The 117,704-nt window shown below is 42.5% G+C and overlaps 4 protein-coding genes across 7 annotated transcripts; 2 read left to right on the top strand and 2 right to left on the bottom strand.

The window, feature by feature from the left end:
* Positions 1–781: 781 nt before the first annotated feature.
* Positions 782–41,684, top strand: GYS2 (glycogen synthase 2). The gene is made up of 16 exons (XM_053943539.1): positions 782–902; positions 9,271–9,452; positions 11,955–12,146; positions 12,598–12,783; positions 21,244–21,388; positions 25,484–25,601; positions 26,007–26,127; positions 28,667–28,773; positions 30,744–30,803; positions 31,427–31,505; positions 32,031–32,144; positions 34,504–34,630; positions 35,920–36,015; positions 37,813–37,976; positions 39,113–39,193; positions 40,763–41,684. Exons 1-16 carry the CDS (start codon positions 782–784, stop codon positions 40,982–40,984), a joined length of 2,115 nt encoding a protein of 704 aa, XP_053799514.1. The 3' UTR covers positions 40,985–41,684.
* Positions 41,685–44,829: 3,145 nt separating this feature from the next.
* Positions 44,830–49,057, bottom strand: SPX (spexin hormone). The gene is made up of 6 exons (XM_053944204.1): positions 49,017–49,057; positions 47,995–48,075; positions 47,815–47,872; positions 46,877–46,939; positions 46,151–46,234; positions 44,830–44,908 (listed from the first exon to the last, which is right to left on the bottom strand). Exons 1-6 carry the CDS (start codon positions 49,020–49,022, stop codon positions 44,850–44,852), a joined length of 351 nt encoding a protein of 116 aa, XP_053800179.1. The 5' UTR covers positions 49,023–49,057; the 3' UTR covers positions 44,830–44,849.
* A 6,930-nt stretch (positions 49,058–55,987) lies between these two features.
* On the top strand, positions 55,988–89,866 carry IRAG2 (inositol 1,4,5-triphosphate receptor associated 2). Its single transcript, XM_053942974.1, has 38 exons — positions 55,988–56,576; positions 57,387–57,497; positions 58,307–58,487; positions 58,678–58,751; positions 58,831–58,909; positions 59,873–60,031; positions 61,170–61,287; positions 61,557–61,607; positions 62,695–62,772; positions 63,320–63,376; positions 65,220–65,279; positions 65,360–65,424; positions 65,512–65,611; positions 67,507–67,620; positions 67,882–67,983; positions 70,598–70,761; positions 72,170–72,284; positions 72,731–72,893; positions 74,706–74,767; positions 75,703–75,768; positions 76,543–76,651; positions 77,796–77,943; positions 78,724–78,805; positions 82,143–82,189; positions 82,272–82,336; positions 82,436–82,540; positions 84,024–84,106; positions 84,231–84,303; positions 85,037–85,091; positions 85,176–85,203; positions 85,756–85,896; positions 86,272–86,406; positions 87,157–87,304; positions 88,177–88,220; positions 88,825–88,902; positions 89,009–89,073; positions 89,518–89,619; positions 89,758–89,866. Exons 1-38 carry the CDS (start codon positions 55,988–55,990, stop codon positions 89,864–89,866), a joined length of 4,125 nt encoding a protein of 1,374 aa, XP_053798949.1.
* Positions 89,867–90,828: 962 nt separating this feature from the next.
* LOC128788136 (dynein axonemal intermediate chain 7-like) lies at positions 90,829–95,838 on the bottom strand. Of its 4 annotated transcripts, XM_053942977.1 has the most exons (5): positions 94,759–95,838; positions 92,778–92,992; positions 92,022–92,189; positions 91,732–91,845; positions 90,829–91,155 (listed from the first exon to the last, which is right to left on the bottom strand). In XM_053942977.1, the coding sequence occupies exons 1-5, from the start codon at positions 94,967–94,969 to the stop codon at positions 90,937–90,939; spliced, it is 927 nt and encodes a 308-aa protein (XP_053798952.1). In that variant the 5' UTR covers positions 94,970–95,838; the 3' UTR covers positions 90,829–90,936. The 4 variants fall into 4 exon arrangements, with proteins under 4 accessions (XP_053798952.1, XP_053798953.1, XP_053798950.1 ...); XM_053942978.1 differs by lacking the exon at positions 91,732–91,845; XM_053942975.1 differs by having other exon boundaries at positions 91,115–91,845.
* Positions 95,839–117,704: the final 21,866 nt, after the last annotated feature.

The raw sequence follows: 117,704 nt of genomic DNA, 5'->3' as shown, positions 1-117,704 counted from the left end.
AGGAGGGGCAGAGTGCATGCCAAAAACGGGGGTAGAGCCTTTGTAGCTCTGTAAAAGCTGGCAGGGCTGCAGAGCTGCTAAAGCAGCCAACAGCTGATGCAGAGTCCTGGGAACAGAGCTGGAGATAACTGTGGAGGTAGGAGAGGAGGTAAACTCGAGTTTACAGACTGCTGAACTGAAAAAGATGTAACAGCATTTAACCTGGCAAGGAACCCGAGAGACAGCGTGTAAAATGAGTCTACTCTAACTCCTGCAGACAGCCAGCAGGTAGGAAAACTCCACGGGTGCAAGGGCAGGGTGTGTCTCTAGGGGAGGACTTAGAGGCTGGACTCAAATCAGGTGGTGAACTCAAAGTGTCCTCCCTGTTGGAGTTGGCTCAGGGCGGTGCTGACTTTACAACTCTCCAATGTCAACTGTTCCTGAGGTGCTGGTGGAGACTGAATGCTGTGGTTCAGGAGCTCAAAATAATTTTTTACCTTCTTCTGAGAGAAGAAAAAGAAAGAGCTGTGGCCCCAAAACAGTCGAGACCTTTCTCAGGTCAGTGTTAAATTCTTACCTCTTCAAGCAGCTGCTTCTCAAGCCCTGAGGATTTCACTGAGCCAATTTAATGCTGGTGGTCAGACAGTTTAAACCCATTAGCTCCCAGCTATCTGAATAATTTTCTTCTGGGATCCCAGCACATGAGCAGCCTGCTCTAACCAGAACTGCAGAGCACTGCCACGGGACCTGGACTTTGCTGACTGCTGTGGCCTGTGTGGTGAGCACTCAGGGGCTGAAGAAAATGCCGCTGGCGAGATCCCTGTCCATGACATCTCTGAATGGGCTTCTTCAGTGTGAGGATGAAGACCTGCCCGTGGAGGATTTGTTGCTCTTTGAAATTTCTTGGGAAGTTACCAACAAAGGTTTGTACCACACTTAGGGGTTAGTATTGCTGTTTTCTCAGGATTGGAGGGAGGGGTGAAGGGCAGGAGAAGAAAGGCATTCACAGGGAGATTGGAGAGAGCTGCAGAGCTGCTGGACTGGAAGAAGTGCAGGTGTGTAATTGTGCGTGTTGAGCGTGGGCTGCATCTGCCTGGGCTTGTGTGGGATGGGCAGAGCCAGGATGTCTCTGTGTCTTTTTGTGTTTCACCATCAGGGAGAGGGGGTTTGAACATCTAAGCGGTAAGTCTGAGTGTGCAGATATATAAATTGCTTTGTACATACTTAGGTTTTGCCTTCCGTGCAAATTCACTTGGGAATGTCATGCATGGAAATGAGCTGTACAACAGAGATCAGATGCACAGCAATTTAGCAGTCCCCCCTCAGCCTTCTGAGCAGTGTGGAAAAGAGGCCAGGCCTGGAAGGGGTATAAATAAATAGAGCTGTGTTACAGCCACTGAACAAAACCCAGGAGTCAATGGCCAGCAGGCTTTGTGTGCCAGCTGAAACTCTTCTGGACTGCTCTTTGCAAACACAGGTGGTGCCAGACAGGGGCTTCATTTGTTCATTGGTTGCTGCTGGTCAGGCAAAGGGCATGCTGCTTATTAGGCAAAAATCCTACTGCCTCAATTTCTAATTCATTCATCAAATCATCCCCTTTCAGGTAGGTGTAGTTCTGCAAGCTTCCATTTGCACTTAAAAAGTGAGTTAGTATTAGTATGAGTAAATTATTGACCTCATGTGTATTATTGTCCTGGCAGATAAATAGAGATTAATCAGGAGAGGGGATCTGTAAACTGTTAAGAATTTAACTTTAAAGAGGAAATGTGTGTGAGAGGAACAGGCAGTGCTGGGATTTATCCTCACGGGGAAACTAGAATTACTGTTTTGTGATAATTTCTGTTGTTTTACATTGCTCTTTTTAGGGTGGTGAGCCCTATCAATACCCAGAGGTGAGACAGAGTAGATTTGGCAGTTTGAATCCCTGTGGGCTAATTTTTCAGTAGCTTCAGCTAAGCTTTTAGAGTTAATTTATTAAGGCCACAACTTTGAGCATGCAGCATTCAGTTTTGCAGTGTGCATGATAAGTAAGGCTCTGGCAAGCAGATGGCAGCAGAAATCTAGGAAATTCAGGAGTTCTTACTAACTTCTCTGAACTCCACAGCATACATATTTTCTGAGTCATCTGGACCCAGTGGTTGTAGATCTCACACAAGATATTTAAGAGACAATAACCCAGTTAGATTTTCCCAAAGCATGTACAAAATGTAGAGAATCTTTAATCATCCATAGAGCTCTGGCTGACTTCACTGGAGCCAAATCAACTGACACAGCTAAAATTTACTATTCACACATTTTATGAGAGAATTAATATTAATAAAGTCAATTTTATTCAATGTGCTTAAAAATAAGATGCCTTTGCTTACACCACTTTCCAAGCCCATATATTCAGACAGGGCTGAAGGAACATGGCATGGAAAACAATTTCTTCATTAGAATCTGACCTTGTGCAAAGTTTCCATTAACCAAGCTCGACTAGAAACATCTGTGCAAATAATATAATAATATATTATAATATAAATTATAATTTATAATCCTTTTTCAGCCTATTTTTCTGGTAAATTCTTGATACTGAGGGTTTGGGTTTTTTTTTTTCCTATATCTTCCAGGCAATTGAATGTCTAAGTCAAGTGGTGAGAACTGTTCCCTGGTGACCTAACTTTTGTAAACGGTTCTGGGAAAACGTTAGGGCACTGTGAGAGAGAGTAGCCAAATACAGGGAGAGTCATCACAGAAGATATATAGGTTTAGGAAATAATAATGGAAGCTTGCAAAACTACACCTACCTTGTATTGTAAATTTCCTAGCTCCTTTAGCAGGAGAAATTGTTTATTTGATGAAATAAGCTGACCACACAGAGATTTAGTTCTGCTACATGTTGTAGTGTTTGTGCTGCTGCATATGTTCCTAACATAGAGGGCAAGATAAATATTAGCTGGATTTATTGCCTGACAAGCTAATTTTGAGCATTTAACATGAAGGTTTCTTTCTTCCTTTCTGGCAATGCAAAGGTGTGTCAGAGGAGTTCAGCTTGAAGTTGGTTTGCATTTCTGAGGTGGTGTAAAGCTGCTGCTGCTCACAGAAGTGAGTCCCAATTTTTGTGTTAATTTTGGTGCATCACCAGGTGCTTGGGTACATTTCCTCCTTGGCCAGTGCTGTTTCTTAGTAATGCCTCCATTTCTTTTGTGGCACTGGCAATCAGGCTGAATTGTCCTTTTTCCTGTGGGGAAGGTGATAGCAGAGCTCACAGGCAGATATCCATCCCCACACACTGTAACCAATGACCTTTGCAGGTGCTGAGCTGAACCTCTTCAGAGCCAGGGATGGTGAGGGGGTCCTGCAAATTGGAGAATACCTGGTTCTGTAGAGGGAGAGCAAGCATTCCATGGCATTTCCCTGATGGTGCTGGTTGTTACTGAGGCATGAGGTGCAGCTGTAGGAAAGAACAAGATAGTTCTATGAACTCAAGGCTCAGAGATCTACAAGTATCCATCATTTCCAGAGTCTCATCTCTTCTTTGTCAGCAGCTGGAACAGGGAAGTTATCTCTCTTTTTGTTTTAAGAATGGATAATTTAATACATGCTCTAACAAGGCAGAGTTTCTACTTCTCCATGTTTCCTTTTTGTATTTTCTGTCCTGGCTGCAGCCTGTGCTAAGTTACAACCTCTGACACAGAAAACATTGGCCTCTCAGTTACTGCTCTCACTATTCTGTCTGGAGCAAGCAAAGAAAAGGTAGCTGAAGGAGAAAATGGGAAATAAAAAGGCTCATCTGCCAATGTTACTCTCCCTCACCCTTCCCCCAAATCACAGGAGAGGGAACTTGCCACCTAAACCAAACACAATACTGAAATCCTCTGGCAATGAAAGTCCTCTGCCAAAAAATAGTGTGTACTTTGTTTTTTGAGATTTCCCTCACTTTAGTTGGCTTTTCACGGGTGGGCAAAAGCCTACGTGAAGTGGATCTACAGTGTTTCTGTGGCAGAAGGGGAAAAATGCAGGCAGTGAAGGGTCCCAGTCCACTGCAGTGCCACAAATCTGGTGGTAATGTTGGGGGAGGTCAGCGTTTTTAACTCTTCCTTTCTCTCCTGGCCATCGTGCTCTAGTAAAGTGAGGTGTGACCATACAGCTGTGGAAAAAAAAGGACTGGTTTCATTCCTCCATAGCATGAAGACCATTAAAAGCTTTAAGTACAGGAGCACAAAAGAAGTAGCTACCAAACTATGAAGATTTTGGGCCTGAGTTGAGTTTGTCTGCAGTGGGATTTCTGACACATTGGCTAGAAGGGCAGAGAATCTTCAAGATCCGCTCTTTTCTCTAGAAAGATGTCTTGAAAATAATTCCAGTGATATTTAGATTAGTATCCCTTGCTGTACCACTCACAGCTTTTAGATAGAAAATAGAAGAATGCTTAAAAATGCTGGGCAAGCAGCCAGCTTGTGTCATCATTCAGCTGTGAACAGCTTAGCTCAAGAGTCACTGGTAGATGAATCTCAAATATTTTTATTCCATCCCCATTGGAACGAAGACTGTGCTAAAAACAAAACTTGTTTCAGCTCTCCCTGGAGCAGAGATCTCAGTTCAATTTCTCTGGTGAAAAACTGGACATTTGGAAATTAATTCCTGAATCCACTGAAGTCATTAGGACCAGCATTTTACCTCCTCTGTGTCTTGCCATGATGAAACTTCCTTGGGAGATGGTGATTACTGTAATTTGTGACACAGCTGAAGTAACACCCTTTTGGGAGTGGGGATGTGCTGGCATAAACTTGGCATAAGCACAGCCTCAGAGCTCTGTGCATTTATAGAGTGGGGTGGAATATCAATGTCAAATCAATTTCAAATGAAATCCTGTGCACTGGGGATGATGCACACAGAAATAGCTTCTCAATTGTGGACATCTGTCATAAGTTTCAATGGTTCAGTATTATTTCAGAATATGTTTGGAATGTCAGAATTTCAGAGAATGTGGAGATCTGTCTTCTGAGGAGTCCTGGCCACAAACATAGCCCAAAAACCACAGGAAAAATATCTGCTGGCTGAAGATGCTGGTTGTTTTTCACCTGACACATTTTACCACTTGATTTTATTAATGGTACTTCAACAGACAATCAATCAATCAAACAGATTCCAATCAAATGTTAGAAACAAGTTCAATCTGAATTTTTATCACACCTGTGCAGATCAAAGACACATTCTGAGGAGAAGGATGAAACAATTGATGTGAGAGTGATTGTAGCAGTTTGAATCCCGAGCCTGGGCTCACACTGCTCCCATGGATCCTGTGGCTCTCATGGTTCTCAGGGAAGCTTTAATGCCTTCAAAGTGGCCTGGTCAGGACATAGCAAAGAAGCTGCAGAGTGCTGGAATCATCCTGATGCTCTCTCTGTGTGGGAAAGGATCAGTGACAATCTCCACTTACCTCTTTCTCACTTCCACAGTTCACTTCCTATTTCTCTCCCTCATTTTTGGTTTCTGCTGCTCCTTCACTCTGTCCTTCTGCAGTGTGCGGTGGGTAGGAGGACAAGCAGCAGGACTTGAAACAAGGAAAAAAGAAAACACTGGAGTAATGCAGAGAACTCATTTAGACAAATTCTAGTACTGTTAACACAGATAAAAAGGTTTAGACTTTTAAAATAATTCTGTGAAACTTTCTGCGATAGTATTTTGGTTTCATATTCTATTTTTTAAAGAGGCCAGTAAAATGACAGCAAACTTCCCTTAAATTAACAAAATCCTTCTTTCCCAAATATCTGAGCTCCCCTTTCTGTACCAGTTTATATTTTTCCCTTAAAAAAAAGAGGAAGAATGGAAAGGAGATAAATGGGGGGGAAAGATTTTTTGTTGATTTCCTTTTAAAGTTGATTTCATTTATTGGTGGAAAGGTTAAAAGCATGTTTTAAAAAGAAATCAGAAATATATTTATTTCAAGGATGTTTTAAAATGACTAAAACTTAATGTTTTGAATAAAGCATTTTGTTGAGCATCAGAAAACTAAACTATTCCTGTATCAACATTTTACTGCTAATTCCCCTTGTCTGTGATACTCCAAACCAGTTCTTTTGTTCTGATCTCTAGTGATTCTCTGTTGGTTTTTCATTTTATCATTTCTTGTTTGCTTTAAACCCTGTTTCAAAGTACAAAATTTCAGAGGCAGCATAGAGAAACTTTTGGTACATCCCTGTTGTTTGGAAAGGTTTTCTGTTTATAGTACGACCTAAAACATTGTGTTAGACAAGAAAAAGGCAGTTTACCAAATTGTTGAAGCAATTTGAGAATTCTGTGAGCTGAACATGTAAACCTCTACTCTGTTACTCAGTAGGATATGTAATGTTTTGCTTACTGGCACAGATATTTCCAGGGAATTCAAAGCAACTGGGCATGTAGAAACTATCTCTTAAAAGATATATAATGTGTTCCTTGAGTTTGCTATAGAGAAGTGTTATTTCAAAAATCAATGCATTATTCTAGACATCGCTCTGTTCTTCTCAAGATGTCTTTTTTTAAGTTATACCCAACACTTCCTACATACATAGTTTCACTTGCACTTTCCCTCTGCTGTCAATTAAACCTTATGCACAGACATGCTTTGTGAATTGTATTTCCACAGTAACAGGGAAGACAAAAGCAAGTCTGGGGGCCAGGTAGCACTGCTTTTATCACAGTTGCCTTCTGAGGAGTTTTAACGGCCTGTAAAATGTACTTGGATTTTATCATCAGTACTTTTTATTGCATTTCAGGCAAATCAGTGCCCTGAAATGTTTTTTATCTTGCTGTACAACAGATTATGACGGCAGAGCATAGCATACTCTCCATTTTTTTTCCCCCATAAGAGGCCTTCCATACATCTTTGGCCCTTTAGGGCACACAGGGATCCTAAGGATAACCTTGTGGAAAGAAACACTGGCTGTGTGAAACAAAGATCCAGGCTCTATCCAGCCCTTGAGCTGCATCTTCCTCATTTCTCTTCACATCTGTGGCTGTGGAAACTCCGCTGAGTTGCCAATCCCAGTGTTGAACCCCTCTCAGTATGGAAGAGGCTTGTCCGTGCTCTGGGATGGGGGAAGGAGCTTTGCTTCACTCTAGGCATATACAGTTTTATCATGGTATTTAGTGTCTTTCATCTTGCAAGTCATGTTTTCTGTTTTTCCTGGATCACCAGGCTGCTCTGCAGTAAAATCTTCCCTCATTCTAAGCTCTGTATCCCTGCCAATTCAAACCAGCCAGCTTCATGACTAAGATTTCTACCAAGCTTCATAATTATCCATTTTGGATTGAAGCCCCTTATGCTCCTATGATGAATTTACTACCCATAAAAACAGATGTATCATTGTAACTATTGCTTTATAGGTTGAATGTTCTGACTTGTCTCATATAATTAAAATTTTATGTTTATCTGAATCCAAGCTATTCAAATAGACTCTCTCAGCTTGTGAGCAACTGAGAGCTTGAGAGGAACTTGGAGGGGAAATACAGTGTAATTTATCTAAGATTGCTCTAAATCCCTGTCCAAAGCAGCCATGGAAGAAGATGATGAATATAAATTAGTTTCTTAAGCTTTCTGGTCCTGCTGAAGGGGAGAATAATAGTTTTAGGCATAGGTTTCCTTCTGCAATTCCATGGCTACATGATGTGAAACTCTTGAACTGACAGCTTGATTTAGGAACAGACATCTGCAAGATTCTTGTCTTCTCAGGTCTTGAATTAGTAAAGGTAATAATTTATTGTACTAGTTCTACTTAACAAGCTGGTAGATTGGAACTGCATTTTTTTTTCTCCTTGTAAATACCTAGAATCCTGAGACACGAAAATATTAAGACCAGGGACCCTTCCAGCATTCAAAACAAATGGGATATTTGTAGAGAAAAGGCATTTAAGTGAACAATTTCTTCTCTAGGAGCATAATTAAAATTGTAGCTCTGTCATTTGGCTGCTCAGGGCTGCAAGACACCAGGCTTTGCAGAAGGCTTTCTGTGTTTGTCAGGGGATACAGTTTAATTAATCTGGGAACTAATCTCCCAAAGTGCTGAGCAACTTCAGCCGCCGTATTGTACATAGCAGTGGCAGATTTTTAAGGAGAATTAGGTAACTTCTCAAGGTTTTTAATTCTGTTGGATGAGGTGCACTGGCACCTCTGGATATCCCAATAGCTTTAAAAGGGTGAGCCTAGAGTGCCAACTCTCAATCCCTGGCAGCTTTCAGTGCTGACTCCATGGGTAATTTTGATGTCACTGCTGGAAGCTGTAGCACCGTCTCCTTCCCCAGAGTGCTGCCAAATATTTCCAAAACTTCAACATTCAGTGGAGGGAAAAAATTTTATGTAGGAGCATCAATCCCTTCTGTAGTGCTTCTTTTGCTCTTTGTACCTTTTGAGCTCCTTCTTTCCCACCTTGCTGGAGCTATGCTCATTGTTTCTGGTGTGCAGCAGCTGCTTGGCTTCAGGTTTTCTTTTCCCTTGCCATCCTACCCCCTTGTTGGATTCAAGCATGCCCTATTGTTCTTCTGACTTGGTGGTGGTGCAGGTCCACTGCCTGGCACCGTGGGGACTCTGGCAAAGGGAGGTTTGCCCTGCCAGTGTGTGAATTCCAAGGGCTGGCTATGGCAAACCTTGAGCAAGAGCAGCTAAGGGACTCTTGCACACCATGTGCAAGACAGGATGGATCTGTATTGACTTAGCAGGGAATGCTGCTGGAGTTTCTTACACATTTTACACATGAATGCTACATTTGCTTTTAAAGCAGACAGTATTTTGGTTAAAGATGCTACAGGCATTTATATTTTAAGTGTAGGCTATTTTCCCTCCAACTTTAACAACTCTTCCAGACTGATAATGGAACAAGGCTCCTTATGCTTTGAGGATATTGGGTTAAGTCCATTTTTATAGCCAGTAGTCAATGAAATCAATCAGTTCCTCAACTTCTCTTAGTGATTTGTGTCAAACAAATTCAGTTCTTACCACATGATGAAAAATAGGTTTAAAAATTGTAACTGAGGCAATAAACCAAAAGCAGAAGGCTGTGCTTGGGATGCAGCAGAATCAAGATCAGACATGGGAGAGTGGAAGTATGAGGCCCGGGCTTTTAATCCCCCAACTGCACAATGAAGCTCTGATACCATTTAAGAGATTGAACTTCTATTTATTTGATTGAGGCTGGATTTCACTTAAAGCCTACATATGTGAAGGGATTTAACTAGCAGTGTATCTGATCCACAGATGGGTTGGAGCTTAGTACAGAGATCTGTGGCCTGTACCCCTTTCTAATTTTTGTTCTTTGTTATCTTCTTTTGCAGTGGGAGGCATTTACACTGTGATCCAGACAAAAGCCAAAACTACAGCAGATGAATGGGGTGAAAACTATTTCCTGATTGGCCCCTATTTTGAGCAGAATGTGAAGACTCAGGTGGAATTCTCTGAACCTCCAAACCCTGCAGTTAAGAAGGCAATGGACACCATGAAAAGCCAAGGGTTTCAGGTAAATCAGATGTGCTGCTGCTTCCCAGGGCAACAAATCTGACTCTGAGGAGATTAAAGTTTGGGTTAATGCTCTTGTTGTTCCACTTGACACAGCAATCCTGGTCAATGTCACAATGGGAAAGGCTCAGAATCCACTGTTAGAACAGCAGAGTCAATTCATTAAAGGTTATTTTTGAGGAAGAACCAGTTCATCCAATTATGGGTTTTAGCAGTCATTTATCTGCAAGGCTGCTTAATGGGATTAATGACTTATTTATCTGGTCTCTAAGTACGGTGAGATTTTAGTACATAAAATATGACCTTACTTTGAGCCCTTACATTTCACATTCTTGCATAGGAGTGAGAAGAGTGTTCTATTACCTCTCATTTTTTTCTAATGTAGCATAATACTGAGCTGAAAACCAGAAAAGGACTTGAGAAAAACTCTGAGGTGACAAAGAATCCACTTCCTCGCTTCAGTGCAACCAGCTGTCAGTTCCCTGGGAAGAGAGGTTAGACCACGACACAAGAAGTGGATTAATCTCTCTTTCCAACATGATTTTTAACCAGTGTTTTCTGTGTGATCTCATGGCCTTTCTGAGGCTTGGTTTCTCCAGCAATAAAATAGGAATAAACATCTTCCTATAAAGATTATCTACTAAAAGAAATAGATTATCTGCTGTGTTGATGGGCAGTTCTTAAGCTACAAGTAGCTTTGGTTACCTGAAAATGTGGAGGGTAACTCATGCTAAATTTGACCTCCTTTCTTAAGTCCTTATCAGAGATGTAGAACTTGCCTGCACTGTGACTCAGTGTCGAGTCCCTCAGAGATGCCAGTTTGCAGGAGGCAAAATTGTCTGCTCATACTGTGTGCTGAACAGATGTGGATTCTTACTGTTGCTGAGGGGATTTCTACACTTCAGTGTAGAAATTCCTGAAGTTCTTGGGTTGCCACCAGCTGTGGCACTGGCAATGTGTTGTCTCCTGTTGTAAGAGCAGTTGTGCTGGTCTTAGGATCTAATGCCCTTTTATGCAGATGTTTTGTGTTGGATGAGTAAGTGCCACAGTTTGGGAGGGTGTCTGCTGGGGACACTGACATGATGCTTGAATTGTACAGGCTCAAACTGAAATTTCCAATCTGCCATTTCTTGTCTTTATCAGACTTTCATAGGTGATTGATCAAGTTTTCCGTGTTGCCTCTGTAACACTTCTGTGACTGGAAAACAGCTAAAGACTTGTGGGGCAGATTGATTGCAATGCTTTATGTTTTTCCAGCAATTAAATTTTCCAATTTAATCAGCCACCTCTGCCAGCCCAACATGTGCATGGTGCTGCTGGAGTATTCGTATACAGCAACAAATCTGTCCCAGGGATGTCAAATATAGCTTTGATCTCCAATAATGACGCTCTCGTTTCCAGGAGCTGCACTTATCCTATTAACATTTATGTCTGGATTTTGCTTATGCATCACAGTGGATGGTTTTAAACCAGGGGACCTAGGAAAGCTTCCAAATGTCTCAGGTCAGGTGTGTTTCTTGCCCCAACCTGACCGTGTATTTAGATGAAGTCTGGGTTCCCTGCTTTTTAACCTCATTTTCCTGAATAGCAAATCCGACAGTCTGAAATAAATACATGAGGAGTGAAAAGGAGCAAACCTGTCTTTATTATGCCTTGTACTTTTTGTGAAAACAGGCCAAAAGCTTTTATCTTTTTTGTTTTCAAGACCTGATCTCTTTTCAGCTCAGTGCAGCATCAGGGCTGGGTTCAACCCCTGAGGTCCCAGCCATGTTGATGGCAGATTTAATGTGAAATAATTTGACTTTGCAGACTGTAGTGTGGGCCCAGCTGAGTTGGGCAGGCCAGTGCAGGCAGTGAGGTTGTGAATACTCTTAGAAATACTTAATTATACCAATGGAGACAAAGCAGGAAAGCTGCATTTTTAGCCTCATGTGATTTTTAGGTATTGAGATACCTTTTGACTGATCCTTCCACTCTTCCAAATGGAAGTGGAATCCTTCCCCTCTGTGCTGCTTGGGAAGAAGGAAAAAATATCATAGTAGATACAGGCACCAAGCATCAGTCCTACAAAACCTCCCCCCAGTAATCTAGCATAAATAGCAAAAGACTGGAGACAAATCTGAGTGAAAGAAAAGAATAATTTTAAAATAAGACCAGAACTGGCATAGATACTTCAATAAGAAGACCTCATTATTCAAGCAAGTGCAGTATTCCTAACCTATTTTTTTTTCTTTAATGGAAAAGAAAGTATTATTGCAATGAAAATCTAAAATGAAAGACTTAAAAATAAAATGTTCCTAAAGATTATAGCTTCATTTGCTTCAGTATTGCTCCATGTATTTTGCAAAGAAAACTGCAAGTCCTGGGTTGTAGGACTGTGAACACACATTCTGAAGTGTGAAATACTTCAGATTTGATGGATGAAGATCATTGTGCTAACTGGCCTTTACATTCACTTTAACATTTTCTTTCTATCCTTCTTATCCTTGCCTCTTTTCCATAGGTCTTTTTTGGAAGATGGCTGATAGAGGGCAGCCCATATGTCTTACTGTTTGATATAGGATCAGCAGCTTGGAACCTGGACAAGTGGAAAAGTGGATTTTGGGAAGTCAGCAACATAGGGATCCCTTTTCATGACCGAGAAGCCAACGATGCTGTGATCTTTGGATCATTAACAGCCTGGTTTTTGAAAGAGGTACAGTTTTTAAATCTAGAGATTTCCACACCAAAACCACCTTGGAATGTGATTCCTGTTCTCCAGTTTGAAAACCAAGATTTTTAGGAAGTTGATCTCAGTGTAGATCAAATTTGTATTTAAAACTTAATTGTTTAGTGGTCATTCGGCTATATTTTTCCAGAAGGGCAGTGGGGCTGCCCAGCGTGGAGTCTGAGTGACTGTGCTTGCCAGAACCCTCTGACACTCTAGAAAGGGGTCTGTTCTGAGGCACTAGAGAGGCACACTTTTTTCTTGGGCTAAGAATTAAGGCTGATGGAAATCAAGGCACATGTCCTCTTAAAATGGTACTGTTTTGTCACAGGAAGGAACGCAAGCATACAGAAGGCTTCACCAAAAAAAAAAAAAGTTCTCTGGGGCTGGGAAGATGGACAGGATAATGTATGTTTCATGTATTTCTTTCTATTTTCAGCTTTCCTGTCAGTTTGATGACAAACCCAATATAATTGCCCACTTCCACGAGTGGCAGGCAGGAGTGGGTTTAATCCTGTCTCGATCACAGAAACTTCCTGTCGCCACGATTTTTACTACCCATGCAACTCTGCTTGGGAGATACTTGTGTGCAGCCAGTATTGACTTTTACAACAATCTGGACCAGGTAAGAGACATTTTTCTCATTCTTCTCTGTTTTGTTTAACTAATCATCTCCTGGCTCCCTTTCTGTTTACTGTGTTAAACCATTTATTGCATTTTCTGTCTTGTGTGATTGCTTATGACTGACCCAGAGCTGGTTGTTGATTCCAGAGCATGAGAAATGGTATTTGTAAGGTCATGAAGTGTCTAGGCATGAGCGCCTTTGTCTCATCTGACAGGTCTGAAAACTCAGTGGAAACTAGTAAAACCAATTCAGCTCTAGGCAACATCTGACCCTTCAGGTGCAGCCTCACAACGCTCTTTCTAATGTAGCACAGTAGAAAAAATAACCAATAGCCCTCCTCTTGCGAAAAATACCCCAGAATTGCAGTGGATGATGGTTGTTTTGAGGTTTTTTTCCCCCAGCCTGTTTCTTAATTTTTACAAACCATAGTGAATCCTAATTTCAAGCATTTCAGGTTGGGCCTAATTTGTAACTGGCAAATGTAGGAAGCACTTTCTGAGTTCAGGAGACTCACGTGTGTTTCTTGGAATGTGTGTAAACTGTCTATTGGTTTTGATTTTCACTGTTCTCTTTCCACTCAAAGCATGACACAAACCAGTGTTTCAAGGACCAAAATGTTTTTAGCACTGCCCTCATCAGGATACTTTGCATGATTTGGGATTTCTCATATGGTCACAAACAAACCTGAATTCAAGGGGGTTTTCCATTCCAGCACTTAGTGAAAGTAGAGGTAGATAAAATAACCATATTGTTCATGCACTTCCTTGGCTGAAATCAGTGAACAAAATTACATGGTTGGTAATTTTCAGTTGGATGTTTGAAGCTTGACATGTTGGGGAGCTGTGTTTTCCAAAGACAAGGCCTAAGCAGTTGTGTGCTGCTGGCCTGACTCAGAAACAGAGAATCATGAAATGGTTTGGGGTTTTTTTGGTAAACATCATCTCATTCCAACCCCTGCCATGGGCAGGGACGCCTTCCACTATCCCAGGTTGCTCCAAGCCCCGTTCAACCTGACCTTGGACACTGCCAGGGGTGGGGCAGCCACAGCTGCTCTGGGCAACCTGTGCCAGGGTCTCACCACCCTCACAGGGAAAAATTTCTTTGTCATATCCCATCTAAACCTGCTTTCTGTCATTCTGAAGCCATTCCCCCTTGTCCTGTCACTCCAAGCCCTTGTAAATCATCTCTCCTAGACTCCTAAGTTAGTTATGGTTGTTAGGTGCATTAATAAGGCAGCATGAACATCACAGTCCTGCTGTGTAGGAGAGCAGACATCCCTGCTCACTAATAGTCTCTCTGTGTGTATAATATAGAATGGTTTGTTTTGATTCTGGTTAATTGAGTGAGCTGCAAGCAGTCTGGAAAGTAGTCTTTTTTTTCCTCAAAGCAGCTGTTTTTTTTTCTCTTCATGAATACTTTTGGGGGCCTCACCCTTGTCTGTGTACTCAAAAGGAAAGCTAATGATCTCACATGTGCCTAAACCTGCAGACTTTAATATATTTATAAACTAGCCACAGTATTAATATAATTTTTTCTGTCCCCACATGACATGAACACCTTTATGTGTGAAAGCACTGTCCATCCTGCAAAGCCTCACAAATCCCATTGGTAACCATCAGCTATGTCACAAATACCGAAATGTCTATTCAGATTTTATTCTAAGAATATGTGGAATGAAACATAAGTATCAATTTCAAATATAATTCCAAGTGGCTGTAAATAATATTTAAGGGAAGGAAATTGTGGATTTTGGGCCGTAATGCTTTATACCCTCTTTGGGGTGACATTTAAAGGTACTAATAGGGGAAATGGTGTCAAGCTGTTCTACCATTGTTTAATATTTCTAGAGGATGCTAAAACTATTCCTGGAAAAGTTAACTATCTTAGTGACAGCTTCTTTGGCTGTGTAAAGGTCACCTTGGCCCAAAAGTCAGCTGAGACACAAGAGCTTGATCTCAAATACCATAATTAAATAACAGCTAGATCTTCAGACATACTCTTGTTGTTGCCTTCTAGCAGCAAACTATTTACGTCAAGCAAGCAATTTTCTTAGTGAAGAAGATTCTTTAGGGCTTCCTAATGTTTAATCTTTGGAGGAAGCAATATTTTTTTAGAGCATTTCACCCCCTCCCACCCCAAAAATAGCTGGGTTTCCTGTTTCCGTGCTATTGCATAAATGGTTTCCTTTGAAATATGATTAAGTTCTCATGTTTGACCAGTGTTCCCACCAGGCAGCAGCTGAGATGGGGGGAAGGATGCAGCTGCAAGATGTGTTGTGCCAGACGTCACAGAAAGATGGCTGCAGCACGGAATGAAAGTGTGTGGCCTTTTTGTGCCTGACACAATCAGGCATGTACAGCTCATACAGAGAGAAGAGGAAACCTCATGTCTTTGTTTCGAGTCCTCAACACAGTCCACAAAATGCTGAGTTAGGACCCCTGGTAGACAGTTCTACACTGCCCACACAATGCAGGACTCTCCCACTGCGCTGTCAAACCATTCCCATAGATAAGCAGGGCTAGAAGATGCAAGATCAGCAGAGTCCTGAGCTGTAGGCTACCAAAACTCCCTGTTCCATGAGCTGAGGGCACAAGTCAGCCTGTAATCTGTAAGAGGACATTTTCTCGGGGGTTACAAACCCAGTCAGCCTAGTACAGGAGAGCTGTGGATGGCTGGAAGATGGGAGGGTGCATTGTAGATGTAAGACTGTAATGTTGTGTGAGTCCTGATCTCTTCCTGAGCCATCTGCTATTTGCCTCAGTCAGAGATGGGATCCTGGATCTTAGGCAGCATTACAGCTTAGCAACTGGACATGGCACTCAGGGCTGTGCTTCAGTTGACAAGGTGGTGATTGGTCAACGGTTGGACACAGTGGTCTTGGAGGTCTTTTCCAACCTTAATCATTCTGTGGTTAAGGTTTGAGCTTATACAATTCTTATATTCTTACAGTTTTAACTCAGTTCATCTGGACTGGCTGGAATTTATCTGCCTCTGCTCCAGTGAGAATTTGGGTGTTAAACTCTTAGCAGGTGTTCAGGAGCACAGTGGCAACCAGAAATACCACTGTCATGTTACTATTTAGTGCATATTTTAGTACCTAGAGTCACATTTCATTCACTCTCATCCTGGAGGAAGGAAGGGAGGGAAAGACAAAAGAACAAAATGGGGTGACATGTACAGTAACTGGCGGTGTCTTTATTTTTATATACTTTTAATTATTTGAAGAACCCTGGGTAGATGACTGGGCCAGGGACTGCTCACTAAACATATGGGTTACTGTTCTGAACTCTTCCAAACTCAACACTTCCCAATTTCAATATCAAGCAGGGTTTTTTATGAGTTTAATTCCCAATAGAAGTTTAAGAACTTTTGTATGTCTCAATAGTCCAGCTAACAGGGCATTTTCCCAGTTTCTCCATGTCCAGTGTGGCTTTTACATTGGTGTGTGAAATTATGTTTCACATAATGGCTTGGCTTGTTTTCATGCCAAGATAAACTGAAGCAAAATTGCTACAAGTTAGGAATTTCTGTGAAAAAAATCTCTGAGTCTGTGGAGCCTTTCTCTCCTCAGGAGGAATTGGCTTCTCAGTTGAAGATTGAGAATGTTAATCTGTTATTGTTTTCCCCTTGTTTGAGGGGACTGATTCAGTTTTTTTTGTTTGTTTTGCATGGGGATTTTTTTGTATCCTTTCATACCTCTTGAGTTTTAAATAGACCATCACCTTTCATAAATTCACTGAGACACCAATGATCCAAACAAGTTCCTGGGTGAATAAACAGCTCATTTTGGAAAATGATTTAACCTGGAATTTCATCTGAGAGGACATCATCTGAAATTATTTTTGGGACCACTGGCCTGGCATACTGGAGAAGTTTGTGTGGTTCGGCCTCTGATGCTTCTTACTAGAAAAACACTTTGAGTTTAATGAGAAAAGGAGAAGGAAAAAAAGGTTAGTCATAGTCTTCATTGCCTTTTCCTTAGGTTGCCCTGCTGATGTATAACACTTCTGTTTAGAACTTGGAATATTTTCATTCAGCTCATTCAGGTGCAGCTGAATCCCTTTTGCAAGGTGGTGGAAAATCCTGTCCCAAAAATTCTAAAAGGAAAAGTACTAAAAATCCCAATGAAAATGAATAGTCAAGAGTTTTTTGCTGACAATATCTCACTCCACTTAGTGCTGTACCATCCAGTTTGTCACCAAGCTCACTGTTACACACAGCTAATCCACTTTGGCAGCAGAGTAGCTGACGGAAATCTAATTTAAGCCAGGAAGTCTAAATTTCATTCTCTTTTGGCTTGGCAGAGCTATACCAGAAAGTTCTCTTTACACAAGGCAACAGTCAATTGGAGGTAAATTTGATGTAAACTGGATTTTAAGGGAGTGGTTCTTAACTAATTCAGACAGCAGCAGCCAGTGAGATTATGGTGGAAGCAAAAATGTTTCCATTCTACCTTTTAGTCAGTAAGGAATTTAAACTTCAAACCAGTCTCTGACTGTTCCTTGGCCCTGCAGAATCACTTTGAACTTGAGTGTATACCACTGTTTTAAAAGAACAAGAAAGATTATTTTGTTCTCTGATTAAAATCCTCAGGCATTAAACCTGTACCTTTTATTTGAATTACAACATATTTACAGCGGTATTATCCACTCTTGAGGTAAGGTTTAAATGGTGAGGGTAGTCTGTATTATTTCTGCTAAGGTGTTGTAATGTTTTATTTAGGAAAATTACATCTATTAATTCCAGTTTGAATTTGTATTGGTTTAACTTCTGTTGGTTTCCACCATACTTTTTTTTTTTTTCATTAGGAGAGCATAGCCTAATATCAGTATCTAGACATTCTTTGTAGACTGTGACAAATAATTTCTCTTTCTTTCAGACAAGAATTTAGATGGCTAACATAGTCCTTCCTCCTTTTCCACTCTCAAATGATTCTTTGGTTTTGGAAATACTTTGCAATTTGTCTTTATAATTTTAAAGTAGGAATGGCTGATTTGAGTTTACTACTTCAGTAACTGTTTCCAGAAGAAACATAACTGCTTAATATTCTCTTCTTTTTCATTCAAAGTTCAGAATATCATGCTGGGAGGCTCAGTGATTACCTGCTGTGCCCCCTAAGACTGAATTTTAAGAGGTCAGTGAGATGTTATGCTCATTACATAGATCCATAGAAAAGACAGAAACAACCCAAAATTTTCCCTCAGAATTGCACTGCAGCAAATGCAAATTTTACTCCAAAGCAATACACCTGTGGAACATCTTCATCTTTTGCTTTGAAATTAGAGTGGCCTTATAAAGGAGTCATTTCCCCTTCTAATTCTTGCCATCTTGTAAATTCTAATAATCTGCTTGGTTTCTACCAGTTAGGGAAGGAGAGGAGCTTCCAATAAATTTACAGGCAAGTGGATATTGAAGTTGTTGGTCTTTAAATACCACTGAAATGGTTGGACTAAAGGATCTTAAGAGCCTCTTCTACCCTAAAGGGTTCTGTAAACAGTTCATCTGACTTAGGTTTTTTTTCTCTTGATGCAGCTGTGATCCGTGGCTTAGCTAGTGTTCCAATTTGCTGATAACAGCAAACAAACAAAAGCAGGCGTGACACACTTGACGGGGAATCTCGCTTTGCTCTGGCTGAACGCAAAGGATATGGAACAGAGTTCACAGGTGCCTGAGCTGGGCTGGATAGAGAGCAGGGCTCAGTGTTGAGCAGGAACATTGTGTTGGGGGTGAGGAGCTGCCCTGGTGTCCTGCTGGTTTCAGCACATTGTCCCATGCCCCCAGTGCCTCTAACTCTGGAGATAGTCAGAGCAGGCTCAGCTGTCTTTGCACAGGACTAGGTGGGTTAAATTTGTCACCTGCACTGTCTCATCAATTAATTTTCATTTAACCTGCCCTTCAACTTGGCTAAGGCTCTTTTCTGAAGTCGCTTGTCTAGCCTGCTCAGAAGTGCACAGCTCTTACTCCACACTGAGGTCAAACGTCAAGGTCTTGCTTTACTGATTGGTGCTGGAAGCTGCTGGAGAGCGAGAGCAAATGAAATGTGAGAATCCTGTTGCCTCTGTTTGTACTTCCTAACAGATGTGGAATTGTGTACCTTTGCAAAAACATGCCAAAAGCTCCACAAGCATATGCAAAATAAAATGCTTCCCGTTTATAAAAGATGGAAAAATGAATAGCAATCAAGAAATAAGCACCGATATGTGTTAAATACGTAAAGTCTTTTCATTAAACCAAATAAATAAAAGTTAACTAGAAATAAGTCATAGTGCTTAACAATCTTTTTATCAACCTTTGTCCCAGCAGTGTTACAGGGAGTCTTTATCAACAGTTGGTGAGCATGTCCCAAATTTAATTTTTAATCACATTTTGTAATTAAAACCCATTCTTGCTGAGAAAGGGAAAAGAGAACAAAAAGGCTTTTGAAGTTTGACCAACTATTTGTTTGCTAGCAATTTCAAAAGTATTTTTACTAGAAAGCCAGATGTGTTTGAAAAGACTTGCATGGTTCTGTAGTTGTGTAGTTGTACCCATCCCATTCATGTGTTTGTCTAGCATGCTAAAGAACTGTCCCATTTTGTACCTTTATTGCAGAGAATGTTTAGGCAATCAAATATGCAGTTAAGAGCTGCTTGTGAATCAGTTTAGTGTAAGCCAAGGACGATGCTGAGACGTGGCACTATATGTGAATGAATTCCCCTTTATTTTTCTCTTCTTTGTGCTCTTTGTGCCACTCGATTTCTGTGGGAAATGAGATGAATGTTTTAGAGAAAATATCATCCTTTGTATTTCATGCTCTAAAATTCTCATGGGGAATGCAGAAAAGACGATATATGAGGATACAACTGAGAAAATTGTATCATAATATTTAGCACATTATGTGGTAAATTGTATTTGGCAAATGTAGAAAAGCTCTTGATATAGAGGATCATCAATACCAGAATAAAGCATCTAGTTTCTTTGGAAGTTTTCAGCTGAGATTTTTCAAGAGTCCTTTTTTTGGTCACACTAGAGTGGTTAGATTGGCACTTTCAACTAACATAATGGAAGCCACTTTCCCACAAGTAGTGTAGCACCACTGCAGAATTAAAGCCGCTAAAAGCAATTCATTTTCTCAGCAAAGCAGTTATAAGATATCTATATCTACATCTGTGTCTATACCTATCTAATTGAAAATAAGAAGTTGTTTGCTTCACTGTAGTTCCCCGAAATGGTTCACATTGCATCAACTTTCTCACAGTGTGTTCTTTACCAGCATTAAGCTTTGCAGGACAGGTCACAGTCTAAATAGCTTTACTTCTGCCCAAGTTCTGAAGTGCTAAAAGCAGCTGGCCATGGTAGGGGTCACACAGTCCTAACATAGAAAGTGCTGCCTGCCCTGCCTGTGATAAGTGTTAAATCTATTATGGTCACTGAAGTTACACAGTCAAATGCAATCAAAATCAGGCTGTGCAGGCAGCATTAGGCAGCGATCATGCAGAGCTCACTGAGAGTCATCGTGACCCTCTGTGAAACTCACACACAGGCCATTGGGTGCCCATGCTGTTGACCTTAGGGGCTCAAGACTTCTGTTTCCAGAAGTGAAACATCATGGAAGAGTAAGAGGATTGTGATTTAATTGAAAGCATTGACACCTTTTTTAGACTATGTTGTAGCGATTTTGCAGTGGATACTGTTAGTGAACATTTGAACCTTTAAGCGTGTCCTCAAGGGAATTGTGCATTTTCTTTGCATCAGGATAACATAAGCTCAGTTTAAAAAAAGGGTAGCTGCAAGATTTAAAGGTGATTTAGGAGTACTTGGGTGTTTGGAATGTCTTACCTAGCAGTTTAACTTGCATTTGCCTCTAAAAATTAAGGGAGTTCAAACTGAAGTATAAGAAGCAGCAAATAACAGTAGCAGAGTTGGAGGAAGAACATCTCTGAGTGTCAGAAAATATCTCATTTTCTATTTTCTTTGTTCCCTTGGGATTTGTGACAGAGTCTTTATATCTTCTCTCTCCACTTCTCTCTTGCCTACCTGTGATTCCCACCACTCTGCCAAGTCCCCAGGTTCTGTCCTCATCCCAATTCCTTTTTGCTTCTCTCTCCTTCAGCTACCAGCAACCTCCCTGCTCTCCCAAGTTTTCCAACAAGCCCGTAGAAGCTGCAACATGATACATTGCCAGCCAGCAGGCCAAATTCCACACATCCTTACCTTTCATGGGATCGTTAATCTAGATTTCCTCCCATGCAGAGCTGCCATTTTTTCAGGAACAAGCAGGATCTGAGAACTCTCATGCTCTTTCAAACTCCTTGAAGTTGATAAAATAGTTCAAACACCAGGATGACAAAACAGCACCATAATCACGTGGTTCTCATTCCCTGGGGAAATGGAACCTAGCAGGAGAAACCTTCCCTGAGGGAGACAGTTTGATGGTCATGTCACACAGGTGTCTTTTTTGTTTGTTTCATTATTTAACAGTTTGACATTGACAAGGAGGCTGGAGAGAGGCAGATTTACCATCGGTACTGTATGGAACGGGCATCTGTGCATTGTGCCCATGTGTTCACCACAGTCTCCCAGATCACAGCTACAGAAGCAGAACATATGCTTAAAAAATGCCCTGGTAAGACCTGATTTTTTTTTTTTTTTTTTTTTTTTTTTTTTTTACTGTATTTCCTCTGAATGCCCACATTTCCGTAGACTGAATGAACATAATAGAGACAGGTATGCAAACATGAAGAGAAAGAACACATGCAGAGGGGTTTCTGGCTATGCTACAGGGATTACAGGGATTAATCAATTTTCCATGGATGTTAAGCTTCTTTTTTTGCCAGGACTCCTCAATTTCGGGAATTTTATCTGTGGCAGTGTTTCCATGCTTTTAGAACTGAACCATTACAAGCTTCATATAGATGAAATATTTTCTCTTAGTCAACAAGTAGAGTTTGAAAAATGGCTGTGTGCCCAATAATTTGTCTGATTTCCCTCTTGATATTAGTCTCATAAAATATGAAGCTTAGAAACCTTGTCCTGTTCCATACATGGATTTTAAATAAGGTCATGATCCCAGTTTGATGTGCCATCAAAGTTCTCTTTAAATCATCTCAGTGCTTTATAGGGATAAAACCCAGTACTCCATCTGCAGGTAAGCAGCATGAGGGAAAAACTGCACAACAGTTTTGGAGACTATTTAGCAGGTGTGTTGATATCTTGGTTATTTTAAATAAAACAGTGCTCAAATTATTGGTTTTGTTTGGGCTTGTTTTTTTTGTTTTGTTTTTGGTTTCTGGTTGGGGTTTCTTTTTTGTTTGTTTATTTGGGGGATTTTTTGCTTACTCTTTGTAGAGTTATTGGTGATTTGTAGTGCTGATTGTAGTTTGGGATTGTTATCCTGGTTAACTTCAATGCTTCAAGCCACATTGTGGTTCTTGAACCCAAACAAAGAAGCTGTTCATGGAATCTTTTGCCTCATTCCTGACTAGCTGTCAATTGGATGGTGGACTTAGATTATCTTTTTCATTTTATTTTAAGCACAAAAGGCATGTCTTAAAAGTCATTGAAGTTCAGTCATTTAAACTGGAATATCTCTGAGGTCTTGATTTTTACAAAGTGCAGAGCACTCTGAAAATCAGACTTTTGAAGCTTTTTTTATATAGGCATGAGGCTTCTCCCCACCACAGCTACCATGGGAAATCATAGTCTGTGTTTTGGGATTTTAGGAGACTGAAATGAGTCTGAATCCAGCTTAATTTGGGGAAGAAAATCCAGACTGCTCACAGATAAAACATCAGTTGAAGCTGAAGAGAATTCCATGCACAGAGATTCACTGGCCTGAGTTTTTTTGTGATTATTCTTGCAGCTTTGAAGAAACCAAGTAAATATGCTTAATGTTTGGGTTTAAAAACTACTGACACATGCCATGCTTCATGTTGACATAGCTAGAAAGAAATTTAGTAGAAATTGTCACCCCAAATCCTAAGAGATGACTTTAAGTAGAAAGTATGTTGTGATGGGAATAAGTACTTTAATAGATTCTCTGAATCCAAGACCACAAATAAACTGTCCAGGAACCTACTCTCACACTATTTATTCTCTCTGAAATTGTGAAATCTGCATAGACATTGATTTTTTGGAAAGCCCAGCAGTCCTTCAGTAGGTCATTGAGCTTGAATTCTGCAAAGGAACATGAATACTGAAAGCATGTGTACATTTCTCCATCCACTTTAAAAATAAACCTTTAAAAGGAGGATGCTGAATTGGCACAATTAAATTTTATTTGCATTTATTGAGACATAAATTTTAGCTAAAAATAACTCAGAAATGTGCTAAATTGAGTTGTCTCTGCTACGCCTTTTTAACATCAAACTTGGATTATAATTTAAATTATAAATCTCATCCCTTGGAAAGGTCTCTTTAAAATTTAATAGACTTGATTGCATAGAGAACTTTTGCAGCAGGACATAGGCCAATTTGCCAGTCTAAACCTGGCAGAATGACTGCTTGCATTATGCTGATACCACTTGCTGCAGTTGTTATGTGATCGACAATTTATCAAGCCATATTTGTCAAAAGCTTGAGTATCTTTGACATATCCAGCAGGATTCTGTCAGTGATCATAAGTTATAATCTTGTGATTTGAAAACTGGTGTTACGGGATTTTTAGCGTTTTCACTCAGATATGGAACATATTTCTCATTAGCAGTAGAGAAGGCTTTGAATCAAAATTCCAAGAAACTCAGGTATCAATTGAGTTCTAGATCTAGGCTTCCTATCTGTATATATTTGATCAAAATCATAGATGGAAACTCTGAAAAAGTACAAGTCAACTCTAAATGTTAGTGATCTATCAAGAGAAAACTTCATTCTGTGCCAATATTACTTAAATCAATGCCAGTTTCTTTCCTATAAATATAGAAGTCAAAACATTTTGATTTGACCTACTTGGGACAATTTTTCAAGCAAAAAATACCATTATTTCATTAAACAACAACAACAAATGAACAAACAAAAAACCAGCATAGGGACCAAGCTCTCTTTCATCATTCATCCCTCACACATGTTCAAAATATTCCTGTATGTTGAGCAGAAATAGTGAACTGGGTTCTTTGGGCCACCACGTCTGTCACGCATCTCAAAGCCTTAAACAAGAGATGGATTGAGCCCCAGTCCTCACTAAAGGAGAAATGAAGCTGCAGTTAAACCAAAGGACATGAGAGTAGGTTATCCACACGCTGCTACTGGTGGGTGAGACTCTCCAAAACTCCCTGATAAATGAATGTGAGAGTGGAAGGAAGCCACCCAGAATACCTGGGGAAGGGATTCTTCTTGTATTGGGAAGACTCTGAATGGTTGGAGTCTCAAAGCTCTGTCCTGCATGAGCTAGTTTTTCCACACAGAACAAGAAACAGGTCAGAGAAAGGAGAAGGTGAGTTTTTGGTAAAGACAGTGGAGGATGGTTCTGCTCTCCCCCAAAGGTCTCCCTTGGTTACCTCCCCCAAAGGTCTTTGTTCAGAGAATTCTTAAGTGCTGGGCAGGAGAAGATAAAAGCACAAGTTTTCTCCTCATGTCCACCAAGACTGCTTGGTCATTGAAAACCAAATCTTAACCTAGCAAGTAAAGATTCCCTGGTCTTTAGTTTCAAAAGTGGTATTCCAGAAACAGATCCATCAAGACTTTGCTATTTCGTGGTTACTACTAAAGGTTATATTTCTATCTGTTGTAATTTAACCTAGAGTGTTTCAGGACATTTTACAGGTGAAAGTTTAACCAGAGATCATGCCTTACATGTCAGGGAAACACATATATTGCTGAAGCAGACTGTAATTTTCAAGGAAATAAATAAAAATGGCTGTGCCATTTGCATAATGTCAGGCAAGTATCATAAATTAGTATAGGTCTGTTTCAGTCAGTTGTGTTGCCATGAAATACATCTGCTAAGGAACTGGCCTTCCCTTTCATGTCCATTCATAACCCAGCTCAAAGGACAGAAAATGGCATTCTTTCCATTTACTTGGACTGGATTTGGGGCAAGCCTTTGAATAGCTGCTGTGATCTACCAGGAAGGCTAAGAGTGACTGAATTTCAGTGCCTGTCCTCTGTGTATATCCTAAAACTCTACCTTTAAAATGCTGGAAATGAACAAATTTTAATTGTAAGATCCTTTAGAATCTTAGAGAAGAGCAGCAGTAAAAATGTAAAGTGTACTAGTCCATGGGTGTTTTTAGGGGAAATGCAACCGATTACTGGAAAGAGGCTGTTTTATAAAGCTTTCTTATATGCTCCCTTTTTTGATAAATCCTCAGAAGCTTTGATAGAATTGATATCTCTTGTGCCATGCAGTAAAAAAGGGCATAGCACAGTTTCTGCTTCCAAGGGCTCTCAATCTGTAGTGATCGAGCAGACACCAGTGATATCAAGGATAAACAGGTAAAGGACAAGTTGCACAACAAACGTTTGGCTCAATGGAGACATTACTGGGGTCTTGACAGGACAAAAGGGCAGGGTCTACCCAGTGCTGAGGACAGGTGAAAGCTGCTTTGATGCTGCAGACAGTGGAAAGCCACGTGCAAGAGCTTTGTGGAGGAAGTGCTGTTCCCTCCCCCTGAGTAACATAAAGACATAACCTGGTGACATAAACCTGAGAGACACATTGGTTCTTTCCTTAAAGATTTCTCTGACTCTGAAGATGTCTACCTCTGCCTTTTCTCTGCTTTTCCAGATGTTGTCACCCCAAATGGCTTGAACATTAAGAAATTTTCAGCAATGCATGAGTTTCAGAATTTGCATTCCATGTACAAGGCTAGGATCCAAGAGTTCATTCGAGGTCATTTCTATGGGTATGCTTTTACTTTTCAAAAATTAGCAACGCTTGTCCAACACTATTTAAAGCAAGAACCAAAGCAGGAGGACTAACAAGTACTTCATAGAGGAGTGGAAATGTTGAAACCAGCTTATTCAAATATCTGTCTGTGATTTCTCAGTCAGAAGCTAAAGGAATTTTAGACACCAGATCTGACTCTACTTAACAGATTGTGATATCAGACATCAGATCTTGATCTGTGTGTTTTTTACCCAAGATGCAGTTTGTCAGATTAAGATAGTCAATTTAAAGCACAGCAGAAAAGGCTCACTTTCATTCTTCTCTGGGGATAAGAAGTTCCTCCAGAATAGAGGGCTGTTGTGTGTTTTGTTTGATTGTATCTCGAGAAATACTTTGTTCTTATCTGTTTTCTTGCTTTCAGCCACCTTGACTTCGATCTTGACAAGACTTTGTTTTTCTTCATTGCTGGGAGATATGAGTTTTCCAACAAAGGAGCTGATATGTTTCTAGAAGCCTTATCAAGATTAAACTTTTTGCTGAGGGTAAGAAAGCTTACACAGCTGTTGAAAGCATAGAGCTTATGCTCAAATGGACCATACTGTAGAAGTCGCCTACAAGAATTCCCTTTCAATACTCTGGTTTATAGGAAAGTAATTATGGGATATTCACAGTTTTCATCAGAATATATGATGATTTCGCACAGTTTTAATTGATAGATTGATTGTATAATTGAAAATAATTGATTACATAGTTCAAGAAGTCAATCCATGGTTGCCTCCCTGGTTTTTAGAGAGAAGTAATGAAAATAGTATTCTAGAGTTTACCCTGATGGCTTATAATTATAATGGAAATAAAAGTAAGCCTTTAAAGCTGCATTTTAAAAACATCCTTTTAAGCAAATAGCTTAATTTGTTAGGACATGTTTATGATCTTTTAAATCTCTGCTGTCCTATTGGATGGGAATGTTGCATTAAAATTCACAGAGTGGCAGTGGTATGGTGCAAAGCAATGGGAAGCCACTCTATAGTTCTGTTTCCTCAGCTATAAAATTGGTGCAATGTTTCTAAATGCCTTTATGGAGTACTTCAATGAAGACAGGAGCAAGGCCTTGTGAAAAATCACAGAGCAGAGCCCTTACCACCTACAGTGAGGGCATTGAAAATGTCTCCAGTTATATCCCAAAGACTAATATATTGAAAATAAAACCCAGAAAAAATGTTAATAATGCTAATTGGTTTTCAATCATCTGGCAAGGATCAATTAGCTGTTGTCCTAGACTGTCATTTGTACTCTTATCAGTGGAATGATACAGAAAATCTAGATAAAAATTATGATACTGCTCTGTCAGCAGAGATGAAAGAATCAGTAATGTTCAAAGCCCTAAGTACAATTGTTCTACCACCACCTTCTATTTAATATGCCATTTAGAGCCTCTGGATTTTCTGGAAATTCTTAATCCCTTCATTACCTCACAGAACTTAAATATTTCTTCCACAACAGAATCAGTTGTTGGGCAGTGCTGTTCAGCATCAGCATGTTAATGGCATTTACATGGCTGTTACCTGTGAATGCTGGTAACGTGGAAGGTCTTGTGTGTTAAGAGGGAAAGAATTGCCTGAGCAATTATTGTGGGAATCTCTAATTGCAGCTAATGATCTATATCACAGAATCATAAAATCTTTAGGGTTACAAAAGACTTCCAAGATCATTGAGTCCAACCTTTGGCCAATCACCAGTTTGTCAATAAGACCGTGGCACTAAGAGCCATGTCCAGTTGTTCATTGAACACTTCCAGGGAGGGTGACTCCATCACCTTGCTGGGCAGTCCCTTCCACTGCCTGATCCTCCTTTCTGTGAAGAAATTCTTCCTGATGGCATCCATGGCAAACAAGGCTGATGGAAATTAAAGGAAACTGAGGCTAGTTTTCCCAGGCTCTGTAGAACAGTGTACTGTTGCTTCTCCCATAAGCTGAGCCTGGATTTACTGCATTATTCTTCCAGTGTGGATGCCGGCATCTGATTAGCTGTTCTAACAACACTTGCTCTGTAATTAATTCCATTGGGAGTAGCAGTCTATCTGAACTAATTACAAATCTGGAAATGGTGGTACTTCCTAAACAAGTCCCAGTAGTGGGCCTGAACCTAAAAAATACATACCATTGCATGGAATTGTTTTATTTTATAGAGATGTTTTCCTCTGCTGCTTGAAAACCTTACTAAATTTTGGAAATAAAATTTGAATGTTGGGAGAGATTGTTAATGCACACTGGGATCATGGCACGATGGACTTGGAACCCACTTTGAAGAGAGGGAAGGGAAGAACATTAATTAACATTAACATGACCCCCATAGGTTATTTTATACTATACATTTCCCTCTATGTCAGTCTGTATGGTTTTGAATTTAAAATTTGAAATTGAGGCAATTCAAATTAATTTAATTTTTAAACTCTGAACAGTTGCTGAGAGGAGTAAAACCTCATTCATGCAGCAGTGAATGGACCTGGTATTTTGAACCTTTTTCATGCACAGGAGAAACTAGCAAGTGAAACCACCTAGAAATAAAGGGTCAGAATTTACAGCAAGTGCTTTCTGCCTCTGAAGTAGCTGGATGGGAGAGATGGGCAAGAAGTTACCTGTGGCTTTTTGCACATCCAGCAGGTTCTTTACCAGAGTGTCAGGTAGAAATGGTTGTTTTCTCTCTGCTGTAGGAAATCCTTCATATCATGCCTAGGCATACCTCAGTTAGTAAACCAAACACTCACTCCTTTGAGCCAGCACAGTTTGTGTCAGGTGAGAAAGTGTGTAGGATTTCTATTTTTCTGCAGTTTATGTGCTCAGCCAAAGCCATGTTCTCTAAACCATGAGAGCTCAGGAAGCCCAAATTGAAACTGGGTGACATCTCTGTCTTGATCTCTGATTTGACAAAACTTCATTTCTAGCAAGAGCTACAAGATCTGAGCCTTCCTGGAAAACCAAAGTGTATTTGGCGTTTCCTGTGACTAATTCTTAAAGTTGGCTGTGATAGCCTGTATCAGATTTTTTTTTTATTTTCAATTCCTCTCCATTTCTTGTCACGTAGGTTCACAAGACTGATGTTACAGTTATCGTGTTCTTTATCATGCCAGCAAAAACCAACAATTTCAACGTGGAAACCTTGAAAGGACAAGCAGTCCGGAAGCAGCTCTGGTAATTGCCATTCCCACCCTGGTACAGTCTGTTGTGGACTCATGCAAAAGTCTCAGCTGGAGAATAATGTTCCTTCTTTTTTCTAAAACTGAGGATTGTGGGTAACTAGAATGTATTTCAGGGATGAAAGAGATGGGAAAGATAAATAAGGTCAAATATTTCTCCTTTTCATTTCTGTTTGTTTGTTTGTTTTGTCCAAAGTTATTTTTAGTTACCTTGTGTTGCCATTCTATTAGTGAGTAGTATTTGTTTTGTAGCAACAAAGTCAAATGCTCTAGAAAATCCAACGTTCTGAATGTCTTCTGGCTGTTTCTGGTACTCCATTTGGATGTGCCATAGAGCTCCCACAAAATAAAGACTGCCTGCTCATTTTTTCACAGTGAGCTTCTCTGGGGGAAAAAGAAATCAAATACACATCTTCTTTTATTTAGAAATATGGAAATTGCACTGTGTGATCCAGCAGATCAGCAGTTGATAACAAATGTCTGTAATTTTCTATATGGACTACAACAAGCAGTGACCATAACCAAGCAGTGAAACTTACAGCTATAAAGGGAAAATTATCACAGCCCTCCTAATTTTGCAACTTTTCAAACAAAAAAGCAAAGCAGGAGCAGGATTAACCTTCACCTCACTACCTCACTTTAACTGCTGTATGATTCTGTATAGGAAAAGACTGCTTTCAGCTGTTCTTCTCTGTGAAAAGCAGAAGACCCTCTGCATCTCTGTATGCAGCATTATCATGTTCATAATCTGAATTCCAGGATAAACCCACCTGCTAGCAGTATTTCATAATAATATCAAATTATTCTCAGGATGCCACAGAAATTGAAGACAAGAAGAGGTTGGGACTTTTAAAGGAATACAGCACTTAGAAATTAATATGTGATGGTTGACTTGGGGTATAAAACCCTTCTTTTCCTCTGCTTCTGAAAAAAGCAGTCTATCCCATCTGGGTTAAATTTTAGATATTGTGCATGGCAATCTATGAAAGTATAGTCATGTGGGAGCTATCCTGCTGGGGTTTGGATCAGTGTGGCTTAACATTTGGCTGCTTTACAACTCACCCAGAATTGGCTTATCCACTCTTGTGTCAATGTGAGCTGGGAAAGAGCACCTAAAAACAGGTATGTGGATTCCCAACTTGGTAAAGTTTAAGATTTCACTTAACAAGTTTCACCTTTGCCTAAAGGAGAATTAGAAATCAGAAAGGCAGGAAAGGTTCTGTGAAGTGGAACTTTACTCACAGTAGATTTACTCAAATTTAGAGTGCACTTGCTGTTTTGACAACAGAACTTTCTGCCAAGGGCAGAATAATAAAAATTACTCTTTGCATGCAGAACAGTGGTTCACTGGAGTTCTTCCTTAGCTAAAATATAACATTTGTCTGATACAGGCCTCATTAATGGCTTAAAACTTGGCCTGAGCTTTCCAGGAAGTTTTTTGTTTTGCAAACTAAGATAAACTGCTTTTAGTCTAACACTTGGTTCCAAAAGTCTGTGAGTTGGGAAATAGGGCAGAAAGTGAAGGGGGAAGCCTACTTTGAAAATTTTTATTTGTTTAATTCTTATATCTTGCATCTCTCTTCTAGGTCAAGAGAAGTTGCAGCTCTCTCTGTCCATTATTAATGATAATGTTACAGTACCTAGGGTCATAGATAGCTCTTTTTTTCACAGCTGACATGTGGTCTACTGATCACAGAAGAGGGTTAGAAGGAATCCCTAGTAAAGCCTGCCCCTGGCTTTCCCAGTGCACTCATCTGTAGGTGCAGGTCAAATCCTCAGCTCTGTAGGAATCCATCAGCACAACTGCTGGCTGGAGAAAAGAGCTTTGAGAACCAGACCTCTGTCTGCCTCTGCATCCCGGGTTCCATCAGTATATCAGTTTAATTTACAGCAGTAGGAATCTCTTTTATACTGTCCTTGTCCTGGATGCTCCTGTTTTATATGTATATTTATTTATCTTCCTAGGGACACTGCACAATCTGTGAAAGAAAAGTTTGGAAGGAAACTCTACAATGCCTTGCTGAAGTGAGTGAATAAGTTGCTTTGCTCTGCCTTGTAGAGCCTCATGTTCAGGTGGCTTTACTTGTGCTGTTTCTGTGCTTTTGCTCTTTGTGTAAGGGATTTTGACATCCATAGGAGGGCATGGTAGAAAGATATGGGACCATAAACAAGATGCTTGTTTAACAGGCAAATCACAGAGAAAAGAAATAAAGGTTCCAAGAGCCTGTGGTGGAAAGAGTCATAAGAGACACAGGGATGTCTAAGTAACACAAAGGCTTATCCACTGTCAAAAAAAAGCTACTTCAGCTTAAAAAAGCACCAGAGACAAAGTAAAATGTGTTAGTGATTCAGTCATATCATTTCAGCAGACAGTTGGAAGTGAATGACCCAAAGCACAGGTGAGATGACTGGAACTTCAGTAAAAACAAGCCGTGTCCAAAACACAGAAGAAACCAATTCTTTTGCTCTTTTTCAAAAGCTAATTAGATCAGCAAGTATGGGAGTACACAATTTAAGAAATATAGAAGGGCCATGAAAACAAAGGAAAGGTTCATGTTGATATCAGCAAACTTCAGATCAGACCTTGTTTCCTTACAAAAAAGGACAATGAATCATTTGGTAAAATTGGTTGTGTGTTTCCTTCGTAGAGGAGAAATCCCAGACTTGAACAAGATTCTTGACCGAGATGACATAAGCATTATGAAAAGAGCCATCTTTTCAACTCAGGTGAGAAAATATGTTATTTGTATAAACATCAAATCTAAATAATGAATGTGATGATGTAAAAGGATTGCGTATGGCATATAGCAATACGTGTGCATTGGGAAGAAGTTTTCAGCAAATTTACTTCTCATCAGTAACATTTAAAATCAACTCTGATTGTTTTTAATGAGAACATGACCCAAACTAACCTTCTAGGGAGTCCATGGATATTGCTTCAGTGACATGCATTTTTAATTCTTTTATTCTGAACTAAGTCTGAACTTTGAGTTGTTCCTGAGCCTGGATTTTTCCAGTTTTATTGAATATGTTAAATCAAACTTTAAGGAGATACAACATTGACTAACAATCTTCAAAATTAAATGGTGGGCCCTTCTTAAAGTTAGTAGAAACTAATTTATTTTGAGGTAAATGAAGCTTTTTTACATCAATGACAAAATCTGCCACTGTCTTCCAGTAGCCTTAGGAAATGGCAATAGGACTGTTTGCCAAGAGTTTGTCTGATTTATGGATTGCCTTTTCTGTGCTCAGAGACACTCTCTGCCTCCAGTGACCACCCACAATATGATTGATGACAGCAACGACCCAATCCTCAATACCATCCGTCGCATTGGGCTGTTCAACAACCGCACAGACCGTGTGAAGGTGCATTCTGGCTGCCTCATTTTAGATCCAAAATGGGATTTCCCTGAACATTCTCAGTCTGCATTGCTAGCATGGGAATTGCAGTTAAATTCTTCATAGGTGGTGTTATACTGCTAGAGTACTGCTCTCTTTCTCTCTCTCCAGGAATAACAACTTGTCACTGCACAGAGATCCTCAGGTGCTGTTTAGCCAAGCTAATTTTAAGTTAGAAATCTGAGGTTAGGGAGTTGTTTTCATTGCTGCTTCCTGCACTGAATGAGGAGCTGCCACTCCTGAAATCAAGAAAGTGCCATGGGTCATTTGTACCCAGGTAGAAACTTCTGACATAGATTCACTTGCTTAAAACTGGAGAGGTCCAAGGTTTGAGCACAGACATTCCTGGAGTATCTCTTAAGAGTAACACCCTGATACTCAGCATTTTCTGTAAAAGGTTAACCAGGGCTTTGAGCAGAAAGAATTCCTGTTCATGCCGTGCTCATGTTTACGTCAACTGTAGAAACTAAATTTGTGCAAATAAATCCTTTTCTTACTTCCATGTTTACTTTGTCAAACCACAGAAAAGATCAGCTCCTGCTTTCAAAGGTCTGCCAAAGCTGATTTTTTTCTGGAAATCTCTGATATTCTAACTATGACTATCTCAACATCTATCTAGTAAAAGTCCAACGTAAAATTGCAAATTCTTCCTCTTCCAAACCTTTTCTTTAAAGCCAGATCCAAGGTATCTCTAACAATGACATATCACTTATTCTCAGTTTCTTTTTAAACCCATGGCTATGCCTGAGTAAATATTTTCTTACCCTTCCTAGTGGCTTCTTCCTGCCTTAACATATGAACATTAACTCCAATGAATTCTGGGATCATAATATGGTTATAATACACGAGATGTAACAAAAGTAGGGGGGAAGGATGCAGTGTGTACAGATGTAGTAAAAAATACCTCAGAATTAACTGCTTGAAGGCATAACAGAGCAGATAGGATATAATACAGCAGACATCATCTTCTGCTTCACAGCAGATGTCAAGTTTGTAAAAATCTGTCATTACCACTGAAAAAATTACCTCCTGCATGAACAGGCTTAATACTTAGTGAGCTGAATACCATTAAAAAAAAACAAAACAAAACAAAAAACTCTGTAAACTTCAAATTGAAAGTAATTTTGAGAGAGGTGCAACATATCCAGGCAGACACAGCTGGCATGTGAAAAATACCCTCAGCAATTCCAGTGAAATCAATGGGATCAACTAAGCTTGCAAAATGAGTTTACAACCCATTTATTGCTTGAGAACATTCATTTGTTTACTCAAGTGGCATGACAATTTTATTAAGATGGGATAAAAGCATACTCTGGGCATGGAATAATGGTTGTGGTATGTTCATGCAGGGAGATAAACCCAGAGCAGTTTCAACCATTCCCTCACATTTCTTCCTCCTGAAGCTGACTGGGCACCACATACAAGGCACTTCCCAACTAAGCAGCAGATGTGGGGCAGTAACCCCAAGCCCTGCAGAGTCATGCAGATAAATTAACTTTGGTTCTTAGAGGTGTCTTTCAGCAACATTAATTAAGCACAGGTTTGTGGTGACAGGGCTATAATGTGTCTGCTTTCAAAATTCCCTCAGTTCTTGGGAGATCTGTGGAGTACAGTGAACATTCCTTTATTTCAGGGAATGCTATGAAGCTCAGAAGTGCTGTGTCTGTCTGAGGCCTCCTCCTAGTGAGACATCCCAATAAAATCATAGAATGGTTTGTGTTGGGAGGGTCCTTAGAGATCATTTCATTCCATCACCCTGCCATGAGCCGGGACACCTTCCACTATCCCAGCTTGCTCAGAGCCACATCCAGCCTGGCCTTGGACACTTCCAGGGACACAGGGGCAGCCACAGCTGCTATGGGCAATCTGTGCCAGGGACTCATCACCCTCACAGGGGAGAATTTCTTCCTTATATCCAATCTAAACCTGCTCTCTGTCAGTGTGAAGCCATTCCCCCTTGTCCTGTCACTCCAGGCCTTTGTAAATCCTCAGTACCTCTGTACAACAGACCAAATCTTGCTAAATGCTACAGCCTTAGGCCTAATTCTCAATGCATGTGGGCCTCCTTGGTGAAGAAGGATAAAGCTAAATACCTGTCCAGTGAAAAAGGGGTTCATCCTCAGTCCTATTTCCAGGACAAGAATGCACACAGACAGGAGGCACTGTAATGTGAGCAGTGGGGTAGAAAACAGATGGATGGCCAGAGGAGGTGCTGTCCAGATACTTAGAAAAAGACCAGGGTGATTAAGGTGCCTAAGCTTATTGATAATTGAAATATATCTTTGATGGTTTTCTTTCATCTCTAACATAAGTTTTGAATATCCAGGTCATCCTACATCCAGAGTTTCTTTCTTCAACAAGTCCCTTGCTGCCCTTGGACTATGAGGAGTTTGTTAGAGGCTGCCACCTTGGTGTATTCCCATCTTACTATGAACCCTGGGGCTACACTCCAGGTAGGAATTCTGTACCCTTGACTAGTGTGGAAAGATAAACACCCATTCTGTTGATGCAGCCAGTTCCTTCTGAAGTGCTGCAAAAACTCTTCAGACTGTTTCCTCTGCCATACAAAGGTCTTACTGCTGGCAAAATTGTCCCTGCAGTGTACTCTTTCCCAGACTAATGTGTAATCTTTTGATTTTCTATGGCTTTAGAACAAGAAATAATTTTTAAACTTAATTCCTGGTTGAAGGAGTTTAAAAAAGGTGTGCAGGAATGTAAATATTAAAAAAAGCAGGGCAAGAAATCTGATGCAGCCAGCTGACATAGTTCAGTGGATTTAATTCAAGATAATAAATCTGAGAGAATTATGTAATACCATAACTAAGTCATTTAATAGAAATACATGGAGTGGTAGTGAATCTCATTGAATTAACTGGAAATTTCTAAAAATACAGAGAGCACATAGATTCTGACTTAAAATATTTTCTTTGTCAATACCCACTTATATCTCCCAGAAACAAAGACTGCTTTTTAAAGGTATATTTATAACTCTTTTATAGACACCAGGCTTATTGTCATATGAGTGAAAGCCATGTAGATGTCTTTGCATTTTTCTAAGAGTCTGCATGCTGGTTTAGGTTAGGCTTAGGCTCCTTGGCAAAAACTCTTTAAGGAGGGTAAGCAATTATCCTTACTCATGGCTGTGACAGCAAAAACTAAAATAAAATAAAATGCATTTTCTGATTTTATAAAAGTAGTTCCACATCTACTGTGAACACAGTCCTGAATTAATGATGAGGTTTGTTGTTTTGGGGTGGGATTTTTATTTTGTTGGGGTTTTTTTTCCTGCTATAGAGACCTGTTGGCAAACCATCAAAATCCGAAGTTTGATATGCTCCTGCTCTTAAGAGATTCAGTTTTGTAAAGAGTTGTGAACAACTAATGAACATAGGTGTGCATTAGGCTCCAATTTAAAATCCAAATAGTCCCGACCATATGTTGGGGTTCTGTCTTTCAAAACTGCACTCCTAGAAAGTTTTCAGTTTAGCTCCTCTGAAACTCAAACATGTGTTTGCAAACACGGGGTGAATTTTGTGTTTAAAATTTCTTTTTATATTTTTCCCATAATCCACAACAAAGTATTATTATAGCTTTCACTTGACAATTTCAGAGCAGCTTTAGTGTTATGGGACTTTCTGTCTGCCTGTTTTGGTTTGTTTTGGTTTGTTTTTTTTTTTCTCTTAAGGTGAAACCATTGCAGGTGTATTGTCCTGAAACTCTTTTTGCCTGTTTCTTTCTGCAGCTGAGTGTACTGTGATGGGCATTCCCAGTGTAACCACAAACCTCTCTGGATTCGGCTGTTTCATGCAGGAACATGTTGCTGACCCAGAAGCTTATGGTAAAAACTTTAACAGCATATCAAAATATCACCTCTGAGTTAGGAAAGCAAAAAGCACAGCAACCATGCTGTTACTCCTCAAATTTGTGTTTCTCTGTGACAAGGGAATCCATTGGGAGAATCGATTCAGGGCTCTGAATATCTTGTTAAGTTGAACAAGTGATTTCAGCTTTCATATTTATCCAAACCCTTTCCAGGTTATTTTTTTGTCTCCCTTTGACCTTTTGTTTGCTGTATCCTTCCAAATTCATCACTGCTCATATCAGTCTAGAGTCTCCCAGCACTTCCCTTTAGTGCTTCTGGTTGCATTATAACACTCTGAGCCTTCCAAAGAAGCAGCGAAAGTCTACTTCTCTTAATAGTCTGGGACTTGGAGACCAGTGACATGACCCTCCCCAGACAAGCATTAAATTACCATGTGCACTGAAAAAAAAAAAAAAAAAAAAAAAAAAGGCATGGAAATACAAGGAATCTACTTCAAATAATGATCTACTTAGGAAGGTTTACAAATGGTTCATAACTGGAAGGCCAATGCCTGGTATGTCAGGACGATTCTGCCTCTTGAGTCATCCTCTGCCTCAGTAGCTCCTCCTTTTAGGGTTGATTGTCCCTGTTTTCCAACTGATGCAGGTGTCACTAAAGCTGTGGCCTCCCCGAGGTACAGAGCAAGGCACAGTCCTTGTCCTTTCCTTCTTGCTTAGCCAGGGCTAACTGAATGTCCCATCTCTGGAAGTGTTCAAGGCCAGGCTCTGAGCAAGCTGGGGTAGTGGGAGGTGTCTCTGCCCATGGCAGGGGTTGGAACTTGATCTTTAAGGTACCTTCCAACCTGAGCCATTCTATAATTCTGTGGTTCTGTGAATATTGAATATATTCTCAAACTAGGGCTTCTTTCCAAGTACCTGGGCTTGTTTCCACATTCAGGCACTGACAGCCCCACACTGGTGCCACCTTTGCCTGACCTAGGGGGCAAGGGTTAGAGCCAGGTACAAAATCTAGATACACCTGCCTGGGTGAACATGTTGTTGAGACCCTTCAGTAAGATCACAGAACACGGGTCGCTTGCTCTTCTCTGCCAAAACATAGGTGTGAGCTGACATAAATTTCTGTGCTGGTCCCAGGCACTTCATTAAGTAGTTTTGCATCTGTCATGTCCATTAAGAGAGCTGCAAGATCTGGCACCCTCTTCTTCCCAACACTCTGGTTTAAGGAAGGTGGCAAAAATAAAGTATTAATCTCAACAATGTAGAGGCAAAGTTTACCTCTGCCATCTCTCTGCCAGAATTGTCTGTTGAATGATATATGTGAGTTAGCTGTCTCTATGGAAACACTTGTATTTCTACAGAAAACACAGCCTCTCCTACAGCCTAATTCTGGCCATCCACACTTGTGAATTCTACAGCAAGCTAGGAAAGCATTAGATTGATTATGTTTTCTTTAAGAAGTCAGTATTTTAAAAATTATGGGAGATAAAAATGATATGTCTTTATCCAGAAACTTGAACCTTTTTGGACATACTTACACATCAACAACAAAGCCTCTGAGTTTTGAAGAATTTTCTGAATTTCTGCCTGAAAAGTAGAAAAAAATTACAGTTTAAAAAAAATAGTTTATTTCTCTGCATCTCTTGTTTTATCAGAATGGTAACAAATGTTCCAGCTGTAGCTGCATTTTAACATTAAAAAGAATATACTGCATGTACCATTTGTAAAGGCTACATGACGGAATGTAGGTTGGAGGTGTAGGAGGTCAGATCCCATCTTCAGTCCCACTCACCTTGGTCTTTCTTGTGTCCCTCAGGGATCTATATCGTGGACAGGAGGTTCCGCTCACCAGACGAGTCGTGCAACCAGCTGACCCAGTTCCTGTATGCTTTCTGCCAGCAGAACCGGCGCCAGAGGATCATCCAGAGGAACCGCACCGAGCGCCTCTCGGACCTCCTGGACTGGAAGTACCTGGGCAGGGTGTGTGGCAAAGAGGCATTAAAAATTCCAGGCTCATAGGCTTGGCCAGAGCCTTCAGCACGGTGCTGCAATGGGAGGACATAGCCCTGTGCTGAAATTCCCCTCTCCAAGGGGCTAAAGGCAGAGCCTGAACATTTCAGTGTAATCAATCCTTCCATGCTCCAGTGGCAAGGAGAGACTGAATAGTTTAGAGCAGAATCCAGTCACACCACCAAGCTCTTGCTGGTGCTAAACATAATGTGGAAATCTGGTGTTGTTGGCAACACCTGCACTAAGGGGGATTTGTGTTCCAAAGTTATCTTTCAGAAATCCTTCCTGTCCTTCATGAAATGTTGCTGGGCCCTGTGGCTCCTCAACACTCCTTAACTACCTCTGCGCTTTAAATGCAAAGTAGTGTTTCTAATTTGACACAGAATGCACTACAGTAGCACCTATTAAGAAGACAGTAGCAAAGTATTATTCTCAGTTCTGCAAGACTAAAGAAGTGGATGCACGTATATGAGTTTTGTAACTATTTTGGACCTTTTCCTGCTTTGATACCTGTGTGAGAACCTTAGTATTTATATGGTTCTCAACACTGCATAAGATATAACGAGCTATTTTTTCCGTGCATGTGCTGCAAACTCAGGAATACAGTGGATCTAAAAATATTTTTGTCAAATTCCTAAATACCAGGCATCAGTGAACTCATAAATGTTACTTCTCTGTCACTGTTACACATGCTTCAGTGCAGTCCAAAGTGACTTTGAATCAGCCTAAAACTTATGTGCAATACATACGCACACTTAAAAATGTAAATTTTCCTCATTAGTAAAAACCCCAGTTCTTTCCTGAGAGATGAAGAATACCTGTCACTCAGTAGGAACAACACTGACCAAGACAAGTCCTAGTTTCCATCTTAATACATCTTACAGACACCTTATTCAGCTTCTGTTCCAGACTTCTTTGTTGTGAATCTGTCATGAATGGCTCATCACTTCACAGTACAAGCAGTGATATCAACTGGATTCTGCTTATCTGAAAACACGTTTAGCACCATCTTTTAGAAGATAACTCATTTTATGTTCCTTTTCCCCCCTTGCTTAAATCTACCCAAGATTTCTATGACTTGTAATGGCTTCTCTGTTTTGTTGCAGTATTACATGCATGCCAGACACTTGGCCCTCAGCAGAACATTCCCAGATAAATTTGAGATGGAACCAAGTGCTCCTCCAAAGGTAAAATCTGCTTGTGAAGATGAGTTCATTTTACCTGCTTTACAAGGAGAGAGAGGAAGACTGTGAGGGAGGAGAGAGTTAGCGATTATGGGTTAAACTAAAGGGAAGTAGGAACTCCTAACTAAAAGCTTAACAAGTTATAGACCCAGTCTCCAGTCAGGAGTATGCTGTTTTGGGCTGTGACAGAGTCAATTTTCCTTACAGTAGCTGGGCTGTGTTTTGGATTTGTGCTGAAAGCATTGCTGACAGCACAGGGATGGTTTAATTCTTACTTCACAGGGCTTGCACGGAGCCAAAAACTTTTCTGCTCCTCACCCACCCCACCAGCGAGGGGCTGGGGGTGCACAGGGAGTTGGGAGGGGACACAGCCAGGACAGCTGGCCCTAACTGGCCAAAGGGACACTCCAGACCTCATGCTCAGTATATAAAGCTTGGGGAGGATGTTCAGAGTGCTGGGGTTTGTCTTTTCAAGTCACTGCTACCTGGTCTCCTGGGGATGGCTGAACCCCTGCCTGCCCATGGGAAGTGGGGAATGAATTCCTGGATTTGCTTTGCATGTGTGCACAGCTTTTGCTTTCCCTACTAAACTGTCTTAATCTAACCCGTGAGCTTTCCCACTTTCCCCCTTTTGATTCTCTCCTCGACCCCTCTAGGAGGGAGTGAGCTGAGGCTGTGTGGGGCTGAGTTGCTGACTGGGGTTAAACCACAAGCTGCTGGTATCAGATCCAAACACAGGGTTACCTGGTGTGACACAGGAGCGGGTCTTCAGATGACTTAGATTGAGCTGGATGGCACCATGACACTTTGGACCAGCTGAGGAACTGGCCCTTGAAATTCCTCTTGGAAGAGTGGCAGCTTCTAATTTTTGCTTCTGCTAAATGCCATGGAGATGTTCTGCACCAACCACATAGAGGGGAGTTGGGAAAGGATGTTCTAGGGAAAGGAAGGCAAGGTATTGCCTTCATCTGAACATGGTATGTTGGCTGGAGCTGCAGGGGGTCACTTTAAAAACACACACTTCAAACAGTTCTTGCCAAGTCCAGATTAGCACCAGTTTGAAAAGAGAGGCTCCTCAGAACAGTGTCACCTGAAACCAAACCTCAAAGAGCAACTCTTTATTTTTTTAGTAACAAGAGAGGAGGTTCAGACCAAAAGCCCTTGCTGGGTTCTGGTTTTGCAGATGCTGACATTATAAACAGAAAACTGTTTTGAATGTTCAGATTGAAACCTAAATTTCAGTAAGCATATTCTGACTACAGAATACAGAAGGATTTTGTCTTGTGATGCTTGTTTTAAGGCTCAGTAAAAATAGCCATGTTTTCCAAAAAGCAATGCTGGAAGAGTAGGATGTTGTTTATGGCACAGGGTAAACATCTCTGTCATACAAGTGTGTATTTACTGGCAGAGGAGGACTGAGGGAATCTGGGTTGAGGGAAACTTAATTTTAGATTTAGGTCTAACTTGCATCTGACCACTGGCATCCTCTGAAGTGATGATAGCCTTAAATTGCTGTATAAAGCCAGTCGAGGAACTCAGCTGACACATTCCACTTGCTGCTCTCTCTGCTAGACGGAAGGTTTCAGATTCCCCAGGCCTTCATCGGTGCCGCCATCGCCCTCTGCCTCCCAGCATTCCAGCCCTCACCACAGCGAAGCTGAGGACGAAGATGAGGATGAGAGATACGATGAGGATGAGGAAGCTGAAAGGGATAGGCAGAACATCAAGTCCCCCTTTTCCCTTGGAACCTTGCCTCAAGGAAAAAAGAAGCATCACGGAGAATACAGGAACTGAACTCATTGCTCTCACCCTGGCATTGCTCCCCATCCGCTCAACAGTTTCTCCTGTAGGCTTGGCAAGCTTTGCGTTAAGGACGGTGTGATGTAATTTGGGGAACTTAACTGTTACTTGAGCTACACTTTTGGAAAGCCTAATGTTATTTCACCTTGAAAGTAGTTTAAATGACAATTTTTCAGTGCCCCTTTGAGGTAGAAGAGATTTTTCAGGCTTAATAAAACTAGAGAATGAGGCAATCTCCTCAGGAGTTTATAAAAACTGTAGATCATACCTTTGTCTGTGGAATCATCTGTATTAATCATAGTCTAGACAAATAGCTACGTTTTGGGTATCCCAAAGGAATTTCTGCTTAATTTATGTTTCCCCTTTTCCCCTCCTAAACTAACATGAACTTTAAACCAGAGCTCAAAAAATTAGAGAAAAAAAGTGTTACACTGGAGAAATATTGGAAGAGTTAAAAAAGATACACTGAAAAGAAAATGGTCTTTCATTTTCCTGATGCTGTTTATTGTAAGCTTACATAATTTAAAACACTTTTTCACAGCACACAGAAGTGTCTTGATCCAGTGGTAAAACACACTTCCTGTGGAACAATATAAAGTCTTATGCAGTGGGCATTTGAGTTTTAGAGACAAATGAAGTCATCTTTCTGAGGCCATTTAGACCCACAATAAACAGCAGACCGTTTATTTTCTGATTGCTCTAGTATGTCTCTTTTATTTTCATCTTGTTGTAGATTCTAAGTTTGTTAACAAACTGGTTTGGAAGGAAATTAATGTAACTTGGATAAAAGGAATGACAAAATTTCCTTGAGTAGCAGCTTCCCCTGCAGACAAGAAGCCACAGACCAATGTGACAACATTCAAGGATCAGCAACTTCTGTTAGTCCGTGCTCTGTTTCACTTCTAGAAGAGACCTAATCCTAACACATAATGCTAAAAACCTTTCAGATATAATTTTGAAAAGCACTTGAGACTTCAAAGTTATTGGGGAATAACTGATCCTCACAACAAGAACTAAACATTTCTCGTGCCTTACAGAAAACTTTTAGAAGTATTGCAGCTCCTAGAGATGCAGAGTGCCTGAACAGGCTCTTCAGAAGCACATCTTGTCATGAAGAGGTTAGAGATCAATCTCTTGTTTTGCAAGTTTGTGCATCAAATATTTCTCATGCTGCTCAAGAAAAGACCCTTTCAGAACTTTATTCATCCAGTCCTTCAGCAGGTAGGACAGTGTAAGTTTTGGAGGTATTTACCTTTCCTGTCAATCCCAGGTGGAGCCTAGATGTCCAACTTTGGTTAGGCTCCTGCCTTTCAAACACTGAAGCAGTGCTTGATGACATGTTTCTGACTATAGGACACTTAGAATAAAAGTGACAATGTGCCTATTTGTATTTTTGGCCACCTAAAATCAGTTTTAAAACTGGACTTTCATTCTTGAGCTGATTCGGGTACTTGAAAGAATATTCTCAGAAGTCAGGTTCCAGTTTTTATAGTAAAAACTTATTTGGAATTAAAAGGAGACACTGTTTCTTTAGCTATTTAAAAGGTAATCAAACACTGAGTAATTTTTCATATTAAAGTGGTGAAAGCAAAGATACTGCAAATCTGTTCCTTCACACAGTTTACTATGTGTAAACTGCATTTTGTGTTTCTTCCACAAGGTGCTCCTAATCAGAGTTCCCTTACAGAGTCAAAAGATGTAATGGCTGAGAGTCCCAAAGAAAGAACATATAAAGGGCATATTGATTGAAAGTTGATGTTTTCATAAATAAATCAACAAATCTGTATTTATTGCTTGTATTTCACAGCTCTCCTGTAGAGCAGGAAGGCTTTGTGTGTTTTCAGCACACTCACATGCTTTGAGCACGCTCCTGGTGTTAGAAAGTGCTCAGCTTTCAAGATGGGACCAGCCTGAATTCTCACATTCTGGTGCTGCAGTGGCCAAAGAGAACTCTGACCCATGCCTTGGGCTTGTGTTAGTTCTGCCTTGATTCCAGGATTAACCATTAATAACAAGGCAATTTATCTACAGCAAAACACTTCTGCGTGTTGAATTTTTAGCATCAGGGGAACAGCTTCTCATTCAGCCACAGCAACAGATAGCCTAAATTAAATGCCACACATTCACAACAGTTACTGACATCTGACAAACTTGGTAGCAGCTATCTGTTACATAAGGGATTGTCTTCCAAATGGAAATCACTGAGGTTTCACAAACAGCTCACCAGCAAGGCAGAAGGTTTATTCTGTTTCATGATATTTGTGAAGACTTGTTTAAGCTTGAGACCTTAAATCAGGAACACACACAACAATCAGTCAGCTGGGAATAGGGCGAGTACAGTTTCTGTATCACTGGGAGAGGCAGAGGCATATGAATTTCAAGGCACTGATAAACCAAAGGATGTATAACCCCTCTACTTTTCACTTTTCTAGTGGAAGGTGTCCCAGCTCACATCAGGGCATTTAGAATTGGATGATCTTTTAGGTTCCTTCCAAACTAGGCCATTCTAGGATTGTGTTCTCTGATTCCATGCTACTTTTTGTCTGAGCACCGACTGATGATCCTGTAAAACATGCTGGAAAATCACTTAGATGTGCCTGAGATATTCCAAATATATTTGAAACAAAGGGCAGCTAAATTAAAGAAAGGATTCAGGTGGATACCACTGGTCTTGAGGTGAAGTTCATCATGAATGTTCTGTCATACAACAAACACCGCCGTTGGAAGATATATTAGTGCTTAAAAATTAACAAAACAGGACACTTTGATTTCACCAGTTCCTCCATTAAGTGATACAGATTATAAACAATGACTGAAAGTGTCTCTAACCCCATGAAAGAAATTCATTCCTCTGTTCCTTCAGCTGTGTTTCTTTGTGTTGAGGTAAAGCAATATCATAGTGTGAGTTAGAATTAATCAGCAGTATTATGAGAAAGATCAGAGGAATGTAACATTAAAAGATGAAGAGCATGACTAGAGGGATAAAAGAAACAGTTGCTTGGACACAGAAATCATGTGGCTATTCTTTAATTACATCAGAACTACAGAGGGCTTTCCAGTAAGACCACAGAACTACATAAATATTACATCCTTATCAGCACAGAATGATAATTAGCAGATTTATGCATAACTCCAGTTCTGCAATGGAGAAAGAAAGAACAAAAAAGTGCAATCACAATGCAGTCGTTAATGAGGCCCTGATAATGCAAGACCTGTCCCCATACTGTCTTTATGTGCTGGGACTTGCTCAGTAGGATTATTCAGAGTATTTCTGCAGGAGTGGACTGGGTCAAAAAGTGCTGCTGCCTATTCTCTGTGTTGACTGATACCTGCCAAAAAAAAAAACCCAAAAAAAAAAAAAAAAAAAAAAATCACCAGTTTTGCAGTCACAGGTAGGTAGCTGGAATGTATTTATATTTCACTGAATTTATGGACCATCAGCAGCCTACAGGGCCACCAGTGAAGTGGTAATGGAATCTGTCTTTATCAGAGTTCAAAAAGTTTTATTATTCAGCTGAGTGGAAGGTGGTAAAAGGTTTCCCAATGACAATTGAAGAACTTTTTGATTAAGTTTTCCAAAAAGACAGTTTTAATTATCTTTGAATAATTAAAGGTGAGATGGTGCCATGTATTTTAATTTCAGATGGGATATACAAAATGCTCTAAAGAAGGCAGGAACTTTACAGATGCTTTCCTTATCTGAACTAATACCTTTTAATCCCCTTGCATTCAAAATTTTGCATTGTGAAAACACCTCACCCTTTGGGAGCTTCAGTGAGAATGGATGAAACACTTTACTTTCACAAGATATGCTTTCAGGTTCGAAGAGGTACGAATGTTAAAGACATTTTAAAGAATTTCACCAATTTAATAGACTGTCTGTCAAGTAGCCAGGGTGTTCACTGTTTTCTTCTTCCACTGTAAGACAAGACACAAGGGGGAGAAAAAAAGTTGTAAAGGAAAGTTCAGCCAGCCAAAGTTTTCAGCTTTCAGATGTGCCTTAGGCACAGATTCAGTGCAGTGTGTCTGCTCAGCTAAGAAAGGCAGAATTTCTAAAAACAATCATGTCTTCTCTAATTTTTAAATGTAGGAATTTTTCTGTTTGCTGAAGAACAAAAATACAAACCATGTCCAGAGGGGTAAGTTAGCACATGACAAAAAAAATTCATGCTGAAGAAAATAATGGATTTGTTCTTAATTTGTTCTTCCTTTGTTCTTCATTGCCATCAGTCAAGTCTAAAATCAGCTGATCTGAAAGTGCATGGCTTACCCAGGTTTGACTGGTTATTTCCTACCACAGTGATGGAAATGTTATTCCACCTAGTTTTTTTCAAACAAGCGACCAGTTCTGCTTATCTCTCTCAGATATTTCACCTTTTTTTCTCTGTTGCTGTCCATCTCCCCTGCTACAGCAACAGCAGGCAGGAAAATACCACTAAAATTTGGGAAAATCCACCTTCAGAGGATTTTGTGGGTATGCAAATGACGCTTTCACTGATTTAACTTTAGAAGTGCTCATATATTTTGTCCAAAGCACTATGCTCATTTTTAATTCTGCCTTTCTCTCTCTCCAAAATGCCACTGATTTTTTTATTTTTTTTTTTTTAATTCAAAGTTCTGCCAGGGCAGGAAAGAGAGGCTGAGCACAAAGCCCCAGCTCCATTTAAAAAAAAAAAAAAAAGTCTGTGGTAGCTGAAGAGGTGAGAGATTTAAGGACAGAAGACATGGAGAGCAAAAGTTTAGGGTCTCAGCCTGGTGCTGTGAAACCAACAGCACCTCTCCTGGGGTTCTTATGGATTCTTTTAAACCTTGGCACCAAATCGAGTGGAGGAATAAAATTTTCACAAGTAAACAATATTCTATAGAAAAAGTTACCCCAGAAGATATTTGCGTTGGAAAATTCAATTAAAAAATAGCCATTCCCTTGAATCCAAACCAGTAAAACATCTGAAGAGAAAATTGAAAGGAAAATATACAAATATTTACCTGCCATCATTATGTGGCTCATGTTGTAATCTTTGTAAATGTACACTCCAATACAGAGCTCTCTGTTAAACAATATCTCAGTTCAAAACAGACCTTTTAGATTAATTTGCTAGTAAATGAAATACTGAAAAAATACTTTTAAAAAAGTCAGAGTAAGACAAAATGTGCATTCACCTTCTTGTGCTTTCTGTAAGGAAGTAAGGAACAGTGCAGCAGCTTCAGAAAGGGTTAAAGGACTTGTGTTATGGCTGCGTGTTTCTAGAATGAAAAAAATCAGAGATGTGTGGTTTCTTAGTGTCCTATGGCATTTTTTTACTTTGTTCTTTGCTTTTTTATTATTCCTATAACTAGAGACTCAAAGACAAGAAAATACTGCCTCCTTCACTCTATAACACTTTCTGCTCAAAACCAGCCTGATAGCCAACATGAGAGATTAGCACTCTTTTTAAAAGGGAGGTTATTACAAAGTCCCTCAGAAGGTAAAAAGAACATTTTCCTTTTTTGTAAGTTCCTAACTTTTTTACAACATTCTGTTCCCTCCAGAAACATTGCCTAGTATGGATTGATGTCGTCTGCTTCTGTTATTTGTCGCTTAAGCACAATTAATAGCTTGATCTGATTTTTTTTTTCCCAGTGCAAATAGAAAGTCAAAAGCACTGATGAAAATCCCACTTAGCAGCCAGGTCAGTCTGGAAATTATGTAAATGAAATCACACAGGTGCACCAGAGAGGAAAGTCAGTCTTTGTCCTGTGCTGGTTGGAATGAAGGGACTGAAAAAAGAGGGTTTAGTTGTTTCCTTGGCTGTGATTCCAGGAAAACAAATCCCCTCCCATTTCTGGGGATTTCCCCCATAACCTGGGAAGGAGGATGGGCTCCACACCCCTGTGGTGATGACTCACCAAGCTGCACTCTGTCATACAGGTCTGTCCTCTGGCTCTCGTCTGCGATGAAGCGACGTCCCTCTACAAAAGCAGGTGGACAAGGGTGAAAAGAATCCCCAAACCTGTTGTAATTCCTACTTCAAAATCCCTAAAGAACTCTTTTCAATTTTGTAAATGGTCAAGAGCCTTCAATCTCTTTGTTGGACTATGAAGTATTGCCTTTTAAATTGTATTTTTATTAAAAAAGAAAAAAAACCACCCCAAATCCCAAACTAACAAAATAAAAATACATTGCTTCCTATGCATCAGTAAGAATGATAAAAAGCTCACTAGGGTAGTAATACAATGCATTATTCATTTAGAAGATTTTTTTTAAATAAAAAAAGGGTCAAAATCTTCACTTTTATGACTAGAAAAAATTGTATTAATGTCACTAGAATTTTCAGTTATATTTACAGTTGTTTGGAGCTTATTTTTTTTATGTTGCAATTATTTAGATTGTCTCCCTTTTGCATTTCTGTCAGGATTATGACCTTCTTTTTTTTTTCTCTAATTTACAGGGTTTTTTTTTCTTCCTCTCTTAATGCCTGCCCTCCCTGATATCTTTTAATTTTAAATCAACAATTCAGAATACAATTTTTCATATTAATATTTATGTTAAATTTGATGACTTGGATCAAAGAACAAAATCTCTAACTACAGAATCAGAGATTATTCTTGAGTGGGAAGGACCCACAAGGACCATTGAGTCCAGCTGTGAAGTCACTGGCTTGTACAGGGACCAAAGGTGTGACCATCATGACATAATTAGCACCATGCAATTAGCACATCCTCTCTACAAGCGTCAAAACTTCTACCCCCACAGCATCCTCAGGATCTCCTGCTTGTGTGGAACCAAGGAATAATCCAGAGGTGGAGAAAATATCTCCTCGGAATGGAAAGAGCCTGGGACTTACGTGCACCCTTCAAATAGAGCATGGCCTGAGGAGTCCAGTTTCTCCTTTGGAAATAAGCCTTTATGTAAAAAAAAAAAAAAAAAAAAAAAGAGGGAAAAGAGACATGTCAACATTCCATGCCATTGGTAATTATTGCAAATACTTAATGGCACCAAACTATGAGCTCCAGCCTGAGCTCACCTTAGGGGCACTCCAGGAGAAGGCGACGAAGGACACTGCCAGGAACAGGGCCAGGGCAGATGCTGGGAGTTTATGCAGCCCCTGTGCACAAGAGAGAACCACAAGGTGCAGGAAAAGTCTTTCACATCTGCACAATCTCCCCACTTCACATCTAAATGTGAGGGTGTTCCCAACTGCTGCCTTGTCCCTGTCTTGCTTCCAAACCTCCTCTTGCTCAGGGGGTGTTTCAGTGCACGCTCATCTGATCAGAGGATTAATGTTAAATTGAACTTTATTCTTTTTAGTCAAATCTTACGGATTTGACTAAATGGATCTCACCAGATCCTGGTGAGAGCTGCCATCAAGGCGAGCACCTTTTGTGGTCCTATTTACAAAGGACATCAGATCCTCCAGAAATGAGAATAATGTACAAGCTAATGGGTAAAGATGGTATAAAATCTATCTTGATTTTACCAAACCATAGACAACAAGCAAATGTAGGGGGCTTGTCATTCCAAACAAACAAACAAACAAACAAACCAAGAGACAAAATCTCTACTTCCTCAGGTTAAAAAAAAAAGGAAAAAATTATTTAGATTTAGCATCCTATCAATATCAACCATGATTAAAATAAGTCACAAGACAGGTTTTTTTTTTTGATTCTTGGAGTTTGTTCACTGACGCAGCACATGCAAATGGAAGCATTGAGCATGAATCCTCTGTGCACAAGTTGCACCTCTGCTTGTTCACACAGACCATGTTGTTATTCCTGTATTGGTAACAGTGATGGGCACCAGAGAATCTAACTGTATGTTTCAGAGTGGTTCATTTCATCCTGGGTTTGAGAGGTTGTGCTATTGGTGTATTTTTAATGCAGTTGTTTAAAATACATATAATATATCTATATGTGTATTTCTTTCAGGTTATTTTTAAGGAAAATTTCTTAAGCCCCCCTGCAGCTCCTAAATATTGCACTCACATGAAAAAAAAAAACATTAATTCCAAACTAAATGTTTGCTACAGACCAAAAAATTCTCACTTACCTTCATACTTATCTCGGTGACAAACCTTCAGTCTTCTTTCCTTGGGATGATGTGTCACAAGATCTCCTTCCTACATGGCCAGGGGTCCCTTTTTAAATCTTCAGAGTGGAGGTGCCCTCCCCTTCTGTGGCAGGGCGGAGGAGTCTGAGGGATCTCTTGTCAGCCTTGTAGATGGAGAAGCAGAAGGTTTGATGACTCCTGAGGGAAACCTGCAGCCTTGCAGGAAGTCCTGATTGAAATGATTGAAAGATGGAAGCACTTGGAGATGCACCCCATTAAACAGGTGAACATCTCCTGAATACATCAGCATCAGACCTGTGTGTTTGCAACACATCATCTTCCTGCTGGATAATCAATAATCACAGCCAGAGTGGGCATTAATATGGATAGTGAGAGTTTACCCAGGATAATCTACAACATATCAGATTAGCATCCCTTGTGGGAGCTGGGAAAGATGGTAAATTACTCAGCAGCATCAAGAAAAAAGTGACTTACCCAGTGTCACTAGCTTGAGGTTATTCCTTGCACACATTCAGAGGATGGAGTCTGTGGTTTGATTCTCTAATCATTGTTTGCATCTAGTTTTCTTACACACAAGTAAGAAGTACAAAGCTCAACAACAGCAACAACAAAAAAGACCAAAAATACCCAATAAATCCTGACTTCCTAATAGTCAGAAACACTCTTCTGTCTCATGGATTGGCTGGAGTAAAAGCCCAGATCATGGGCTTGAATAGGTCAAACAGTGGAGCAGTGAACAGAAAAAAGGCAGGGATCAGGGAAGTCATTTCAATGAGCTACTTCTGGGTGATTGTTGGGCTCATTGCAGTCATGGAGAGTTGGTTTGGTCCTCAGGCAAAGAGTTGATCACACTTGATGCCTGGCCTTGCTTGCTCTATAGCCAGGGTTTTCATCTCTCCTCCTGTACTTTTTCCTTTGTAAACTCAATGGAAGCAGAAGGAGAAGCAAAGCCAACAGGGAGGTAGAAACTTGCTGACTGGGAGATTGGCCAATGGAAAGTTTACTGCAGCAGCCTCACATACAGGGCCAGCCCCTGGTGTGACAAAAATCCAGGTCAGGCTGTGCGTGTGACAAACACTGGCCCATAGATATGGAGTTCAAGGAGGAATGTGCAGACAGGCACTGCTGCTGCTCAGTGTGAGCTCCTCCCTGGCACTGTGTGTCTGTGGACGCTGCTCCAAGGCGCATTATTAAGTGAAGGTGCAATTGCTGTCTAGCTTTTGGGGAGTATCACTCTGTTCCCTGCTCATGCCACACAGAATTACTCACCAAATATACAAAATTGCCATCAGCTGCAGCTTGTGCTGGTGTAGAGGCAAGAACCCAGAGGGAAGTTCAGATTTTGGTCTCAAGCAGCTCCTGTGGAGGCTGGGAGCTGCTGTTAGAGCTCTACCCTTTTTAAAAGGCCATGCCCTGATGCACCCTAGCCAGCAGAAGGGATTCTACTTGCATCTGCTTCACTGTGAAGTTTATTCTCCCTGCTCTTTTCCCTGTGCTCTGACAGATCAGAGGCATTTCTTGACATTGCTTAACCCTTAGTCTTAGAAGGGGGCTGTGCATTTCATCCAGGAGACATTTAACATGCAGAGGCTTGGAAAAGGTAAAGCTACTCCCCTATTGCCTTCTGGAATGACTTCAGATCTTCCTGTTATGCACAGACCACAGGGCTGGAATCAAAACATTCAGCTGAGCCTGTGAAAATTAGTCCCCTGCCTTTGGGATTAGCAGTGTGAAGTATGCTCTCTTCAGGATGGTTCTCGTCGTGGCAGGAAAACGAGAATGTGTCTGGCACTGAAAAGAAACCCTGCTTTTCCGGCCACTGGAATGAGACAAGATAACGCAAAAGAAACAGGGGAGGAAACCAGCTCAGCCCCTCCCATTGCAACTGGGGAGAAGAGGAGGAGAATGGGAGGCATGGAGAAAGATGTCACCGTGCTGTAGGAAAACAGCTTCAGTTTTTCTTGTCTTTTGGCCATTTGGCAAAATCTGAGTGACTCTGACTTGGTGTTGCTGGAGTCTCAGTCTCTCTTCCAAACCCAGCTGTATTCTGGGTCCCATAGGAATCCTTGTAGAGACTGGGGCTTGTTTGAAGCTGCCTGGAGGGCAGCAGGGAGCTGAACTGAGCAGATCAAAATCTGAACTGCCTTGTTATGGGGACAGGTGACCACCACTTCAAGAACAAAAGCAGGCTCTTGACAGCATCATCGTAAATTAAATGGTTTTACTGCTGTACCATCAGATGCCTCCGTGCCACCAGGGTGTCTAAAGTCAGGAGTTTAGTTACAACCTGCAGCAAGAGACAGTTGACCTTGACCTTTCACATCAGGTGAAATGAACCCAATCTCAAATTGCATTTCCATAATGGTTTGGGGTTTGTTTTTTTTTTTAATTTTCAAACTGTTTTTTATTTTTCCCTTAAATTATGACTCATGGTTCTAAATCCATTTATTTTTACTATGACCAGTGACTCCAAGTTGCTTCAGTTTTCAAACAAAAGTGTATTTCAGAACCTTCTCCTTGGAAATCTGTAAGGAGTCTGCATGCAGAACAAAGAACTCCAGGTTTGTCAATTCTACTTCAGGGATCAAAATTTTAAAAAATCGGCTTCTCCCTTCAAAGCTTTTTCTTACCATGGTTCAATGAAAAGGTGGCCATCTCACCCTTCCCAGAAATCCAGCCACTTCCAGGATAGTGTATGGGACACAGTTTATTTGTAAACAGGGACAGGAGGCAATGTTTTGGGAAGGCAGTGCAGGTACTGGGAGTGTGTGCATTCACAAAAGAGCTGTGGCTGTGTGTGGGCACATGTGAGCTCGTACTCCTGAAAAACGAAGCAGCCTATAATTGGGTTATGGATCATAACATACCAGAAAACTGTGGCGCTTTGGGATGATGAGCTGTGCACTAAACACTCACTGTCAGTGCTGCCATTTCTCAGCTGGTTCACCTGGAGGAGGAAGTGGCTCTGGCATGTAATCAATACCCTGAGAGAGAAAAGTAGAGGGAAGCTTGCTATAGCAGCAGGACCCCTTATTAGAAAGAACATAACCTATTCTTATTTTTTGAGAAGATCTAAAGGGCACAGGCTGCATATCCTGATGCTGTAAGTGATAAAAAGCTGATTTCTGGCATTGAAATTCAGCGCTGAGGTGAGGAGAAAATGTTCTTGTGTGCTGGAGTTTTAACCAATGGGGTCAAACTTACCTCGCTGACTTGCATCACGACCATGCACTCTCCCAAATATTTCCCTGGAAATGCAAGATACAGTCGTTGTATCCTGATAAGGGCAGCAGTGATCCAGGGCTTGCTCCTGAGGGAAAGGTGAAGCTGGGGTGTGTGTAGGTGGTCAGTGGGTACATCAGCAAACACTGGTGCTGTTAAGGTATAAATCTTCCAGAACTTATGACCTTTGCTTTGTGCTCATTCTCATTTTCTTTGGGATTTTTTTTCCTCTTAGTTTGGTAACTCTCTGGCAAATCTATCCCACTTCTGTCTGGCACCTGAGCAGCACCTAGCACAGTGTACTTCTGGCTCCTACTGTAGCATCATAAAAGGCTGTGAAATGTCATGGCAGAGCCTGCAAGGTAGGAAATTACAAAGCATTTTGCATTTCATTTACAGTAAATTGCACAGTAAGGCAAGCTTTCTACCAGTAGCAAAGTCAAATATAGATTGCCCTGGAAGGATGTTGATTTGTTATCACTGAGAAACTCAGAGAATAGATTAGACAATCCTTTTTTAGGACTCATTGCCCAGCTGATCCTGCCCAGACACATGGTTATGAATCATATGATCTCTTCTTTTGGGCTGTTTTTTTGTGTTTCTGTAATCTTTCAAAGCTGATTCTGCACTTTAACCCCATATATCCCACTCAGACTAAGGGGAAATTTGTGTACAAGTTCCATGTTTGCCCTGTAAAACCTGTTGACCAAAACAACCCAATCTGCAATCCATCAGCACATTTTATGCCACACAAACGTTTTTCCAGTGTTATTTATTTTCATAATAGACCTTAATTTACAGAACCATGGAATAGTTTGGGTTGAAAGACACCTTTAAAAGTCATCTAGTCCACCCTCCTACAATAAGTAGGGATGTCTGCAGCTTTTCTGGGAAGGTGAATTTTCATGGTGCAGCTCTGAAGAGAAGAGATACTGTCTGGTGTAAGCCAGGTGTGTGATTAGAGAGGCTATCAGTAGCTGGCCCAAATTTATTTAACTATTCTGTTGCACATTCAGCATCACAATGTCCTTGGGTGCATTTCAAGCACTACAGATTTGCTGGAGAAGCTTTTTGTCTTTTCTCTGGACTGTATGAGAAGAACTGTGCTAAAAACTGCTTGAGGTAGAGAACAAGGTGTAGAAAATCCATTCTGTCAGAGATCATGTAAATGCCTCACACAAGAGAGGTAACAGGGACTTTGCTGAGGATTAATGTGTGCAGCCATGCTGCAGCCAGGTCCAGGTTCTACTGCTCTCACAAATGTGTTTGTGAAAGAGAAGCAGCTTCAAGGGACAATTATAAGTAGAATTTAAATATATTTTGTGGGGTGAGGGGTGTTTGAAAGCATCAGGAAAGAGCAGAAATCCACAAATTTTTGAAAAGTGCAAGCATCTCAGAAAGAGGTGCTAATTCTGAATTTCAGTGAACCACAGGTTGGTACAACGATTTTTTTCCAAGCAATGGACAAGTCTGAAGCGCGCACCAGCTGAAAAGACCAGCTGAAAAACAATTTTCTCCAGTCTGCAGGCTGAAAAGGAGATGTGGCCATCTAAGAATGGGCATTTACAGGGTAATTTATCAGGAGCCATACAGCTCTTCAGACAGGCAGGCTCTACTGCACATCTTGATAATTTAATACAAAAAAGAGGAATTAGTTAAGGGTCCTAATGACTTTTTTTTTTTCACAGAACCAAGGGCAGAGATGACAGAAAAGACAGAGAGACTAATACACTATCAGCTCAAGAGACTTCAACACTTTCTTCCTTTCAAAAGTGGTGAGAGTGATGAAATTTATACAGCTCCCAGATTCCCTGTTCTAACTCTCAGAAATTAGGAGAGATCTGCTCCTGTTTGAAATTTTGCTGTAGGTGGAAAAAGCAGGTAATAGAAGTGAGAAACAACCCAGGAACCAGAATTTTGACACAGCAACAACCTGTATCACAACATTCCTTGCTGTTTTAAACGATAATTAGAAGAGCAGGGAGACTTCAAGTTGCACTGAAATTACAGACAATTAATTTAACAGCTGCAGGAGAGATGTGAGGGGAAAAAAAGTAAAAAGGCTAGGAAGCAGGAGCCTGATGCTTGATTAGAACCTGGTTGCAGCTGGTGGTCCCTCTCAGCTGAGGGCTGAGTGGCAACTACTGTACCTTGTAAAGCTGATTTTCCATCAGAATAGCTCATTTAAACGCTGAAGTTCACTCAGTTACTACTCCTCAGAGGAACAGCTAAAGTGGGTGTGCTGTCTCCTTCAGAGAAGGAAGAGAAGTTTCTTTTTCCATGTGCTTATGTAAGTATAAGGTTTTGGGCTCTGTTTGTTGTTGATTGTTTTGGTTATTTTTTTGGTAAATTACAGGGGAAAAAATGAAATACCCTTTAACAGAGTGTTACTTATATCTGCTTGAAGGCTCTTGTGTGCTTAAAGAACAGCCCTAAACTAATTGTAGGGTATTTAAATTTTATTTTAAAGATAATTCATCGATCTCTTTAGAGATAATACATCTGTAATAGTGCATCTCTAATAAAGAAGATTGCTTCCACTTCCTGGTGTTTGTTTGAGGAATAAATCTTTTAAGTGAGACATAGTTAAAAAGTAGTCTCATCTCTAAAATTGCTCTGAGCTTCTTTTTATTCTTATGTTTTTAACTATTCCTCTGCCTAAGGATATGTTCATTAGAGTAAATGTTACTACTTGTACAAATACTAGAAAAATAAACTTAGGGATCTTGCCTCTGCTTATATAAACTAAGGTGCTGCCATGCAGGCAGCCTGTAATAAACCAGCTTAAATTATACACTTAGTATTTATGTTTATTTCAATTGAGGTTAATAAGTACTTATTTATAATTTTATTCCTTGCTTCAAGAGATTATGTGAGCATTAAGTGCTAGTGAAGCCCGCTGCTGTTTTGGGGGAAAGGAATTCATTTTTATACATTAAAAAAGTCACTTAAAATCTGATTCTTGGGACCTTCACTCAGATTCACTGGGTATCTTAGGATAACTCCCAGGTGATCAGTTCCGGTGGCTGCAAAGTGCAGGGTAGACATGGGAACCTCCCTGGAAATGAGGATTTATCCCTGCGAAATGAACCTCCTGTGCCTTAATCATATGCAAACCCGCTTATCTTGTAGGAAATACCTTTTAAATGTTGCCTGGGAGACTAGATAATAAAAATACACACAGGATGAGGTGCTTCTGTAGGGCATATTTCTTGTGTAATTCCCAGTGTGTCACTATGGTAGCTGTGGCTGATTAGTACAAGGAACACTGGATTTTGGCCTTTTTTATGTTCTTGTAGGCTCCCAGAAATGCTGAAAATCTTGTTGGTCTCACTTTTTCTGCCAACCCCAGTACAATTAAAGTGCTTCCTTTAATTTAAAAAGTCCTGTGCTAATTTGCAGGGTGTTCTTCAGTTTTTATTTTCATTCCCCCTCACCTCCCTGCCATGGTTATAGTATTTAAGAATAAGCAGTGAGATTTCAGGAAGTATTTGTGTCTTTCTTCCCCAGCTTTTCCACATCAACTTCTAGTTCCCTGGACAACAGAATGTCCTGGCTGAAGGTTTCTGTCACAGCTGATAAGTGGAACAAGGGTTTTCAAACCCCTGGATGCCAAAGCTCCAAGCTGGCTGCTGAATGAAAGAATTGGCATGAATATGTGTGTGTTGATCAATCTGACTCTTGTATCTTGTGTGTTTTCTTTCCAGATATTTGGCAAGAGAAGAGGAATGAAGAAGTCTTTTAAATGTGGAGCTAAGAAACGGCACCACAACCCAGTGGACAGCATCTGCAGGAAGATCAAATCCATCCAAATGATGGACCAAGTCTCCAACCCAGCCTTGCAGATACCAAAATTTAAGTCCCAGAACTTCGACAGCCCACAGAGCAATACTAAAAAAAATCTGGAAGAAATACTGAAAAGGAGAACCCGCAGGAGTCATGAGAGCGCTTGCTCACCCTTGGTCAGCCCTGACAGTGACAATGTTTTCCCTGCGAACTTGCCTGGTCTCGGGGCCAGCTCTGGCTGCCCCACTGCAAACACCACCTATTCCATCCTGGAAAGCTGTGAGAGGTCCAGCTGCTCCTGTGTGCATTTCTCTCCCTTGGAGAGCTCTTCTCCATTCTGCTTTGGAGCCAGGGAGGCCAATGCCCAGAGCAAACCATGTGCTCTGGCAAATGCTGAGCCTGAAGATGTGCGGCCCAAGCAGAAGCATCTGACGTCAAGTCCAAATTTATATTTATTTGCATCTGAAAAAAAGCCAGGAAGTGCTGTGGTCCAACCTTCTGTGCCAAAGACGTTTCTTTCAAGTGAAAGAGGTAAAAATACTGAAGAAAAACACCCCCTAATTTGGAATTCTAGACATCTAGAATTCAGCCTATGTAGATGACATTTATTTACCATTTAAACTGGTAAAATATATTTTAGTAGAGCTCAAGTCTTAGAAGACTTCAAAAAGAGCTGAGTCAAATCTACAATTTTCTCTAAAAAATATTAATGTCAATGTAAAAAGTGAGGCATTAATAAGGCAAAAGTGTTTTTCAAATTTGCTAATTAATTTTTGGTTTGAGAGATGAAGATGTTTTTAACAGTTTAAGAGATTGAGACTACTATTTGGTTAGTACGATAACGTTTTTTTTAATAGCCAAATTTTATTTGGCTCTTAATTTAGCCTATGATTTGTCTATCAGACTGACTTTGAAGATACAGGAGTTTGGGTGTTGCTCTTAGTTTGTTTTTTTTGGTTGTTTTTTTTTTTTTTTTTTTTTTTTTTTTGTAATTTTGAAGGGGTTTTTTGTTTGTTTTAGGGATTGTTTTCTTAAGTTAACTCTAATGATTTCTCTACAATGTATCTGGTGGGGGAGGGAAGAAATACCTGGCTTCTTAAAATGTCTATTTCATATGTTTACTCCATAGAAAGGATAGCCAAGTTTTTCTAAAAATACATGTATAAAAGTTGATGCATGGAATACTTCCCAGCTCAGAGGCTCCAGCTATGACTAGTCCCTATTGTTGTTTAACACTAAAAGCTCTGTTTTTATTGGAGAGGAAGCTGGGTGGCTGGTTTTGTTGTTTCAGTCATCTGGAATGAAAGTTACCATGTGCAAATAAAGATTTATTCCTCACAGGAGGGAGGCAGACTGTGAGGTACAAAGCTGACAATTTGTATGACGTGAGCTTGATCTGTGAAGAGAACCTGCTGACCACCATCTTCTGTGCATGTGACAGCCACCACACAGGTTTGCCAGGGTTTTTTCATTGCTCTCTTGTTCTCCTCTCAACAGATTTCCAAGGTTAAAATTGTGTTTTGGTCCCTGAGAAATGCCAGGCTCTGTGGGGTGCCTGTGTTGTGGCAGATGTAGAATAAATGTGTAAATGCCTCTTTTGCATGGTGCCTGCTCCTTCCCCTGCTGATCTTTGCAGTGCTTTAGCACAGGGGAAAGAGAGGAGCAACACATTTCTAGCAGTTACCTTGTTGTGAATTACTTTCTTTCAGCCTTTATCCTGTTAGAAACTTGGGAAACTTCAGAGCGAGAGACAATTCCTCACAGTTCCACCTCAGACATGACAAGTGGTAGAATCATGGAATGGTTTGGGTTGGAAGGGACCTTAAAGACCATCTAATTCCATCCCCCTGCCATGGGCAGGGACACCTTCCCCTATCCCAGGTTGCTCAGAGCCCCATCCAGCCTGGCCCTGAGAGCAAGGATCAGTATCACATGTCAACTTGTGTTCCTCTTAGACTGAAGTTCACAAAACCAGATTTTTACACAGAAAAAAACCAAAAACCCACCACTACAAAAAACCCAAAAAAACAAAAAACAAACAAACAAAAAAAACTCTCAACCCAACAAAACCAGCCCTAAACTACTTTTTTTTTTTTTTTTTTTTTTTTCCCAGATCACACTCTAACTAGTTTAGGAATCAGTTGCTTGTCTGCAGCTCTTGAGGGCAGTTGGATACAATGCCGTTCAGTAGTGTGGCCTTTTACAGTTTTTTACAGTGCCTTGCCAAGCTTTGGCATCTGACCTCTGTTTCTCCTTTTTAGGAAAAGTGGCAGTGTCCAAGATGGTTGATTTTTTGAGACATACAACCAGCTGGGAATCGGAGGACAGTGGTCTTGAAGAGCTGTGCAACAAGCTTGACCCGGAGCACAAAGATATCTCCATGGACCTGGAAACATATCACGCCATCATGGGAGAGTGGATTGAAGACTGTCAGAGAAAATGGTAACTTATTAAAATAAATCTTCTGAGGAAAAAGGACTTTATAAGCTTCCCCTGTGGCTCTGGAAAGAAAATGGTATTGGGACACCATGTCCACAACACTGGGTTTGGCTGAAGTTTTGTAAGTGTTGCAAAGTTAGTAAGCAGCTCAGTGTCCTGCTGGTTTTGTGACCCTTGATGTTCCCTTCTTCAGGGAAGAAGGTGCTACTGAGAAATCATCAAGCATGAAAGACCTGGAATCTCAAGTACCTAAAAACATCCCTGAAGGTGCAGAACATTTTACTCTGCTTCTGTTCAGGAAAGCTCCACTTTCTTGCTCTATAACCAAAACCCCTGCCTCTTTCAGACAACAAGGCACATGTCCAGATGAATGTTACATCAGGAAGCCTGGAGGCCTTTGGGGGTGATGTATCTAAAGGAGACATGTGAGTCCATTTAAGCAATTATTTCTCAGAATATCGAACACTTAGCTTTGAACCCTTGACAGAAATTCCAAGAACCTTTATTTCAGAACATTATCCTTGGAAATTTTAATGCTCACCTCAGTCTGCAGGAGCTCTCGATGCTGTCACCTTCTTCCTCACAGCTTCTGCTCAGACTTAAAATACAGCCAGTACTTTTTCCTACTGATATATTGGTGCTTCTGTGTCCATTTGCCTTTTTAATCTATGGTCAGATGTTTGTCATGTCTTTTCCTGTTCAAACTGGTTTCTTCCCTCCACCAAATTCTTAGAAGACACCAAATGTCTGAGAAGACATTACAACCTGAAAATCTGGTCTTGTGTTTTGTTTGGGATTGTTTTTCTTATGATAGGGAGTTTGAGGTTTTTTGGGGTTTTTTTTGGTAGTAGTAGTAGCAATGTCTATGATTTGGAATGTTAATGGCAAAGTACATAACAAAGAGCACAAGTTTCATTTGTAGTTTATGCCTAGTCAGAAATCCAACATCTACTCTCTAAAGCTTCCCTATAATTTCTCAGGATATCAAAAGAATGATCCTCATTTGAGTTTTGGTTGAAAGTATAAAGTGGCGGATAGCCTGGAGGAAAAGAAAGGACCCAGAAATTGCAGAGTGAGTACAGAAGCATCATTAGTGGCCAAAGAGGTGATTAGCAAGATCTTAAAGCACTGTCATGCAGGCATCCAGCTCTGGCATTTCCTGACAGCAAACTCCAGTTGTAGGGAGCAGAAAAATGCTTAAAACCACAAGTTCTTGGTGCCCATAAAACTGGAGAACAGACTTAGAGCTGCTCTGTTCTCTCTGTGTAGAGCAAATGACTGCAAACTGCAGCATCACAAGTCCTCTATGGGCTCTCCTTTCACCTCTCATCAGTGCAAAGTAGATAAAATCACCTTTCTCACTCTTTATTGGCTTTTTACTGGGACAGGGAGACCTCTGACTTGATAACGTGTGTTGCGGACCTGCAGTACAACAACCAGAAGCTTCAGGAAGAGAACAACAAACTGAAGCTCACCCTGGAAACTTTGGATGAGACCAACAGCAGGCTCCTGGCAGATAATGAGCATCTATGTCAACAACTAAAAAGGTGGGGGACCCTGATGGCACCAGGCCTGCCATGGGCAGAGCTGTGATCTTCCAGCCTTGCTTTTGTGCTTTTCTCCTCACCATTGTTTCATCACAGTGACTTTATGCAATGTCTGTAATGTTTAGCCTTCTTGTCTGGTTGTTCTGTGCTGTCCCTCCTGGTTCTTATAAAAGCATTCATCTCGGAGCCATGTTCCTGCAGCATGTGGTGATGTGGGTGCACACAGGGAGAATCTCAGGCTAAAACAAACAAACAATATAACAGCAGCAACAATATATAAATAGATATTAAAAAAAGGCATAATATTACCAAGATAAGAGCCAAGTGCTGGAAGGCTTCCAATCCTAGACCACATTCTTGTTGCCAAGCAGAGGGGAAATGAGTGTCTAAAAGCTATTTTGCTACACATTTGATGGACTGGGGTGAGTTATGTCACTTGTTCAGCCTTTCTGCAGCCTGAGGACATATCAGTGCCATGAGTGTAAGCCCATTTTTCATTGTGTTCATCTGGCCTAATTAATTATACTGTGATATGGTTTGGTCAGCTGCCAAGCTGTTCCCAGGCTTTTCAGGGGAGACTAAGGCAGGAGTTCTACAGGGTAGCTGGCATGGGACATGTGCCCTTATGTGGGTCCACCTGCTCTGGGATGCTCTGCAGGATCAAGTTAGCTTGGAAAAGGGTGTTGCCTGTTGCTTTAATACATGGTTTGGGGTTTATCAGATTAGGGTAAGAAAATGGTGCAGAGCTCATCCTTGAATACTGAATTGAAATGGTTTCTCCAACTGTAAACCATGAAGTGTTGTTGTAAAGATGAATTGTGCTCAGTTAACCTGATATGTTTAACTGTAACAAGCTACATTTTTAAGATATTCAACATAGATTTGTTTACATCCACCTGTCTTGGATGGGATTGCATTCCTCACTCTAAGGCTGGAAGAGGGTGATAGCTAGGAAGTAGAACCATGAAATTTGCTTCCTGGACAGAAATTATGAGCTTAAACTTGATTGTTGCTCTTCTGTTAAGTGTCATGCCAAAAAATAAGTGCCTGGTGGCTTCTAAAAATACTGTTTCCAGCCTAGCTAGACAACCAACATTAACTGGCTGAAGTTTCTCTGGATTTGCTTCCCCCTGTGCAGCATCCAGCACTCTGTGTTGAGAGCCAAATCCCTGGAAGAAGAGCTAGAGGAAGCAAGAAACAACCTGAACGTTTCAGAAGAGAAAAGAGAGCAGATTCTTTGGCAGAACAGACAGCTAGTAGGTGCTTTTCCTTCTTGTTTCCCTTGTACAGCACCTCACAGCTTGCTGTAAGAGTGCTGTGGCTGCTCAGGCTGTTAAAAATGAGAAGCAAGACCTTCTCTGCTTAGTGAAGCACCAGCCTCAGCTCTCCCCTTTGGGTGCTCTCTGAAACAAAGGGATGCAACACCACAGCTGTGGATGTGTTCGTGGTCTGTTGCTTACATACTAAAACCAACTCTTCTGTTTTTCCCTTTTTCTATTTTTTTTTTTTCCATAAACTTGATCAGGAAAAAGAAAATCAGTCTCTCAACATCAAAGTTACTTCTCTCCAGGAAGAGGTAAAATAAATCATGATTTGACATGTTCTTGCCTAGCTAAAATTTGCCATTAAGAAATGAAATGCTTGTCAGACTTTGAAGACTTGCATGCTAATTAGTTTTATCAAAATATCTAACACTTTAAAAGGCTGATTTGTCATAAACTTTGTATCTTGAGGTTGCACTGTGCTTCATATTTTCCACTTGCTGGGTAAGTAAGGATATGAAGTTAGGGACGCATAGGGAGAGGGACAAACTACTTCTCCCCCCACCACCACCTTTTTTCCAAGGTTTATAGGCAAATTCCATGTATTTCTTGTTCCCACAGCTATACAGTTTGTGTATACACAAACTCTATATTGAAACCATCTCCATCCAACACTTCATCATTTCATATTCACTTCTGTTTTCCTCCCTTAAGATTCAAAGGAGGAATCTTGTCTAGAGCTATAACCAAGATGATAAAAAATGCACTGGGTGGGATCTCCACTCACAGATGGATCCATTGACACTGGCCAAGGACCTACAGGAGTTTTTTTTGGAAATGCAGCTCCATAGCAGAGTATCCCTAGGCTTGTTTTTTATTCAGAGAAGAGCTGTTCATTCTTTCTCTTTTTTTGTTACTGCATCAGAGCAACAATTTTATAAACCAGTTCTTATCAGGTGATAAAGTTTTTTAATGCTTGCTTACAGACTGTAATTCAGACTATTCAGGGGGAAATGGAGAAACAGGTTAAAGCAAACATAGTAAAGAAAAGCAACACCTTAAGATCAGTCTTTCTACAAAGCTCCTTAGTCCAAATAGCTATTAAACTACATCTTTCTAAAAACAATTCTCATGCTGCAGGGCTGACTTTTCTTTAGCTTTCCAGGTCAGGCAGTGGTTATAAATCACATTTTGAGAGGTTTTCTCTTTTACCAGTGCTCTGGGTGGGAAAAGGAGCAGAAGCAGTTTTGGTGGGGCAAACACATGCAGTGTATGTGCAAAAATGCTGGTAGTGCTCAAAAGTAGGCAGCAGCTTGGGGGTGGGGATGTCATTTTTGCCTGGTTTCTTCAAGGAGAAGCTGTTAATCCATTCAGTGCCTAAACACTCTGTGTCTTGTTTAGATTATTAGGAATAGCATGGACACCGACAGTCTGCAAAAGAAGATTTTGGAGCTGTCAAAAAAAGCAGCACAGCTTCAAGTAAGCATTTCAATGCTGAGAGGAATAAAAAGACAACCTGGATTTTACTTGGGTCTAGTGAAGGGGGAATTTATGGGGCTGGAAGGCAAACAATCCTGAACCTCTCTGTTGAAGGACTGCAGTGAAATAGTAGTTTGGGGAGTGTGACAGCTTTCACCAAGTTGCTATCTGGAGGCTAAAAACTAGGCTGATGGAAACAATCCACAGTTCCAGTATTTCCTCCAAGTTAAACTTTTTTTTGATACCTTTCCCTCACTATGCAAGAAAATACATTAAGGTCATGCTTTGAGAGATGGTGCTGAAAATATTGACCTGGACAGGTGAGAGGAAACAAAAGTGACTGAAAGTTAAGAATGCTTTCACTCTTTGCTGGGTACAAGACCTGTACTTTGAAACAAACACCACACAAGGTATTCAAAAAAGAATTTTATTTTTATAAGCAAGGAACATTGATACTCTTTTTCCTTTCCTATTAGGAAATAGGAACAGACTTTTAGTATAGTCTGTAATGATGGCTGGGTTTACTTTTGATCTTTTCATTCTTCAGATCCAAGCTCATATCTATGAGAGCACTGTGGTGAATAAAGAGGCAAGCCTAATCCAGGTTAGTTGTTTTTACTTCATTACCATCTGAAAACAACACAGTCATGGAATAATTTGGGTTGCAAGGGACCTTAATGACACCTTGTTCCAACCCCCTGCCATGGGCAGGGACCGCTTCCAGTGGCCCAGGTTCCCGGTCTGTACTGGTGGGATGATTTGTAAAAAGGCAAGGCAGTAGTATTCACTGTGGCACTTTGATTTCTACTCTTCTCACACTGCAGAACCTATCCTATAAATGGCTTCAAAGTGGGCGAGCTCTACTTTAGGACCTGCCTATGAGTCAGCATAATTAAAGGTTTCAGGATTTTCCTTGTTTTTTCTTTTTTTTTTTTTTTTTTTTTTTTTTTTTTGTAAATCACAACCTATTAAAACAAACTTGCAAACTTCAGACAAAGTGTCCAGAAGCTTCTGAAGGCTACTTTGTTCAGCAGGGATGTGCAGAAGGCCTTTCCCTTCATGTCTTTTATTGAGATTGCTTGTGTCAAATTAGAAATGGTGACTGGGAGCCGCATGGAAAAGGAAATTTGTCCTTTTATTGCTGAGGTGTAATTATCTAGGCTTTACTGAGGAGTGAACATTTCAGATGTTTTTAAACATGCATTTTATACTAGAAAACAAAGATAGAAGACCATACAAATGTGCTGGCATTCTCTGGATTTGTGAATTATGCAAAGAATTATTATTCTATGCCAGTGGAGTTTCTACTTAGCAGAACATGCTATAAAGCTCCTGATAAAATATGACTATTGGAGTCCCTGGAAAGTGACTGCAGCTGAATTCAAATAGTAAAAAAGAGAACTGAACTTTGGTGTGGTCCAGCTGAAAACTTTGTACTGAGTGTTTTAATAGGTTGGTTTGGTTGGTTGTTTTTCCAGGAGCAGCTTAAGGGCACAAATTTATTAAATCTTTTTTTGAAAAAAGTAGCTTTCACTTTCTCCTACTTGAATGATTCAAAGTTTTTGTGAGCTCTGTAGTATCATTTTCTTTCAACAAGATTCCCTTGATCTATTGACAAAATGGGAATTTCGAAAGTAGACTGCTAGATTACATGTGGATAAATGTGAGTGGTTGGAATAATGTTGAAGAAACTGGTGTGGAAAACTGACTTTACTTGTTGGCATTAGGATAATCTGGTTCTATAACCTCACTTTTCCTGCCTGGCTTTCTGTGCCCTTGGTCTCTTTCAAAAACCTCAATGACTTTTAAAGAAAGAGTAGGAAGAACTCCTAAAAGTGTGAGAGGACAAGAGCTCCTACTCTAATTTCCTATTTTCTCTTATAAATTCTCTGCTGTCTGTGCAGTGTCTTTTATTGGCATGGCATAACCTGACTGGAGCTCGTTGCTAACAAAGGTGGTTCTTCTACCAGTTCCCCAGCCCTACCATGAGGGCTGACTCTTTTTCAGCCTTTCTGTTAGGCTGTGTGTAATCTACAGAGTGCTACACTCTAATAATGAAAAATAAATAAACTTGAAACATTGTAACTTGTTTGAAGGGTCAGTTGGGATTAAAACTCATGCTGACATATAACATAGGCCATATTTTAAGTTAAAACTAGAGTGCTTTTGTCTAGTTGAATATGTTGGACCTGAAACCAGAGGAGTAATAAATTAAAGTACAACACCTGGAAAAGAGGGTTTGTCTCCTTAATTTCAAAATTTAGGTAGGAAAGGTCATCCGAGTGCTTTCTATTAGTTAACATGCAAGGTAACTCACTGTATTCTTTTAAATTCACAACAATTTTTATGTCACAATCAGGTTGCTGCTCAAGATAAACCATACATCTTATTGCTGTGATGGACAATTTAATATAATGTTTTTGTTGTTCTTTTCTCAATCTCTGCAGAAGGAGCAGGACATCAAGGAACTCAAATTAACCATTGTGGAGTGTTCCTCGATCATAGAGGTATGGGTTAGGTTGGGTTTGGCCTGTGCTGATTCTGCATGGCAAAGTCAGCCTCTCACCAAACCCCACGGATGTTTCAGACGCTGCGGGCTGAAAAAAACAAACTGCTGGAGAGCATCCAACACATGCAGCAAGAGCTGATCTCGTGAGTACTGTGGCCAAATCCCAGAAAAGGCAATTCATCAGAAATCCAAGATAGACTGATACATAACCTTTTTCCTGCTTCTTTTAGGAGTGGGTTGAGTTTCCCATTGTTGTATAAATTCAACAGCAATATTCCTGAAGGGATGAATGCGCTGCACTGTGAACTGGAGCTTGCAGAGTCATCTGAGGTATGAATTAAACCTTAAATTAAATCTCTTCCCAGTTGTCTTGCATCAGCAGAGGCAGAACACAGCTCATTGACTGTATATGATTAGATACCTCTGGAATTTGAAGCCATTAATCCTAGCATGTAAGCACAGAATGAGAAGGTTGCAATATTGTTCCATGCACCTTGGAGAAAGTCCAAAGAAGAGCAAACAAAATACTTGTAGATATATTAGCTCATAGTATCCTGGAATGCTCTGGGTTAGAAAGAACCTTAAAGATCATCCAGTTCCAACCCCCCTCTTCTCTACCAAGTAAATCTGGAGGAGCTTTGGTCATGCATTTAGCTGGCAGAAGAACAGACTGGTGGGAGAAGGTATCAGTTTTCCAATATATAAAGGCTTTTATGCTGCAGAAAGTAACTGACAGTCTGCTTCTGGTGCTGCCTACACCAGACATGAACAATTATTTTTTTCAGTTGTGAAAGAGGAGACTTCTTTTTCTTTGAAGTCAACTGTAGTGAGAAAGGAAATTCACCATTAGAGTGTGCATCTTGATAAAGTTGTTGGGTCCTAATCTAATGTACTGTTAAGAAACTCTGATAAGCATCTCTGATGGCAAACCAAATATATTAAAATGAATAAGTTATTTATGTAAATAGAAGATAATGATTAGGTTAAAATACTTTAATCAGAATTAATTACTCGTACAGTGCACTAGCTATTAAACCAATAATTTCCAAACTAATAGTTGTTAAATAGAGTTTATTACTCACCCATGTTGATGACCGTGGGCAAATCTTTTGTTCAACTTTGAGGGGCCTCCCTACTTGAGGGAGGGATCTCCACACACACTCTGCTAGAAGGGGTGTGTCAGAAGCCCAGACTTTAAAAAGTGGGACTGGGTTTTTATGGTATAAAGTGATTGACTGTCAGATCTTTCCAGGCCAGCTGTGCCAGCTCAGTGGGGTCCTTTGTCAGGAGCTCCTCCTGCCACTTCCTCACTGGTGCCAGTTTCTATCAGGAAACATTGTTCTTCAGGTCCTCAGAATTTTGAATTTTGGGATCAAGGAATCAGGCTGGTCTTTGCATTCTCCAACACCAACAGCAGCATGATTTCTGCCCCCCCCCCCCTTATAAATCCACCACTGATAATTTTTGCGAGTAGGGTATTGCTGAAGCTGTTTTACACCAGTTTAGTCAGAGCATCCTGCTACAATTATGGGTTTTGTTCTGATTTTAAGGTGAGCCATTCTGTTCCCATTTCCTTAGACAATCCATGGAGTCCCATCCTTCCCTATGTGCTGTTTTCCCTTCAGATACAAGCTGTGCAGCACAGCAGAGAGATGCTGCTGAGTGATTTCTGCTTATTTTTGTACAAGGTGCCTTTGCAAAGAGTTAGCACATATAGCAACAACAGCAAAAATGTATAAATGGAAGAAAACTTCAGACCCAGAAAGGAGAGGTAGGCTTGGCTAGGCAGCTTTGAAGAGTTAGGTATCATCCCATATTGCAGCTCCCCAGAACCCCAGTCACTGTGTTTGCCCTTCAAAAGCTGCAGAGAGACACGACTCCACCAAGTCACCTGTAAGGAAAGGCTCTGCTTATTCATCACTTGGTAAAGACTCCTCTGAATAAAGAGAACCAATTACTGATGTCCTCTTGCCTACCCTTATGTGAATATTTGCACTGGATCACTCAGCAGCTTGGCTGCCGTGAGGGTTTTTTTGTTTTCTTTTTTAAAATCCTCATTGACGTGGTGGTTTTGAAAAAGCTTTTCCAAGCCTCAAGTTTTAGTAGCTCTGACCTTCCAGTAAATACCGAGCAGGGGTACTTCAGGAAAGTCTAAATGTCATGGCTGCTGGTTTCTAATAACAGGGTGTCAAAACAAACTAGCTGTCTCTTCCATCTCTTCAAAGATTATCAGGACTGAACAGACATCCCTGGATGAAACACTGGACCGTGAAGTGCTGCTTTTGCTTCAGGGGTCTGAATATGAAGGAGAAAAATTCAAGACTATAATGAAAAACCTGGTCAGTAGCAAAGCTTATATGGATAAGGATACTGTCTTTGATCAGCAATTTAATTAGGAATTCTCCAGGCATTGCTAATCAGATTATTTGCTCCTTTTGGAAAATTAAGAATAGTTTGAGATTGGAGGGGGTCATAGTAGATCACTTGGCACCTACTCTAACACTAATTGATATCCTGGGTAATTCTGGGCAGACTTGTAAATGAGCACTAAAAATTATGGAGTCTGGGGAGGTTGTTTTGGGGTTTATTTTCTTTTCCAGCAAGAGGAAGCCTCTGAAGCAGAGGAGCTTGTCATGGCTTCATTAGAATGGGTAAAAGATCCTGATGAGGACATGCAACAGGCCTGGGAAAGAAAACTTGCAGTGAGTAACTGTTTCTCTGAAGCCTTTAGTGAGATGATGGGACTGTGCAAAAACTTCAGGTGGGTATCTTGCTGCTGCATGCTGTGTGTGTTTATTACTGGAGATCAGAGTCCATCTGTGGGGCAAAGATGGCTGCATGAAGAGAAATTAGGTTTTACTGAGGTTTTTTGAGGAGGAAAAGGATGATTGCTGTTCACTTACATGCTGTGCTCTTGCTGGCTTGTCTTGTGCAAGAGCTCCCTTCGTTAAAACTCTGCTTGAAGGAAAGGGAAGATGAACCAGGTCAACTAGCAGAGGAGGCTTTATAACCAAATTTCCAAATAAAAACCTACATAGGGTTTATTTTGTTGTAAGAGGCGAAGAGTTCTGCTTTGACTGGGTATATTCCACAGGAAAAATTTCAACAAAACCTTGTTTCATAACTTAATCTTGCATAATGTATTTCTCCTACTCCTCATTCCTCTGGTGAGGCTTGCAAGTACAGACTTTTCTCAAGGTACTGGTAAAAGTATCTTCCCCATGTATTAGTGAGTGCCTGTGGACACAACTAAAGACTTTTGTTTCTTCCTCCTCTCCCCTGTAATGGCACAATTTCTGAAATTTCCATCCTTCTTATTGGATGTGGCTTTTTCCCTAACCTGCTCCTTTCTGCTGATCTGTCATTAGAAATGCTCCATCAACCCCAAGCTGTATGTTAATGCTGCTTTCCAGCTCCCTAATGGATGTCAAACCCCAAAATTCCTCTCCCTTGGGTGACAGTAGGTGCCATCAGTGGATGTGCTGCATGAGGTTGTTGGCTCTTTGGGGAGAAAACTGCCGTTCTTTTTTCCTCTAGTGCTACAGAATGGTGTAGCCCTTCCTGGGCAGGGCTGGAGCAATCACTGGGAGCCATCCAGTCCTGGAGCCAGGTTTTTTTTATAATTTTTCTTCAGCTAAATCCTGAAACCTTCCCCTTAGAGAAGGTGCAACTGTCTCACTCTTTTCACCCAGATGTGACTTTGTGTAGACTCTAGCAAACTGCTGGCTCATGAATTGCTATAGCTTTTTGATCTTGACTGTAAGCCTCCTCCTTCAAAGCTATCAGAGCTGAAAAATACTTGTGAAGTTACATTCACGTTGGGATCAACGTGTTAAACATGTGAAGCTAAAAAACTTTTGGTGTGGGGGTTGGAGTTGATTGTGGCAAATGAATCCTATTCTGGCTCCTACAGAGTGATGTATTTGGAAACTGAGCTAACAGAGGATCAAGAAAGAACAAAATCCTTTAAAAATAAAAGGTCCCATCCTTTATGGTCCCAGGGGGGATGGGAAGTGACTTCATGTCAAATTATCTTCACCTAGACGGAGCAAATCAGATATGTGTGAAATTTTGTGCATGCTGCTCAACACCAGTAGATCAAAAAAAAAAGGGAGAGGGATTCAAAGTAGCTTCTTCCAGCCTCAGAGAAAGCACATGGTCCAAGATTTAATTAGTTGGTTAACAAAAGTTGTCACTAGAAGCCTTGCCCACCATTTCCTGTGAAATTTATTAAGGACACGTTTTGCTGGGGTTTTGTATTTTCAAAAACATTTTAAATTATATTAGGCATAAAGACAATTTAGTGTGCTTATGGTTTTGTGCCTGTATACATATATCTAAGTATATATTGTGTCAGCAAAATCTTTTTCACCCTTCTTCTGGGAGATAAGACTGGTACACATGCTCTGATGAGTCTATACCACTTAAGTGTCAAAATCAGGGTATTTCTATGAGTGAGTGCTGCCTGCCTTGGCTGAGGAACAGACCCTCAGGATGTGGGCAGTTGCACATGGTCACATCCCATGTCATCCTAGGAACCCTATCAGTAAAACCTGCCCTTTTTTTTTTCTTTTATTTTTAAAGCATGATACTTGATTTGCTATTTTTTTTATTTGAAGCTCATGAGCATCAGACTCCAACTCGCAAGCAGATAACATGGCCCATATTTGTAAGACTGATGTTTTCCCCTTAGAATTGCTCCAAAATCCCAGGAATATAAACTTGATTATTTCCTGACCTCTGTTTGACTCTCATTAAGCATTCTATAAAAGCTGAGGACACTCTTTCATGTGTTCAGTTGAGAAAGGTCAGAGAGAGAGCACTGGATTCTTCTTCTTGGGACTTTATACTGCAAGTCACTGTTCAGACAAATAGAGTTCAGTGTTACCTAACACTTAATTTTTACCCTTTTCCTTCCTACAAACCAGAGATAAAGCCTTTGTGGTGGGGGTCATCCCTGGCACAGGTCATCTGCTAAGCATGTATGGGAAACCAGTTTTATTGGTTCTTGCTTATTTCATTAATTTTGCTGTAATACAAACTCAATTTGGTACCAGTGGACTCAGTTGTACTTTGAGGAAATTATCAATTTTAGGGCTTCCTGCAAGATGGTCTTTATTAAAACTTTCTCTTAAGAGCTTATGAGCTATGGATTTTGTTGCTGTATCTGGGCACCTTGCTGGTGTGGAGTTTTATCTTTACTCTGATAGTGTGGGACGTAGGTGATGCTATTAATTGGTGGAGCAGGGAACTCAAGTCTCACCATGTAAACTGAGGCTCTGGCTCTGACCACGTGGCAACTTCAAAATTCCACAGGCCCTCAAGCAAGAACTAGGAGAAAAAAGGCATCTTTGGACCCAGAAACTCCAGCTTTTGGAAAAATGCAATGAGTCCTTAGAAAAGGATTTTATTCGAGTTGCAAGCAACCTGAGGAGAACCAAGACAGAACAACTTCACCTAAGGAAGGAGCTCTCTGCTAGGTACCTCTTCAAAGCATGTGTGTCTTTTTTGGGGGGAGGAGGTTGAGTTTTGGTTTGGTGTTGTTTGGTTTTGGGTTTTTTTTTCTGGTTGTTTAGCTGTTTAGTATCTTATTTTGGGATGGTTTTTTTAGTGGAACAAAGGCTATTGAATTCTCAAGAATTTTTTTTTTTCACAGAGGAAATTATCTCCTGCTTTGGAGAGTGGATCTGGTTTTAGTACAAGGTCCGCACTGTGTGGGAGTTAAGGTTTGTGTGTGAACTGATGGTGTCTTTGAAAACACTAGGGAGACCACAGACTGAGAAGTTAAAGCATGAGGGCACTGCCTATTGAGCAGGTGCAGCCATTAAAAAAACTGCTGGGTTTGTGTGAATCAGGAGAGCTGTTAACTATCTGTCTGCAGGTATTTTTGCTTTGGGATACAGTTTCTAGGCTCAGGGAAGATGATGTCTCAATTTCCCAAGGGTGTGTAGCTTCAATGAGTTGTCATTAAATACAAAAATGTAACTTTTTTGGCATATGGTTCTGTCTATGAGTTGTGATCTTAGAAACAGGATAATAGAATGGCCTGTGCTGGAAAGGACTTTAAAGATCATCCAGTTCCAAGCCCCTGCTATGGGCAGGGACACCTTCCACTCTTCCAGGTTGCTCCAAACCCTGTCCCTGGGTTTGGGATGTTCCCAGGGCTTGGCAGCCCTGAGAGCAGTTGTACCATACTTTTGCCTGACTTACCTTCCACTGAACCACCTACTACATGCTCTCCCTCCACCTGGCAAAGAGCTGATGATAATACTGATGGCTTGGTTTCTTAAAGCTGTCTCTCTATCAAAATTGTTTGTGATGAAAGCAATAACAGCAACAACAAAACAAACAAACAGACAAAAAAAAAAGCAACTGAAGTGAGTTAGGGAGGAAATGGGCAAGGGTTTCTGCAGTGGAAAAGCAGGGTTTCATTGAAAGCCATCCTCTTTAGCACCAGTTCTGATGGCATCTGCTTGCTGTCAAATGAAATTCCCTCTCAAATGCAAAGAAATCAATCCAATGAAGCAGTAGTAGCTTCTGGGTACCTTTTTCTAGTATGACTGCCTCTATATCCAACCACTCTTTCTCCCAAATCCTGAGAAAACACATTCTGTTGTCCAAATTGCACAAGTTTGCCCCACTAAGCTCTTGTTTCTTGGCAGTTCTCTGCCGATTCCTGTGTGGTACCCAGAAACGTTACAGAAAGCTTTCATCCCCTTCTTGCTCTGAAAACCCCGTGTCTGATTCCCTGGTGCTGGATCCCGGGGAGCTGCAGTGTGTAACAGCTGACTGTTGGTGCATGTCCCAGCAGAGTGTGTCACCTCCCAGGCCAGCCTGCTCTGAAATGTCACTAATGGGCTGTGGTTTGTGCTGTCTCTTGCTCTGCAGGCAGCACAAGATAGAAACTGCCAAACAGCTACAAGAAGAAGCTGCTGGCCAGGCAGAAGCCCTGTGTTTAGAGCTGCAAAAAGCCACCAAGCAGCTGGAGGATGCCAGCAAGCACGTAAGGGGCAGCCCAGTTCCCTCCGTGTGGGGAAGCAGGAGATGCGAAGGGCCGCGTCCGACGTGCGGCTGCCCTCGGGGAAGGGAATCGCGTGTTCCGAATGTTGTGCCTCCCTGCAAAAGTGGAACCAGCAGAGGAAGTAAAATTTGAGGGGGTGGTGACAACACTTTGCTGATGAAAGAGGCAGCATTGCATATTTGTGGTGGCTTTAAAAAAAAAAAAAGAGAAAAGAGGGGGGGGAAAAAAGCACCCAAAAATAGCTTCTATACACAGTCCACCCCAACATAGAAATGCACAAGTTCAGAGGGAGCTTTATCACTTCCTGAGAAAGAACAGATGCAGTTTGGTTTAATTTACATGAACTGTAGAGGCTCCTTGTGCTAGCCAGGCTGCTTTATCTTTTTTTTATTCCTTTCTTTTTTCCCCAAATATTGTTTTGTGCTTAGGCGGAGGATCAAGTTGAAGCATTTCACTCTGCTCGTGAAGAAGCAGCATCCTTGAAGAGCAAGTTGGAGGAAGCCATTTCTGAGCAGCAGAAGCTTAGGGATGTGAATGCAGCTTTAGCAAGCACTTGCCAGTTGCTTCAGGAGAAGGTGGAAGACCACAAAAGTGAGTAACTTCTGGCAATGTGCCAGCATTCACTTTTGCATGGGCAAGTATTTCAGGGTTTAGTTATATCAAGGGAAAATAGGACTGATCTGCAGGTCATCCAGTAAAATGCTCTGTGGAGTCTTGCTTGTTGTTTTGGGATTTTTCCCCCCCTTTTTTCCTACTTTTCTTTCTCCTTGAAGAGATCTGCCACCATCTGAGCTGAGAAGCAGGTGGGATCCTAAGGAGTGGGTGTTGGGATCCACCAAAGCTTCAGAAACTCCCAACAAAACCCCCAGTCCTAGGAGGGGGGATTAGTAATGCCACAGATGGCGCAGGTACTCCTTTACTAAAAGTGCTGTTTCCCACCTTATCCCTAACAAAGCCATCCCTCTTTCTTAAGCTTCCTGAACAAATAGACTTGATTTTTGTACATTCTGTGTTCTGTTTGCTGGTTGTTGTTTGCTCTGTGTTTTTGACTGGCTGTGTGGTGTTAGGCTGCTCTCTTTAGTGGAAAGCAATCCTGTCACTGCCTTGTACATGTGCAGCTTCTGCCACAGAGCCATGGAAACTTCATATTGCTTCTTTCTTACTCACTTCCTGACATCAGCAACTCAAATAACCTGGGCAATTAAATAGTGCAGGGGTCTGAATCCAGAGCATGTGGCTCTTTCTTTCCTAACCCTGGAGTCTGATCACTTTCTTGCAGAAAAGGGTTTTGACTGATTTAAGCCCTCTGAATGTTTTGCCCTCAGGCATGCAGTTACCATATATGCTCAACAAATACGTGTGCATTGCAAGCAACTCCATGTGAAACCACTGTTTGTCGTGCCAGAAAAACTCCCTGGGACCCTTTGCTTCAGCTCTAAGGCACAACTTTGCACTGATATGGCAGAAACAGCCCCAAACTGTGCTTGCCCCGCCTCTGACCAGTGTTTTGGTGTTCCTTGTGTGTGTGTGCTCATGTTGCTTTCATGCTTCCCACAAACGATGCAGCTGCTTTATTTTGTTCTTAGCAAGAGGCATGACAGTGGAAATAGTTTGTCATTTTCCAGTTCTGAATAGATGAAGCTCTCCTGCAAAGTGAGCTTGAGTAGATCAAGAGAGAGACCCCTAGATATGTAAGACTGGTGCCACTGTGACTAAACCCCTTCCCCCCCCCCCCCCCCAAAAAAAAAAAGTCAACCCCCAAAGAACCACCACCACCCTGAAAATAGCTAGGACCTTGTCTTTAAATTACTCCAGTTACCTTACAGAAATCTTTCTGTAGATAAACAAACTCAGATGTGTGGAGAATTTGCTAAGCATTATGAAGGACTGGGCTGACAAACAAGGCCGGCACTGAAGGAAAGAAAAAAAGTGCTTTATATTGGTTCCTGTAGAAAGGCAGACAGGTCTGGTGGTCCTTCTGACTGAAGGGTGGGGCTGTGGTCTCCTTCCCACCTACCCATTCCACCCCCCTGCTTCCCCCCATCTGCATGGGAAGAGGGGAAAATGCTTCTAAATACAAAGCCCATGGACTTCACAACTTCTGTACAGGATGTCAGGTGGAAAGGCCAAATATTTCTCTTCCCCTAATCTGTAAGTGAAGGATCTGTTTCCACAGGGAACTGTGGCATCCTAACACTAACAATGTGGGGAAGCATTGCCCTTGATCTGCAGGTGAAGATGCCCAGTGTTTCTCTTTCCTGTGAAAAAGCTGTTGCAGGCTTAACCAGATTAATGCAAACTACAATAAGTTCTGATAAGGAGTTGCTAGAGATGCTGTGACATCGGATTGCTTGTTATCAAGTTGTTAGGAGCCCTGTTAGACTCGTAAATGTCTCTTCATAGCAACTGCTAATGCCCTGAGATGGGAACTGCTGCAGAGGCGACTCTGTGAATTGCTGTGCCAGGTATGGTGCCCTTTGCTGAGAGCAGGAAAGGTGGACTTGCACAGGAAGGGCTCTGGTGGAAGGGCAACACAGCTGAGACCAGCTGCAAACAATTTGGCAGCACCTGGTATCGTCTTTTCTAACACGTGCATAAGCTGTATGTACAAATCTGCATGTTATTTTCCTTATTCAGGCTTCTGGGGAAAATGTGTCAGGACTTAGAGGTGTGGTGTTGGTCTGCACTGTGAGACTTCTCGGTGTTCCTATCAAAAGGGGCTGAGGGAAACCTTCCCTGATCCCCTGGTGTGATTTTTGTCCACAACCAGCCCTCACTTCTGCAGACAGGCTTGAAAACAAATGCTTAAAATCTCAATTTTTCCAGCATCCAGACATGGGAATAGGCAGTGAAACAGTTATTAACTTTGTGGCTCTCTGTGGAGAAATACATTGGAAATTACATAACTCCGGAGTGCTTTGCTTTGAATAAAACTACTTGCTTCAACTTTGGGAGAGGGGGGGAGGAAGAAACATTGTGGAGAGACTCTTTTCCTAACTGGCTCTAGTAAGGAATGCTACAGCTCAGGATCTGAGCACTCTGGATTCAACACAGACCAACAAGGTATTTAACAGCAGATTGAAGGTCCTGAAATGTACCCTAGGCTGTGACAGGGGCATCAGAGTCAAAACTGGGCTATCTGCACATGAATAAAACTTTAATTCTGCAGACCCCTATGTACAAATATAAGGCTGGAAATAGCAAGGGGAAACAGCTGCAGAGTTTTGCAGTTGCAGTTTTGCGACTGTTAGCTGCAAGTAGTTCACTTGGAAAGATAAAGTTGCATTTTGCTCAGAATCAGTGGTGTAGTGCTCCTTCTTTTTTTTTTTTTTTTTTTTTTTTTGTTGTTGTTTTTTTTTTTCCCTTACCTGCCTGCCTTAAACTCTCTCTATTACAACAGTGCTGTGCAGAGTTAGAATCTGACTGTGCTCTGCTGCCCACGTTAGCTGAACACATAAAAGGGAAGGTAAGTGTGCTTGCTGTGATCATTGCTGAGCCTGTTAAAATGGGATGCTGGGTTTATTTGGGTGGGGGTTTTTCCCTTCATCACCTCAGGGAAATAATGTTCCTCATGAGAAACTTTACTGGGTTAAACATTCAGTAAAAGTAATTTGAGGTCAATATTTGTGTATATGCATGCAGGTGTTCACATGTGTACAAAAGCATATTCCAAACCTTTTTGTGAAGCCAGGGTCCCACTGCCTCTGAAGCACAACCCAGATGTGTGATAAAGAGCTTTTTGAGGAAGATCAGAGTCTGAAGATGGCACTTCTTCCAACTTCTCTTCCATTTTTCATTGTTTAAGCAACCTTAGGTCAAAACCAGCTGTGCCCATGTTGCTTCAGAAATTGTCTCAGATGCCATCTTCAGATGGCACCTCTTGGCTTGGCTGAAATAGTGTGGTCTGGATTTTTTTTTACCCTCTTCACAGGGTTTGAGTGGCTACTTTGGTTCTCCTCTCAGGCTCATCTTGCTTGGTTTTTTAGGATTTATTTCCAGACCTAGCTTGAGCCAACATACTTTGTTGCAAGTGTAAAGTTTCATTATCCTGCCTCTTCCTGTAACTGTTCTGCTCATTAAAGATATGAGCTCTTCTGCTTTTCTAGACAAAAAAGCCACAGAAGATGTATTTGTGTAACTGTTGGTGTTATGTTATGCAGATGCCTGTGTGTGGGGGGAGTTGGTGGCATTAATGTATTCAGTGTGGTGGAACAGCAGCACTTCTTATTTTTTCAATTAGCAGCTCCATTGCTCCAAAGCACCATGGAATGAAGGACCCAGCTTGTACTCTGATTTTCCCTGGGCACTGCCCTTGGGTGTTTCACACTGGCACAACTCCCCTCTACTAGGTAAGTCCTTGTAGTGTTGGACATTTCTGAAATACAGAAAGAGTTGACAGAACAGTCTCAGTGGTGCTGAGTGTGCTGCTAGAGTGTGGAAAATCTGTTGTGGGCTTTAACCTATTTCTGCATGTAATCCAGGAACCTGAACCATGATTACAGTGCTTGCAATGAAAGGTCTGAAGAGGTGGCTGTCTGTCAATCTGACAGTTCCCAAAATCTTCAGGACCTATTGGTATAAATCATAGATCCAAGTATATTCCTGAGAGGATGCTTGTCAGTCTGGACCCAGAGGGTGTGAGTTCTGTCCTTCCCATTCCCTCTGACTGGCATATCCTGGCATGTCCTGCTCCTTCTTGATTGCTGAGCTGAGGGCAGTCCTGGTTTAATAACCTGAGCAGTAACAGAGCTACTGAGAGTAAAATCATAGAGTGAGAGAATGGTTTGGGGAGGGACTTTAAAGATCAGCTAATTCCATCCCCCTGCCATGGGCAGGGACACCTTCCACTAGCCCAGCTTGCTCAGAGCCTTGTCCAACCTGGCCTTGGGCACAGCCAGGAATGGGGCAGCCACAGCTGCTCTGGGCAACCTGTGCCAGTGTCCACTCAGCCTTCACTTCTCCCAGCTGAACCACCCTACCTTTCCCAGCAGATTGTACTTGTTGCTTTTTCCTGCATTCCTGAGTTGTTTGAACTTTCCTGCAGCTCTCAAGCCTTATGAGGATTAAAAGCAGCCATGCAGCTGCAGGGCTAAAGAGTTGCAGGGTGCTGCATTTGGGATTTCTTGCGCAAGCATTTCTCCCAGCAGTGAGCTGGTACCACACAGAGGCTCTTCTCACACAGACTATAAATGTTCAAGTGTAATTCCAGGCCTTATTGTTGGGAATGGAAGCAAATCTATCTTTGCTGCATGTGCTCTTATTCAGAGCATTCTGCTACTCTGAGGGGGTTGTTTGTTTGCCAAACTCTCCATCTACACAATGAGTTGAGGCCACACAACCAGACCCTTTCTTACCAAGATAGAAGTTGCCTTATTATAAATCTGCTTGGTTGGTCTGCTTCTTGATTATTTTAGAGTTAGCCAAAAAATTGACTTGTAACTAAATCCAACTTGGCCAAGGACCACCTCTCTTCATGCTTGTCCTTCTTAACAGATGCTCTGACCTTGGAGACCTCCTGCCCAAATAATCCTCCTGGGCACAGCTGGGACCAGCCTTGCAGGCAGAGCTCTGGCAGCTGCACCTTGGAGAGGTACGATGTGGGACACGTGTCCAGCTCAGATGTGACATCAGGAGAATGCGGGTAAGATGGCATAGCAAACTTTTGGGGTGAAGTGGGGGGAAGAGTCAACAGGGTCTAGCAGATCCCATGTGCTGGGTTCAGCTGCAGGGACATCCCTTAGAGGGAGTACTGGACACCCGGTGATCAGCTCATGGGGATCCAGGGCAGCACTTTGCTTCTATTCACAGCTACCAGAATTCTTTACTGGAACTGCTGGCAACCAGCCAAATACAGTGATGGGATTTCCATTTCATGCTGGGGAACTGAGACATTATTTATGCATTCTTGTCTATTGCCCATGTTGAACTCACAATTGGCATTCCCATTAGGTGCCAAAATCCTATTGGCTTTGAGGAGTCACTTTTCTTCTTTTGCAGAGCTTAGAGCAGGAATTCTGAGGTCCTTGTCTATCAAGCTGCCTCCTTAGATCTTTAAAATAGAGATTGAACTGCTTGAGATTATGAAATCTGAAGTGAATTACAGTGAATATTTTAAAAGATGAGGATGTTCCTGAAGGTGCAGAAGCAGGCAGTCTGCAGCAAGAGACTCAGCAGCTCTCAAAGCTTTTGCCACTGGTTTTCTGTAGAATAGTGCAGTGTGGAGGAGGTTGAGAAAAGGACTGGTGGTGGTTCTTCTGTTTGGGGGAGGAGGGATTGATGTTGGCGACGAATTTGTCTCTCCCTGAGAGACCAGCTGACTGACTGCACAGAGAGTGGTGACTTCAGTTGTTATGTGCTTAAGGAAAATGGGCACTCTCTCTCTGTTATTTGGGCAATATGCAAATAAAGCCTGTGTTGCCAGGTGGAAAACATGTTCTGCTGATGACTACACTGATGTAGACCTTCCTGTTTCCATTACAATGATGGACTCTTCACTTGCGGAGGTGAGTGCTGGCTCTGATGCCTGAGATGTGGTTTTGAACAGGCTTGAGCATTTTGTGCCTTGCTCAGACCCAGGTGCAGATGGCTCAGCTATAAATTAGCACTGCTCCACAGTGGATGGAGCTGGCATCGGTCAGCAGGGTGCTGTGGGGGGTGTTCCCTTCTGTTTGGGCATGTTTCTGCAATACCTTGGTTATAAAACTGTCTTGATGTTAATGCAGCTGAGTCATGCTTTTAGTGTTTTAAATGTGGTTTCAGGGCTGGAGACAGTGTTGGTTCTGCAGTAACAATTGGTTCTGCCAGGGAAGAACTGAGTGTTTTCACTCTATCTCTACTTGCAAGGAGCCACAGGATGCTTCAGCTGGGAGTACTGCCTTTCTTTGCACTTTCTCCCACCATGTAACAGCTGAAAAATGCCATCTTTGCTGTAGGGAAGCTTTCCTTCAGCTTTCCTTGTGGCAGCAGCAAGAGAAACTGCAGCTCAGCACACCTAAGCTGTGTCTCAGTCCTCACTATTGAAATCTAGACCTCAGCTCCACCACACAGGGCTCCTAATGAGCTTTATAAACTGTATTGGTGGGGATGGTGGAAGAATATTGGTCAGTGGTTTCTGTGAACCTGGAAATAACCTTTTGGGACTAAAGAGCAGCCAGCCTCAGGGTGATCTTGCCTGGTGTGTGGTGCCTGTGAATACAGCATGGTCTGGTTGTAGTGGTAAATCAAAGCAGAAAGTGCAGTGTGAGTAGAAAGTAAGAGCGCTGGGGAACTCTGGTTTCAGCACACTGGGGTAGAGCAGGTGAAGAACTCCCAGCTTGTGCTGCTACTACTTAAGTGCCCTTAAAGAGGAACCTCTCTAGAGTTCCTACTTTATCCATTCCTTCTGGGAAGTCACAGCTGTGCAAAGGTCTGTGCAACCCGTGTGCTTTGTTGCTCTGGGGATTTCTGTAATTCTAGACGGGCTCAAAAATGTCATTTCCCATTCCTGTTACCACTTTTTGGTATAAACCTTGCACATTAATGTTCCAAAGGGGGAAAATGAAAATGTTAAAGCTTGCCCCAGAGAAAAGGCAAATGGACTGTGCCCAGTATCTGTTCCAAACACTGGCACATAGGAAATTTTAATATCCTTGTTCAATACAAAACGTCTCCCTAATTTTCTTTGGAGTTTTATTACTCTGCAGTTGCAGATGTATTTGAGCAGATCTGCTTGTAAGTGACTCAAATTATTTGTCACAAATCATTGTCACCGTAGAAGTTCAAGGGATACTTAATAAAGGAGCACTTGTGAGAGCCAAGTGAAACTTGGTCTTTTTGTTTTATTTATAAATGTGGAAGTCATACCAGAATCTGAAAACCAGGTCTTCCAAATGTTAATGATTGTTTGGGAGGAGTTGTATCAGACTGTGGCCGGAATTCATGGGCTGAGATAGAGAACCCTTGGGTTATTATGCTAATCAGAGGGATGGAGGTGGGAAAAGTGATTAGAGATGGGCTTCAGGATCTTTTTTGGCTTTTCTTCTTCATTAAAGGACTGTGCCATTCTCCAATGCCCTGGGTAAACAGATTTTACTGTGAGGCCCTGGCTGCCCCATCCCTGGAGGTGTCCAAGGCCAGGTTGCATATTGGTCTGAGCAACCTGGGATAGTTGAAGATGTCCTTTCCAGTGGTTGGAACTTTGAAGTCCCTTCCAGCCTGAACCATTGTGTGATTCTAGTTTATTAAGAAATCTAGAATGCGGTGTTTCTCTTTAATTGGGATTTTTTTTTCCCTTTATGTGGAATCCATGGGAGTGTACCATCCTGGCAGCCAGCTTAGGGTTCTAAAAAACTGAATTGAGGGTTTTCCTTCACTGCAAACAGAAACCACTGACCATGCGCCCATCTGGGCAGGGACAGGCAATGTAGCATAATGTATCATTTCAGTCACTTCTAGGTGATTCAAGGGCTTTTCTGTTCACTTGGGTGCTGTGTGTTAGTCTTAAAAGCCCTTTACATTTCTTTCCAACATGATGGTATTCTCCCTCTCCAATAGTTCTGCAGACCCAATGGCCTCAACAAGGCAAATGCATTGCTGCACTTCCTCAGACTTATGAGAGAATTCAAATAACAATAATAAAAATAGCCTGAATTTGCATTAGGGGAAGCATCCACCTGACTGGGCCAGGGCTGTGCAAGAGCAGCCCAGCTCTGACAGGGCAGAGAGGAGGGAAAAGGCACTTCCTGATGCTGGGAGCAGCTGATCACTCCTAGGAGTGACCAGGGCCCTTGGATACCTCCTGTTCTCATTTGCTGGGTTTCCTGTGTCCTCTGAGGGCATTTGAGGGGGAAGGCAAGATAACAGAACACAGGCAATCACTTGCTGATGTGTTTTTTCTGTTGTTTCTCCACACACACTTCAGTAGCATTCTTGGGTGCTTGCTGTTTAGGGAGCTTTCTGGCTTTGTTCCTTCTCTTCTTGGAGAGAGGAGTGGGTTTGGGCTGGTTTTGTTTTCTATTCAGCACTTTTCTTCAGCAGTGGGTGTAATTCAGCACAAGTCATTACCAAATGAACCCTTTAAATCATTTCACCCATAAAGAGAGACCAGCCCAACAACTGAATGAGCGAGCTGGAGCTTTCCAGGGTGAAATGCAGAAGAGGGATATTGCACATATAGCACCTCCCTCGAAATTAAAAGCCTCAAGAGGGTATTGGTTTTGTCTGTGATGTGATAAGACTCAGGTCCAAAACTGCACTGTGGGAGCTAGAGGAACATGAGCAAAACTGCCAGCTTTTAATTGCTTTGTTCCTCTGCTGTTTGCACACCAGGGAGGCTTGAGGCCTCTGAAGGGGCTGGGTAATTGTTATGCATAATATCGTAAAACTGGATCCCTTTAGAGGCAGTCACTAAGAAGTACAACACAGCACACAAGTTTGCTGTGTTCTGAACCACCTGCTTGCTCTTGCTGTGACTGTTGTCACTTTTATTTACCTAATGAGTCTGATCCCTACAGCCAAGTGAAGCTCTGTGCACCTCATTTGTAGGTTTTGAGCTCCAGACCTTGAAAATGGATCTCTCCTGATGCAGAGAGTTACTGTATCACCACTGCTCCATCTTAACACGTTTGTTGGGTCATTGAAGATGTGCATTGGGAGCAAACCATGGAGTCAGGAACAAAAACACATCTCTGAGTACGACATTCCTAAGATGGCTTTAGACTAGTGGGTGAATCTGTGAACTTGCCAGCTAGTTCTTCACTGCTGGAATAGTTTAGGCACAGTTGGGAAAGTTCAAGTTTTGACATACTAGTTTTATACTGGCAGTTATCATTCCGATGCCAACTCTTTTCTCTCTCTCTGAAGACTGACTGTGAGGAGTCGACACCACCAGCCACGTTGAACCCATCCAGGTCAGATCTTGTGAAAGATTTAGAAGCCTTTATCAAGATCTGTATCATGTGATGAGTATCTGAAAGGGTTTTGTTTTGGCAGTGATCACTTAACATCAGCCCCAGAAGCTCTTGTATCCTCAGTGGGAAGCACAGCACCGGTACCAGGTGAGTCCTTAACCTGGGGCACTGTAAGTCCTGGATGTGCCCAGGTCTGTGTGTTTACTGAACAATAAAAGCTGTGTTTTCTGCTGTCTGGTGTTGCAGGTTGTCTTGTTATGGAGGAAAGATCATCCAAGGGCTTACATGAGAGAGGAGAAGATGTGGCAATGGAGACAAACAGCAATAAGGACCCAGCTGCTCCCATGTCAGGTACAGTGGCTGCTGCACTGCCTGCCACTCACCCACTGAGGAAATGGTTTGCTTCCAGCACATCTTTGAAGTGAGGAAGCTGAGTAAGAGCAACAACATGAGAATTTATATTTTTGCAAGTGTTTTCACCTGCCAGTGCTCTCAAGCCTCCCTGAAACTGAGTAGGAATAAAGTTTTTTACCCCCCTTACCACAGCACTGCAGGCAAGGGAGCATGAAACAGCTTGGTGAGATCTTGGGGCTTGCTCAGCTGGCAAAACAGTGAGTGGGTACAAAATCCCAGACCATTTTGACAAGAGAAAAGATGTTTTTATGCATTTAAACAGTTCTTTAGTTTGACAGTGCCACTAAGCACTTTCCTCTCTTTCAAGGCTGTTGCACAAGAAGCTGGGATGGGTCAAGAGAAGAGATGAGGGTAGAGAGATTTGAGAATTGTTCTGTCTTTACTAGAGCCATAAATACCCACCAGATTCTTACCAGCTCTGATGGTTTTCTTCCACTGAACAACTATAAAACCAAACCAAAACTGGAGCATGTGTGCACACTGTATTTAAGTTGATTTTGCAAAGCTGATCTGAATAAGCAGCACAGAATACCTGTGCATGCTTGTTTGGAATAATTTTTTTTTTTACCTCAATATAAGACTACAGTTTCTTGTTTGGTTTTGTTTCTTTCCTCAGTACTGTCTTCCTGAAATCTAAATCTGTCCCTTCATTTAAAAGCATTTTCTTTCTACTGGTTTCCCTCTACTGTTAGTTTTCATATGTGGTCCAGGTGCCTTTGGCTAAGAGGAAGCAGATATGCAGAACAAATTTAAAGATATTCCAGTAGCTTTAAAGTCTGAGAATTCAGCTATCTGTTACACATGTCTGAAAAGAGTGTTCCTAATATTAGAACTGATAAATCTCCCCTTCCAGGCTTCACACCTGAAGCTGGAGTTTTTCTGGTTTGTTGGTTGTGGGGTTTTTTTATTGCAGATTTTTTTCTTGGTGGTTTTTGTTGTTGTTGTTTTTCCCTGTGCCATTTCTTTGGCTCACAGCTGTGTGTGACTGCATAAACAGAGGAGAAAACAAAATATTCTAGATGTTTTTAGAGGTATAAATATTAATTAAAAGCTGCCTCTTTAAACAGCAAACATACCAACAACAAAAAACCTCCATGCTGGTAGCAAAATAATAAAATTTATTTATCCAAGGAAATATTACTGTAACTCTTGCATCTTCAACAACGAGAAGTACATTGTATTCTCAGCTGTAGACATATAACACTTCTTATGGGGATTTTTTCCAGTCATAGTTAATCATCACACTACTTCCTCTGTGTCTTTATATTGTTCTCTGCTGCCTCCTCTTTTTCTCAGTGGTCTTTCATGGCATTTGGCGCAGTTTTTTAGCTCAGTTGGCCCATGGCTAAAATGGTGGGTGTTGGAAGCTGTGTGTGTTTTATTAATCGTTACATTTGGATTTGAGAATGTTTCTCCACAGGACCAAGTCAGATGAAGAAGGAATCCTGCCTGGCCATGGAAGAACACAAGCCTGTGTTTCAAAATGTTTTGAAGCAAGACCCGGTAAGAGTGCTGGTGACAGTGAAAAGCCCAACTGGCTTGGCTGAGCAGTGGAAAAGGAGGGGACAGGTGCCTCCAGGGGTGGTGTGGCTGCTCCCTTGCTGTAACTGCTCTGCTGTGCCTTTAGGAAGTGGACCAGGAAAAGAAAAATAATCAAGAGCAGAGTGAGGAAGCTCCAGCTGTGGTTCCCAGCAGGAAAGGTAAGGGTTTTTTTTTTAACACCTTCATATTACTAGAGCACAAGCTGAGTCCAGAGTTGTGTAGAGAGGTGCAGGGAGCTGCCCGTCTCACACCAAGTGTGATCAGAGGCTTTTGTTTTAGGGCTTGGTACCTGCAGTTAGAGATCAAAATGAAGTGAAGAGCAGTGGTGTCATGCAAAATCTGCTGATCCGATTACTGCAGATACTGATCTAACCAGCTCCACATTCCTCTAGACAGGAGGAAAATACTTAGCTGCAAAGGAGTTGGAATATTTGAAACAGTTCTGGCACTCCTGTTCTCCCCAGAGATTTGTAAAAGAAGCATCTCTGTGCTATGCATGATACAGAGGAGCACGATGTTGTTTCTCCTTAGACAGACTCACTTTTCAAATCACCTCCTCTTTCGCCTTTGGAGATCACTAAAATCTGGTGAGGTAGTAAATTGCATAACATCCTGAAGCAAAAACCTGCCATTAACCATTTCTGTGCTAATAAGATGCTAGCTGAAGTGCCCTGAACAACTGGCTTTTGGGGCTTTGTACAAGTGGCAGTGCTGGGGTGCCTCACAACAAATAGAACCTGAGGCACACAAGTTCTTTTCAGTGGTGAAAGCTTAGCACTGGAAATCTTGACCAGGGGCTTCTGTGGAAGCTTAAAAGACTCTCACAGGTTGGTTTGGGGAGGCTATTTTTTCACTTTGGTCTGAAAATGGAGTTTTTTTGTCTCTTCTCAGGGAGTTCACCCACTGCAGGTGGCATTAAAGGAGATAAAACTAAGCAAAATGAGCCGTAAGTGTTTTGACTTTCAGTGATCACCTGCAGGTATGAATTTAAAGCCACAGTCTTATCAGTGGTTCTTTTTTTCTTCTACAGTGACTCCCCAAATGAGAAGGAAGTGGAGGTAAGGCTCAACTGCTTGTATCCTGAAGTATTTCGGATACCAGATCTTGTAGATAAACTCTGATTAATATCTTCTCCTATGTAAAAGAATGATCCAGCCTCAACTGGATGTCTTTTTGTAGGCTAACTTCTGAAATCTCTTTCCAAGCCTAATGGAAATTTTTGCAAGAGATGGGATGGAGAAAGATGGAAATCTGTAAAATTGAACAAAGACTTGTCACTACTGTGACATTTGTTTGCAAGCTTGAAGGAGCATAGCTGTGACCTCCTCCCAGGCAGAATGTGCTGATTTAAGACAGTTTTGTCAAAAGGTACAGATGGCACAGTGTGCTGCCAGGATGTCACCTCTTCTGGCTGCAGAACATCCCCACATTCCCACCATCACTACACATGGGAAGACCTGCTTTAAGGAAGTGGGCCATGTTCACTTATTCTTCTGTATCTCTCCTAAACTTTGGTCAGAGGGTATAGTCCCAAATGTCATGTCAGTGTCCAAATCTACTTAAACTTCTGCATCACTTGGATGCCTCTGAAATCTTTTCTCCCACAACAGGCTGAATTTCTGAGGCTGTCTTTAGGTTTTAAGTGTGACTTGTTTACCTTGGACAAAAGAGTGAAGCTTGAAGAGAGGTCCCGAGACCTGGCTGAAGAAAACTTGAAAAAGGAGATCACAAATGCTGTGAATATGTTAGAGGTCAGTATTGGCCAGGGCTGGTAGGGTCCATGGGATAAGTAGATGTGAGTGTCTTTCTTAAAACAGCTCTTTAAAGGGGGGATGTGTGCATGGGATACATGATGAGCAAATATGAATGAAGTTCTGGAGCGATGCAGTTGAAATACAAGAGAACGTTGATCCAAATGCATTGCGTGCTCAGGCAGTGGAGAATTTTTCTGCTGCACAAACATTTGACCCCTGCTTCAGCTGCTTTTATGCTCTAGTCTCTGCCCACTGGAGCTCTCTATCTAAGTTACGCTGATTAATGTTAATGTGGGCCTGAACGCAGCTCCTCGGTGTCATCAGTTCAACCCTTCCTTCTCTGTTAATAATTCACACCAGTTTTCTTCTTAGGCATTAGTTCCTTTGTGTGAAGAAGATAACCAGGCTCAGGAGATCATTAAGAAGCTGCAGAAAAGCCTGCAGTTCCTTAGCCAATATGCAGCTCGAGTTGCCAGCAGAGCAGAGATGTTGGGAGCTATTAATCAGGTAACACTTTCCATCTAGAAGTATTTTGTACAAAGCTAAAACCTTCGAGATGCGAAGGGATAGCCAGACTTCTTTCTGGGCTTATGTTTCCAGGATTGGATTTGGGAATCTGGTGTGTGTAGTGTAGACTGGTCAGGACAGCTTAGTCCTGGCCTTCTCTTCTCACTCTGTGTCCTTATAAGGAATCCCAGGCACTGAGACCAGCTATGCTGCACTAGAATTGTGCAAAAACCCACAGCAGAAATAAGGTTCTGCTTGGGAAAAAAAAATAAAAATAAAGACTTTTCAGCAGTGAGATATACAAAATACCAAGCAGTGTGGTAACAATGGCCTTGATGCTGCAAAGGTGGTTCTGTGCCTTATGGAAAGGGCAGCTAATCAGCTAAATCTATGGAAAGTCACAAAGCCCTGCTCAAATGTTAGGTGTAGTTGTGTATAACACCCCAGAGCAGCACAAAAATGACTTAGCAATACCAGGAAATGCATGGTGGCAGCTGAGACTGTAGATCAGAGGAGATGATGATGGTGAGTTGTAAGAGCTTGGAAAACTGAAGACTGATTTATTTATTTTACAACAAGAGTGATCCCCAGAGAAATGAAACCTGTGTAGCATGTGCCAGGACAGGGGTTGTAGTGAAGCTTTAAAAGGGAGGATAAAAGTGACATTAGCAGAGGAGAGCAGATGCTTGAGGGGGAAATCTCCAAAGATGAGGCAGTTCCTGAGAGCTGCTGCTTTCCCTGCTCCCTCAGGAGAGCCGAGTGAGCAAAGCTGTGGAGGTGATGATCCAGCACGTGGAGAACCTGAAGCGCATGTACACCAAAGAACATGCCGAGCTCGAGGAGCTCAAACAGGTCCTGCTCCAGAACGAGAGGTCCTTCAGCTCCCTTGGAGACAGAGGTAACCAGGAAAAGCCTCTTTCCCCTTGCTAGCACCTGCCAGACAAACCCTTATAGCTGCAGAATAGTCGTATAATCCCTCCACATCTTAGGTGATAGAATTATGTTGTTGTTTTATCCCCTCTTCTAACAAGGTGGGGGGGAGGTGGTGGGCAGAATAGCCACCTATTAACACTATTAAAAGCAGCTCTCTGAAGTTAAACTTGTACTTAAACCATCATGGGTCTCAGGAGGTGTGTGTGTTTGGGACCACTGCAAGTACCCAGGAATGTCCTGGCTTCCAGCAAAGTGCATGGCATGTGCTGGTGAAAATCTTATTCCTTGTGAGCAGTAGGTTTGGGTGCTTGTTCACAGTAGCTATTTCTAGTTAGCTAAGCTTTGGCTGCTCTCTGTAGATGCACCCTGCCATTTTCTACATGGGAATCGCAAACCCCTTAAGTGCAGGGGCCTCTGTTTCCCCTTCTAAGCAGCCACGTTTGCAGCCAGTGCTTGTAGCTTTGCCAGAGAAGTATTAAATTCTTCTGAAAAATAGCATGTGTTTTTTAAACACCAAAAGGGAAATCTTCCACACCGTAAAATCCTTGCAGGAGCCTTTTGAATTACAGTCCTGTAACAGGACACTACCTCAATAATAGAATATATTTTTTGATAGTGACAGAAGCTGATGCTTGCAGAGGATGGGTAATGTGTGAATGTTATGAATTTATTTAATGAAATAGGAAGTTTTTTCCTGAGACCTCATTTCTGCTTTGAGAGTGCTTTGTTTAAACATACACTGCAGAAAGTCAGACCTTAGGCTGCAAATTAAACTCACTGCACTCCTGTAAGCAGCAAGCTCCTCCTGTAAAGCTCTGATGTTTAATCTCTTCACAGATGAATCTATGAATAAGAAGCTACCAGGTCCTTTTAATTTTAAGGTAATGGTCCTTACATGAAATTTCAAAAATTTTTAAGAGTTGTGTGTGTTTTTCTTTGCTTTATGTGCTGGTGCTCTGCTGCATGCTTGACTTGGTGTTTTTCTGGCACAAATATGGACTGGTGTCATCAAACATGAGGATCTACTTTTCAGGCACCCCACCAACCTTCTAAGTGGTCCCCCTTAGAAGATGAAGGTGAAATGGTTGGGCTCTCACTCACTGGTTAAGAAATATTGTTCTTGTGTGGTTCTCTTGGAATTAAAGGAAGATTTTGCACAAAAATATGGGAGCAGCTCAAACTGAGTGTAGGAATTCCTGTGAGCGAGATTAGGGGAATTTAGTTACCTTCAATGTTGGTGTTTTGCTGGAAGCTGTGCAGCCAGCCTCACTCAGGTGGGCAGAAATCACTTACTGTGGAAAGATGCTGCTTGAAAGATCTGATTTGATCTGCACTTGAGATTATATTCTTTGTGTGTCACTTCACGCTAAGTGTCAGCATCTCTTTTTTTAATATAGTTTGCACAAAACAGATGGTATTTTGTGTGCTCAGTGGGTAACCCAGTTGTGCCTTGCTAAGAGCCAGTAATGCCTCTTATTTGTGTAGCCCTCGTCAGCCCTGCGGAGAGTTAGCATTGCAACAGTGCCCAGGAGTGCTGGGAATGCAGGGATTGGGGTGCCACTGGTAAGTAGGGACTGCTGGAGGGATGCTGAGGTGCTTCACCTCCCCAAAACGCTGGGATGAAGCATCAGAATGCCAGTGCAGTAAATGTAGCAAATTTCTCCTCCAGGCCCAGTTCCATGAACCTGATGGGGATGAACGGAGTGACAGATTCAGCAGGAGATCAAGCAGTTGGTAAAGTCACCTGGGCTTGTCTTTGAAGGGGGAAATATTTTTCAACTCTAACTGTGCCTGTAGTAAGCAGTTTATGGAGCATCTTGGGGGTATCATAATGTTTAGGCTACACCTTTCACATTAGTTTCATGTGCTATAATAGGTAAATGAGCCTTATGAGCTCACCTTTTTTATTTATTGAGCATTAAGAGCTTTAAAAAAAAAAAATCCCTCAACTTTCTTGCTTTAGAACTAAAATGTGAAATCTAAATATCTACAGCGGATGGGTCTGTAGTTTTGTTTGGTTTCGTTTGGGGCTTTTTTTTAATGATCCTAACTTCAAGCAATTCAATTTGTAAGTTATTTGTATGAGGTCAACCAAATGAGTAAGCTGTTGCTAAATTTCTGATTTTCTGCTTTCTATCTGCTGAGGAAAATCAGACCAATTTGTTTAACACATGGCAGGGGCAGGCTAGGGGTGAAGCAGAATGAGAAGCGTCCTTCGCTGCAGAGGTTCCTCAGCACCTATTCCTGGGCAGAGTATGAAGAGGAGTCTTTTGAAACCAAGTAAGTTCAGTAGCAGCCTCCTCCCAGGTATGCTGGTTTAGTTTTTAATGAGCTTTTAATTCACCACCTGGTCAGGGCTATAAAGCCAAGCTGTTGTGAATTTGGCAAAGCTTTGGAGCTGTTAATTCTTGTTTACAGGTATGAGCAGTTGGAATCACCTGCTGAAGTACAGGAGCAACCAGCTAGGAAGGAAAGTGTCTCTGAAAAAGGAAAATACCCATCCAAATGGACCCTGGAGTCAATGTAAGTTTCTTTCACAAGTTAAAGCCATGTTTGGGAGGTGTACATGGGAAGAGGGTTCAAACAAAAGGCCATGACTTTCAGTGCTTTCTGCGAGCAAGATTTCTTGCCACTCTTGCAAGGCAGCTTTTGTTAATCCTCTTCAGAATCAGTGTGAGGTACAGGGAGCATGGGTGGATGAGTGAGCTGGGCCAGCTTATCAAGAATTTGCCTTCTTGACTGTATTTTAAACACAGAAGAGAAGCTCCCCCTGCACAGCTCCCAGAACACTAACAACCTGTCACTTTCAAGGTTTGTGGGATCTAGTTTGCTTTAAGGCTTTTTGGAGTGGGGTGGGAAGAGTTGCACGTATTGGGGAAACACTGAAGGGCTCTGTGCTTTCCTGCCCTGCCCAGGTGCAATTCGATGTCAGCGTGGGCGTCCCACTTCAAGGCTTCCTTTTGCAACACTAACAAAACCCTCTGGGTGTCCGTGTCCATCCTGGTCCTGCTGGCTGCTCTCACGAGCTTCCTGACGGGGCTGTCCCTGCAGAGGCCAGCCGATGCAGCCCCCGTGGGCACTGGGGACGCCTGGAGGTCGCTGCAGCAGCTGCTGTGGCCCTACACAAGACTGCGACACAACGGCCCTCCCCCGGTATAACCCCGGTTCTGCTGCCACGCTCTGCAGGACAGGAGGTGAAGCTGGCATTATTTAAGGTTACATGTCTGGATTTGTTTTGTTGGGTTGTGGGTATTTTTGGGGGGGGAGATGAGGTTTTTTTCTTTAAAGCATGACTTGAAATGAAAAAAAAAAAATCTTTTTCCCATTCGGACAAAAGTCATCTTTAAAAGTAGCTAAAAGGGTCTCAGTTCTGTTGAGGTTTACAGTAGAACAGCAATTTTGAACATAGCTAACAATAAACATGTCTAGGTGGTCTAGCCACAATTGAATAAAGAATTTATTTTGCTTGAACAAAGATAAAATGTTTGCATTTCAGAACCTTTTTCAATGTTTTGAATAGAAAAGGATTTAAGACTTGAAATGTAACTTTATTTGAAAGCTTTTGATAATAAAGTTTCAAAGGAAAGCATGCAGTATCTAAGAGTATGCTAAAACTCTGGTAGGCAGGAGCAGCTGATACACAGAATCAATAAACAGGAAGCCAGCTCTTTCCACTTTATCCATGGCTTCACTGCTGGCAGAATCCTTGAGCATGTGGTAGAGTGTGGAGTGAAATTCAGGCTCTTCTGAAAAAGCTTCACTGGTTTCAGGGAGCTTGAGGTTTTGTACTTTCATCACTGTGAGATGTTCCCTTACCTGTTGCAGGAAGAAATGCACGGTGAGGTGAAGCCTGTGCCGTGGTCAGAGTACAAATTCTAATATTTGTGTGTCACATGCATTTAACCTGAGAGCAAGAGAGCCACTGCAGCTTTCAGCAGTGGGGTGTGTCACCTTTCTCCAGCCACACGTGGGAGTGTTTGTCTGGCTGGGAGAAGTTTTAACCATGTGTTTTAGTTCACAGGTGGAGACAAACCAACACTGAGGTTCCTTATTCCCTCCTTTGCAGCAGGGAGCAAAAGAAACCCTACAGGCAGGAAGGAAGTCCCAGCTGTTCTTTACAAAGCTGGCAGAGCAGAGTGATGATTTTTGAGGGGCCTCTGAAGAGCAATGAAGCTCTGTCACCCCAGCTCTGGCTAAAGCCTCCCTCGGTGACTTACCAGCTCCATTTTCCTTAGCCAGTGTCTTTGTTGCTGTGACTTGTGTCCCCTGAGAGCTCCCAGGTGCAGTCTGAGGCAGGGGCTGAAGCCAGCACGGGTGAGTTAATTGTTCCTGTCTAACTGGGGAAGGGGTCAGTGCTGGTCTGCTCTGGGAGTTTGGTGGGATTCCACAAACCTTGAACACAACTTGCTCTGGCCCTGCTTCTCCATTCCACTTGCTGTGAGCAAAAGCAAAAGCAGCTGCAAGCAGAGCCATCTGTTCATAGGCCTTTACTTCTGCAAGGGCAGCCTGCAGTGCACAAGTACAAATCAGACACACAGATCTCTGTTTCCCTGTGTTACAGCAGTACCAGGGCCTGCTTTACTCAGTCCCTGGCTCAGCTGGCAGCACAGCAGCTCCCAGTGCAGGAGAGGGTGACCTGAGTGAAAAACAGAGAAAAACCACCAGGAAATTCTGGCACTCACCTTCCTGAGCACAGGGACGTACTTGGGAGAGTACTCTGCTGGGAAAATGTTCACTCCAGCTCTTTTCAAAGCTGCTCTGAGGGCAAAAGGACTCATCCATTTTCCTGTGATGTGGGAAAGCATCTCCTCTTCTTCCACCACTACTGAAGACAACATACACTGATTATCCTGTTGTACAAACCAGTGAAAGCAACTTACTGGTCATGGAAGCTCCTTTCTGGTTTAGGCTTCAAATACTGATATTTTTGCTATCCTGGGTATGATATGATATATCATTTGCTTCTCTGGGCTGTGACCTCTCATTTATAGATCCTAAGAAAGCCAGCTTTGCATAAGAATCAGAAATGACCCTGGTGTACTGATGTATGCACCAATGAACAGATGGATAATCACAAGTAGCTTTGAAATTGGAGAAGAAACAAGGAGCATTAGTAGCAGGCTGCTAGAAATCCCTGTGTTTCTCTTGGTAGAGCTGGGAGGAGAGAGGAACACTTTTCATCTCTCTAACAGGTGGAACAGCCTTGAATGCAGCAAGGCAAAACCAGCAGCAAAGCACTGGCTGAAACTTTACAGAGCAAATGCACAGATGCTGTCTCATAGTAAATAACTGAAATTAAATAACCAGTGCAGTGCTTGGAAAGGAAGACAGATTCAAATTGCTCTTGTGGAAGCATCCCAAACTCTTAATCGGGGACACTGTAATAATTATGGGGTTTTTAAACTGCAAACGTTTGATTAAAAGATTATTGACAGTACCTTAATTTGTATCTGAATGGTTGCAAAGACTGCAGTAACTGTGAAGAGCCCTTCATCCACACCAGCAGGGTGCAATTCCCAGGCCTGATAGGGCAGATTCAGGTGAGCATCCTGGAGAAGGGCTACTGTGTAAAAGGCACCCATGCTAAAGGTGATGCTCTTTTCTTCTGCTTCATAGGTTATCTTGCTGATGCCATCAGTTCTCCACTGCTGGCCTGGACAAAGAGGATGGAAAGATGTTACATGGAAGGCTTCTGCTAGTAATGCTGAAGTAAAACAAAACCAAAGAAGTAATAATAACAAAACCCTTAAAATCCCCAAATCAATTAACATTGGCATCCCCAAACTATTTCTAGGTTCCAACTTCACCCTTATCTTTATAGCTGGATTCTAACAACAGTCCAACTCAGGTATAAATTCCACTATTGAAATTTAAAATAAATTTGTGTCTTAAGTTCATACCTACAGGATCCCATTGGGCTGCCACAGGCACTTTAAAATAAATCACATTATCAGGGAGCCTCAGGGTTATCTGTACTGCTTCCTGTGTGCCATCTTCAGCCTTTCCTGGGGAATATGGATACACCTCCAATCCAACATCCAGCAGCTTTGGCAAGAGAGGAAAAGGACAGCTAAGGGGTACATCAGAAAGTGCAGGTTTTTTCCTTTGAGTTCTTCTAACCATTGCAAAGCTTTTTAATGCCCCATTTAAAATGGTTTGCTAATATTGCACGTTTCCAAGTACAACTTTGAAGGCAGTGGAGCAGTAGCTACCTTGAGACCTTGGAACCATGCCTGTACTGCTGGAGGCACCCTCAGGCAGGGCCACCGTGTAGGCACAGCCATTTCTCACAGAGCCACAGCCTCAGGAAGCAGGAGTGATTTATTAAAGAAATATGGATATTGATCTAGTACTGATATCCAAGTGTGACGGACAAAAACTCTCTAAGAGTTTAAAGTTAGAAAGTGTATGTTTATTACGGCGCTGGGCAGCGTGCGGGATAGCTCCCAAATACATGTGCCTTTCAAATGATTACAGAGTCCTTTTATCCATAAAAGTATTGAATACCCAAAATACAAATACATATTCATAATTTTGGTACATCCCATTCCTTGCTTTGTATGCTAATCATTTCAAAAGCTATTAAGCATGCGTAGTTTGTTCCTTGAAATGGGTTGGTGCTCCCTTTCATGGGGAGGGGTCCCAAAATGAGGAAGTAAAGGAAGTCTTCCTCATTCTGACCTTTCTACCTTTTGAATACAAATTTGACAAATGAACTCTTGGTAGAACTCCCATTCCCTGTTTTCAATGGGTTTCAGAACAGAGGAGGCCTACATTTGTCTTATGTTCCTAAAAGCTATTTCTCAGTTTCTGTATTCTTCATTATAAACCCAGCTAACTAAACATTGTGTTGACAAACAATCAATTATTACTTAACTACTAACTCTTAACTTTATCAAGGCCTACTCATTTACTTTAATTAACTCTAGTAAGGCTTATCTCTAACTAAAATCTCTAAATCCCTTAAATTTTATGTTTTAGGAGTAGGGGAGGTAAAGGCAGCTGTAATTCCACTCTGTCCCCACCATGGCAGGGGGCAGGAGGGGCTACAGGGGCTGGGAATGAACATTCTGGGCCTCTCCCCTGCCCACAGTCCTGCCCTCTGAGTCTGGCTTTTTGGGAACTTTGCTTATTAAAGGTTTCCAGCTTCACAGTGCATCTGTGGGGTAGGTCAGTGCTAGAGGAAACCAGAACCCAGTGACCACAATCCTCAACCAGCCTGCAGAGCCTGGAGTGAACCAGCAGAGATTTTTGGTACCAGTGTGATTTTACCCTTCACAAATGAAAAACTGATGATTTGCAAACCTTGCCTGGTTAGTTTGCTGCTCAGGAAGCCATGTGCAGTGCATGTGACAACAGTGCCAAATCTCAGGAGCAGCTCCTCAGGGGCACCAGGGGCTGATCCCTGTCCTCCCTCACCTCCACCATGCTCCAGTCCCCGATGTCCTGGGCCTGGGGTGGCAGCTGCAGGGCAGAAATGTGGTACACACCCCCCAAGGGCAACAGCTGCTGCAACTCCACAGCTTTTGGTGCCTCTTCTCTGCCTCTTGGCTCCTCCTGCAGCAGGGCCTCCTCTTCTGGAAAGTTCACCAGACAGCAGAGTTAACCGGGTGCTCAAACTCACCGACATTCCCCGCTCCTGCTTCTCACTCTGTGCTGGGAGCGCTTTGCTCTGCAGCGTTTCAGCCCCATCTGCTGGTGCTCCTCAACACTCTCTGAAAGGTGGCACAGGCAGAGAGCTGGACAGTGGAAAGCACTTCTGCATATGGGGCTGAGCTTCTGGATTTGTAGCCAGTTCCAAATGCTTTCTATGGGAATAAGGTTTCACTGACAAAATGAGTCTGTTATTACCCACAGAAGAATTTCACAAGCACAATAGTACAGTAGATTCTGGTAAGATTGTAATGATATAAAAAGAAATGAGGCAAATAACATATCTAAATAAATAAAATAAGGCACCAAAAGGTCATGGGCTGCAGGTGAAAAACATATGCTAATTAAGAGGAGCAACAGGGATTTAACATGAAATACAATTTTCAGATAACAAAGATAATTATGCATAGAAAAATACATATCATATAAAATTATAAATTTAAGGTTTAATTAATTGGAAAATGTTAGTAAAAGGCAGAAACACTGTGGACAAAAATGGCCATAAATATTTTCTTTAAAAAGCCAAACCAGCCCAATAAACCATCACAAGGGATGGTACAGGAGGAGAGAAATTACCGTTGACAGGAATCAAGAAAAAAGTGTTCAATACTGCTAAATATCTACTGTAATGGTTATGAAATTTGCTCTGGGAGAATGAGACCAAATCAAAAAATGACAACTCTAAACACCGTAAAGTGAAGCTAAGTTATGCCAGTATTTTGCAGTTGTTTTATTTAAGCCAGTACTACAAGAAAATTCACTCTTATTAAACCAAAGGATGACACCACAGCACTGGAGAAATTTGCAACTCATGTGGGACAGACAAACATTTCCTAGAATTAGGCCCTCTTTTAACAAGGTGCAAGAGCAGGTATCTCACTTTAAGCACCCATTCAGGTAACACTCAGCAACACCCCACACTACACCAATGCCTACTGTGATATGCATTGGAATCATCATTTTTCTGAGGAATTAAATCTCCCCAGAGCCTGGCAGATTCATAAAGATTGTGTGTCTCACCCATAAACATATGTATAATAATACACATATCTATATAAACATGATAAACATGTATATAAGCATAAATAATAAAGAAATAAAGATGTGTGGGGACAAACTCCATTTTCCTATCTGTCCTGCTATCTCCCCATATGATTTAACAATCATTAATAGAAATGTCAACAAAACCCAAGTGTTATCAAAACTTTCCTGTATTTATAAACTTTGCTCTGTTCACATGGCGATATTGCAGTGTTTCCATGGATCAGGGAATGGCCTGGGTTGGAAGGGACCTTGAAACATGGTTTCAGTGTCACAGGCTGGTGGCCATCCCGTGGCCGGGGGCGGCATGTCCTGGATGCTGCCACGGCTCCTGCTCCATTCCTGCGCTCGAGGCAGCCGCAGGAATTGTCTTCTCCCATCCCTGCTGCTGCCCCCATTGGGCCAGAACACTAGGATCCCAACGCATGCTCATGGACCCATCCAGCAACGTGATGGGAGCCCCAGGGACAGACAAACCGGGAGCGGGAGCAGAGAGGACACATGAAGAAAAAGAAGAACAGGGTGTGGGATGGAGATGAAATAAAAACAACTGGGATGGGCAGCACAACGGAGAGGAATTAAAAAAGAATAGGGACAGGGAAAGGGACAGAAGGATCCAGTGAGAAACAATGGCACAGGGAACAGGACAGAGCAACAGGGAATAAAAAGGAACATGAGAAAGACAAATAAAAAGAATGGTAAACACACAGGAAGGACAGAAGGATACAAAGAGGGAAGCAAGGACAAAGAGAGAAAGTGACCATGGCGGGTGGGTGTGGGGGGAAGGTGCAGCAGAGGGATGGAGAAAGAGAGGGATGGGCAGCAGGACAGAGGATTATGAAGAAAAGAATACAGTGAGGGAGAAGGACTGAGCAGCAGATGCAGACAGGTACAGGCAAAAGGACAGTGAGATGGTGTCCCAGATTGCAAAACAAGATGTATTCCATTTGCCATCTGTATGGCAGCTGTCTTCTGTTAAGTGGGCAGTTTTCCTTATCTCTTTCACAACCAATTCTCCCTCCAGGAGACATCTGCTGATAATGGACTATTGAATGTCACTGCATGACTGATAAAAGTTACAGCATCCCACTGTGAGCTGCTCTGCTCAGAGGGAGGAGCCAAGCATTCCTAACTGGATATAATCTGAGTTTTTGGGACACCAGACTCAGGCTTTTCCACTGGATTTCCAACAGCCATTCCAATTTGGATGGCTACCAACACCCTGACCAAAAAGGGTGTCAGGTTGTATTCTGACTCTGTCAGTGGTTTTTCTTTTGTATTATTGCACATATTTTGTTTTCTTTTTGACTTTTCTTAATAAATTGTATTTCTGATTTGGAGTCGCTCACTGATTTTGTTTTCAAACCAGAACAGATGGACAAAGAAATACCGTCACAGTGCAGGACAAAGGAAAAAGGAGAGGAAGGAAGAAGGAAAGATAAAGATGCAAGCCCCTCCCTGCTCCAGCTGTGAAACACATCCTGGTGATTCCTGTGTATTATGGCCATCCTGTGAACTGCAGCCTGGTGTCTCAGTCTGGGCTAATCCAGCTTCACAGGACAGCATTTAAATTTTTTTTTTCAGAAATTCAGAAAGAAAATTTACTCTTCACCATTCAAGTAAATCCATGTGATCTTGAGGCAAAAGCTGGATCTTTTCTTCTGTAGAAACTGACACACTCCTACAACTTTGATAACATGGATACATTCTAAATGTGCCCCACAAGGAAATGCAGTTTTGCCTGCTTTTTGTTTGTTTGTTTAAAAAGAAGAATTACCTGGAATTAAAGACTAAAATGCAGGAAGATTCAAGAAGGTGTAAAAAAATTACAGTGAAAGAGTTGTTTATTGACTGAGCTGGTACCTATGGTTCATATACTGAACAAATTAAGCATGCTAAATCCCAGTGGTAGAAGTTTACATTTCATAGAAATAAGCTGTTAAAAGCTAGGACTGAGAAGAACATTCTGATGACTGAAGTTCCAAAGAGCACTCCTGTCTAATAAAGTATCTCTTGATACCATGCAGCCTGAAACGCTGAAGCTCTGCAATAGGATTTTAAAAATCACACTGAACCTGACTGAACAGAACTAAACCATTTTTGTTGCCTGGTTTGAAGAACTTGTAGGAAAAAAACAGGCTACATAAGGCAGAACACACTAGTTTTAATTTTTAATGTAGCTACCACACAGAAGACCTGTTTTGAAATGCACCTGCTTTCAGATGGATAGGATTGCTGGAAAGACTGAAGTTTTTTTACAAATGCCTGTAACTCATAGACTAAGTATCAAAATTATTTACATAGTATCAGAAAGCTGTGTTTAATCATCATCAAAATACATGAGTTTTTGCTTTTCCATCCATTTAGGGAATGTGGAAAGAGCCTCCAGGGCCCAAAATCTGTCAAGGCTGTGAGACAGCAGCACACAAATGCCATGACCACATCCTGGTTCCCTAGGAGAAAGATGACTGGAGCTACAGGTGTGTTCCATGCTGGTTGTAGGGAAGGTGCTCCATTTCAGGGCTGCAAGGTTCAGAGAGAGAAGAGAGAAAATTGTCATTCTGAGCAGACAGCAAAATGCTTGAATTTGTGCCAAGCACATCCTGGAAGTGCTTGGGATCTGATCTGAGGCTCTCTTTTGAAGGAGAGAACAGCAGGACAAGCACTGGACATACTCGGTGACAGCTCTTCCCTGCTCCCCTGCATCTTCCTGCATCCATACATTGGGCCTTGACCAAGTTCATTTGCAGAGAAGGAGAAGATGGAACTTCATACAAGATCCTGCAGAAAGAATCTTCTGTCATTTTGTCACCCAGCAGAAATACAAGGCACTGGATGGAAAGTCCAGTGTTTTGTCAAAAAGAACAAAGACTCCAGCTTTTTGAATCTGACACCTAACTACAGCAGGACAGAATGTGGATCCCAGGAGGATGTACTGGCTTTGTGCACTGGAATTGTTCATAATCGCTTCTCCTCTCCCTAACTGCAGACAACTGAACACGCTTTATTTTCAATTCCAACATCCTCCTTCTTTCAGTCCACAAACTGCTGCATCTGAACAATCAGCCCAAAGCACATGAAAGATGCAGGCCTGGTTTTAGAAGATGAAGTAATAACAACTGTTTTGTTATTCTCCAGTTGAAGATACTGCCCTACTCTGGAAGAGCAGTACAAAATACAGGGCACAAAAAACCCAAACCAAAACACAAACATGAGGACATCCATATTACAGAACTCTGATGCCTGCTTAAACTCCAAAACTGTCAGGGAACATTTCTCTCACCTCTCGTCTCTGCTACCTGCTTTATGTCCCCCAGCATGGGGTTCATCACTGTTTCTCTGTCATTTGCAAAGGGCCACATCCCAAGGGCCCCAAAACCAATACTTCCCTCCTTCAACTGGACTCATGGGTCCCTTCCAGCTGGGAATATTCTGTTCTGTGATTCAAGCACAGGTCCAGTGGACAAGAAGAGGCTGTGTTTCCTACACTCCTGTGAATGATGAGATAAACCTCCAATGGGAAGGAAATACAGGAGAAACCAGGTGGTTGATATTCTACACACTTCCTTTGGAAAGACAGACTTGAGCTGGGAAAGGTCAGCCACATGCTTTTCATTTTGTTTCCATGACCATAATAACATCATACCCTGGAGCCATGCTAGGTAGTGCTGCAAAGGGAATTATATCCATTAGTTTACAAACTGAGAGCCTGAAACCATTTTGGAGACACAGTTATGTACCTATTTGCCTATCTAAAGAGAATATTTAATTTTCCATGAATAAATTTAGGAAGCCTGTAATGAGAGCTGGCATGAACTTGCTCAATGGATTTTCTGTTTAAAGGCAAAGGCAGTATTTTGTTCAGTGGGTTAGATCCAAACAGTGAATAATAACCTGAACTGCTCAGCTGAGGGGAAGCTGAACAAATTTCTCTTGTGAGAAACTCCTTTGAAATGACCCTATTTTGATTCAAAAATATACAGCCTTTTGAGCATTACATGGATTTATGGAGCAGATTTGGGCAAGGGGCTTAGAGGGAGCCTGGTCCTGTGAGGGACTGGTTGGACTGCTCCCACCTGCTCTCCAAAACTGGCTGAATTTGGAAGGATCATGGAATTATAGAATAGTTTGGGTTGGAAGGGACTTAAAAGATCCCAGTTGGCCCCTCCTGGGGCAAAGCCATGCACAGAGATGGAGGAGGAGACACTCCATTGCCTTGCAGCCTCTCCTTATTTGAATAATATATTTTGGATAATGTTGTCACAATCCTTATGTGTTTGGATTGTGACAACATTATTTACTTTATCTATAAATATCCCTCTGGCACAGGGAATAGTGCACTGCATGATATTTTCCAGATGGTCTCATATTCTGGGGTGAGGTGATTCCCTGGCATCATTAGGGGAGGGAAGAAAACGCGATCTGCAGGCCCACACATCATTGTGCAAGCGGCCTTAAAATAATTCCATGTCTCTCCCTGCTCTCAGGACAAAGCAGGAAGAGCCAATTCCCTGTATTTTGTTGTGATTCCCAGGTTGAGACACACCACCCCTCAAAATCCATATCCTGCAAAAAAACTCTCAGGCACACAGGAACCAGTGGCTTTTCTTTTCTGCTTTTTTGCCCCTCAGCCTCTCCTTAATTTTTCTTCACAAAAAATGCTTTTTCTTTTAAGTGGGGGAGGGATTTGAGGATTGAGGATTTGAGGAAATTGAAAACTTTGCTGTTGTTCCTTATTATGTTGGGGTTCTTTTTATTTTTTTTTTTTTTTTATTTCTCACACTTGTTTCACCACAAAGAGCTGTGCAAGGCAGGCATTTGAAGTCACCATCACTGTTCCAAACACCCAGTGTTTTTCCAAGGCCTTTGGAAGGGGCAGCCTGACCAGGCAGCCAGTGGACCATGCCATGATTAGCTGCCATTAAGTTGTGCACGTGAAGTGATCTGCCTCCTGTGGCAGGACAGGCAGGATCACCTCGGGCGTGCCATGGAACTCCTTAGCTGAGTTCCCTAGGAGCCCCGTGACATTCCTGCAGGGTGCTACAGAGGGGACAGCTGGAGCTGCAGAGCTGGGAGCTGTAGGAAGGGCTGAGGGGCAGTGTCCTGTGCAGGACCAAGATGTGTGCAATGAGATGTCCTGTCCCTGCACCTGGGATACCCTCTGGACACACAGGGGTGCTGAGGAGGTGCTCTTGCAGGGGTCAGCAGGGTACAGAGCAACTGAATCAACTCCCTGAGCAGACTCCTGTGGGTGGTGTTATCCCACAGAATCCTGTTGGAGCAGGGAGGAGAGCTGGATTCTGGAGTGGAAAAGAACCAGCAGAATTAGCCAGGTGCGCTGTGCAGGTGTGCAGCAGCTTTGTGATAACCACAGGAACTCAGGGCACACAAGCCAAACCCTGGCTAGATTATCCAAATATGTTGTGCAAATCCAAGCATATATTCTTTTGTACTGTAATAATCCTATTGATTGGTTGATTTACTGGGGGAAAACCAGAAGGTCAGCCAACAGGGAGAAACAAGTAGATGCCTCTGAGTGGCTGAGATCACACTCTAGACCTCCAGCTGGGACACAAACTTGCATCCAGCACTGAGCCATCAGCGCCCGAGAGAAATCCTTATTGTCCAAAATTTGGAAGCTAAGAGCAGGGAAGCGAAGATGCCCCTGTGCCTGAAATGTCTCAGGTGTTCTCAAGGCCACAAGAGGGCAGGAGGAGTCTCCACTGTTATTTTTACAGATTAGTGGAGCACGTAACGCCACCTCTGGGCTCAGTGACCATGACAGCTGAGAGCACTGTCTCCTGCTCTTGACATGCTGGCAGCCACTTCAGGGAGAGCACTGGGAAGCCCCTTTGGAGCTGTCATGGTTCACAGCCTCGCATGCTGAGAGGCTGCCCCAGGTCAGCTCCTGTTTGCTTTAATTCTCTGCTCTTTTGTGAGCTGCTTCCCAGGGGTCTGCAGCTCCCTGCAGGGCGAACAGAAGGGGCTGGCAGCAGGTAACCTGCATATGAGGGCAGCTGCTGGGGGCAGCTCCCAGACCCTGTGCCCTGCCCTCGGCAAAGCCTCACTTCCCTGCACATCTCTGTGCCATTTTTTATCCCAGTGCTCTCGTGCTTACCTGTGCAGCAGCAGCACTGTGGTTTTTGGATGGTTCTCCCTCCCCAGGGGTGCTGGCAGGGCCATTTCCAGCTGTGGGAGCAGTGGGGTGGCCGTGCCCTGAGCAGGAGCACCAGCTCTGGGCAGCGAGCAGTGCCTGGCCACAGCACTGGCCCTGGAGCTGAACAGAGCAGAAGGGCTGTAGAACACAGGAGAGGCATTGCCCATGCCTGTGGTGTTTCTGGTTGGAGAAGAGCAGCCCTGGAAGTGTTTAGGGAGCAGGGAGGACAGGGGGAGGATGCACCGAGAGAGACCAGCCTGGCCATGCTGCAGCTGCCTGCTATCCACACCAGGAATATTCCCAGCTCAGCCACTCTGGAAGGAGCAGGAGCGGCCTTTTTTAGGTGCCTCTACTCACAGAGTACTAGGGCTGGAAAGAGGTTAGCACAGGGGGGCTCTGTCCTCAGCAAGGGATGGCTCCAGGGGGGAGATCTGGGCTGTCAGTGCTGATGCATTGCAGAGAAGCCCCCATTGTCACTGCTCCCAGGACCAGGTGCTGCATCAGAGACAAAATTGGAGCTGTGGCCCCTGCTCATCCTGGCATTTGCCACCTTAGTGTCATTTGATGGAAACGTGGGGAGGGCGTGAGTTTCTGTGCTTCCCTTGGAAATGGAAACCACAGCTTGGGAAAGATCCTCTGGACTTCACCTTCGCACGACACTCACGATAGTGGCCTGTCCCACTGACCCCCTCAAAACACCACTACCACTGTGCACAGCTCTGCTGCCTTTAGCTTCATTTAATTTTAGCTGCATTTTATTTTGGTTCACCTACTCCAGATTGGCTGTTATTTTCTCTCTGGAGCCAGGGAAAGCAAAACTGTGCAGCGCTGATGGAGGCTCTCGACTGCCGGAGATCTCGGAGGAGCCGCCTGCGGTGGAGGAGCCTTCTGTGGTGGGTGAGCCCTGAGCAGGTTCAGGGGAAACATGGTCACTGCAGTGTCACAGGGCCACGGATCCCCTCAGCAGGAGTCTCCTCCACCAGCCCGAAGGCTGCACCTGCTCCAGGCTCTTCAGCCAGGAAAACTGAGTGCCTGTCTTCACTGTCTGCACTTCCCGGTCATGGCAGTGTGATTAATCCCTAATCCTACCCTGCTGCTGTAGGCAAGAGTGTTTTCCCTCTTCCTGTGGGCTTAAGGCAGCCCTGCCTGCTGGCAGGTGAACACACACCTCAGCACTGCTCAGGACTAAGAGCCCTGCCGTGTTTACCGACTCCATGGCTACTACGGAAAACCACTCTGGTTTTCCTGCCCGCTCCTCCTTCCTTATCAGTCCCGAGGTGGCTAAGGATGAATGATTAGAGGTAATGGCAAATATTACACCCGTGCTACCAATTCTGCTTTTCAAATGGAGATCAAAGAACATTTCACCTGACATAATGCCCAGGAAGGACGTTGGGGCTGTTGAAAGACCATTAAGCTTTAAGGAGAGGATGAGCTGCAGAAAATGTTCCGTGATTAACTCAGCCACCCACAGCCTGGTGGAAACCCGGAAAACCTCAGTAAACATCGGCAGTTCTGAATGAGAACAAAAGGACTCTATTTTACCGGTTAAATGCTCCCTCTAAATTCTAAGTGCTGTGTGCTGGCATTGGTTGTCTCAGAGGGAGTGAAAATCTTCGGTGGACCTGTTTTTCCCTGGTGTTTTGGTGGGTTTGTTGATCCTGCTCTCATGTCCCATCCCAGAGTGGAATAAATTTCCCTGGGGATGAGTAGTTTCTGCTTTACATAAGTGTTGTGGGATTTTTGGCTCATAGGGCACCTCTAGCACCTGGCAAGGTCAGTGCTTAAGCATCTGCTAATCCTGGAGATTTGGGCTTTGGCTTCTGACTCAGGAGTCTGGAGCTCTGCCCAGCCAGACCAGAGTGGACCTAAGTGGGACTAAGGAGGGATGCTACCAACAGGAAAACCAGACAGATCTGCTGGAATTCAGCCAGACAAACACGAAACCCCTTGCAACACACAAAATAAGAATAAACTTCTGTTAAATGATTGTTGTGATCTGACTGATGAGCACGCAATGTACCCATGCCTATTCCTCTACCTGAGGATTTTTTGTTTGTTTGTTTCACAAGCTAGTTTTGGTGGCTCAGAAAAACAACACACTGGCTCAGACAGCAACACACTGCTTTCAGACTGGTACAGGTTTCATATCAAAATGATTCACCTCTTTCAAAAGGAAACATTTAAATGAAAATGTCCAACTCCGCAAAGCTCCAGCACTCAGTCTAGACCATCTTCTTTCTTGCATTAGCACCTTGGAGGGGCAGCCCTGCATCAATAATGAGCCAGGCATGTTTTCAGAAAATGGACTTTTGCATCTGTTTATAGTCCTAAATGTATTTTACTTCCAAATAGCCTCTGAGTAGAGTGATTCACATCTGAAGAGTCATGAACTGCTGCAATACAGCGAATATCCTTAAGGACCAAGGGAGGAACAAAAGGCTTACAAAGACCTTTATTTGTGTAGGAACACAGTGGCCAGTTGGATTTAGGGTGTCCTCACTGCCTTATTTACCTCCACACCCCACGGTGGGTTAAGTGTGACGCACAGAGCATTTTGTCTCACATGCTGCAGCTGCTTCCCTGCTTTCAGGAAAACTCCACTTTATGGCTGTGAATGGTAACATCAGTCTGACAAGAAAAAATGTTTACAAATAAATGTAAACAGAGAGGTGGGGGCAGTCATACACTGGGCATTTGTAACTTGATCTCGGTAGCCGAATCAGAACCACCTGATTTATAGGAACTGGCAGCTCTTACTGACCACAGCGTTACAGGTCTGGGCTCTTATTTGTAGCTATGAAATTAATCCATTGCTGTAATTGGTGTAGTTACTTTGGCATTTTCCAGTGATTCAGTATTTTCTGGCATTTCTTTCAAACTGGGGTTCTGGCAGGAAGAAGTGACTTTTAATGAGTATTGAAACTAAAAGGAAATATGGTGAGCTGAATTAAAAATACACAAAAATTTTACAAATTTAACACTTTCTACACAAACATTTTCCCTCCAACTCAAAACAAATGCTCCTTTTGAAATGGCATTTGAATTTTGAATATGGTTAAATATATTTAAATGTGATAGAAATTAAAATTATTTGATACAATCAGCATGACACTTTACAATATGATCCAACCAATTTGGTGGTGATGATTAATTCAGTACTCTCTAACTTTGGGCTTGGGCCAGGGAAAGCTTTTGCAATCTCAGGCTCCTGCAGAGAGGGGCAAACAAGTACTTCATTTCCATGTACTCAAATGTTTCCAGGTCTCCCTGCTGCCAGCTGTAGTTACACAGGGGAGTTGCTCTTAGGGATTCCTGGAACTGGGAGAAAGCTGAAGCTAGGCCATTATTGTGCAGAGCAGGGGGCTGCTGGCCTTTTGTCTGTGGTAGAACACCTCACTTTGGGTTTAAATTATGTTACAGCCATCCTGCCTTCTCTCTGAAGGTACCACACTGTTCCAATTTCCCTCAGTGCTCCAATTTCTCTCACATCACATCTCCATTATTAATCCACTTGCTGGACATAATGTTTATTATCATGCTTGACTCAACTGGCAAAATGTATCAGAGTGTATAAACCAGGGTTGGTGCACACTGAACAATAAATATTATAATGTCCTAATGCCTCTAAAAGGATTTCTCTGTTTCTGCCAACTTCATTTCTTTTTTTAAAAAAAGCTCTTATTAGAGGCTCAGGATCTTCATTCCAAGGTGTGAGTGTCTGCAAGCAAAGCTACTCACTGGTTTTATTCTTCTTTCCTCTCACAGAATCTTGATCAAAAAACTGGGAATGGGAACACACTCCAGTGTCCATCCCATTGAGACTGATAGGGAATACCATGGCACAAAAAAATGCAGGGGTTTTAAGGGTCTCAGTCTTCAATCTGGCTCGTGGCAGGAGAACACCAGAGAAGGGCTGCTGGCAGCATCACAAGAGGGTTTGATCTGCTTTTCCAAAGGGAGGAAAAATTTCTGTTTGGCTAAAAGCAAAGTCAGAAGAGATAGCAAGACAACAGCTGAGGCTGAAAAGCATGAGGGAGGAGAGGAGGTGTGAATGTCCTTCAGCCTAGCCAGAGTCACCACCTGCAGCACCCCAGGACAAAGCGCTCCCTGACATGACCCCATAAGGAGCTGCTGGATGGAAAGGCAGGAGCAGTGCTGCAGTAGACCCCCTGTGCCTGCAGGATACTGCCCTCAGGCAGGAACAAACAGCCCCAAGGGCAAGCTCGTGGCCTTGGTTAATACCCATTTACCACACTGGTAAATGTGCAGCCCCGTGAACATCTGGGCTGAACCTGTCCTCCAAGGAAAGGGTACGTAAAGCACCTGGGAGACTGATCCTGCGAGGGCTCAGCACGTGTAGTATCTGGGAGACCCTGCTGGCTGGCTGCCTGCCTGCCTTTCTTCCATCCCCCTGAGCTGTGTGCAGGCAGCCCTTGGTACGCCCCCCCTGCCCTGCCGTATCCCCAGCCCTCTCTCCTGTCGCAGAATCACTGGGTGCCAGCCACGCCGCGCCCTTCTCCATTCCCTCCTTCCCCGAGCCCTTCACTTGTGCCGGGCTGGGAGAGCAGCGCCGTGACCTTGCTGCTTTCACGGGAATAAATTCTGTGGGAGCTCTTTCCAGCCGCAGGGCTCAGCCCTGGCCAGCAGCTCGCTGGCTTATTCGAGGCAGGGACGAGGACGAGCCACCTGTATTGTTGCAGCAACCCCTCCCCAGCAGCTTTCCCCTCCCAGGTCACACGGGAGTCGCCTCACCGGCTGACAGATGACATAGGAAACTGCTCACCAAACCAAAACCGGACCAAAAGCTTGAAAACTGTTTTATTCAGGCCATTTGCAGCTGTCAAACTAGCTCAGAGGTGATGATGCTACTGCTCTGTCGGATGCTTTGGAGAGTGATTTACACCTTTTTATGCTCTCCACTGTGACTTGGGGTAGATTATTTGCTTCCCAGACCCCGATTTGGCTCCCTGAGACCACCCCAGCCCAGACCTGTGAGTGGTGCTGGATGGCATCCTTGGAGTACTGCCTCCCCTTCAAGTTTCAGGAATTGATGGTAAAACAGCCCAGAGGAACACGTGTGATCTGAATCCTGCTGGTTGGATACATCTCTATGTCCAGAAACTAAGATTTTACCATCCTTGCTGTAGTAGCCCCAGGGGACATAAATGCTGGCTCTGGAACTCTTATGGAGAGAGATCTGGGCTCCAGACCCTCCTTCCCCACTTTGTCACCTCCCCACGGGGTGTCTGCGTGTGGCAGTGCTGCAGGTAGTGCGCTTGCCCTACAAGTCCCCACGATCCAGCTGCTGGCTCCTGAATGCTCCCATGGGCTTCACAAACCTCATCCTGCCTCTCCCTGCATCCGAGGGCTGCTCCCACCCAGGGACCAGGTGAGGAATGGCATCCAAGCAGGGTGCTCCAAGGAGGATGAGCACTGACACCTTCAGTAGCAGCAACTCTCTCATTAATTTAAATTCTGCTCAGCTGCACAGACAAAAATATCTTGAAATATCTTTTAACTTAAAATTTGATTAAGACCTGTTCTGATAAAAGAAATAACACATTATTGGTGGGGAGAAGCAATTTCAGATTACTTGATTGCGGGGAAAGCATTTTTGTTTGCAGCAATGTCAGTATTTCTGTGGTGGAAAGGTTAGGTTTGTCACAGGTACAACATTTGTAACACCTTAGTAACACATAAATGCCGTGGTAATCAAAACACGAGGCTGGGAGGCATCTCTAAAGAGCTCATGTTCAGCTCTTGCTCCAGGTAGGAATATCTCTGTCTAAACCATTCTTGGTTAAATCACCTAACCTGCTTCGCAAAATCTCTGGTGACCTTCCGATGAAATTTACTCCACCCTACAGCAGCCTAGCAGTCAATGGTGCTTTCCTAAATGAAAGCCCAAAATTTCCTTTGTTCATACTAATTAAGAACTTTTTGAGCAATCATTGTCAGGAATTTAAAAGTTCCTCCTGCTTGAGGGTACGTTTGAAACTTGCTTTGCAACACTTCAGCAGCTCAGGTACGGGCTGCCTTTTTTTTTTTTTTTTTTTTAACTACAGTTTTCATTTTCCCGTCTTCAGTGACTCCCGTCCTCTTTGTATATGATCTCCCTTGGCGTCAACAGGTGTGGGAAGCTTTAGCCTTCCCCTGCTCCTCCTCCTGTCCGTAATTAGCGGCTCCTGATGTCGGGATGTCTCTGGCTAGGGTGGGTCACGCTGCCACGCATCGCTACTCGAGCGAGACGAAACAGGTGCAACTGCGCGGGGACGGCTCGGGTTACCTCGCCGCGAGGTAGAGCACAAACTCCTGGAAGTGAGAAAGGAGAAAGCGAGGTGGGGGAAAAAAAATCCTTAGGACAATTTTAAGTGGTACAGTGACAATTAAAAACCCAGAGCGCCCGGCCGAAAGCGGCAGTGCCGGGGGTGGGGCCGTTCCGCGGCGCGCCGCCGCCCGTCCGGGGCTCAGAGAGGGGACGGGTCCCTCCCGAGGGGTCTCCCCGACCCGACCCGACCTGAGCCGACCCGACCTGACCTGAGGGGCAGGCCCGGGAGGGGCATCTCGGTCCCGTCCGGCGGTGAGAGCGGCGGGGGCGGCGCCGGGGCTGCGGGACGGAGCCGCGCTCTCGGCCGAGGTGAGCCCGGGGCTGCGGGGGGATGCGGAGCTCGGCTGGACCAGGGCTAAGCGGCTCGGCCCTCGTGTCCCGCTCGGGGAAAGGAACGTTTTTGTACGGGGGAGGTGCGGATCGGAGTGGCCGTGCTGCCGGAGCGGCAGCGGGACCCCGGCAGCGCCGGGCCGGCTCCGTGCGGCCGCCGGGGCTCTGGAGGCAGCTCTCAGCGCTCCCTCCCGGAGGGGCGGCGGCTTTTCGGCCGTGGGGTATGGAGGGCAGCCCCTCTCGGGTCTCCCGCACCTCTGTGAGGTTTGCGTGGCGCGGGCAGCGCTGTCGGGGGCAGTGGCGAAGGGGCGAGTGAGGGCGGCAGCTCGCATGCCGTGCCCGCCTGTGCCGCAGGCTGCAAGGGCTCCATCCTGCCCCAGGAGCACTGGTGGGGCGCTGGAAGCTCTGGGAGGATGGCAGCAGTGGGAGGACGAAGAGGAAGGGGTCAGCTGGGAGAAAAGCGGAATTCCGCTCTGCCAGCGGTGACTAAGAGGTCTGGCTTGGCTGAGAGGGTGGAAAGACATCGGAACTGGTGAGCGGGGAGGGTGCAGTTGGCTGCCGTGCTCCCAGGCAGACGTGCTATGGAAAACGTCGGAGTCTGGACAGGGCTAAGGTCTGAGGAAGAAAGATGGAGATTCACAATAGAACTGTAGGAGAGGGAGAAGAGAGCACCTACTAAAGAGGCATAAAATATATACAGAACTCTTGTAACTGTAGTAACCTAAAACTATTAATGCTGCTGAAAGAAGACGAGTTTAGAAGCTTTGGCTAAAAATGAACCATCCTGGTTAAGTGAACTTGTTGCCTTCTAATGCGTGAGAGGTTTCTCAGAATAGGCTGGATGTTTCTTAACTCTGAAGAAACCGGTGGATTTGTACTATTATCCATGGGGCTTGTTGCAACGGAAGCCAGAGGAGGAAATCTCAAGAAACTCAAATACCTCTGCATTTGGGTTTGGTAGCAATCCCAGCAGCATCTCGAGTCAGTGGCTCTGTAGGAGGAAACACTGACTGGTGAATGCCCTTCTCTTGTTCATGTGCCCTGTTTGGCAACACACAAATGGCCATTACCCTTGAGAGCAGGAGTGTATGAAGTTGAGTGAGAAGCAGTCTGCCTGCCAGATTCAGCTTTGGGTGTGCAGTTCAGGGAGCAGCTCTCCCTGTGCCTCAAGGTTTCCTTTCTACGGGATTTCTACTGACTCTCGGGGCATTTGCTCTCTGCATCCAAGCCCTATGGCTCTAATGAAGTTTTTTTTTTTAATGTGGCTCTAATGAAGTTTTTCCTGTTCAGGGGCATCATTGTGCCAAGTTACCATGCACTGAAGTTCAGTGACACCAGAAGGATGCAGCCTCCTGGATGCCTGCTATAGAACCTTTTTGTGCCAATATTTGTGTCTGTCTCACCGGTGTCTGTGCTACAAGGAAGAACATTCAAACCTTCAGCAGAAGCAGCCTTTTGCTGCTTTATCAAGGCTGGTCAAAACAGGTTCAGAGGAACACCAAGGAAGAGCCTGAGGAAGGAGGGAGTGGGGCCACTTACTTTAGCAGCAATCAGCCCTCACCTTGGCTTTGTCATCAGCAGATATTTTGGCACAAGGTGCTTATGAGTAATTCTTCCATCTTGCTTTCATTTCATTTGGTCTCTAGAACAAAGAGAAACCTTTGTGCCAGTCACAGTCACCATGAGAAACCATGCAGGTGTGCTTGTTCCCTGTGTAGAAGTGAGACCAGGGGAGCAAGATATCCATGTGCTGGATGTGCCTTGCTGTCCGCGCCCTGGTGGTTTGGATCAAGTTACAGTATGTGATGGCAGGAGAGACCAGGGACACCCCTCTTATCTCTACTGGCAGCACCCCAGTAAATCAGCATAGCTGTGCTGTTATTCAGCTCCCTAAGGGTTGTGCTTCCCAGGTTTGTCAAAAACTTGGACCATGTCTTCTGGATTTGTGGTTCCTTTTTCTGCTCTCATCAGGCATCAGGGGAGTGTGTTTTATTCCTGATCAAATTAACACTAAAACACTAAAAGTTGCTGGGTTGTTCAGGTTCCAGAACAGATTCACAGATCTTCTTTTAGGTGGTGTTTTCACTGGGAAACAGGTGATATGCTACTAACTCACTTCTTGTAACTCATTTTTTCATTTTTTCCTGTCTTCACTGACTTTAATAATTATCTTAAACTGGGTCTAGGAACTCCACCCAACAGTTTAAATGAGATCTGGTGGAACTTCAGATTATGGCATTGTGAACTAGCCATTCCCCTGTCAGCAAAGGATTAAGTCATGTTTATTTAGATTTTTCTCCTAGAAAAGAAAATATTCACACTTTTTAAATACAATTTCGTAACACCTCCTGTCTGTGCAAGGGTAATGTCTCCCAAAGTTCAACCTTGCAGTTGCACTGTCAGATAGGAAAGTACTTCCTCAGCACTCATAGGAGGGAGGTTGTGAGACAGAAAAACAACCCCTGAGATCCTTGAAGAAATTTAGACATTGACTTCAGTATAGTTTCAAATTAGAGGTGACACTTCCTGCTTCAGTTCTAAGTGACCTGCTCCTTGGTCTGTAAGAAACCTGTTCCAGAGCAGCAAAATAAATAGAGGTCCCCATAATCCACATGTAGTCTGCTGTTAGACCATCTTTCCTTGTAGTTAACAGTGATACTGTGAAAAAACAGAATTTTCTCACTTCCTGATCAGGTGGAGTTCTGGCTTCTGTGTTCTCATGGTCTCCTCAGATGTGCCACCAAAGGGCAGCTCCTTTTCTAACCATGTGCCACTATTCTCTGTGAGGGTTAGAAGAGTGTTTAGTCTTAAATTTTATACCCCAGCACACAAGAGCTTGCATGGCTTCCTGCAGAAATGCAGTAACAGGAAACTACTCTTTGGAAGCTGTTGGTGGCATGGAGCTGTATCAGTTTCCCAGCTCACCCACTGCTCGCATCTGTCCTTTTGTCTCTTTGCCCTTCCCAGCAGCTTTATACAGCCAAATTCTGCCATCACTTTCATGTTAAGTATTGTTGATGGGTTTATGTAGTTGCTTTCTGAAAACTAAAGGCTGTGAAGTACAAAGCTGCTCCTTTCAGTTAAAGAAGACCTAAAAGATGGTCTACAAAAAAAGGCATTGGGAAAGTTTTCATGACAGGGTGCTGAGAATGATTCTCTTGTGTTCTTTTGGAAAGCGAGATACCAGAGCTTTCTTCTCTGTGGTGCAATTCCATCTTCTGTCCTGCTTCAGAGCACAGAGATTGTGGGTTGGTGGTCACCTCTGATTCCTGAAGCCATCCTTCAATAGCTGGTGCTCCCCAGTGTCTCCTGTGCTGGGCTCAAGGGCTGTGGTAGAGTGGGGAGGAAGGCATTGAGCAGAACAGTGTTGGGGAATTATGCAATTGCCATGAGGAAGTGAGAGGGCCACAGTCCATCCTGAAGAGGGTGGATGAAGATTCAGGGAAAAAAAAAAAAAAAAAAAAAAAGAGGGGTGGGCTTCAGATTGCTGCAGGCCTTTTTGAGTTGGGAGGCAGGTTACAGCTCCCACATGACTGGCATGCTGTGTTCTGCAGCAGGAAGCGCTGGCTGGCTGTGCAGTTCTGTTGCTAGGGCTTTGCTGCTCTGCTGTTGTGTCTGCTTGGTGCAAGTAAATCTTACCTCTCCATTCATGACATAGGCACAGAAATCTGAGGAAGACATCAAGCTGTGGTGTTTTGTTTGTTTTTATGAACCTTCACTTAAGAGAGAGTCAAGATCATATAAGATCCTTGCAAGGACATGCAGAATCTTGCATTTCAACAAGTGGTCTTAAGACTGGCAACAGCATTTTGTAAAGTTAAGAAAATTAATCTTCCTGGGGCTTTTTGGGTAATCCCAGGTAGCCCTGAACAGTGAGGAGCAGATGTCACCAGAGGGTCCTGCTTCCCCATACCTTGGTGACCTGGCTCCAGGGAGGGCAGCTCATACCTGCACAGCTCCCTGGAGAGCTTTGGGAAAGCTGCAGGGTAGAAATGACACTTCCCCACCAGCCCCCTATTTGAGTAGAATCAGCTGAGTTGGAAGGAACCCACAAAGATCAAGTCTAACCCCTGGCCCTGGACAGGACACCGCAACAATCCCACCCTGGGCTGTGAGCATTGTCCAAACGGTCCTTGAGCTCTCTCAGGCTCATGCTGTGACCAAATCCCTGGGGAGACTGTTCAGTGCCCCACCACACTCTGGGGGAAGGGCCTTTCCCAAAATCCACCCGAACCCTGCCTTGGTACAGCTCCAGCTGTTCCCTCCCATAGTTTAGCCTTGTGTTCATTTGAGCAGGCAGTCACAATTTCAGTGTTAGAGATCTCTGCTCTTGATCAGGCAGGTGGATTCTCTGTGTAAGTGCCATGTGGTGCACAAACAGTATGGAATTTTAAAAGGATGCATTCAGGGAGGTCACCAGTAATCCTGATATGCCCTGTTTGAGCTAAGTGCAAATGGGATATTCTTATGGAGTGTGCAGAAGTGAACAGAATTGCATTAGCTCGTGGTGTTCCATATGTATTGGTATCAGGCTATCAGTATTGGTATCAGGTATCCATATTGGTATTCCATGTTCCAAATGTTTGGGCATTCCTCAATGAACAGGAAGCTATAACTTAGGTGTAAAAAGTCAAGGCATTTGAAATGTGGTAAGGACAGTACATGGTATTCCCAAGCAGCCTTGGGAAAGGCCCCATGGTTCTCCCTTAGGCTGTGATTGGGGCAGTGGTTTCACACAGCCTGACCTGCAGCTGCTCCCTGGCAGTCTGTAGCACTGGGACAGGAACAGAGAAGTACAGATCCAAACACGAGTCCTGAGCCCATCTCTCTGCTGCAGGCTGCCTCATTCTGAGTATTCCTAGAGAACAGTCTTGACCACAGCTCTCCACAGCACTTGGTAGCAATTCAGAGTATCAGTTCCTATTTCTGCTCATGGCAAATGCGGTGGACTGGAAAGAGCAAAGGGGTAAAAGCAGAAGGTGCAGGGCAGTTTTGTCTATGGTGTTTGGAAGGAAAGAACCCACATGCTTTGCTTTGACAATTTGTGCAGTCCGTAGTTCTAGGAGGGTTTTTTCTAATTTGTTCATGATGAAAGCTTCGCAGTCTTGAATTTCCCATTGTGCTCAAAAGGAAGAAAATGCCTGTCTGTAGCTGCTCTGAAACACAGTAACTGGGAGCTGATTTATGTAAACTTTGAGCAGCCTTTTTTTTTTTTTTTAATTTCACTTAAGGGTGCCTTAACACCAAATGTATTTGTTGGGGATTACACCCACTGGTTATTTCTAAATTACCTTAGCTCTAGATCCAAGATTAGTATGTTTAATTTTGGTGTACCAAATGTTATTTAAAAGTCTGCCTTGACAATTGTGCTTTGATTCTAGTTTGAGATTTTATGATTTTGTGAATTTTCTTGTGATTTAATGTTTCCATTGGCTTTTAAAGGAAAAGCTTAAAAAAGAAAAAATCTTGGCCTTCTGGGAAAAACAAAAGCAAGGGCAAAACCTGTTGGCAGGTAGGAATGGAATAATGGATTTGACCTTCTCCATGAAGCAGCAGCAAAAATACTCTGGGTCTTTTCTAATGTTAATCTGGGAAAATATCCTGTACTCAATATCAAGGACCATATTTAACAAAGCATTTAAACACAGTGTTTCACCTGACCTGTGTGGAAGTGCTCTAAACTTGTCTTGTATCACCTGGAGTGGGTTGCAGCCCTGTCTGCCTCTGGAAACTCTGGGATGGAAATTCTGTGCCTTGCTGAGCCAAGGGCACATTGCTGCAGCTGTGAGAAACCAACCACTGGGGCTGGAATGGGATGGGGCTCTGGCAGCGTGAGAGCTGCTTTGTGTCTGTTGGGATTGCTGCCGGAATGTGGCACATGGTCCTGCACAGCAAGTGCCACACAAAAGGGACTTTAAAAAAACAAACAAGTTTATTCCTCACTCTGTGTGGCACAGGAAAATCACTCAACAGGTCAATCCCTGGCCCCGTGGGAAGCACAGCCTGGGTTCAGTGAGGGAGGACCTGGCTCTTGTCTCTGGCTGCTGTGATACCTCTTTGTTCCCAAGTCATCTCTCTATTGTCCTAGCACAGTCGTAAAGCACCTCTTTCTGACAGGACCAGGAAATTTATTAATGTTTGCTTTACTTTTTAGGCAGTCACAAAGAACCCCTAAGGTAAAAACAAGAGCGAATTTCAGGCAAACACAGCTGCATTGTTTGCATTTGCGTGGCTGTCATTCCTGGGCTTGTGGTCTTTCCTCTTGCTTTATTTCCTCCACTGAAACTGCTGGGTGGAACCTCAGGGATGCATCACAATCAGCTGTTGTGTAGCTTCTGATGAAACTTCATCAGATATGATGGGAAGAAATGGAGCTTTTTCTCTGGCTTCAGGGATGTTTGCAGTGCCCCAGAGGACCCTGCGCTTTCCCTGCTGCTTTCACTGCTGTTGCTGAAACAGTTGTTGGAACCTGCTGTGCCTATCTACTGCCTGAGATACTTCTATACTTCTGTCAAGATGTGGAGTATCTTTAAAAAAAAACCAAACCAGATCATCACTATTTCCTTGATATTTGTGAGGGAGAAGTGCTAAGGGAGAAGTAGTGCTTTTAACTGCTCTCCCTCACAGCTGTGCTTTAGTCGAGCTGTTCTGTGGAAACCAAATGTTCAAGGACACTTCATATTTATTTTGTAGGCCAAGTCTTCTGCCTCAGATTAGTGAGGTAACCCCCGCTTTGTTGACAACTTCTTCTTGGGCTGATTTAGTTGTGACACAAAGCCTTGCTTTCTGGGAAGTCTTCACAGGTGTGTGGCAGTGCTGGGATGTCCCTATCTTCCTGTTTAACTGGTAGAGAGCCCTTTGGTACGTGCTGAGGAGCTGCTTGGGATAAGCTCTTGACAGGTTTAAGCAAATAATAATATATGGGATGGGAAGCTGTTGCTGTTGAGGCAGGATGGGAATGAATTAATAATTAAGTTTATAAAGAGAATTTATAGTATAAGCTGAAACCTCTCCTTTTCTCTCTGACTGAACTGAGAATATCCATAGGAAGCCATCAATAAATTGTTGGCAAGTCCTTTGCATTCAAGTCAGTAAATGATGACATGGAACTTAGGATCATTCATCTTCCTTCTTTAAAGGATTTCTAAAGAATTGGATGGGTAACTTTTGGAAATTGATGTTTCCACAAAGGGAAGGGAAACAAATATATGAGTAATATTTGTATGAGGGTTACTGAGGAAATCAGTAACCCTCACCACCTAATTTCTTTTATAACCAGTTTTGTTTGCACTAGGTAGTGAAGAGCAGCTCACTAGCTGGTAATCCAACATTCAAATCCAAGTTTCATCCTTACAGGAAGAAAAAAAAAATCCCTAGGGACTTCTCTGTATTTAAACACTACAATGTGCTCTGTATGAGGCAGAACCAGCAGGGTTTGGGGAGCCAGGGGCTGCAGGGCTCACCTGTGTGGAAAGAGGCCGTGATTCCAGCTGGTTCCAACCAGCTCTAAACTAGACAAACCCCGCCCATTGCACACCAAAACCGCAGCTGGTCAGAGCAGCACACTCTGCCTCTGCTTGAACGTTTTAAAGAAAGGGTGGAAGCTGTTAGGGACAGGCTGCTGGGGTCTTGCTGTTTCTTGCAGCTGTATGGACAGAAAGTGTGTGTTACTCTTTCAGAGTCCCAAGGAAAGCAGAGGGTCCGGAGGGAAGGGCAGCTGACCGGGGAGTGGTTGCTCCCAGGGCTGCTGGCCAGGTGATGTGTCAGGTAGTGTAGAAACATTCCAAAGTGGCCAGTCTGAGAGGCTGAAGGTGTCTTGGAAAAGTCATAGAGCAATAAAGCTTTTGTTCAATAGAGGGGGAAAGAAAATGAGAGAGAAAAAAAAATCTCAGCAGAGTTTTCTCCGTGTTTTCAACTGAAGAGCAATTAATCTGAAATAGAAAATTCTGTTATCAAGCTGACCCATACCTTTCTTTAGGAGGCATAATATAGTTCTCTGTTATGTTATGCGCATTTCTGGTTTGTCTGACATACTTCTGTTTTTACTGTTGAATTGTATTGATTTTATTTTTTTAAATTACGCAAACTTTTACCAAAAGACAAACAGGGATTAAAGCAGAGGAGACACTAAAATGTTCAGCAGCTTTCAGATGACTTTTTAATCTTTTTCTTCAAAGAATATATTCCTTGTGAAATATTTCTGGGTTTTAAACTTTATTAAGAGCCAGGCACTTCTGAGAAAAGTGTTGCCACACTGATCACAGTGCCCTTCAATTAAACTGTGTGTTTATACAGCTTATTTCATGTCATGTCTCCTGTCCTTGGGCTCATGAAGGTTAGCTGGTACAAGGGTGCTGTACCTCAAGGGGGAAGCCAGAGGTGAGGCTGGAGATGCAGAACTGGCCAGTGCAGCAGAAGAGGAGCATGGAAGGATGAGGAAGGTAATCATGATCACCACCCACTTCCTGGGAAGTGACTGAAAGATGATTATTTTCTCTGTGCTGCCTGAGAGCTCTCCTGTGCCAGAAGTTCACGTGCTGGGGGCATCCAGGACAGACAGTGAGGAGTAATGCTCTGTAGGGCTCTTTTCCCTCTTTTTATTTTCCTCCTTGTTTTATGTACCTCCTCCCAAAATGTGTAGTCTTGGAATGCCATGGTGCAAAGTAGATTCTTGTGGGAAAGTTGCCGTTACCTGTCTTAATCTGATACGCACTGGGGACTGAGCTCTGCCTAGGGCTGGTGTGTCCTCAGCAGGAGAGAAGAGGGGAAGCCAAGCTCTCCCCATGCGCTGTTTGGATATGCTGTTTATGAACATCACCGCTTTATTCTTTCACAGGTACTTCAGGTTAATCT

Source organism: Vidua chalybeata, chromosome 5 (assembly GCF_026979565.1).
Source record: "Vidua chalybeata isolate OUT-0048 chromosome 5, bVidCha1 merged haplotype, whole genome shotgun sequence".
Classification (NCBI taxonomy): Eukaryota; Metazoa; Chordata; class Aves; order Passeriformes; family Viduidae; genus Vidua; species Vidua chalybeata.
The sequence above is the reverse complement of the archived record's forward strand: the minus strand, read 5'-3'. Positions and strand labels throughout refer to the sequence as shown.

Bases quoted from the DNA above. Each gene is read 5' to 3' on its own strand.
- SPX (XM_053944204.1), bottom strand. The intron at 46,940-47,814 runs GTAAGTCCCAGG...CTGCTTTTGTAG, and splicing joins GCTCTATTTGAAGGGTGCAC to AGGGACGTCGCTTCATCGCA. The intron at 44,909-46,150 runs GTGAATGCACAT...CTTGTCTTACAG, and splicing joins CTTACAGAAAGCACAAGAAG to TGGAAGAAGAAAACAGTGAA.
- LOC128788136 (XM_053942975.1), bottom strand. From the start codon at position 94,969: ATGTCGGTGAGTTTGAGCACCCGGTTAACTCTGCTGTCTGGTGAACTT. The intron at 92,190-92,777 runs GTACTGTCAATA...TTTGTACAACAG, and splicing joins CCATTCAGATACAAATTAAG to GATAATCAGTGTATGTTGTC. The intron at 91,846-92,021 runs GTGAGTGCCAGA...TGTGCACTGCAG, and splicing joins ACGTCCCTGTGCTCAGGAAG to GCTGCCCTTGCAGAAGTAAA.
- GYS2 (XM_053943539.1), top strand. From the start codon at position 782: ATGCCGCTGGCGAGATCCCTGTCCATGACATCTCTGAATGGGCTTCTT. The intron at 21,389-25,483 runs GTAAGACCTGAT...CTGCTTTTCCAG, and splicing joins TATGCTTAAAAAATGCCCTG to ATGTTGTCACCCCAAATGGC. The intron at 32,145-34,503 runs GTGCATTCTGGC...TTGAATATCCAG, and splicing joins ACCGCACAGACCGTGTGAAG to GTCATCCTACATCCAGAGTT.
- IRAG2 (XM_053942974.1), top strand. From the start codon at position 55,988: ATGAAGAAGTCTTTTAAATGTGGAGCTAAGAAACGGCACCACAACCCA. The intron at 70,762-72,169 runs GTACCTCTTCAA...CTTGCTCTGCAG, and splicing joins AGGAAGGAGCTCTCTGCTAG to GCAGCACAAGATAGAAACTG. The intron at 89,620-89,757 runs GTAAGTTCAGTA...TCTTGTTTACAG, and splicing joins GAGGAGTCTTTTGAAACCAA to GTATGAGCAGTTGGAATCAC.